A 124951-nucleotide genomic window follows, 5' to 3' on the forward strand; every position below is an offset into this window, starting at 1 on the left:
TCCCCACTATGTTCCACGTGGGCAAGAAACTCATCTTTTTCATTCATCACTCTATCATCAGAGCCTTGAACAATATCTGACACACCCTTGTGCACGTATAACCAGAAGTATGTGTGATTTTGTTCTTCTTAACGTGGTTGAAGTTTTAAACTTACAAGTCCTGTTTTATTTTTCATCCTTTCATTCATTCATGAAATATTTAAGAACCTACTTTGTGACAGGCTCTGTTAGGTGATGAGTTTAGAGCAGTGAACAAAACGGACAAGGTCCCTTCCATCATGGAGCTTGCATTCTAGTTGGGGGAGACAGATAAAAAATAAATATAGGTGATGATGAAATGCTAAGAAGAAAAATAAAGCAGAGTGAGGGCTACAGACAATGAGTAGGAGGTAGTGTGGCCAGACTTATCTTTTAGGGCCTCGTGGGCTATGGTGAAGCCTTTGGGTTTCATTCTCGAAGGTGTAATGCCTTCAAAGGGCTTTGAACAGAGGGGTGATGTGAACAGGAGACGGCCAGACAGCCTACTGTAGGAGGCGGAAGAGAACAATTCATGAATAAAGCAGCCCCCAGCATAGTTCAGATGGGACGTGTTTGGATTAAGAGAATGTGAAATTTAGGAATTGACCCTGGCAGCTTGGATCAATTTTTACTTGATCATTCTTTTATGACCCTACTGGTTCCATTTGCTAACACTTCATTTAAGATCTGTTTTATTTACTTTATAAGTAAGATTGGTCTGTGACCTGCTTTTATCGTGTTTACTTGTTTCATTTTGATATCAGCATTATGCTAGTTTTGTTAAATGAATTGGATAGCTTCCCATCTGTTTTGATGCTTTTAACAATTCATATCAGTTAGCTAAAGTTCAGGTATATAAGATAGGTATTATCTATTTTGGAAGTTTTGGTTGAACTGGCCCAGTAAGCTCTGGGCTTGGGACGTTTTTCCAGGTAGATCATTAAACACTGTTTCAATCTATGACTACTGGTCTCTTCAGGTTCTCTTTGTTGAGCCAAGTTTGGTTTGTATAGTTTTAAATTGATTGATATAAGCAATTCCTGGGGGTTAGTTTTTCTATCCTTTCTGTTATGTATATGTATTCCTTCTTTTTTCTTCATCATTCTTGTGTCAGGTTTGTCAGTCTTGGTGCCTTTAAAAAAAAAAAAAAACAACTTTTGGTTTTATTGACTCACTATTTTGGGGAGACGTTGCTTTAGAAAAAAGGGTAGAGGAAGTCTGATTCATTTTCTGCTTTTACCACTATCATTTTCTTCCCACTACATCCTTTAGGCTTAGTTTTGCTATTTTTATAGCTTCTTAGATTGTAAGCGTAGTTTACTTTCAGACTTTCTTGTTTTCTAATAAATGCATTTAAGTCCATACATTTTCCTGAGTAGTGAACGTTTTGATATTAAGTGCTCTCATTGCTATACAGTTTTAAAATAGTTCTCAAATTCCACTTATTTCCTACTTAATCCATGAATATTTTTAATAAGTGTGTTATTCAAATTCCAATGGTAGTGATGCTTTACCTTCTAATTTCATGAATAAACTTATATGTTAGGAAGTTAAAAAAATATTTTTGAGATTTCCTCTGAGGCCTGACATACGGTCATTATATTATGAATCTTCCCTACAGAGTTTGAAAATAATATGTATTTCCATTTGGGTACTAAGTTCTTTATGACTCTGTTAAAAATGAAAGCCTAGGAATATTCTTCTCTAGTTACCTCTAGAATTCAATCAGCGTAGGGACCTCCAAGTAGGATACTCGAGGGGACCCCTCAGCCAGTCCACCTCTGCAATCCAGTGCTACTGGCATCTGCGGAGGATATATGAGAAGTTGCTGGATTCAGATGATTTTACAAGTAAGACCAGGTGACATAAATATAAAACTTTTTTCGTAAATAAACTTTCCTTCTACCTTGACTGAATCTAGCCCCGTTGCCAATGGTAGGCAAGTGATACCAATGGTAGATAATCCAGTATCATTACTGGTCAGCCTATCTGTGAAAAACTGCGTTCTCAAATGATAGTTTGAGGACATAAGTGAATAACGTCTGCAAAGGCCAGTTGTATGAAAGTCAATGGGGAAATTTGGGGACCACCTTTATTAGAAGTCAAAGCACAAATCTGGATATTCATGTCCTCATTAAGGATCTGATGCCAGGCTAAAACTAGGGTGAGGCAACTGAGGTACTTGTCTTGGGCACCAAATTTAAAGGGGCACCAAAAAACTCAGTCATTGAGATAATATTTAAATGTAATATTTTTAAAAATCGAAATTAATGCAAAAAATTTATGATGAACAGAGTATCAACATTGAAAATAAAGAAAGGATTTGACCCTGCAATTGATTCACCTCCCTTCACCGCACCCTAATCCCAGCTGTGGCTATGGGAAGGTCAGGTGGTTAAGCGATGTCAGAAGAGACAGGCAATGTAAGGTCAAGGTTATCTTGGGGTCTTGGAGTTGAAAAATCTTGGCATCATAGTTATACAATTCCAGGCTTGAGTTCTGACTATATGACCTTAGATAAGTTACTTACTTAACCTACTAGTTTCTTCATCTGGGATAGGGAGTTAATAACAGTAATTTGTAAGGTTTTGTTTTTTTTTTTAGATGTTGGCGGTAAGAGTTTATTAATTTATTTATTTTTGCTGTGTTGGGTCTTCGTTTCTGTGCGAGGGCTTTCTCTGCTTGTGGCAAGCGGGGGCCACTCTTCATCGCAGTGCACAGGCCTCTCACTACCGCGGCCTCTCTTGTTGCGGAGCACAGGCTCCAGACGCGCAGGCTCAGTACTTGTGGCTCACGGGCCTAGTTGCTCCATGGCATGTGGGATCCTCCCAGACCAGGGCTCGAACCCGTGTCCCCTGCATTAGCAGGCAGATTCTCAACCACTGCGCCACCATGGAAGCCCCTGTAAGGTTTTTATAATAACTAAACAAAGTGCTTATGCCTGACCCCCAGAGGCAGATCCAAGTTTCGTGGAGCCTGAGGTTATATATAATTTGGGAGACCGTCTTTAAGAAAAATAATAATTAGGAATGCAATATTGGCGTGGTAATGAATATTTAAGAGTGAGAAAATAAGTCATAAATAACAAAAATTTTTAAAGCACAAAACCCCCCAAAATAAAACATTTTAAAAAATTAGTTGCCGCTCACATCACTGTCATACTTTTCCCCCCCCGACAGTTTTTTGGCTACATTCCCTTTGACTGCCTTTCCATAGGGCAGCAATTTTGCAATACTTTCTATAGAGAGAATAGAAAAGAGAATTTTCTCTCGCATGTTGTTTTGTTTCATATCATTATAGTTTAGAAAAGTGTCTCAGCTTTACAACTCACTATTGGCAATGTCTTGTCAATTCTTCAAGTGTTTTTCATATGTGAGCTGTAATATTGGGAAGAATATGCCACAGACCGGCTTCTTGGCATTCATTTCACATGTCGCTTCTTTTTACTAGACCCACACTCTAGTAATTTGGGGGGTCAGCAGAGTGAGAGAGCTCTGGACACCGCAGATGGAAAGACTACTGGGGCTGCCCTGTCCGCATGGTGGCTCAGCACACGTGGATCACTTTGGTGCACGACACACTTCACCACAATGTGTGGGAATCTTGGTGAGACAGAACAGTTACTCCGAGCTAGTTCATTAATATACTTACGTATTAGAACCTCTTCACATTTGAATCTCTGCTTTCCCTTTTCAGAAAAAAAAAAAAACAACCATAAACAACTTTATTGGTGTCATTTATATACCACAAATTTCACTCAAAGTGTACAAATGATTTTTAGCAAATTTACAGACTTATGCAATAATCACCACAAATTTCACTCAAAATGTACAAATGATTTTCAGCAAATTTACAGACATGCAATAATCTCCACAATCCAGTCAATTTAGGACATTTCCATCACCCCAAAAAAGATTCCTCATGCTTGTTTGCCTCACTCCCAACTTACAGCCCCAGGCAACTACTACTCTACTTTCCATCTCTATAGATTTGCCCTTTCTGGACATCTTATATAAATGGAATCACATTGGGTTTTTTTGTTTGTTTGTTTGTTTTGCGGGTACGCAGGCCTCTCACTGTTGTGGCCTCTCCCGTTGCGGAGCACAGGCTCCGGACGCGCAGGCTCAGCGGCCATGGCTCACGGGCCCAGCCGCTCCGCTGTATGTGGGATCTTCCCAGACCGGGGCACGAACCTGCGTCCCCGGCATCGGCAGGCGGACTCTCAACCACTGCGCCACCAGGGAAGCCCACATTGGTTGTTTTAAAGGCCCTTCCTGTACCTGTTTTCCATCTCTTGTGAAACAGGAAGCAGGATCTGTTTTCCATCTCTTGTGAAACAGAGATCTCTGATCCTTGTCCTCCAGCCCTGGCAGGGCTCTTTCTTCTCTGCATATTGTTATCCTTCCCATCTGGAGCCACAGCTCCCGGACTTTTCTTTGGTCGCATTGGTTTTGAGTTGTTCTTGCAATATCTCTTCCTGTCTATTGGCATAGTTTCATCTATTCATTGTTGACGGAGTCTCCAATTTAAAACAGGTCTTGTGCCAGGCACTCTGACAGAGCACCTGCCCCTGCATTTATAATTGAGCTGGAGAGCCAGATATGAATGTAAATAAAAAGTGTGATAAGTTCTACAAAATAGGCAGGCACTAAGTTGTTACGGAATGGTTTGGAGTAATAGTAATAGCATGTATTGATGACTTAGGTGTCAGCGAATTTGATTTAGCTTAAGCTTTCAGGGGTCTTCACTTGTACAAGCCTTTCCCAAGGCACCTGGTGAGGCATTGGTCCCTAGCAATGCATTCACTTGGTGAGATGTTTTTGTAATATTTCTAAAAGTAAAATATTTTAACTGGAATCGATTAAGACCACTCACTGTCTCTTTCCTCTCCAACCACCCCTCTGACACATGTCCCCTTGTGTCAGGTGGCTGAGTGGCCATGGCCATTTTCAAGATCCAACAAAAAGTAAGTTGAGTTGGAGATACATTTATTTCGGGTTTAGTGGGATAATTGTATGTGGCTCACAGTGATTTCCATGTATTATTAAGTATTGTTAACTATGCCCATGTAGGAATGACTTCCAAGAATACTCCTCTCACTTACTGCTGTGACAAAAGTGCAGGACCAGAGATTGCAATGCAGTATGAATGTGCCCTGCAGTGCCAAGTGACCAGAGTGTGTGGCTAGTAAAAAGAAATGATGCCCAAAAAGCAAACAAAAATAACACACAAAAACAAAAACAACCCCCCCAAAAAACAACAAAAAAGAAATGATGCTTGGAATGAATGACTCAGAAGCTACTTGTGGACTGTTCTTCCAAATGTTACAGCTCAGGTATGAAAAACACTTGATAGAACTTTTGCCAATTTAAGAACAACCATAAGAATTAACATGACATTACCAATAGTGAGTTTTAACGCTTAAAAACACTTTTCTAAACTCTCAGTGATATGTAAAAACAAATCAGCATGCTAGAGAGAAGACATTAATCTTTTCTATTCTCTCCATAGAAAGTATTACAAAATTGTTGTCCTATGAAAAGGCAATTGAAGGGAATGTAGCCCCCAAAAACCCTGTTGGAAAAAGAGTATTAGAGTGATATAGCAGCAGATTCTGTGCTCAAAATGGACATTTTCTCCTCCTCTTCTCCATTTCTCTCCAAATAAAACTTCTTTCTTCGACCCCCTCCCAGCTCTATTGAGGTATAATTAACTGACAAATAAAAAGTGTATATATTGAAATGTACAATGCGATGGTTTGACATATGTATACATCGTGAATGAACACAATCAAGTTGATAAACACATCTATCACCTCACAGAGTTACCTTTTTTTTTTTCGGTGTGGTTAGTCCAGTTAAGATCTACTCTCTTGGCAAATTTCAAGTGTATAATACAGTACTATTAACTATAGCCACCATGCTGTACATTAGGCTGTTAGAACTGATTCATCTTATAACTGAAAGTTTGTACTTTTTGACCAGCATCTCCCCATTTTCCCCACCTTCCTGCCCCTGGAAACCACTGTTCTACTCTCTGGTTCTATGGATTTGACTTTTTTAGCACCCACATATAAGAGAGATCATATAGTATTTCTCTTTCTGACTTATTTCACTTAGCATAATGTCCTTCAGGTTTATCTATATCGTCAAAATGGCAGGATTTCCTTCTATTTTATCGGTGAATAATATCCCATTATATATATAAACAACATCTATATATCATTTTCTTTGTCCATTCATCCTTTGATGGACACTTGGGTTGTTTCCATATTATGGCTACAGGAGAAAAGGGAACTCTTGTACACTGTTGGTGGGAATGTAAATTGGTGCAGCCATTATGGAAAGCAGTATAATGGTTCCTCAAAAAATTAAAAGAGAACTACCATATAGATCCGGCAATCCTACTACTAGATATGTATCCAAAAGAAATGAAATAAGTATCTCAAAAAGATACCTGCATCCCCATGTTTATTGCAGCTTTATTCACGGTAGACAAATCTCTTTCATTTGGAGCACTAGCAGATAGAAGGAAAGGACTCGGGTAAGGTAAATTACTTCCCATGTGGACTTAATGTTTAATGCGTCACTATCTGTGCAGGGCAACGGTATTTTGAAACACAGATGCTCATTAACACATATGAATCAGCCTTAAGTGGTGACAGAGGTTTTGCTATCATAGAAACTTACATCTTTTTTTCAATAAAGAAAGGAGGGGCTTCCCTGGTGGTGCAGTGGTTGAGAATCCGCCTGCCGATGCAGGGGACACGGGTTCGTGCCCTGGACCGGGAAGATCCCACGTGCCCCGGAGCAGCTGGGCCCGTGAGCCATGCCCGCTGGGCCTGAGCGTCCTAAGCCTGTGCTCCTTAACGGAAGAGGCCACAGCAGTGAGAGGCCCGTGTACCACAAAAAAAAAAAAAAAAAAAAAAAAAAACACAATAAAGAAAGGAGATCGTCATCAGGTGAGATTTGCCACTTGTTGCACTGTTTGCTAGCTTTGACTCATTAACTCAAGCCTCTTGCAGATTTAGCAAATAACAATATGGGATGCCCAGCTAAATTTAATTACAGATAATAAATAATTTAGTATAAGTATATCCCAAATATTTCATAGAAAAGTATAAGTGTGACCCCTGCAATATTTGGGACATACTTATGCTAAAAAATATTATTTTTTGTTTATATGAAAATCAAATTTAACTGGGCATTCTGTATTTTATCTAGCAACTCTGTTGTAAGTAAGCTATTTGAAAGTTGGACTAGGTTGCTCTTAAATGGTTTGTGTTTGTTTTCACAAACAAAAAGTCTCCAAGACAAAACATTAGATTTCCCAGCTGTCGAGAAGACAGTTCCTGTTCCTTAGCTCCTTTAGTTAAAAACGTGCTGCAAAGGAGAAGCCAATTCGACTGTGGGAGAGATCGTCCCAAAGAGCTCTGGGTGGGTCACCGCAAACGTCTGGCAGAAGTAGGTCTGGGGTGACCGTCACAGCGCTCAACAATGAGCAGCGCAGCCCGCAGCCCGCACTGAGCCAACTGAGAGGTGGCGCCTTGGTGGACCTGCTTCTCTCCCTCCTTTCCTCTCAGTCCAGGAGGGAAACTTTCAGAGAGACCCTGCCTCTCTCCAGATGGCCACTCAGGCCCGCGCCTCCCTGCTGGCGGGGTGGAAGGCAGCAGACGGCCCCAAGGGCACTGAGTACCCAGAATTACGAGTTTTGAAATCAACAGCCCGCAAGGTGCGAGGGGCCCGCTCGCTCTCGTTCATTTCAGAAGGGGCTTCCGCTGGAAGAAGCGAGGCCGTCCCAGCGTCCGCGCTGCCCCTGGAAACCCGAGATGCGAAGGGCGGTTCCCCCGCGCTCTCTTTCTCTCCCCCTTCCGTTTTAAAATTTTGGTCGGAGGAAAGAAAACAGTCTGGCGCCCAGTTGCGTGCGAAGACGAGGAGAGAAGAGTGACACACCCTCCCTTTAGCCCGCCCCGCGCTGCGCTGCGCTGGGAGGCGGGGGCCAGGCGAGGCTGCGCTCACCGGGAACGCCCTCTCCCAGTCGTCCCGCTCGGAGGATGGCCCGCTGACTGGGGTGGGAGCGCCGCGCCGGGCGGAATGATGCTTCGGAGGGGCCCCTGGCCCTGGCCCTGGCGCGCGCGTCTGCTGCAGACCCCAGGAACCCATGGCCGAACGCATCCGCGACCACCGATGCCCCAGGTTAAGCCCGAGCCCGGCGGTGGGGGGAAGCTGGGGGGAGGCGGCTGGAAAAGTTTGCGTGGGGCAACTTCCGCGGGAGCGAAAGCCCGGCGGCCGGGACGTTCACTGCGTTTTGCTGGCTCCCCGGTTTCGCGCGCGGGAGGACCCCGACAGGTGGTCGCCCGGGCCGCGGAAGTGGGCCCCGGGGTCCAAAGTCGGGGTCACCCCCAGGGGCCGAGGGAAGGAAAGGCCAGGAAGGAAAGGACGTGCGTCGGCGCATCACCTCGGTTAAGTTGGGGTGCGGGGACCATGGGGCTGCGGCCCGGGGAGCAGCACAGTTACCCCGGCAGGCAGTTTCTCCGCGTCCAAACTACGGTCTTCTGTAAGTTTTCAGAGCCGTTTTGCTGTCGGCTCGATCGTCGGTGCCGAAATGGCCGAAAAGGGCTAAGAAAACGGTAGCGCGAGCAGAGTGAGTGCCCCGAGTGTGCACTGTCGTAGGAGGGTGGAATTTCCATCCTGAAAACCGCGAGCACCTCCCTTTCAAAGAGGGAAGAAAAATTCGCGTTTTGTTCCGAGACTTGAGAGTCGGGGGAATCATAAGTGTGTGTTGGTGAGTAACGGTTGGCCTGACACAGTTGTATTGTGGTCTGTGTAGAGCCGTCGCTTGGGAGGAGGGAGGAGGGAGGAGAGTGGATGTGCACTAAAAAAGACACAGGAAGACGGGGGAAAGTACTGATTGTAACTGGAATTGTGATGGAGCCTGACAGGCGCCCAGGAGCCCTAACTCTGAGCCTGATGAGGAAAGACAGCCTTTAAATGAGAGCCTTCCAGGTGTGCGCGGTTGCGGAGAGCGTGGTTTGCGTTTTAGTTCCCAGCACCGCCTCCCCACCCTCATAAATCATTTTCAGATTGTTAACCGGGAAAAGATTTATTTTTTCTTCCAGTTGTGCACTTTGCAAGAAAAGCAGAAAGTAAGCGATGTCATTCAGTATCTTGTCACTTTCACGTCCTGTTAATTTTTCTCTTTTTTTCCCACTCCAGCTCTCTCAGGGCTTCAGAGTTTGGAATGGTGGAAGAAATGTTTAAGTGCATTTTTAAAATGCCTTCCCTGAATGTTAGAAACGGAATGAGGAAGGGCATTTTGTTCCTTATAACTAGGACAGGGGCAAACTTCTTAAAATGTAAAAGGGTAGACTTAATAGACTAATGGAAGAGAGAGGCTTTTTTCATTTTGTGAAATTTGTGTTTTTATTATAAATGTTGCACTTTACAGTCAAAGATATACTAAACAGTAAGACAACCCAATACAAGGAACCCCCTTCACTGTACACCATATAAACTTAAATGATTGATTCACTTTTCTGTTAAACCTATTTACATTTTGAGTAGAATGTTTATGGATCCTAAGACTGGCTGCTCTTTCGCAGATTATCAACTCTAAACTCTTCATGTTTCCCACCTGATGCTATCCAGGGTAGTGCCATTGCATGCCCCAGCAGGAATTGGATACTCTTTTAAAAGAGGTCGAAAGTGATACAGTGGAGCTTATTAGGCTTAATCATAGGGGAATCATCTTAAGAAGCCTTATGTTTGACTGTTTCTAATCTGAAGATTTTTGTTTTAGGTCTTGACTGTCCATGCTATTAAGTCAATTTGCTGAACCTTAGAAATAGAAATGTTTCCATCATTTCACTTGTCTGATTAAAGACCCCCAAAGAATAAAGAGAAGCTTTGAGTGTGCTTCTTTATATGCTGTTTGAAATTGTACCATAAAGAAACTGACAGAAATATCCTGGCTGCCTAGGAGTTTTAGCTAGGGCTACTAAACCATTTTCTGCAAGTCAAATTAACTGGTTGTAGGGACATCTTTCATTCTAAGGTCTCACTGTTTTGTGATTGCTCCATTTGATATGAAAAGTCCTGTGGCTAAAGACAGGTGTTATTTCCATACATTTTTGCTGTAAACATTCAGATCCCTAGAGCCTCTGAAAGCAGCAGGAAAAAAAGAAGTGATACATGTGACCTGACAGCTCATAAAATCCTAGCTTGAAAGGACTTGTCATTAATAGTATCTCAAGTAAGCATTCCCAGTTATATTTGGCCTCTTCTGAAAGGAGTGTGCCTTAGAGGAGCATTTAGTGATTTTGAAAAATAGACAGTTTTTATGCTTCACATGGTAGGTGAGTAATCACCAGTGATTTTTTGGGTAGAAAAAAAGTTTGTCAACATGAGTATGTTTAGTATAGCAGAATTGCTTTTTAAAAAATTTTTTTATTTATTATTTTTGGCTGTGTTGGGTCTTCGTTTCTGTGCGAGGGCTTTCTCTAGTTGCGGCGAGCGGGGGCCACTCTTCATCGCGGTGCACGGGCCTCTCACTGTCGCGGCCTCTCTTGTTTCGGAGCACAGACTCCAGATGCGCAGGCTCAGTAGTTGTGGCTCATGGGTCCAGTTGCTCCGCGGCATGTGGGATCTTCCCAGACCAGGGCTCGAACCCGTGTCCCCTGCATCGGCAGGTGGAGTCCCAACCACTGCGCCACCAGGGAAGCCCAGAATTGCTTTTTAAAGGACATAAGTCTGAAGCATAAGTCTTGGTCTGAAGCATAAGAGAGCCAGAGCACGCCATATTACCTTCGGCCAAGGCATGGCCTGTTGTCCACGGTTACGTTCCAGTCGTAGCATCTCTGCTTCTTTGCAGCGCTGTGGCTGAGTGGTTGTCCCAGCAATCCACAGCTCCTGCTGGCCTGTCTTGTTCTCCAGGACACAGCTTTGAGTGATCATGGTGCCTGATAAATTATCACTAAACAGAAAGCTCTTGCCTGATTGTGCCTTCCTTAATTTGGTTCTTCTGCTATTTAGTTGGAGAGACTCCCTGATGTGATTTCAAGCCGCCAGTGCAGTATTTGGGTCCCTACATTGGCTAGGTTTAAAATTTTTATAAAATCAGGTGTACTTTGCAGAGAAGTTTAAGTATTGAGTGTGCTTTTTTTTTTTAACTCATAGAAACAAAGCATATACATGTTATAATGCCACCACCAAATGTTAATTTAGAAGTTGTTTTCGTTGTTTTCATCTTTTGAATTTAATAAACATGTCATCCTCGTTTGACACGTTCCTATGATTCTACCTCATGTGTTTGTAACTGGCGCGTTGTGTACTATAATCCTCGTTTCAGAGCTCTCTCCTGAGGACAGTGGTTGATTTGTATGTTGGTGATTGTACTTACATTGTAGAAAAGACATGGATGCTTTGGTCTCAAAGTAGTTTAAGACCGGTTTGTCTATTAAATGTTAAACATTACTACCTTCCCGGCACTTAGGTATTAGGGCTGGGTTTTTCATTTGCTTATTTTTGGTTTACTTTACTGTTTATCGCAATTTACCAGTATTCTGTTTTACAGCAAGCTCTAAGCTGGGAAATCATTTTGTGGCTTGGCAGATAAATATTTGTTGAATGAGGTCCCTATGAAACTACGGTAGAAAACCAGAGGCTCAATTTGGTTAATCTAATAGCTTTATAAAACCAGATGTATTTACTTCATAGAATAGAAATGAGCAGCTAATTCAGTTGGTATTAGGCAACTGGGACATCTGAGGGCTAACCCGGCCCTGCCACCACTTAGCTCCTGAATTTAGCCAAGTCATTCAGTCTACTTTGAGCCTGTTTTACTCCCTTTTCAAAACAAGGTTTGTCTAAGTGGTCTCAAAAGCCCTTTCCATCTCTAAAATTGCCATTTTGTTATTTTACCGTGTCAGAATGTTTGTCTTAATGGTTGAAAATCCTCTTTTATGATCTTAGGCAGCCAGTAAAGTGGCAGTTTTAACTAATGATTGTAATAACTTTCCCCTTTAAAAAGAAATTGGAATTTGACATGGGGTGAGCATGGCATGATAGTATTCTCTTAGGAATTAAGAATTGTCTTGCTCTAATACTTAATTCTGTCATTCCATTGATTTCAACTGTGACTTGTTGCTTATTCAAGAGAATCTAGCATTAGAACCCTAAAGCCATTATAGAGTAGACATCTTGGCCTAACGTACAGGCTATAAACCAATAGATAATAAAATAGCATTATCTTAGCTATATTCTAGAAGTATCTAATTTTTGATCCCATTTAACTTACCACAGTATTAATTTTCCTGGTTTTTAAAACAAATACCAGCTCTGTTCTCTGAGCTAGGTATTTAGACTGCGTGGTATGGGATCCCTCACCCAAATGTTTTACTAAACTTTCCTCATTGGCATACCTTTTAAGAAACAGGCCTACGAAACCTGGTAGTCAGTTAAGTGGTACTCTTTACGAGGACCCATGAAAGAAACTGCTGTCTAGTCTTAGTCTTAGAATTGGGTTTCTCCTGAACTGATTTGGGGTTTATTATGGAGTGAGGTATACAGCCATGGGTGTTCTCTCTACGCACTGGCTGCCAGAAAGCTTACGGTCAGATTTTCAACCCACCTTCTAACAAATGTTTGAGACCTTGTGACATGCCTTTTATGTATTTACCATACTTATGGTTTCATCCTCTCTGCCTTCATTTTTCCCTCCATTCATATCCTCACTCATTTTTCTGTGATCTCTTTTAATGGGAAAAAAGTGGTGCATAAATAAGATTTTATTAGATTTCAAAAGTCAGCTCTTTGGTGTTTGAACAAATATGTTCTACGTAGTTAATGGCAGAAGCCTGCTTGGTGCTTCACTCACAGAAAGTGTTCCACACCTACTGACTGCACTGAACTGAGTTGCTCCAAGAATCTACTTTTGATGCTATGGTTCTCCTTTTGTTTCAATTGAGATTTAATTGACAAATACTGTTGTCTCTTAAAGGTGGTGGTTACTCTCCCCTCACCTTTTTTCTTCTTACCACCCTCACCTGTTCTAAATCTTCCTATTTCCTTGCCACCTCCACTTTCCTCACCTGGGTAAAAATCGAGTTTGGGTCAACTACTAAGTCCTGTTAAATCTCTTAATTCTGAGTTTCCTATGTAAATTAACTCATAAATGATGTCATTTGATTTTACATCATTTTAACCTTAGTTTGCGGGAACGGAGAGCATGCAGTCCAGGCTTTTGTTTGGCAGCTCTTTTGAGGATAATTGGAGCTCAGTGTAGGATTCACAATACTGGTGAGAAATGATACGTGAAATCTGCGCTATCAACAAAGTCCATTGAAGAGAAGATCTCTGATTTGAGGGCCAGAAATAGGGAGCAGTGAAAAGAGAGGCGAGAGATGGAGCTAGAGTTGAAATTTTTATAGCCTGTGAGCAGAAACAAGAAGTAACATAAAACATTGAACCTCATATTAAGAAACTGACAGGTACACAGGTTTTATTGTGGCAGACCTAAGGGAGGAAAAAGTCTTCAAGATTGACAAGGGTCACACCATGAATTTGGGTTCTGTCTGCGGGTCTTACGGTATTTACCAGGTTGAGTAGGCGGTTTGGTTTATAAAAGTGCTGTTGACACAGGTGGTAATCCTAAAATATTTAACTCCACTGGGAACTCTCAATTATTTTGTCGTAGGAGTGTTTTTATAATGAATGCATTGCTCAAATCTCATTTCTGGGACCAAAAGATGGATTTGCTTATTTTCAACCTCTTAGGCATAACAATAAATAATAAATGCCCTGAACCTGTTTGGAGGAAAGAAGTTATCATTCTTCTTGATGAATTCTTGTTGTTTTTCTGACCATGTGTGTTGGTGTGTGTGTGTGTGTGTTCACGTGTGGCTGTCTCTTTTGTTAAATATTCTGTTTTGGTAGATGAGTTTCCCTAGTAGGGGAGTGGGCTGTTTGAAGAGGGGATTTTAAAAGCTGTTGATGAATAACTGCTTTTTCCGCCAGTCATGCAACTGGAATACAGGTGTGCATTTTTATTAGAGAGACTGACAGTAATGTGGCCATAAACCTGAAAAAACATTTTTTTTAGAAAATGTGTGCAAACAGATCAGCATAGCATTGGCTGTCGAAGCCCTTGCTAGAGGATATATGTTGTGACATTTTATAGTCCGATAACTCATTTCTGCAACTCTGCTTTGGGAATGTTTCAGATAACGCATCGTGAAGCAATTTTTGTTTTTCAGGAGAAAGTATGGTTTCTTTTGACCTTGTAAATACGCTTTTGTGGGTTATTAGCCAAACCAAGGTAAGCCAACTGTAAAACATAAGCAACAGTTGATCCAGAAATCGTGTGGCTTCATCCCTCCAGTCCCACCTGCTACCCCATGCCCTGTGAGGCCTACATCTGGCCACGATGGACTAATACCTCTCCTTGTGGCTTGTCCCTGGTGGCCTTTATGATGTTCCCTGGGCAGCGTTGCCCCCGCCCCCATCACCCTCCCTCTTCACCTTCCTGAATTCTCATCCCCCAAGGCTGAGTTCCAATACCTACCCACCCCCACCTCACCCCAGTTTTTATGTGGTTTCTGCAGGTGTCTGCCGGCAGAATTAATTTTCACTCCCACGGTAACTGCAGTACTTCATCTTACCCCGTATTGTAGTTAGTTGGGTTCATATGATTTTCCCACCTGGATTCTCTCAGCCCTTTGGTTTTTTGTTTTTTAATTTTTATTTTATATTGGCGTATAGTTGATTAACAATGTTGTGTTAGTCTCAGGTGTACAGCAAAGTGATTCAGTTATGCATATACATGTATCTATTCTTTTTCAAATTCTTTTCCCATTTAGGTTATTACAGAATATTGAGCAGAGTTCCCTGTGCTCTACAGTAGGTCCTTGTTGGTTATCTATTTTAACTATAGCAGTGTACACATGTCAATCCCAGATTTCTCCTTATCTCTGATGGCTTCTGCCCCGTCACAGTAGGTGCATAATGAATGCTTGTTGGGTAGAGGAATGAAGGGATAGATGATAAAGAACTCAATATCATATAGACTCCTTAAGGGTGTATTCTCTTCAGGTCTGAACTTCTCAATTTCCTCTTCCCCACTGACTCTAGCCGGGGGGGGGGGGGCACCTAAATCATTATTATCCACCTTTTGTGATATGAGGCTTGAATATTGAAGATTTTTTAAAGTTAATCAAAGTAATCTTTGTATGTGTTGTATTTTCTAGTGAAAGAAAGCAGCCTTCAATTATATTTGGTTAATTGTTTTGTTGTAGATATGCTTTCACATCAGGGTTTTTAAAGGACATAATCAACATAGTTTAGTGAAACATAAATTCTGTAAGGACAACCTGGCGTGTAAGTGTTTTCTTGGCTGTTCTGAAAGTGTGGTGGTGATTTAGGATGATTGTTTATATGTGGGGAAGGCAGCGCTTTTCTCCACTGAGGACTTTCCTAAATGGGATTCTCAGAGTGTTAGATCATTGGTACTAAAAGCTCAGTCATGAAAACTTAAATAATTTAGAATGGTAATTTAATTTAATTTATTTATTTATGGCTGCATTGGGTCTTTGTCGCTGCGAGCAGGCCTTCTCCAGTTGCAGCGAGCGGGGGCTACTCTTCGTTGCAGTGCACGGGCTTCTCACTGCGGTGGCTTCTCTTGTTGTGGAGCACGGGCTCTAGGCGCGCGGGCTTCAGTAGTTGTGGCCCGTGAGCTCAGTAGTTGTGGCTCGCGGGCACCAGAGCACAGGCTCAGCAGTTGTAGTGCACGAGCTAGAATGGTAATTTTAAAATCAATTATAAAAATTTTTATTTGTAAGATACAATTTTATATTTTCCTGGGCAAAATATAAAATTAACCTTTTGGAAACCGCCCCCCCCCCAAAAAAAAAGGAATATAATTTTTGACATTAAGAAACATGCAGACCTTTACCTATTACAAGGCCCCCGTTACCACTGCAGAAGCGGGGCATATTCCTCTAGAGCATGGAATTGCCATGAGTAAGATTATCATCCATTGGCCTTGCAGAACTTGGTGGCTGGTTAAGGGAGTGCCTTCAGGGTACATAGCAGAATATGTTGAATACTGTTGAATGTTCAAATATTGGATCGGTAAACCTGTATAGTGGTTGCCATTCATCTCTTTTGCTGTACAGCCTAGAATCTGAGGTCTTTGAATAGGGACTTTTGATAAATCCCGAATATTCATGCTACTGTCCCAGCATTTCTAGACTTTGGGGACAGAGGGGGTAAACAGGATGGCAGTGGAGCTTCCAGCTGCTACCTGAGCTTGTGCTGCCGCCACCCTCACGAGCTCTAAGAGCTGGTTCTGGCTTGAGTCCTCAGAATGTTTTAGCTGAAAGTTTGGCTTCTATTTCCCCCATCCTGGTGTTAGGTTCGTCTACTCTGAGATGTAGGTGCCACTTCTTATGCTCTTGGTCTTTCAGAGCCAAGCCCTGGTCTGTCGCATTTTAATTGCTCATGTTTCCCGTGTGTCTAAAGTGGGTTTCGACTCTTATCTCAGCCCTGAGATCTCAGTGGAGGAGTTGTGGTGCTTCATGCTAGATCTGAAAGCTTGCAGAGAAGATCCTTAAAAGTTATGGGGAAGACGAGACACGTGAAAGAGATACATACGTGTTCATTCACCGGCTGGCTCATGAGAGTCAAACATCAGAGACAAATACTAAAAGAATTCAGAGAAGAAACATCATTAGAAATTGAAGAGATGAAAAGAGGTAGGATTTCGACTAAGCTCTGAGAGCAGGGTAAGGAAGGGTTTAGCAGACATATTTGGAGTAGGAAGAATGGGCATAAGCACAGAGGGTGGAATCGGAAAGGAGTTGGGGGTCTAGTAAGCACCCTGATGGGGCAGCAGGAAGTATTCTCTGGGAAGTATGGTCCTTGATTTGACTTGTATTAGAGCTTTAGACACCATATTCAAACCTTATAGGAATTATGTTTATTAAATTAAACTCTGTATCACAAACTGATATCCTGTAGGACATTGATTCCTAGGATGTTAATAGATGTTTCAGAAAAGCAAATTCCCTCTTCTTATAAGTTTGAAGAATTCTGGGTTAAGCCATACCAAGTTAGATGTGTTCCTTCACTACGTACCTTTGCTAATGGGCATTGGGACGATCTGGGAGCAGGAAGGAGGTTGATCACAGATCTCTGTTACTCCACAGCATTCCTAGTAACTTCTCCCAGGAGAGTGGTCTACAGGATACAGTTTGGAGAGCACTGCATTAAAAAATTAGATTGGGGATGGATTATGTTGAAAAACACAAGCGATCCTCTTACTTCCGAGCCTATTTCCTCAGGTGTAACTAATCTTGCCGCTCCAGCTCTAGTGTATTGGACCATTCCTAGATACTACGTTCTTCTGCCTTCTTTGCAGCTAGCGTGTGACCAAGTTCTGGATATCTCATGTGACATAGAAGTGTAATTTCTGTTCACATCCTTAATTAGGAAACTGATTTCTCTCTTCTACCTTTTACTGTCTCCTGTGGGCTGCAATGTAGATGTGGAAGGGGTGAGCCAGCCTGGACCCTGATGCCAGGGCCATAACCCTCTAGCTGATGGTGGGACAACTAGATAGAAGGCACCTGCATCCCTGGATGGCATTAATGTCCTCTTACCCTCAACTGCCTGCCTACCAGAAAAACAAACATCTCTCTTGAGTCCCACGTGCTTCTAGGTCTCTTTGTTACAGCAGCTTAGCTTGTGCCTTATCTTGTCCAGTGGAAGAGCAGCCCAACCAGAAGTCTCTGAATGGAAGGATTAAAGCAGAAGAGCAGGAAAAGAAAAAAAAGGAGAAAAGCCAGAGGCATTATGAGACCGATGCTATTGGAGGCTCACAGAAAGCAGTACTACAAAAGCCCAAAGCATGGTTGCTGATGGTTGAAACCTGAAGTTGAAAAACAACCAATTCGTGGATGGAATATGTTTTATAGAGCATAAATAACAGTTTGCCTTCTGCTGTCTCCACCTGCCATGCCCATGTTCTATTCCTGGTTAAAAGTCTGACCTTGGCTTCACCATTTTCATAAATAAAACCTGTCTTGATTACTAGATGGAAATCATCTTTCCTCCTTTTTTTTTTGAAATTGAGATAGAATTGACATATAACATTACATTAGTTTTAGGTGTATAGTATAATAATTTGATACTTGTATGTGTTATGAAAAGGTCATCACAATAAGTCCAGTTAACATCCATCACCATACATAGTTACAATTTCTTTTCATGTGATAAGAATTTTTAGGATTTACTCTTAGCAACTTTCAAATATACAGTGCAGTATTATTAACTATAGTCCCCATGCTGTGTATTACATCCCCAGGACTTATTTATTTTATAACTACAAGTTTGTACCTTTTGACCTCCTTCATCCATTTCACCCACCCCTCAAGTAGCAGGATTTCCTTCTTTTTATGGCTGAGTAATATTCCATTGTGTATATGTACACCATATTTTCTCTCTCCATTCATCCACTGATGGACACTAAGGTTGTCTTCATGTTTTAGCTATTATAAATGATGCTGCAGTGAACATGGGCGTGCAGATATCTTTTCCAGTTAGTGTTTTCATTTCCACTTCCCAGAAATGGAATTGCTGGATCATATGATAGTTCTATTTTTAATTGTTTGAGGAACCTCCATACTGTTCTCCATAGTGGCTGCACCAATTTACAGTCCCACCAACAGTGCAGGAGGGTTCCCTTTTCCCTACCTCCTCACCATCACTTGTCATTTCTTGTCTTTTTGAATGGAGCCACTCTAACAGGTATGAGGAGATACTTCATTGTGGTTTTGATTTTCATTTCTCTGATGATTAGTGATGTTGAGCACCTTTTCCTGTACATATTGACATTTGTGTATCTTCTTTGGAAAAATGTATACTCAGGCCCTCTGCCCATTTTTTTTTTCCCATCTTTCCTTCCTGTGTCTGCCTAGTTGACTCATTTTACTTCTCGTTTGGTACTTGTACACTCCCTTATATCAGGGCTTCTTGTGTCTGTATCTTACCAGCATGCCTGCTCCCCCATGAATATTCTTTTTCTCTGTACACTAGTAATTGCTGAAGAGTAAGTACCATATCTTTAAAATTTTTGGAGCCATATATATATATTTATATATCTTGGTTTTTCTTATTCTGCTAGTACAGGTGCTTAGTAGTGGTGCTAAACGAATGAGGTATAAGAAGATAGCTGCCATTGTCTTTCTGAGAAATGATGTTGGTCTATACCAGGTGTTGGTAAGCGTTTCCTATAAAGGTCCAGATGGTAAACATTTTAGGCTTTGCAGCCTATGAGCTGTCACAACTCCGCAGTATTGCCATTGCAGTGCAAAAGCTGCCATGCAGGGCATGGCTGTGTTCCAATAGACTTTATTTACAAAAATGGCAACGGACCAGATCCAGCCCATTTGCCAGCTGTAGTTTGCCAGCCCCTGATCTGTAGACTCTATACCAAGATTTTGGCAGTAGTCATAGAAATGTTATTTTAGAAGATGAATCTGGATTTAGTACTTCAGTGTATGTATAGTGGGATGAGGCAAGTGAGTACATTGATAAGGACCAGTCATGAAGTCATGGTCGCTGTACATGGAGCTGAAATAACAGGAACTGGTACACTGGACAAACAAGAGGAAGAACGTGAAGACGTGTAGGAATTCCAGCAGTTCTCCACTATTAGGCTTACGTCTAACCATGAGGCCACAGCGCCTGGCACGTGAGAGAAGGAAGAGGATGGACGGCTGGGACTGAGATAATGAGCTGCTGTCTGAAATCGGGAAGGGGCAGAGTCCTGTGGTGAGTTCTCATTCCTGTGGGAGAGGTGATGTGATGGGTGAAGAGGTGAAGACTTGGCCGAGTAATCATCAAGAGGCCGTGCGTTGGCCCAGCCATTTATTCCAGTAGGTTATTTCTCTTTGGAATTATTTAACCACGGGCACCATTTGTCTTTCATGTGAACCCAACATTAGAGGTTACAGTCATTATGTATGGTTTTCCTCCATTTCCTTTCCCCAAACCTTTTTTTTTTAAATGAATTTTCTATTATCTCTGTTGATTAGCATAAGCTGTGCTGCTGAAACAAAAGACTCAACAGTACTTGAACTTCTGTATTCTTTAAGTCAATTTTCGCTCTCTCAGGAAGTGGTTCTGAGGTAGTTGTTTAGGTCAGCAGTAGGTCTGCACCACAGTCATTCAGGGACCCTAAGCTGACCAGTTCCTCTGTCGTCTTCAGTACGTGGCTTCCAAACTCAAAAGAGCCTGGAAGGGTTTTTTAGACTTGGCCTGGAGATGTCGCATAACGCTTATGTTCATGTTGCATTGAATGTTTCATTGAACGGGTCAGATGGCCATATTGAGCTGCAAGGGGGCTGAGAGATACAGTGCTGGCTGGGAGCCACATTCCAGTGAACACTTGGTAACCATGGAAGAAGGGAGATAGGATTTTAGTGGACATTTAGATGTTCTGCATTCCCCTTGACTAGAAACAGGACAGTTTTGCTTTCTGTGAGCACTGAATTTTCAAGGCTCTACTGTGCTTCGTTTGTATGTGTTCTTCAGCAGTAGATATTTACGGGGAAACTATTTCTCCCTGGAAAACTGAAAAAGGAAATGGTGGAAATTCAGCATTTTTAATTTAGGTTAGAACAGGAACATTTGACACTTCGTTGGCTTCATTATAAGCTGCCCTTGGGGCTGTAACTTAATAGGAAAGGGTGTAGTCTCACTTGTACACTCTAAGCTAAGGAAGAGAGAGAAATAAATTCTAATGGTTCAATTAGGATTTGAAGCCAGAATTCAAGTTTGTGCAATGACACCTGATAAGGAGGAAAAGAAGTATACTTGAGAGAAGATGCTGACAGTATAGTCTTAGGGAAGGACTTCCTTTAGAGGAATTGTGGTGATTAGTAGATAAAGGAGCAATAGTGAAAGTTATAAAAGATTGTGCATATCCAGTATATGAATTTAGTGGCATTTCGTAGGCTAGCCTGTTATAAATATGGTCTAAAAAAAGGGAAATCTTAAGTAGATGCTTAGGGTGGTTGAAAGATGCTGATCTTCGAATAAAATGTATCTTAGTATATAACATAATAGTGAGACTAATCTATAGTTCAGGGCATATTCAGAAAGAGATTTATTAGTAGGACCTTGTATATTGTCTCCTCACCACATTATTTACTTAATCACATCTTTTTAATCACAGGCTTTTTAATTTTAATTTGTCAGGCTTGGATATCACTATTGATCAGTCTTAAACGTGTAACTTTGGAATATTAGAAATGTTTTCTTTTCTCATTGCTTTTCATGTACTTCATAGTTATTGTTTTATATAATGAAATGGCTAGATTGTTACAGGTTCCTGTGTATTTCTTTAACTTGGACACTATATTGTCTATGAAACATTAAATGAGGCTTCAATGAAAGAGTTGTCCAAAGGGCTGTGTGTGTGTGTATATATAATATTATGTAATATATATAATATATATATAAATACATATAATTGGAAATATTATCACCAAAATGAACATACTACAATATTTTGAACTGGGCCTGGGCCTGGCCTGGCAGTATCCAAACATAAAAGATCATTCTAGGTCGTATGGAATTATCTTTTACTGGAGGCTTCTTATTCTCATTCCATACTGCAGCAGATTAATCTGGGCTATTGCTTTAAGAATAGTAGGGGGAAAAAACAATTTAGCAGTGCTAGAAGAAGGCAGAGTCTCTCTTGATGGAGGAAAAAAGTATAGGATGAGTAAATCCTGCTTGGTAGTTAGTTGTGTGCAGGGGATCTGGGAGTTTCAGTTTACCCACAAGCCACCTCTGAATGTTGAATTTCCAGAACTCTAGTTTGGCTCCTAACTGATTGAAGGGAGGTGCAGAGTCTTAATCACCGGGAGCGATAGTCTCGTTACATTGCACCAGGCTTGTCAGGCTGCATCGGGGCCTTATGTTTTGTTACTGGGGCAGTGCTTTAGAAGGGACACTGACAAGCTGGTGGGAGGGAAGTGCATCCAGAAGGCGGTTAAGATGTTGAGGATTTATATCAGAGACGATTTCAGGGAGTGGATATTTTTAATCTGGTGAAAAAGAAGGCAAAGAAGAAGCAAAATCTGTTTTCAAACATCTGAGAAGGTATTATGTGAACGCTTTGTCATTCTGGGTTGCTTCAGAGCAAGGAAATTACCCCTAAGGTTGGGCAGAATAGGAGGGCAGAGTTCAGCTTAGTTTAAGAAACTAGGTATATTCTGCCTGTCCACCAATGCATAGACTGCTTTTTTTCTAAAATTGAGGTATAGTTGATTTACAGTCTTATATTAGTTTCAGGCTTACAACATAGTGATTTGATATTTTTATAGATTATACTCCATTTAAAGTAATTATAAAATATTGGGAATAATAAAATGTATTCCCTGTTCTGTAGTTTACATCTTTGTATCTTGTTTTATTTTTTAAATAATTTATTTATATTTTACTTTTGGCTGTGTTGGGTCTTCGTTGCTGCTTGCGGACTTTCTCTAGTTGTGGAGAGCGGGGACTACTCTTCGTTGCAGTGCATGGGCTTCTCATTGCGGTGGCTTCTCTTGTTGCGGAGCACGGGCTCTAGGCGAGTGGGCTTCAGTAGTTGCAGCATGTGGGCTCTAGGGTGTGCGGGCTTCAGTAGTTGTAGCACATGGGCTCAGTAGCTGTGGCTCACGGGCTCTAGAGGGCAGGCTCAGTAGTTGTGGCGCACGGGCTTAGTTGCTCCACGGCATGTGGGATCTTCCTGGACCAGGGCTCGAACCTGTGTCCCGTGCATTGACAGGTGGATTCTTAGCCACTGCACCACCAGGAGAGTTCGTGTATCTTATTTTAGACCTACTAGTTTATACCTCTTAATCCCCTTTCCTTATCTTGCCCCTCTCCCAACCCCTCTCCCCACTGATAACCACTAGTTTGTTCTCTGTATCTGCAAGTCTGTTTCAGTTTTGTTATATTCATTTGTTTGTTTTATTTTTTAGATTTCACATATAAGTGAAAAAGTACAGTATTTGTTATTCTCTGTCTGACATAACTTCACTAAGCATAATACCCTCCAGGTCCATCCATCTGTTGCAAGTGAAATTTTTCATTCTTTTTTTATGGCTGAGTAATATTCCATTGTGTATATATATATGCCAAATCTTCTTTATCCATTCATCTGTTGATGGACTCTTAGTTTGCTTCCATATCTTGGCAATTGTAAATAATGCTGCATGAACATTGGAGTGCGTATGTTTTCGAATTAGTGTTTTCATTTTCTTCTGATTTATACCCAGGATTGGAATTGCTGGGTCATGTGATAGTTCTATTTCTAATTTTATGAAGACCCTCCACACTGTTTTCCATAATGGCCGTACCAATTTACATTCCCACCAGCAGTGTACTAGGGTTTCCCTTTTTCCATATCCTTGCCAACATTTATTATTTGTTATCTTTTTGATGATAGCCATTCTGACAGGCGTGAGATGATAGCTCCTTGTGGTTTTGATTTTCATTTCTCTGATGATTAGTGATGTTGAACATCTTTTCATGTGCCTGTTGGCCATTTGTTTGTCTTCTTTGGAAAAGAAGTCCATTCAGGTCTTCTGCCCATTTTTTAATCAGATTGTTTGTTTTTTTGATATTGAGTTGTATGAGCTCTTCGTATAGTTTGGATATTAACCCCTTATCAGAAATATCATTTTCACATATCTTCTCCCATTCAGTAGGTTGTCTTTTCATTTTGCTGATGGTTTCCTTTGCTCTGCAAAAGCTTTTATGTTTGATTAGGTCCCATTTGTTTATTTTTGCTTTTGTTTCCCTTGCTTGAAGAGACAGATCCAAAAAATATTGGTAAGACTCGTGTCAAAGAATGTGCTGGGTATGTTTTCTTCTGAGAGTTTTATGGTTTCCCATCTTACACTTAGGTCTTTAATCTATTTTGAGTTTATTTTTGTATATGGAATGAGAAAATGTTCTAATTTCGTTCTTTTACATGTTCCACTTTTCTCAGCATCTCTTATTGAAGAGACTGGATAGACTGTCCATAAATACAGGACTCTTAAGTTACTAGAGGAACTCAGGCAGAAGCTAGAGAAGCCCTGGAGAATCCTCTGGTGCTGCGGGAGCCTGCTCAGTGAGGACACCAGGAACAGGAAGCAAACCCCCTTTTCCTCCTTCAGTGTCTCTTCAGCACCCCTACTAACAAGACTTCAGTGCCAACCAGCAAAGGAAAAATATCTGAAGAACCCAGATTCATTTTCACAGAGCAGTGAAAAAGGGTGAATTTGGAGCTTACAGGCAGTAAGTTGATAAGCCTCACAGGAGGGGTGAGGGAACAACTTGGAAGTGGCAGCTGCACTCACAGGTCAGGCCAAGGTGGGATGGGAGACGGAGGCCAGGCTGTGGTTGAGGCACTGGTAAAGGAGTGGTCATTTTGAATACAGCGCTGTAGTCTAGACCAGGGATCGGGGAACTTGCCTGTTCTAGGAACAGAGAATGCAACCCAAATGAGAACAGATAAAGCAGAGAGAGAGATTTTAAAAAAAAAGTGTGAGACCTATAAGTGCATGAGGAAGTTAGACTGAGTAGATAGGATGGTGAGGCGTGATTATCGAGAAGCCAAGAAGTAGGCTTAAGTAGGGGTGGTTGGAACCTGGGCGGGGTCCAGGTCAAAATGGGAGGTCAGCAGAGGTGAACTCTGAGGTTCCTTTCATCTCTATGAGGTCCCACGGGTGTACAGCCTTTGATATCCATCACAGAGTCAGAAACTGCTGCAGTCTGAGGATTGACAGACCCAAACAGCTAGCTCAGAATTGATCCACCGCTGTACCTCCCTTGCTGACCACCTGTTACCGTCTGCCTTCCCCACCAAGAAACGGCTTTGGATTGTTCACAGTGTATTAACTATTTAGTTGGGGTGGTTTGCGGTTTGGCCTTTTATTTGTATGATATTATCAATCGTTCTGTGAAGGTTTACAGGTGTAGAATGTTTGCTGTGAGGTTTTGCCTGGAAGTGACCCAGGCGTGCTGCTCATAACTGGTGTCCATTTGAGCTTTAAGCACCAGTGCTCTTTTAACAGGCTGTAGCCCTTCTTCACATATGAAAGTCACTTTGTAATGAAGCCAGGCAGTTTCATTTAATTAGTTTATTTAGTGGGATTGTGCCTCCATTTAATTAGTGAAGTTTGAATTTGTGCCAGTGACTAAGTTTTGTAATCGACAGTTGTGATGCCTGCAATTATATGGAAACATCCAAGTCTAACCTCTCTTACAGAGTAATTATATTACCTGAATGTACCTTTGGAACTGAATTAGGGTGAAATACCTTAATATTAATAATTATCCTGCTTACTTAAAGCTATAGGATCTTAGAAGAGGTCTTTGTAGGCACAGCAGTGACCATTAAAACTATTACTATTATAGTTTAGCATGGTAGTGCTCTTGGTTTTGAAACGTTAGAAAACATTAACCCCTTATCAGAAATATCATTTTCACATATCTTCTCCCGTTCAGTAGGTTGTCTTTTCATTTTGCTGATGGTTTCCTTTGCTGTGCAAAAGCTTTTATGTTTGATTAGGTCCCATTTGTTTATTTTTGCTTTTGTTTCCCTTGCTTGAAGAGACAGATCCAAAAAATATTGGTAAGTTTCTTTGGAAACTTCTTTGCACTTAAATATACGGTTATACCAGAATTGGCCATCTTAGTAGGACATGACTTTCATTCAACTGGTCACCTGACCGAGGAGCTTGGAATTGGGTATAGGATTGCCATCTCTGCTGGCTGCCCTGTTGAATAGTGGAGTTATATACACTTGGAGCTCTTGGGTAATGATCATTTTCTACCCCGTGGACCAGGAAGCAGTGCAAATCATTTTGTAGTGATAAAGCAGAATGACGCTGACATGCAGAGAAAAGGAGAAATGAACTATGGATCAAGAGGATTCCCAGTCTGAATATGACGCTCCAGTCCCTAGTTCTAGTCCATTCCCAGCACTAATCCTTCATTTAGGCTCCATGAGAGATACCCCTCTGTCCTTAAACTCCCATTCTTGCTTAAGCTAAGTCAAGTACATGTTTATTCCTTTCATCCAAATGACAAGATATATTTGAAGATCATTCAAACTTATTTTTAAAAAATCTAAAATTTTATAGAGAAATGGGCAAAGGGCATAAGTGATTTTCAGAAAAAGGAAATTTAAAATGCCTAATAAGCATATGAAAAATAGTAAACATCACTGATAGTCAAAAAAACAACAAATAGCAAAGAAAACCAAAGATAATACTCAAAGCATAAAGCATGTCATGATGTGGGAACTGCTCTGGACTGTTAGAGTGTGAAGCCATTGTGTGATGCAGAGTCCCAACAGATGGCTCAGTCAGATAAGGGTGATTAGAGGAGAGTTTATACACAAAGGACTATTCACAGAGTTGTGGGTACAGGGGAGCTGCCAGGGATGGTGCAGTAACCCTGGGCTGGTGGTGGCGAGTTGGGGTGAGATGCACCCAAGGCCACCTCGAGGGGAGTACTGGCCCTGAGTTGAAGGACCCGGCCAGATAGTCACTCAGAAATTATTTTCTTATTGTTCCTTTAAATATTAACATTCATTAAAACTGAAATTACAAAATTTGCAGTCTTACTGGTCCAGTTTAAGATTTCAGGTGCTTTATTAACTCATTTTTAATGAAGAAGCTAATTTTTTCAAAGTCAGGCCTCTAGGTATTGTTTTCCCTCTGACACCAGCGGCAATTGAAGTCAGCACTGCTTTTGTTTGAGTCACACTATATGTGATGCTAGCTCAGACAGAGCAGGGGCTGGACACTGATGTCAGCTCTCTCCCTGTGTTATCTCACAGCCCCCTCACCGAAGTCCTGGGAGACGGGTTCCCAGATTGCCCCCCATCCACTCATCACCTAAGGAAGCAACTAAGGCACAAACTCGGCTGGCCTCTCTCAGGCCTCCATTCCCAACAGCTAGTCTGCTTTATAGTTGCCAGTCTGCTTTACAGTGGCCTTACCTTCTCTCCTACTTTGAAAAAAAATTATAAAATGATATCTTTTCAGGCTTTGAGTATGCAGATTCATTTGAAGAAGAGCTTTTAACCCCACTAGAACTTGATTGTTTCATAGTCTGAAATGGATACTTGAGTTCTGTAAGAGCCATGGGATTAAATTTTAAAGTGTACCACAAAGATGACCTCGCGGTACCAGTTTCATGTGGAAATTTGTTATGATGTAAAAGTATAAGTCTAAAGTTTCCTAAAACCTTTTTAAAATGTTTCTAAATAAGTAAATAAATTGTTGAATAAAGTTCCAAATAACTTTTTCTCCCAAAAAAGCAGTTGGCTTTCAAGAGGGAAAATTAATTAACATGAATTAATTAAAATAGAATTCTTTGCAGAGTCAGTCAGTATCATGTGTGAATTCAGATAGTCCAAGAATATTGGGCAAGGGACTGCAAAAGACAGTTTGGGTCAGCATCATATTTTGTAGCAAGATTATAGCAAAATTATAGTTAAACTAGTACATAGCCATCTCATGTCACCTAAAATCAGTCATTCAATTAATCTCTTTCTCCCCCCCCTTCTTGCTCGCTCTCGCTCTCGCTCGCTTTCTCCCTCTCCCGCTCTCTCTCTCCCTCTCCCCCGCCACAAAGAAAGTAGTCCAGTGTCTTAAATTTTTGACTTAGTCTCTTAAGTGCTCATGAAACAATACATAGTAATGTAGTTCTTGAAATATGAATTTCAAGACAGTTGATGGATGAAAATTTGATAACTCAGTAAGAATAACTTACTACCTAAAAGTTTAAAAGATATTTTCTGTACACATGATCTCAGATCTCATAACTTCTGTACAGCCTTGTCATACAGGTATTACTCTTTTATAAATGGGAACATTGAAACCCAGAAAGGTTAATTAAATTATTCACACAGTCATTGGTGGAGCCGAACTTAAATCCAGGTCCTCTGATGATGAATCCCACATAGACTTTCAGTAAACTACACTGCCCCAGTTTTCTCCTCTCCCTTTTGGGGCACAAAAATAATACCTAGACTTGGGCAAACCCCAGATTACCCCTAAAGAGGAAATTCTCTTAATTCCTGGATGATCAAAATGGGTAAGACAAGTAGCAAGAAAAAGCAAACAAAAACCCCCAAACAAACAAAAAAACTTTATCCAGAGATTGAGTCAAAACAAAAATATTTGAAGTCTGACTGAAAATGACAGTTAGATGGGCGGAGAAATAACCAAATTCCTGTAACAGAACAAAAAACTTTTGAAAATTACTTTCACAACAACCTTGAAACAAAAGTTTATGGAACTCAGCTTATTCCTTTAAAAGACAGAGTTCTAGATTTTAGTAAGAAACAGTGACTAAATGACTAAATTATAAAGCTGTGTTTTAAGTATTGCATCATTATTGAGATCATAATCTTTTTCTAAGACTTAGGCACGTATAAAAACACATATAAGCCTATGCTGGAAGCTTTATAAATGAATTAAATTCAAAAGTATTTATTTCTTTTCTCAGACATTATACGTAGTAATTTTGCTGCCTTGGTTGTACTGGAAAATGGACACAGTAGAAATGAAAACTTCTAAGCTGTTTCAGTTGATATGTTTGAAATAGTTAGAAGCAAAATCCTAAGTGGTTAATGGCTATAATATGATCTAAAATACAGAAACTTTAAAGAGCTACATCCAGTATCTAAGGGACAGATCTGAAAAGGTTAATTTGTTTGTAATGTAAGAAGTTGGTTTTTCAAAACTAAGTTGAGCTGTTACCTTCACCTTAAGGTCCTAGAAGCCAAATCACAACTTTCACCTTAATGCCGCAACTGAAGGGCCAGGTAGGATTGTGATGGAACTGGTAAGACTACATCTTGAAAAATGTATCACCTGTTTCTCATCTTTAAAAATATTCATGCTAACAGGTGACATATCAAAGGGAGGGTGAAATTTTGCAGCCGATAGATGTGTGTTTGTTGTCTCGCTGTTGTGACGCAAACCGTCAGGTAACTTGTTCTGTTTCCTTGGGCAGCAGCCTAGAAATTGCGTGTGACCGCAGTGAGAATGAGCTCAGCATTTGAGTCAGTAAACTCAGTTGTGTCTTACTCCGTGGCAGTTGAACTGACATTTCTGTTTTCTGCTGAGGTTTTGGTAGTTGCCTCTGATGCTGAAATCATAACTTTTAGATAGCCAAGTGAAAGAAAATCTTGTTTTACCCTCACCCCCAAATTGAGGATTCCATCTGCTATTTTTATCCCTTAGGAAGGGTTACATTTCCTAGTTCAGGACTAGCAAAAATTCCTTTCCTGACAAACTGCTTCCTTTTCTGTTGGGTGATAAGAGTGAAGTAAGTCAGTCTGACCTTTTTTCCTGCCATGCCTATCGTAGACAAGGGCCAAGTTTTATGCCTCACTGGGATAGCTTTCATTGGCCAAACATCACCAATTCTTGGTTTTATTTTTTAACACCTGTTTTAAATTATGTCTGTCATTTTTGGTAATTCCATATTTTGTGGGAACTGAATGGGGTCATAAATAATGATTGATAAATCAACCTGTAATGTCAGTGCAGTAAGATTTTCATGGAACCTGATAAACTAATTTTGAAATTCGTTTGGAAAAAAATAGAATAGTCAAAATTTTGCAAAAGAAAAATGAGAGGGACTTGTCCTAACAGATGTCATCTAAGACTATCATAATTAAGTGTAGTATCGGTTCAGGAATATCTAAACAGATGAGGGAATAGAAGAATGAGTAAAGAAACAGACTATATACTAATGGGAATTTAGTGTATTATAAAAGTAGCATTTCAGACCAGTAAGAGAAGGGTAGATTATTAAGTCAGTGATTTGGGGATAATTGATTATCCATTTGGAGAAATAAAGAAGTGTAAGTTTGTACTTAATACATTCACAAGATAGACTTCATATGATTTGAAAAACTCAATATGAGAAACTTTGGAAGTACTAGAAGAAAATCTAGGAGAATATTTAAAATCTTAAAAATGAGATATAAGTGAAAATATTGATAAATGTCATTTTAAACTAATTACACCAAAGTAATAAAATTTGTAATAAGATTTGTGCAGTTATTAGTATATTAGTAAAACTCTTAAACATAATTTTTAAAGGCTGCATAATATTCCATAATGCAGCTGTACCATAACAGTTCTCAGTTGCATTTCAAGTTCTCATATAAAATTCCTGACATCCTTGAGTGAATTTATGTTTTCTAAAAGACGATACTCTGAACTGGTTCAGATAATCCAGGAAAAACATTAAACTAGAAGCACCTCTTGGTCCAGATACTTTCTTTCTTAACATTTCACATTTGACTTTCTGATTAACTTAAAAAGTGCCCTTTTACATTTGTTCTTTTTATTTTTTTAATTTATTTTTTATTTTTTAAAATTATTATTATTATTTTTGGCCACGCTGTGTGGCTTGCAGAATCTTAGTTCCCCAACCAGGGATTGAACCCAGGCCCTGGCAGTAAAAGTGTCAAATCCTAACCACTGGATCCCCAGGGAAGTCCCTGTTCTTTTTAAAAAGTGAATTTTTAAGTTGCATTTTAACATTTTTCTTTTAAAGTTAATTTTTTGTTTTTTTTTTTTGTGGTACGCAGGCCTCTCACTGTTGTGGCCTCTCCTGTTGCAGAGCACAGGCTCCGGACGCGCAGGCTCAGCGGCCACGGCTCACGGGCCCAGCCGCTCCACGGCATGTGGGATCTTCCCGGACTGAGGCACGAACCCGTGTCCCCTGAATCGGCAGGCAGACTCTCAACCACTGCGCCACCAGGGAAACCCTAAAGTTAGTTAGTTTTTAGACGTATTTTATTCTTAACAATTTATTTGTTCCCGTATTTTATTTATGACTACCTGGTAAACCATTAGGAATCTAACAAGGTATAAACAATCTAGAATTAAAATATTTTCAAATTTAAGTACTGGAATCTTGTTTTCAAGGGCTGTGTTTGGATGAAACCCCAAATACATATTTTTTCAATTTATTTTATTGACGGATAGTTCATTTACAATGTTGTGTTAATTTCTACTGTACAGCAAAGTGATTCAGTTATATATACGTTCTTTTTTTTTTCTTGGCTGTGTTGGGTCTTCGTTGCTCTGCACGGGCTCTCTAGCTGCGGTGAGCAGGGGCTGCTCTTTGTTGCAGTGGGCAGGCTTCTCACTGTGGTGGCTTCTCTTGTTGCAGAGCACAGGCTCTAGGTACGTGGGCTTCAGTAGCTGTGGCTTGTGGTCTCTAGAGCTCAGGCTCAGTAGTTGTGGTGCACGGGCTTATTTGCTCCATGGCATGTGGGATTTTCCCGGACCAGGACTCGAACCCATGTCCCCTGCATTGGCAGGCGGATTCTTAACCACTGCACCACCAGGGAAGTCACTATATATACATTCTTTTTCGTATTCTTTTCCATTGTGGTTTAACACATAATGAATATAGTTTCCTGTGCTATACAGTAGGACTTTGTTGTTTATCCATTCTCTGTATAATAGTTTGCATCTGCTAATCCCAAACTCCCAATGCATCCCTGCCCCTCTCTCTCCCCCTTGGTAACCTCAAGTCTGTTCTCAATGTCTGTGAGTCTGTTTCTGAAACCCCAAATATAAAACATGAAATGGACACCTGTGGTGAATGACGCTGGGGTTCCAGACTCTGCTGTGTCTAGTCTTTCCGTCTGGTCATCCCTCCATGTTTGTGGGGCACCTCTGCAGATTTCTTGAAACATGCTTTGAAAACCATTGATTAACAGTAAGAGTGCCTGGGTAAAAAAAGCAGAAAGGTGTAGTGAACAGGCTAACGGACTAGTGAGGTTCCCAGGATTTAAGTGCCAGTCTTCTTTAAAGCGAATATATTGTGCTTTTGGAAGTTATTTTTGTGTAGCCATGTTGGCATTCTTCTAGCAGTCCTCCAAATGACAGCCACTGTTGCTCTCATAAATTTCTTTGGAAGGTGGAGCCTAAAGTATATGGTCTTTAGCCACTCCTTTTGCTTCAGGGTGAATTCCATGCCTGGCCCAACAAGTCCTGCCTTGTGTGGATGAGTAGGGCTGATGTACCAGAGCAGCGGTCCCCAACCTCTTTGGCACCAGGGACTGGTTTCACGGAAGACAGTTTTTCGACGGGCGGGGCGTGGGGGGGCGGTGTTCAGGCGGTAAGGCGAGCGTCGGGCAGCGATGGAGAGCGGCAGATGAAGCTTCGCTCGCCCGCCGCTCACCTGCTCTGCGACCTGGCTCCTAACAGGCTGCAGACTGGTATCGGTCCATGGCCCGGGGGTTGGGGACCCCTGTTCCAGAGAACCCTGTTTGTCAGAAGGCAGGGCGGAGGGCTTTGACTCCTTGGTCTGACTCAGTATCTACATGCTGGCATTTATCTCCCCCGTAGGAGTAACTTTCAAGGCGGTCTGTCTGCAGTCTGTCTTCTTGGTTCTTAGTAATTCTGTAAGAATAACTTTCAAGTACTTGGAGCTTCAGTGTTTTCCCTCTCTCTGCAGACATGGATGCTGTGCTCCACACCTTAGCTTTCACCCCGCTTGCTTTAGTTCAAAGCAATAGAGAGCCTTTCGGTTTAGGCATCTTGGCCAAAGTTCTACAAATAACCTTCATTTCAGTCACTACCTCCTCTTCTGGGATATGGAGACTAAGATGTAGACAGGTTTTCTTTTATGGAATTGTCTTTTCACTGGTGTTGCTTAAGATTAACCTGGTTGAACTTTAATCACATTTCTCATGGTGTCTTTCTTTCTTTCAATTCTGCTGATCAGTAGGTTTTATGAGGGCAGGGATCATGTCCCTTTCATATCCCCAGGGCCTGGAATAGTACCGGGCACCTTGTAGGTGCTCAATACATGTTACTTCCCTGTCTGACTTTTGTCCATCTGCCTGAGCAGGTAGGAATGCTACTATTTCTTTCTTAGACACGGCCTGTATTCAGAGCTGCTTTATCATAAGAATGTTAGGAACATTTTGTGTTTCTTCCCTCTAGTTGATACAGATCCACCAAAATTACCATTGACAATTCATCTGGTGGTAGGCTCCCTACGGTGTTTCTTTTTTATAACTAGGGAGAAGTTCCCTTCAACAAATTCTTATCACTTTTGTTTTTGTCATTTTATGAGAAGGGAATATTCTTTAAAATTTTTCTACTGGAAGGCTGTTAGAATTATGCTAAGAGTAATATCATACGTCTGTTTTCTCTTAATTCTTACAGTAAGTTAGTAACCTTCTGATTCCCAGTTTCTCCACCTTTGGGAATTTTTATGAATTAGGGGTACATTTGGAAGTATTTTGTGAACAGTAAGGTGCTTACGATGTTGTCGTTGCTCTGTACCTGGCTTCCTTTTGCTTTTGTTTGCTTATAGTTTACGTCCTTTCTAATCCAGTTTTAAAATATCGTTTCATTAAAATAGTGAAAACTACATCTAATGCAGTTTCCATCTAATCTAGCTGTTTTATGGAATTTTAAAATTGAACTTTTTTATTGGAAGGGCTGTGAAAGAGAGTAAAGGGCAAAAAACCCACTGAGTTTTTAAAATTTAGTTTTTATTTTTATTGGATTTATACGTGCAATCATTAGGAGTCACATAGTTATACAAGTTGCTGTGAAAACATCATTTCCTAAAAGCAGGCACTTCCTCTTTTTAGCTGACAGGCTTGATTTACCGTCATAGCTCTAAATGATATGCTTATATTGCTGTCCTTTGACATTTCAGTTTTAGGCACTTTCTGTTGACTTCTGCGGAAGATGAGGACTCAGCTGTCTTCACTCTTGCCCCATACTTCTGTCTCCAATTCCCTCTGTAAAGTTTTAATCTTAGCTCAGTGTTCAGGGCTTACTTTTCCTTTTCTGTCCAAGATTTGTCTTGCCCAAAGTTAAAAACTGTTGTTCTGTATCCAGGTGTGCACACACACTTGCACTGAATTTTCTTCCTACTACTCAGTAATTCAGTCTTAGACCTCCCTTTGGTTGGGTAAATCTCCTCTCAGTGTGTTGAAAGTCATTAGAAATGCTTTCAATTGTATCTTCCCGAGGAGCTCTTTCAGGAGGCTTCTCCCTGCAGCTGCCCCTTCTGACCCCTCCCTTTGCCATCGTCTTCTGACGTGTTGGTTCCTGATCCCTGGAGAGCTTTCTTGGTTTATTAAGTCAATTTGCTAGAGCAGCTCTTCCAGTGGATTTGGCGGGGGCGGGGGTGCAGGTCGTGGGGGTTTACATACACAAATGATAAATATATATATATGTTTTTTTGTGGTACGCGGGCCTCTCACTGCTCTGGCCTCTCCCGTTGCGGAGCGCAGGCTCCGGACGCGCAGGCTCAGCGGCCATGGCTCACGAGCCCAGCGGCTCCGCGGCATGTGGGATCTTCCCGGACCGGGGCATGAACGCGTGTCCCCTGCGTCGGCAGGCAGACTCTCAACCACTGCGCCACCAGGGAAGCCCCACGAATGATAACTATTTTAAAGACTTTACATTGAGTAGTTTGCTTGCATTAGCTGTGTATTGATCTCTGGAAAGAAAAGCATTTTCCTCGGAGTTTTGGAGGCATCTCTCCATTATATTTTAGCTTCCAGTGTTAAATCCAGTGCCACTCTGCTTCTTGGTTCTTCGTATGCAATTTTTTCTTTTTAATTTCTGGAAGCTTACGGGGCCTTTGCCCTACAGAGAAATTTGATGTTCAGAAGTTTCGTAAAGATGGGCCCAAGGCAAATATCTTTATTGTGCTGGCTATCGGTAGGCTGTTTGAATCTGGAGACCACGTCCTTTAGCTTGGGGAATTTTTCTGTTTAATTGGTGAGTTCTCACATTCTCTGATTGCTCCCTTACTTTGTGGTGCAACAAGATGTTCTAGGCTCATTTTGTGTTTGTGCTGCCATAACCTTGGACGTAGCTTTTCCTCCAAAGAATCCAGGTTTCTTTTAGTGCCTAATGGTGATTTAAAAACTAAGATCTGGTGGCTTTGTGTGTTCCTGGCTACCAGTTGTAGCTGTTGCTACCAGCTGAAGACCAAGCTAGTTAGAAAAATAAATAAATATATGTATACTATTCCTGTATAACACAGTATGTATATTTTATGTAACACACACACATATATACCATGAGTTCATATTTGATACCAACAATTCCAATCTAACACCAAAGGTGCATGTCTAACAGTGAGGAACCTTTCTATATTATTTCAATTTTTTCTTTTTTTTTTTTTTTTTTGCGGTACGCGGGCCTCTCACTGTTGTGGCCTCTCCCGTTGCGGAGCACAGGCTCCGGACGCGCAGGCTCAGCGGCCATGGCTCACAGGCCCAGCCGCTCCGCGGCATGTGGGATCTTCCCGGACCGGGGCACGAACCCGTGTCCCCTGCATCGGCAGGCGGACTCTCAACCACTGCGCCACCAGGGAAGCCCTGTATTATTTCAGTTTATTTAATTTGGTCAAGCCTTGAATATGCATAAAAGAGAAGTTTTCAAATAAGCATTCCGTGCCACTGCTTAGAAAAGCTACTCCCTAGAGTTCAATATCCACTTATAGTTCTTTTTTAGGTAAAGTTTACATACAATGAAACACACATTCTGTGTGCACAGCTTATGAGTTTTGACAGGACATAGATCTGTGTAACTGTCCCTCTATAAAGCTGTAGAATATTTCCATCACACCAGAAAGTTCCCTTATGCTTTTTTTCCATCAGTCACGGGAAGAATTTAAAAGTAGTAACGTACGTGTGGAGATATTGAAAGTAAGAGAGCCAGGAAAAAACATTAAGATATGTTCTGTGTTATAAATTCAGCCCTTTTTAGGCACTTACTTGGGAGACTCCACTCATGGTTTAGTGTTTTCTTCATTTTTCCAGGCAGCAGAGTAATGTTTCTTTCAGTGCCAAAAGTGCCAGTACTCACTTCAAGGCTAGAGCATGTATGTGTGTGCAAGTATAGACACACACATCTTATTTCATGTCAAATCAACATTTTTCTACATAACTGAGGAAAAACAGGAGCTTTCCCTCAAGACTGGGGACAATGCATAGGGAATCACTAGAGTGTTAAGAACTGCTGTAGTCCTAGGAATTCCCTGGAGGTCCAGTGGTTAGGACTCCATGCTTTCATTGCTGAGGGCCTGGGTTCTATCCCTGGTTGGGGAACTAAGATCCCACAAGCTGTATCAAAAAAAAAAGAAGAAGGAAGGAAGGAGGAAAGCAAGAAGGAAAGAGAGGAAGGAAGGGGGAGGGAAGAGAGGGAGAGAGAGAGAGAGAGAAAGAAGGAAAAGAAAGAAAGAAAGAAAGAAACAGTGTAGTCCAGTCTTCTGTTGAAGAGCAAACTTGGGGAAAGATACCAAACACTCTTTATTTCCAGTTTTGTCACAATGTTGGGTAAAGCAACTATTGGAACTTGAAGACCCACCTGGTGCAGCCCTGTTGCCTTTCAAGTATATGTAAGATGGAGACTGAATGATTATTTGAGGTCACTTCTGGGCCGTCTGAGAAGTACATGTATCCCATTCCTTTCTGTGTCTGCATGTAATACTGGTCAGATAAAGCATCCAAAGCATGAAATGATGATTGTTAGTAGAATTTATTTAGAACACCAAAGTGAATGTTCTTATTCAGAATGATGGAGAAGATTTATTTGTAAACAGCCCCTATAATTGAGAGAACTTGATTATAAGATTGTCAGTGCAATATACATTATATCTCCTACCTTGGATCTAGTTATAAAGTGAGCTAATGATGCCACATTAGAAGTTTTCGCCATTTTGAATTTTTCTGTAGTCATCACCTTCAGTAATACATGACAGTAAGTATACTTTCTAGATCATTTAGCTCAATTACTCCCTAGCATTTTCTCAGAGAGGTACAGTCAGGGAGGCAGAATTTAAGTTTGTGCAAATTTCCCTGGTGCTGCCAGTCTGCCTTTTGAACGTGTAGCCAGTCCAGGGGTAGTGTCAGCCCTCCAGAAGTACTTGTCAACTTATTGGCAGACACAGTAATTGGCCAGGTGTTGCTCCTCTCACTGGAGCAGAAAAGCCTGGGGGAAGAGGTGTAGCCTTACTTCTTGCATTTACATTTAATGACACCTGCTGCCTTGCAGGCTGCCACTTCTAAATTTGGCAGATCTCTGAGAATTTCTACAACAGGGCGTTTACCATGGTGTACAATCTGTATGGATTTCGGGCGCTCAGTAGATATCTGCCTTAAAAATCACTTCTTAGATTCCCTGCAGGGTGCTGAAAAGTGTGGTTCTGTTGTGAGGGTTACAGTGGGGTCCAGTTTGCATGTATCCTTCAGGAATGTCGCAGCAGACCTATTTGCATGAGATTCCTCAGCTTTCCAGGAGCAGCGTGAGGGGTAGCATGGGGGCATATTTTCAGGGCTAGACACTGGCATTAAAAAGAGGGAGAGAGGAACTTACCTGGCAGTGGTTAAGACTCTGTGCTTCCAGTGCAGAAGGTGCGGGTTTGATCCCTGGTCAGGGAACTAAGATCCCACATGCCGTGCAACGTGGCCAAAAAACTAAAACAAGAAAGAAAAAAAAAAAGCCCCCTGACTAGCCCCCTGGAGAGAACTCCTCACAAAGACATGGCAGCTCAGCCTGCAGTTCGGATGGAAGGGGGCGACCACCGGAAGTATCCCAAATTGGGACAGAGGGACAGTGGGGAGGACCTGCTACTGCAGTAACTATGAACGAGGGTCTTCTGGAGTGAGTTTAGATCTCAGGAACATTGGATCACCTTCTCTTTTACTATTGATCTGGGCCCTTGATTTTTCATATTGCCAGTGAGGCCTGATTAAAAAGGATTTGTTCAGGGACTTCCCTGGCGGTCCAGTGGTTAAGACTTCGCCTTCCAATGCAGGAGGTGTGGGTTCGATCCCTGGTCGGGGAGCTAGGATCCCATCATGCCTCGTGACCAAAAAACCAAAACATAAATCAGAAGCAATATTGTAACAAATTCAATAAAGACTTTAAAAATGGTCCACATCAAAAAAATCTCAAAAAAATAAAAGGATTTGTTTAAGAACTTAAAACTAAGACTTCTCTCACTGAATTCCTTTTACTTTTAAAATACATACATGCAGTTTTCTTTCTGCAGTCAAATGGTTTATTTTGTTTTGTTCCCTGAATTGGCATCAAAAGAAATAAATTGTGAACGTATTTCAATAGACCAATCTGTATTCAGCTGTTCAAAATTTAGTCAGTCAGCCATTCTACATCAGCCAAGTGTTGTGTCAGAATAAATAGGGTGGACATTTATCATCTCTGAAGAATGCTTATATTTTAACTTTGGGATGAAAAGGCATTGACTGTCCTTGACATTTAATATGTTAAAAAAAAAAAAAACAAGAAACAACAACCAGCCAGCTATCACTTCATTTGGAGAAAAAAGGTGAAAGTGGAGAAGGTAGAAGGCACTTTTAATGCTGGATATTCAATTAAGCCCTGTGGTCCAAGAATAGAATTGGATATCATGGCTTGCTGTGGAATTTGAAGCCTTAACTAAGTGCTGAGCTTTGCTGAGGATTGAATGTCAAATCAGGTGAAACTCATAATACCTCATTTCCATTCAAGACCCCTTTCCATCCCTCCCAGGGTTGTCTGATCCTCTTGGACCTTTTTTGGCTCCATGTCTTACATGACAGAGTAAGTCTTGGGAGCTATGGAAAACATCAGAGCTACTGGAAACAACTGTGCAGTCTTTTTTTTCTGGAGTTAAGTATTTTTAGCCCCAAAGCACGCGTTTAGAGTATCTAGGGTCTTTATACTGCATTAGTGTTGAGGGAAGGCTGTCTAGAAGGTGCTTGGAGGCAGCTCTACCTTAGAATGTTCTCTGCTGGATCCTCTGAGTGGTCTCTTGGATTCAAAAATCTTGGTTTTATGGGTTCACTGGACTGGTCCAGCCCCAGTGAGAGCTGAGCTGTGCTGGCCAAATTTAGACCTCTTATTAAAACCACGTGAACATGAATTGGTAGTGAGAACTATTGTATGTCAGATGCGGGACAGTGTTTTCCTTGTATTGGGGTACCTTGGAGATGCCAGTCAGTCAGAAGGTTGCTCACTGGACAGAGGCTTAAGGGATGTATTGTCCAGGCTGTGATGAACAACCCATTTCCGCTATAGGAAATGCGGAGTTTTAGTGATTAAATAGCAAAAGTACTTTATCGTGATTCAAGAGTCCTGGGTTCTAGTTCTAGTTCTGCCACTACTTGTATTACCTTAGCAGTCCTTTTACCTCTTGGGGCCCTGGTGCCCTTGTCTGAAAAAGAAGGGATGGAATTAGGTGGCCTAGAGTCCGAGCCTTAGCAACTCAGATGCAGCATTTGCCTTGCCTTACTAGTGTTCAATGCCTGTAATAAATTCCACCTCTCATCCAGACACCAGGAGTAGCCTACATTTTCCTCCTTCTCCTTTTTTGGTGCTATTGTAGTAAAATGGTCGACTCATAGATTCAAAGCTATTTTAAAGATGAGTCCAACACAATCATCCATCTGATGCTTGGGGGAGCCCACACTGATTTAAAGGCTATCAGCTCTTTGGGACTAAAACATTGCATTAGGTATTTAGACATCCCTGGAGCCCTACTAGCTAGTGGTCGGAGCAGGTCTGAGAGGGGGCTGGGAAAACCCCTGATTCCTGAACTTGACTTGGAGAACAGGGTCTACTTAGGATGGGCTAGAATTGAGAGGCCCACGGCCCCTCCATGGGGGATCTTGAGGGGTTTTGAGACATGTTTTTATTATATGTTTTAATCCCATGATACTGTATGAATCTCTCACCTCTGCAAAGGGTTTTCCTGTTAGACTTAAGCTAAAATATATTGAGGGAGTCTCGTTTGCTTCCTAGTGGATGTTCCTTTTCTAACTTGCCTGTTTGCTCTTAGGTCTGCTAATCTGGACTGTTTTGTTAGGAACTTTGAAGGGTTTGAGATGCTAGCCTGCTGGTGTAGTTATGTGATTGATGTGTGTGTGTGTGTGTGTGTGTGTGTGTGTACTGTAGAAAGATGCGGCATCTGGGTCAGGGAATAGAGTTCTTTATTCATACAACCAGATCCACAACCGGGGTACCATCGCAGTATGGGGCCCCTATACCGGGGCCCACAGGCAACACATGAAAGCTCATGGAATTTCTCTATGGATGTGGAAAGTTTCACCCCACTGTGAGAGACAGAGAACAGTGTATTTTCTTCTTTTAGAGACAGTCCCTCCCCTCCCCTCACAAAAGGAGGGAGGAAAACCTTTGCTCCTTTGAGATAAGATGGAAAGTGACCTGGGTTCTGACCCTAACCTTTTAGAATGTACATGCATCTTTGTGAGGGCAGGTTAAGCATTCCTGAAGGTTCTTATGACCAGGAGATGTCTCCAAGGCCTGGGCTTCTGTAAATACCTAGAGAGGTAGACGTAGCTCTCTGGAGATAGTTCTCCAGTCTTCCTGGCACTTTGGGAACTCAGCCAATGGGCCTAGTCTGGACTGTCACTATTTGGCTTCTTATGGAGATAAGAAAGTTTTATCATACGTTTCAGATCAGAGCAATTAACTAGACAGATGGCTATAGATCTAATCCTTAGGGTATGTGAAAAGTAAAATGCATATAAGCAATGTGAAAGCAAACATTCGTTATCTTTATATTATATATATTTCCGTGTCTCAAAGGGCTAGGGCTTTTTACAGGAGCACTGAGAAATCCAGGGAAGTTTTATTTCCCCATCTACCAAGGATGCTTACACAATTCTGACATCCCCCCCCTTTTTTTTTTAAATAGAAACTTAATAGAGAAGTAAAAGGAGTAATTCAGTTGCTTCTGTATCATATGAGTCAAGATTTCTGGAAATTAGGGCCAAATCTCACTGTGATTCAAATAGAACCCATAGTCAAGGCATGTATTTCTTTTCCTCTGTTAAAAAAAAAAAAAGGCTGACGTTTGAAGGCTATTTCTTTTTATTGGTATTGCTTATGCTGGTGAAAATGAAGCAGATGGCAAACTGGGGCATTTTAAATTCCATTGCTAGCGAAGGCTATAAGAAAATAAAGCTCTCTGATTACGCTACATTGATCAAGTGATTAAAATGAAAAGGGTCATTTTGTAGCGGAATTCTCCTCATCTTCTGGACTGGACTCATGATGTGAAAATTTTAGAATAAAATGACTGTCATTTAAAAGAGACTGCTTGTTAATTTGTTTTTCTTATTAATTTTCTTGGTCTCATGGTATATTAGTCATTTCAGGCTGTTATAACACAGTACCGCTGGCTGGGCGGTCTAAGCAACAGACATTATTTCTCACAGTCCTGAAGGCTGGGAAGTCCAAGATCAAGGTGCTGGCAGATTTGGTTCTGGTGAGAACCCTTTTCCTGGGTAGCTGACAGCTGTCTTCACGTGGCAGAGAGAGAGAGCTCTGGTGTCTCTTCCTCTTCTAAGGGCACTGGTGCCGTCATGGAGACTCCACCCTTAAGATCTCATCTAAACCTAATTACCTCCCAAAGGCCCCACCTCCTAATATTGCATTTGGGGTTAGGACTTCCACATATGAATTTGGGCAGGAGGGGGGGACACAAACAATTTGTCCCTAACAGAAGATTTGAGAGTGACTTCCAGTAAAAAATGGCAGGTTCAACAAATACATAATGGTTTCCTTCTGAAACCCTAAGAAAGGAAGACTACAGGAATAAAAAAGAGATATAAGCCCACAAGGATGAAGGTGGTTTCTCGTTGCGGAGCACAGGCTCTAGGCACACGGGCTTCAGTAGTCGTGGCGTGCAGGCTCAGTCATTGTGGCTTGCGGGCTCTAAAGTGCAGGCTCAGTGGTTGTGGGTGCATGGGCTTAGCTGCTCTGCGGCATGTGGGATCTTCCCGTACCAGGATTCGAACCCGTGTCCCCTGCATTGGCAGGTGGATTCCCAACCACTGCCACCAGGGAAGTCCCTGTGAAAGACTCTCTTTTTCTTCCAAGGGCACATCTGAGAAGGGTCACTACATGTAGTGCTGAGGGAGAGGACACTCTTGACTAGTGACACCTGTCATTCATATCAGTTCCCAAGCTCAGTGAGCAACAGGTGTCATCACTTATGCACCATCATGTCCACTTAGGCAAGAAAAGGAAGTACCTCCAACATGGTGAGTAGAAACTTATGAAACAGAGGGCATAGACCAAAAGTTTAAGTTCAAAGAGGATACAAGTAAAATGAGGAGTGATAGATGCATGGTGCTTTGGGGTTCTCACTTAGCAAACACTTGATAAAGGAATAAATGACTGAATATTTTGCTACTTTTTCCCCTTTAGTGCATATTTCTAAATTATCTTTCTAATTATTTCCTTTCCCAGTAATCAGCTTAAATTTTAACTACCTCCTGCTAGAGAATTTTATGTGCTATTTTTACTGCTTTTTACTGCTTTATCTTAGTAGAAGAACAAACTTTAGGTCTTCATTATGTGTACTATCCTGACTACTGTACCTTTTGCTTGTATGAATCTTAAAAGTCTTGCCAGTGAGGTTTTTTTTTTAATTAATTAATTTTTATTTTTGGCTATGTTGGGTCTTCGTTGCCGCACGCGGGCTTTCTCTAGTTGCAGCGAGCCGGGGCTACACTTCATTGCGGTGTGCAGGCTTCTCATTGCGGTGGCTTCTCTTGTTGCGGAGCACAGGCTCTAGGCACGCGGGCTTCAGTAGTTGTGGCACGTGGGCTCAGTAGTTGTGGCTCATGGGCTCTAGAGCACAGGCTCAGTAGTTGTGGCACACAGGCTTAGTTGCTCCGTGGCATGTGGGATCTTCCTGGACCAGGGCTCAAACCTGTGTCCCCTGCATTGGCAGGTGGATTCTTAACCACTGCGCCACCAGGGAAGTCCCTTGCCAGTGAGTTTTGATAGTACCTTACCTCTAGTAGAGGATACACAGTGGGGCTGTATTGTCCATGGTCTGAGCCACTTACTGCCCAGCAGATAACCAACTATGAGGACGTAGCTCAGCTCTGAATCTTGTCATCCTTCCTTTCACGGAGCTTACTTTGCTTTCATTTGGACTTGACACTAACCTTAAACACGTGTAACTTAGCCTGTTTTGCTGACTTTGGGATTTTCTTGAGGGCGTTGCAGACTTATGTTTTTCATTTAAACTTTCAGTAAAGAAGAAAATGAAAACCTCTGATAATTCCGCCACTAAGGAATAACCATACTAATATTTTGCTATTTTCCTTACAGCCTTTCTCTGTACACAGTCATGTTTGTACATAACATGTTCTTAAAAACATGTACTGAAGTCAGAAGTACAAATGGTGTATAATATACTTTATGTGGATTTGTTCTCTTCCAAGAAAGTAAGAACATGTTATAAAATTGCAAACAATACCTCTGTTGGACACAATTTGTGATTATGAATTTCTGTGTTTGGAACATGGGGTTTAATTTTGTTCTTTTGATTTGCAACTGAATATATGCGCATTCAGTTGGCAGAAGCCTAAATATGCACTTTCATGTTAAAAAGTCACCACCCTTTGCACCTGTCTTGATTTCCTTCTTTGTCCCAACCATGGTGTTGTAGTCTCTCTGCTTTGTGATACTAGTGTTAGCATTTTGAGGTACCCATCTCCACTCAGTTTTATAAAATAGTAGTGATATATGCAAATCGTAGTCCAAATTTGCTTCAGCCTTCTGGCACCGATGCTTGCAGAACTGAGCTGCTGTCTGGCATAGGATCATTCTAAGTGCTTATTCCTTAGCTCACGGTTTTTACTGTTGGTGGTTCGGCAAAGGCGGGTTTTTGTTCTCTTTAGTTTATTGCAGAATGTCCAGCGTCTCTGTTTAGCTATCATGTTTGTAACACCCGCCAGTCGATACGGCAACTGAGAAAGGCTCCCCACACATTTCCACGTGTGCCTGGGCTGCCGGGGGGTGGGGGCAACAAACCACAGTTGGTTAGCTGTTGCATTAGAGTCCAAATTTGGTGTAAAGGAAGTGAAAATGTATAGTTATGAAAGTGCTGGTTTTGAAATACAATTTTATTTATAAATAAATTTATTCATACTTTTATACAAATGCATTAACATTATATGTAGTTTTGGATCTAACTTCTTTCAGATATCATTATCATGAGTCTTTCCTCGTGTGGTAAATACTTTCTTGAAAACAGTTTTCTTTTTTTAATACATTTATTTATTTTTATTTTTGGCTGCGTTGGGTCTTCGTTGCTGGGCACGGGCTTTCTCTAGCTGCAGCGAGCAGGGGCTACTCTTCTTTGCGGTGCACGGGCTTCTCATTGTGGTGGCTTCTCTTGTTGCGGAGCTCAGGCTCTAGGAGCACGGGCTCAGTAGTTGTGGCGCACGGACTTAGTTGCTCCACGGCATGTGGGATCTTCCCGGACCAGGGCACGAACCCGTGTCCCCTGCATTGGCAGGCAGATTCTTAACCACTGCGCCACCAGGGAAGCCCTTGAAAACAGTTTTAATGGATGCATAATAATTGTATTTTATAGATTAATAATTTATTTAACGCTTCCATTATTATTGGATAGTTGGGTTGCTTCACGGTTTTTTTGTTTTGGTTTGCTGTTGTAAATAATATTGCAGTTAACCTCTTTGTGGAGATAAAATCTAATTAGATACTTAAGCCCACAATAAGGAATATGCAAAGATTTTATTTTCCTACTTAATCTCTTTTAAAACCTACTTTAGGTAATGATGCTCTCAAAACTATTTGGGGAAGGTGAAAATAAGAGTACCTTCCCTTTATTCCTTGAAAGAGCCTGGGAAGTCTTGTTTTCACATGTAGCTTCTTGGTATTTTATGTCTAGCGGATGCCCCTGGTCCTGGTCCTCGCGCACATCCACTTTGTCGGCCTCTGATTTCGGTTGTGGCTGTGATGGATCGTGTCTTGCAAATTCAGACTCACCTTCCACTGCGGGTGTTCCACCTCAAACTCATGTACACCCTGTCTTTCTGCAAGCGCAGCCTGGAAGGGCAGTGGAGTTAGTGCCCCTCCCCCTCCCCCAGGGGGCAGTCCTCAACCAGGCTGAGTCAACGCTCTGGCTTCCTGTCTTCCAGATCTACAATCCTGGGAGATAGTTAAAATGCTTCTCGTGGGTACTGGCAGAGTTCATCCCCTATTGTCTCTAGCAGTGACCTCGGTAATGCTCGTAGATTTAGCTTTTCTTCCTTCCCTGTCTCATGCCTCCCACCTCTCACTCTTGTTTCATAGGATCACCTCCAAAATAGATTACTGCACCCACATCCTTGTCTTAGGCTCTACTTTCGGAGAAACCCAAACTAAGACTCATATAATAATTAACATTTTTGGTTACTATATTTCTTATTAAATTAATGTATTGCATTTTTACCTAACCAAATGGCAAGTGAGGAAACAGCCCAATAACAAATTATGGTTAGCAAAGATACAGAACACCTACGCCAGAGTCAAGTAGGAACTGTACTAGAAATAAAATATCATATGACCTTACTGAGGGTATGATTTTTCTAGTAAACATCATTAGTCTTTAAATAGTCACATTGTCTAAAGTGTACTTTAAGTAATGGTCTTTTTCCATAGGCTCTTTCTTGTTTATGACTTACATACAGCAAAGAAAATTGTCAACTTAACTATAAGCTTCTTAGAGGATGCGCTTACTACCCTCCCCAAACTGGTGTCTTATATATTATACCAGCCATCCCAGTTGGTTCATTCCATTATTGAATATTGAATCTCTTTCTATGTTGTACTGTTCTTCAAAAAATTAACAGAGCTTTTCGGTTATCCGTGGAGTTAGTCTGTAATTGTGTTTTGGAGTCATGTTGCTTCTGCCTAGAAATTACAATAATCATAATAGTAGAGTAATAGTAATGTTGGACTCACTGTTAAGGTACTTTACACACCTCAATTTGAACACTTATGCGAACTCGGAGAGGTAGCACTGTGGTCCCCGTTGTGTAGATGGGCACACTTTAGATTTAGAGAAGTTAACGTACCCAGATCACATAGCTGCTGAGCGACCGTTTAGATGCTCATTCCTGTCTGCCTAACTTAACTCTGCCTTTAAATACTTTATCCATTCTCATCAGATAGTTTCTGAGGCCTTTGGGGACTGACATAATGTCCCTGAGACAGGGGTAGAGGCATTACCTGCCAAGCCTTCTGTTCTTCCACTTTTTGTCCTCAGGCCCAGCAGATGCCAGGCAGATGCCTTGATAACCTCTAACACGAGGGTCAATTTAAATTCTGGAACCCCACAGCAGAGGTTTACAGCGACTCCTTCTGGCTCACCAACCCCAATGACGGGACGGGAGTGAGGCCTGCCCTTCTCTCTTACTGATTTCTTTCCTTATTGCATGTTGTGTGCAGGAAACAGTTCATCACTGGACAGTACTAATTCCAAGTCCTTGCATCACAGTTTTACTATTCAGACTCATACCATAGAGGGATTTTAGTTGGTCCCATTCACTGCTATAATTTATTGTACATGTGCCCTAAATAGCTCTTTATGAGGAGACTTCAAGTAACTTATTAGATGTAACAAGAATATGAGGTTAAGGAAAGGACTGTTTGTTGAGAGCCTCCCAAACGCCCGATGTTGTAATCTCACACATGCATACATTAATGTTCAGTTTGTATCATAACTGATTCTATGCACCAATGATTTGATGGCAATAATTTGTATGTTTTTTCTCTTTGTTATTGATATAAAGAGATAGGCAGTTGATTCAGAATAAAGAGCAATTAACCAAAAATCAGGCCCTCGAATGGGTGCATGGCATAGTGAGTTTAGTTTATTTCTTGTATTTGGTTGTAATAACAATGTTCGTTAGAATATTTATGGCCATGTTTGTACTAGATATGTTTTTCGAGTTGGTTTTAACGTTTTTACCTTACTATGGGAGACTTTTCATATATACAGAATACCATACTTCAAATTGTATGTTGATATAATAAATATTTTTAAACAAGCAAAAAATGGTAAAGAGCATTTATTGTATTAACAACACATTGTCTTTAGGATGCTTGATAAATTTACAGACCCCCTTCCTCTGCTGTTAAGCACCTCCAGGTGGTAAAGAGGCAACTTGACCCCCATTTACAGGTGATGAGACAGGCTCAGAGGGACTAGATAATTTGCTCAAGAAGCCACAGCGTCGACATCTTCTAGCTGTAAGTTATAGTAAACCTCGCCAGTTTGGTCGGATTTATTTCTTTGATTTTCCATAACTGGTAATAGAGTGGATTGGTTAGAAAGCAAAAATGGGTTGAAGAGAAAAGATGAAGAGACTAGAACTAAGAGTGGTTTTGGTTCTAAATTTTACAACTGAAGGCTCAGAGTCTGGGTCGTAGGAAGAGTTTGTATACTCCTTCTCCAACTTTTTCCTACACACTTGAGAGAAGTTAGTGATTACCCTAGTTATTTCTAATATACCATGCAGAAATGTTGCACCATAGATGGAGTGAAGGCTGTCTAACACTTTGAAATGCTTAGAAGAAAAACCATGTGAATCTGAGTTGGCAGTATTGAATTATAATACCCTGAGATAAAGGAACCCAGTGTTCTATAGTAGCTGTACACAGAGGCAAATTTTATCCCTCAAGATTTTATAGAATATACTATAATAAAGTAGGGGACAGAGCACATGAAATAGAGCAGTTTTTTGGGGTTTTTTTGCACGGGCCTCTCACTCTTGCGGCCTCTCCCGTTGCGGAGCACAGGCTCCGGACGCGCAGGCCCAGCGGCCATGGCTCACGGGCCCGGCCGCTCCGCGGCATGTGGGATCTTCCCGGACCGGGGCACGAACCCGTGTCCCCTGCATCGGCAGGCGGACTCTCAATGACTGCGCCGCCAGGGAAGCCCAATAAAGCAGTTTTATACTTGTTTCTGCTTAATGCCAAGCCACAAAATTATAATGTCACTACCAGAGTTAATACCCAAGAATAATTAAATCGCAATGAAATGACTTTAGTGTACTTGCACCTCTGTAGTTGATCCGTAGAAAACATGCACATCAAACAGTGTGTGGATTTTGTGGCATTATTAATAAGTACATGTTTGTCAGTTACAAAAGGAGTATGTGCTTATTGTAAGCAACTTAAAGAATCCATTCTCCGCATTCCCTCTCCCTTCCCACACCCAGTGGTAACATGTAATAATACGTGTTTGTTTATTTTAAACAAAAAGATGGAATAAGGAATATAAAAGCTAATGTTTCTGAAATTTTGGATGAAATATGTAAAATAGCCAAATTATTTATTGGCAAAGAGTTTTGAATGGATGGAAACTAAAAAGTTAAAACCTATAGGAAAGATCTTAAAGGATCTTCAGGGTTTTGGAAAGTAATTGTGTGACTTCAAGGCTGTTTTATTTTTAATAGAAACGTCAGTATGATTTAAAATCGAGGACCATCTGAGGCATTTAAAAAAACAATTATTTAATTTTGTTAAAATATGCTCTAATTACTTCAAGATTGAATCCTATAGGTGTCTCTGTGGATGGGCTCAGAGCACCCTAACCCATCATAGATCTATCACACAGTATTAAAACTGTTTATTTACTCATTTGTCTCACAGTGTAGGGATTATATCTTGTTTACTAGTATATTTCCAGGGTACATTATATAGCAGATACAGTTAAGTGCTCACTAAATGGTTTTGGCTGAAAGGGAAAGAGGATGCAGGATGAGATAAAGCACCTCGTCATTCTGAATGGAATACAATTTTTCCAGTGGGTATAGTCAGAAATATCTTCATTTAGGTTATCTGCCCTTGTCATTTCCTTCATGATCTTTCCATAATGCATTGGTCCTCAGTGTTACAGCTCAGAAGGGATTGAGTTTTAATCTTTTCTGTTGTTATTTCAATTACAAATGAGTGTCCTAGATTAGGGTTCTTGTTAGCCAGTGTCCTACATTCTGAGGCAGCACCCCAGCTGTAGCGTAGATGTCTGAGACTCTGCCAATACTGACTTGTCAGCATTGTTTACTCTTAGCACTAGACTCTCTCTTCCTCACTTCCTTCCTAATTTTACAGTTCTCGCCCATTCCAATTTCCTTCTAGAAGTTTCTTACAGAAAATAGATAAAGTTTGAAGATTTTTCTAGCAGAGAAAATTTACAAGAAAAAAGTTTTTATCACATTTTTCTTTTTCTTTTAAAAAGAAACTAGTCTGAAGAAGAATACAAAGGCTTTATAGAAGAGATTTAGTAAATTTAACATTCAGAAATTTAATATTCAGAATCATGGCTCTAGTACATAAATGATTTCATATCAACTGCCACATGGATGAGTAATTATAATTCTGAATACTCAGATTTATGAAAACTCCTTTGAAAGCCAGGGGGGTTTGAAAATAAAAATAATAATAGTAAAGGCAATGTGGCCTGGTGACTTTGAAGTCAGACCAGCCTGCATGTGAACTTGGACCCTGTGATTTGGGCCCTGCAAGCGACTTAACCCTTAGAGTCCCCTTAGGGAAACAGGAAGAAGAACACCTACCTCATGGGGTTTACTTGAGGATTAAATCATGTAACACAGATAAAGTGCTGCTATATAGATTTTCAGTAGATGGTAGCTCCTGTCTCAACAGTAGGGTTACAGTTAAAGCAATACAGCACATTTGTATTGTCCTGTACCTTCCCTATGTTAATTACAATTAATCTTGGTGAAAACAACAGAATCCTACTCTTTCTTAAATGACAAGAAATCTATTGGAAGAACATTTTAGTAGTTTCTCGAAGGAATAGCTGTATACCTGTTTTCTGCAGGGATGGGAACCAGAGCAAGTTCGTGAACTTTGCATCGGGGAAGCATCTGTCTCTCCAGGGCACTTCTATATGATGCTCCAACAACCTCTGTCACTTCCTACTTGTTCAGGTTTTCACATTTCCAGGAGAAGGTGGTGGCCTGGCTCAGGTCTGTAACCCTGGTCAGCTAAAAAGGCTAAACAGAGTCTGGCCATTGGAAAATCATTCTAGACAGGCCAGCTGCCCAACTGCCTCTCCTCTGTGTAACATTTGAAGTATTTTTGAATTTTTTTCATTTTAATTTGTAAAACTTAGGCTCTTGAGGTAAGAAGTAAAACCGCGTATGTATTTGTCCAAATTTAAACGAATAAATTTATTCATTTAACAAATTTTTTTGAGTACTTACTATGTGCCAGTCCCTGTGCCTGATTTCACAAATGACTAAGGATTTATTTCTGACTAGCCTAAGACATGCAGTTAGCGGCAGTCTGATTTTTCTGCAGTTTACTTCAGAGACAAAATGAGAGTAACTTTGATCGCCAGTAGGCGCCGGACATAATCTGTTCTTCACTCCCCCCCACCATCCTCTGTCCCCGTTTCCTTGAGAGAACACGACATCTCTTTTTTTAGGAAGTAATGGTTTTATTGATTGACATTTGTGTTTTCTGCATCTATTTTTAGTATATTAATTATTGTAATTATTTATGAGTTTTCACAAGGACAGAATTTCAAAGATGATGGTAATGTAGAAATCACCTCATCCCATTCCATCTTTTTCAGATGAATAAACTGAAGTTAGGTGGCTTGTCAGTCATGCATCTTGTCACAGAATCAGGATTGGTGCTCCGGCTGTTACTCATTTCAGTCCAGGCTGTTTCAGAAATCCAGTCTTTCCTCCATGTATGAAAATTTTCGAGTAGTTTGAGATAAAGATATATGGAGCAGAGATGAGAGACCTCTGAAATAGGAAGGTATAGCAGATACTAAGTTTCTCTGGGAAAATGCTTGTACCATACTTACCTATTACCATTAAATACCTCTTTTTTTTTAAAACTAATACAAACTTTGATCTTAATACCTGATATTTTCTTTAAGAAATCATGACTGTAATACATAAGTGACGTTATGTTACTTACCAAACAAATGCCTAGCTACCAGTTCAGCTGTTTAGACTTAATTATGCTCTCAAGGTGGTGTCTGAGTGTTCTGACTAATTTGTTTTCATTTTGTTAAGCTAGATTTGTAATCTAGCTCAAAGAAAGAGCTAGAATTTTAAAAGGCTGGATGCTGTTGTCCACAGCTTTTGGAAGTTAAAGCTGGGTTTTAAGATAAATGGGAGCTGGCAGAAGTGTTAGGAATTTGCTGTTAATTGTTTATGTTTCTAAGAATTCTATTTTAAGGAAGCCTGGATAACATTCTTACTTGCAGGATTGAACTGAATAAGTTGAGGTGTATTTGCTGTGTTTTATTATATTATGATTAAAGCAGGCTCCTTTTTTTTTTCTTTCTTCATCACACAACAGTTTTTTATTTGTGGGTATTTGTTAAACATTGAAGGGGAGAGATGAGAAAAGGAAGAATCGTGGAGGGGCTTCCCTGGTGGCACAGTGGTTGAGAATCCGCCTGCCGATGCAGGGGACACGGGTTCATGCCCCGGTCCGGGAAGATCCCACATGCCACGGAGCGGCTGGGCCCGTGAGCCATGGCCGCTGAGCCTGCGCGTCCGGAGCCTGTGCTCCGCAACGGGAGAGGCCACAACAGTGAGAGGCCCGCGTACCACAAAAAAAAAAAAAAAAAAAGAATCGTGGAGATTAATATGTGAAAAATAATGCTACTATTACATGTTAGAGTAACGGATAAATGATTCCATTATGCGCTTTTGCTAGAGAGATTAGTTTTTGTTTTTTTTTTAAATTTCTAATAAAATTAACATAGCTCAAGATGCACCACAGCTTTCAATTCTAATCTTCTGACCATTATCGTTATTTCTAAATTTAGTTTCTTGAGATTTAAAAAAATTTCCTCAAAAGATACTAAGCTTATCCCCAAGTAGATCTTAATCCTTCAAGTTTTTCTGTGACCAGTAGAAGATGACTGATGTTTACTGGCGTGTAGCTGGAAGCATTTTGGAAGGAATGACAAAAGAAGTTGAATTTTTTATTGAAATATTTAGAGTAACCGACAAAGCCTAAGGGTACGCAGGAAGAATTAAATTCATCTCAGTAATTATTTGAGTATAAGGTAGGTGCTGCATGATTTAGGGGAGTTAAAGGGCCCGGGCTTTGCCTCCTCAAATGGAATCCATGAAGTAATTTAGGAAGCGAATAACCTTTGATGAGGTTCGGGATACATGACCCCAGAATATGGCTCCTTGACAAGAGAACACGCGTCAAGATCCCTGTTCTCTTGAAGCTTTAGTGGGGAGAGGCGAGTGAAAAGTGAACACGTAACTGATTCGATTGCAGGTCAAGATAAGAATTAGGAAGAAGATAAAACAGGGCGAGGTGAGGGACAGGGAGTCCCGCAGCGGGAACAGCATTGGACGGGGCGATGGGAGCTCCACTTGAGGCAGCATTTGAGTGAGAGCTGAATGATAGGGGTCAGTGGTACACAGACTGAATGGAAGGGTGTTCCAGGCAGAGGAAGTGGCAAGCGCAAAGTCCCAGAGCAAGAATGAAATGGATGAATTTCAGGAACAGAGAGGAGGCCAGTAGCCTAGAGAGGACGTAGCGAAGGGAGGAGAAATAGAGGGGGACAGAGAGGTAGACAGAGGCCAGACAGTGGAGGAGTTCAAATTTTATTCTAAGTGCAGTTGGTGGGCTACTGAGTTTTTAGCAAGGGAGTAACAAGATTTAATTGATGCTTTTAGAAGATCATTTTGGCTCTCGTATGGAGGGTAGATTGAAGAGGGCAAGAATAGAAGCTGGGAAACCAGTGAAGAGGTACTTAGAGGAGCTCTGGAGAGGTGCTGGTGGCTTGGAGAAGGTTGGCAACAGTGGAAATAGGAAGAGTTTGATCAATTTGGAGTTCGTTTTGGAAGTAGAGCGGATAGCACTTGCTGAGGGATTGTATGTGTGAAAAGAAAGGGCAGTGAAGAAGGACTCCTTGGTTCTGAGCAGCTGAGTAGATGGTGGTAGCCTTTACTGAGATGGGGAGAGTCAGCAGTGGCTGATGTAGGAGAGAAAACTTAGCCTTTCTGCTTAGTTGGGGTTTTCTTGAGGGAGAGGACCAGAAAGGTTAGGACCCTGGGCATAGGTCCTGCAGCTAGAACCAGGACTCAAATTCAAACAGTCTGGCTTTGACCCTTGCACCCTTGTTTGGCTTCACGTTTGGCTAGAGTTTTAAGGATAGAGGCGAGGAGGGGAGGGCACTTAAGGCAGAGGAGACTGTGGGCAACAAAGTGTGAAGCCTTGGAGCAGCAATTTGGGACTTGTTGATGGAGAAGAGTTCTTTGTGGGTCCTGGCTGGTAGGGTCTCAGAGAAACCTACATCTAGCTTCCTTCTTGATCTCCCTAAGTTAAAATTCAGTCCATCCTCGGAACTTCCCTGGCGGTCCAGTGGTAAAGACTTCGCCTTCCAATGCAGGGGGTGTGGGTTCTATCCCTGGTCAGGGAGCTAAGATCCCATATGCCTCATGGCCGAAAAACCAAAACATAAAACAGAAGCAATATTGTAGCAAGTTCAATAAAGACATTAAAAATGGGGCTTCCCTGGTGGCGCAGTGGTTGAGAGTCCGCCTGCCAATGCAGGGGACACGGGTTCGTGCCCCGGTCTGGGAAGATCCCACATGCCGCGGAGCGGCTGGGCCCGTGAGCCATGGCCGCTGAGCCTGCACGTCCGGAGCCTGTGCTCCGCAACGGGAGAGGCCACAACAGTGAGAGGCCCGCATACCGCAAAAAAAAAAAAAAAGACGTTAAAAATGGTCCACATCAAAAGAAAAAAATTCTTAAAATTCAGTCCATCTTCTTGAGAACTTTTAAGAGCTGAAGCTAGAGCATTTCTCCAGGCTAGATGGTTTACTAGAAATCTGATTTGGGAAACGTGGCTTCTTTTTTCTTTTTCTTTTATCGGATTAAAAAAGAATCCTCTAAAATTCTTCTGAAGGGTTATTTTCGCTGCAAAAGTTCTCTTTTTCCCTTGAATTACATGAACTGCCTTCCCTGGACTCTCACGTTACATGAGCTGACTTGTCATTTGAAGAGTTCCTGAGCTTTGCCATTTCACAGATTTCAGAGCGTTTAGAATTCCCTTTCATTTCTTTATGTAATAGTTTGCTCTCATCTTCATCTTTTCTGCCTAAACAGCAATCTCCGGGTGAGGTCAGTGACCTCACAGATGTGACCAAGCTCGGGTAATTTGCCATGGAGGATATTCTTTCAGAGGAAGCAAGTTGCATAAATAATTTCTGCTCAGGAAACAACTGGGTACCCATCCAGTCTCTATAGTTCTGTTTAGTGTAGTATTTAACGCCCGCCACACACAGTTGAGCAGCTGACTTGTAGCTTTCGATGATGAAGAACACATTTCTAGTTTATGAGTATTACCCAATCTCTTACGCTTTGGGACTTAGGAATTTGTTTTTCAGCTATCACACTTGCTTTTTTGTTTTTGTTTTTTCCCCCCAACATTGGATAACTAGATAGGAATGTGAAACTCCTCCAATTCACTAGAGGTCTTTTTAACTCTGAAAATAAGTTACATAATAGAATGAAGCTGAGTGCCTGTGGCTTGTTTTACTAAATAACAGTGAGAAATATTGAACCTCACAATATATGCTAACATGCTTTTCCTTAAAAAAAAAAAAAAAGCAGGATGAAGTAGATGAGAAAAAAGAGGAAGTATGGTGTCAGTTATCAATTTATTATCCCTCAGCTTCAAATCTCCCCTTCTTTGCTCTGTGATATTGGAATTGGACCCTGTAAACCTTTCCCTTTTGCCAGCCGGTGCAGTGTTAGGCTTTGCCAGTAGAGGGACTGGAGAGACACTGCAAGGTGCATGGTCAGGCCACTCAAGATGGCTGTTCTCTTGCTCTCTGTACTGGCCCTGCTCAACCAGTGCCTGTTTCACCTACACCCTACTCACATGACTGACCTTCCTACATACTGGCTTCAGCCCCAGCTAGCGATTGTTCTTATCAAAGGGGTGGTGAGGAACGTGCCCCTTTGCTAGTTTCCCTGCTAACCGATGAGCCAACCTGACACCAGTTCCCCCTATCACTGGCAATCTCCCCTTCCCTGGGAGTGAAGACTGCCACCGTGTCCTGCCCACTGTAGGCCACACACAGTGGGGTGTTGCTCCAGGACCTTGCTTCAGACGTGTAAGCTCTCCCATCCATTAAACCATTGATGTCTCTGTCGCTGACTCTGGGCTCTTTCTTCGGTCTTAAAGCTGAGCCTTGTAGATCTGCAGGGTACAGCCCAATACAAGGTGAGAGTAGCAGGAAGTACAGCTGACCCTTGAACAACTGGGGTTTGAACTGTGTGGGTCCAATTATATGGGGATGCTTTTCAATAGTAAGTACTACAGTGCTATATGATCTGCAATTGTTAGAACGCATGGATGCGGAGGACCTGAGGATGGTGTGGAAGGCTGACTGTAAGTTATGTGTGGATTTTCCTCTGTGCAGAGGGGTCCCCTAACCCACATGCGTTGTTCAGAGGTCAACTGTGCTTCTCTTCCCGGGTCTGAATTTCCGTTCTTTAGTGCAAGAGCTCAGGGGTCCTCACAGACCAATCTAAGCAACACCATGGAGCCTTTGTCTCCTCACCTGCCAGCTGTTTCTTCAGCAGCTTCAGCTGTATCCGAGGCTGCATTCTTCCCACTGAGAGAGCTGGTCTTGACAAACGGCAGGCCCCTTGCACAGCCCAGCTCTGGCTGGTGCTCTCCTGGAAGTTTCTGTGCCACCAGCAGCTGCATGTTTCTCACGTAGCCAATAGCCACAGCCTCTTCGAAGGTGTCTGAATCTCAGCCTTGGGGAAAGAAACCTCTCCTGAGTCCTCCACTCTTCATCAGCCTAGATGAGTGTTATTAGAGCCCACTAGGGTGCAGACGATGAACTCAAAGCAGTACTTCCCTCCATTATTGGAGTTTATAGCAGAGGTCAGCACTCTTTTTTGGTAAAAGGCCAAATAGTAAATATTTCAGACTTTGTGGGCCACATATGGCGTCTGTTGCACATTCTTATTCAGTTTTTTAAAACAACCTTTAAAATTAAAAAAAAAAAAGGCTCAGGGGCCATAGTTTGCTGACCCCTAAATTTAGAGGATGAATAGATTCTCACTTTTTTTAACTAGATAAGTTTAACCTAAAAAGACCTAAAACAGTGAGAATTTTAGATTTATCATAGACTTGCATAACAATTCACCCCAAAACTAAGTAGCTTAAAATGAAAATAATTTGTTAACTTCCCTGGTTTCTGTGTGGCAGGAATTGAGGAGCAGTTTGGACGGGCAGTTCTAGCTCAGTGTCTCCCGTGAGGTTGCAGGTCTGCTGGAGCTGCCGTCACCTGAAGGCTCACGTGTCTGGCTGTTGGCTGGAGGCCTCAGTTCCTTTTCACATTGGCCTCTCCGCTGGGTTTCTTGGACATTCTCATCGTGTGCTGCTGGCTTCCCCCAGAGAGAGTGATCCAAGAGACTAGGCAGAGGCTACAGTGCCTTCTATGTGTCAGAATTCACACACCATCACTTCTGTGGTATTGTGTTGGCCACTCAGGTCAGCCCTAATTCAGTGGAGGGCATTACACAAGGGTGTGAATGCTAGGTTGTAGGGATTTGGGGGGACCGTTTTGGAAGCTGGCTACCACAAGACTTTTACATGTAATTGTTTTTAAGTGTATTCAGTAATGCTTACTAAGTTAATGGTGTTGACAAGTAGAGAATCTTGCAAACCCAACTCTATTTAGCAATTCAATTAATGAAATAATGTATAATTAACACACAATTACATATAAACAGCAGCTTCTAAAATGCTTAATTTTGATAGACTTATGCACAGTAAAAATGCTCTCTACTATCCATTTAATCAAATTCCTCTTAACCAAATCCCACTTATACTTATTCCTTCCATCTGTAAAACATACAGGCATGCTTAATTCTTAAGGCTGTTCCCGTCAATTGAATTGCTGACGTACCAAGAATTAACTGTTGGTTCCCAAGCATGTTTATTAGTTGTATTTGTTATTGTAATTATGTACTTTAAATGTATGTAAACCAAAGAAATATGACTATAAGAGTTATGTCTATGAAAATTAAGTGAAATACTTTGGACAATTTGATGAATATGAGTTACTCAAATCTGTTGTTGAGTTAGACGTTGGCAAGCCAACAGTGAAAGCCTAGGAACAAAAATCATGAAAATCTAGAAAAACTCTGAACTCAGATTGCTTCTGAGGGGTCTTAAAGGTCTTTCCCTAAAGAAACAGAAACTGGAGGTGTCAGATGGTATCTAATGGATATGGTTTTTGCAGAATACAATCAATGGATTCCCTCTCAAAGGAAAGAATTTAACCTTACAACAAAATCTTGGCAAATGACTGAACACTTATTTGGCTTGGGTTAAAATTAAAATGTTTAAGGTATGTTTGTATTATTTAACATCTTTCCTCTCTACCAACTAACTACTACTTGTGATTTCACTCGATAAGAGGAACAACACCCCAGCCCCCCCATCTTAAACTAGAAAGGACTCTGGAAATGTGTAGTCTGGAGACTTATAACTTATGTTTTAGAGAGACCTACGGGCTTGGAAAATATCTCTGGGGCTACATATTACGGGAGGCAAAAGTGGTGGGATGGGTTAGGGAGAGTCACAGGGTCGTCCGGTCACTGGGGCTGTGGTCTTCCAGAGCAGTTTCTCATGTGTCTAGTTTATATATTCCTCCCGGGTAGAAATAGATTTGGACGTTCAAGGGTTTCACATTTTAAAAAAAAATCTGAAACCACTTCTCTATTTAACTTATTAATTATACCCTTGAACAGGTCTTGGAAGAAGTTTTGGGATTTGCCCAAGAGAACACAGCTAGAGTGAATCAGTGAAAGAACCAATCAGATAAAAGCCTTCGTGAGCTGATGCCTCTATGTTACTTTCCTGCTTCACTACACTCTGTCTCCGTAATAGATTAAGCAGTTTCTGAGATAATTCTTTTTTTTTTTTTTGCCATTCTTTCCTTTACAAGCCTCTTAACCTTATATTGCATTTAAATAAACTTTAACTGCGTCTTGCTAAATTCAAAATGTAAGAAATCTAAGTCTAACGAGCTTTTATATACTGAAATAGTGAACCTCTGTTGTTAAAAATGATGCTGTTTTGACCTATGACGGATCAAGAGGAAACTCAATTCTATTTTATTAAATACTTTATTTCATCTTTTCCTGCATCAAACCCATCAGTTCTCTGTTCTCCATTCCCTCACTGTGTGAGTACCTGCTTCCCATGTTAGGTACCTTCTCCCAGGCCTTTCCTCCTTTACACTTATATCTGTCTTCTAGGCCTAGCATATTCAATGAATGGTTTTTCTCCTCTGAAAGACTGTTGCACATGTAATCTGCCCCATGCCCCTTAGCAACCAGTTACACACTGTTTTTTCCTTCTGAGGTTATGTTTTCTTCACAGCCAGAGGGCTGGCTTCTTGAGGGCACAGACAGTGTTCTGTCCCTCCTGTGGTCCTAAACTGATATTCACTCTGCCATTATGTGTTGGGCTAACTGTCATTGGATGGCATATTATGGTTTCACTGAACCACCTTAAAAAATAATCATCTTTTCTAGATTTAATTAGATTTTTGTGTCGGTTTCCTTTCTGTTTTCTTTCTTTCCTAAAATAAATTACTAGATGCCAGTAGACCTAAAAGAGCATCTTGCCATAAGATGTGTTCTGCTGTATAGTTATTTTCAGGGGTGACTCACTAAGTAGTGATGATATTTTTAGTTGCTTTTCATTTTTGATCCCCTTGGAGTCTTCTGTCATTGCCAGTTTCTGTTTCAGCACCATCTTGATAGGTGTCAGGGTGTGGTGGCCAAGTGAATGTCAGGCCCTGAGGCTGATACTCCAAACTAATGATGGAGGCAGTAAGATGTGAGGTTAGAAAGCAGAGCTATAAGAGGCAGACATAAAATAGAAATGCATACATTGTATTTTAGGAAGGAGTCCAAAATGAAATATATAATTATAAATTCATAACATTAGAAATGACAGAAGCAAAGAAATACCTGTTAAAGTTTAAATCATCCTGGCTTTCAGTTGAAGTCTTTTGTTTTGCATTTATTTAAATAGAACATAATATTTTACAAGAAATTTTTAAAAGAAACTGTAACTATGTCATTAAATACACCTGCAGTGGAATAGATTGAAAGCATCTTGTGTGTTGGTTTGCAGGACTTGAGTGGAGTTGCCAGCAGTGCTACCCCATGGGGCCCCCAGCCTTCTATCATTTCAGACACCCAGGCATCAAAGCCAGGAAGACGACTTGATTAGCTCCATCTGGCTAAACCTCTCAAGTCTTGATTCTCTTCCTTTGAGAGAATTCTTGACAATAATTAGCCTAGATAAGGAGCAAAAAATTGGTAAATGTCCTTATCTGAAAGGCACCTCCCATGTAAAGCTTTTCTTCCTAAATGATTTCTTTCTCTGGGGCTCTATTATACTTTATTTGTTCTCTCCATTACTATACTTACTCTCATTATTCCTGTACTAAATCTATTATTGTAAAGACTTATCACAAAGGAGAATTTAAATCTCAGTTCAGGAGTCCAGTTCAGATTTAGCTGAGAATCTTGAACAATAACATGCATATAGGAAGTGCATCAATTAAATGCATTTTCACAGAGTGATCATACCTATGCTATTAAAACCAGATCAAGAAACAGAATATTACCAGCACCCTAGAAGCCCCCTTATGCTCCCTGTTAGTCACTGCATAAACCCTGAATTATAACCACCATCCTGCCTTCCAACACCATAGATTACTTTTCCCTGTTTTTGAAATTTATATAAACGGAATCTTAGAGCGTATACTCTTTTGTACCGTTTTGCTTAGAATATTTGTGAGATTCATCCATGTTGTTGCATTGCTATAATATTCCATCTGATGAATATACCTCCATTTTTTCATTGTACTGATGATGGAGATTTCTGTAGTTTCCAGTGTTTGCTTATTATAGAGAGCGCTTCTATGAATGTTCTTACGTTTGTCTTTTGAGCACATGTGCGATTATTTCTCTTGGTTTGTATCTAGGAGTGGAATTGCTGGGTCATTAGGTCTGTATGTATTTGGAGATACTGCCAGTTTTCAAAGTTGTAGTTTACACACTCAGCAGCAGTGTTTGAGAATTCCAGTTTTAACACAGATTTAGCCTCAGTCAGATTCCTGGCATGGGAATCTGATCGGCCCGACTTGGAGCAGATGTCTATTCAGCTGTGATGAAGGGACTGGGGCTCACATATTACAGACCTGGTTTGGGGCATCCTATCATTGCTACACTCTAGGTAGAATGAGAGGCAGTTTTCAGAAAATGGGAGATTGTATGAGCTAGGTAGATATCCTAAAAGATTTCATCATGTATACAAATTAAATGCATGAAGAGAGGCTCTGAATTGGGGATACATATAGCTTTGAATCATCAGGAAAATATTGTAGTTGAAGCCATGTGACTAGGCGAGACTCCCCAAAGAGAATTCATAGAGTGAGGTGAGAGAGGGCAGCATATAGTGGAACTCTGGGAAGCACCAGCATTTAAAGGATGACAAGACAAAGACGCTCTAAAGGAGGCTGGCTGAGAGGATGTGACCGGAGATCCGAGGGAACATGGTATCATGGAAGCCAAAAAAGAGAATGTTTCAAGGAGTGATCAAGAGTGACGATTGCTTCTGTGAAGTCAGTGACTAAGGAGTTTTCATTTGCTTCAGAGACAAGGAGAGCAGTAGCCTTCTGTAATAATTTCAGTGAAACGATGAAACAAAAGCCAGGTTGCAGTCGGTAGAGAATGAGTGAAAGCTGAAGAAGTGTAAGACAGCAGATGTGACCAACCCTTTCGACTCACTCAGCTAAGAAGGGAAAAGGCGGATGGAGATGGAGGGAAGACAGTCAGTCAGAAGGTAGGAGAGGCTTGAGCAGGCTTACCTGCTGATGATCTAATTGGGAAAAGTGAGGTCTCTAGTGTAGCAGGAAGGGATGGAATCCCAAGCTCAGGGGAAATGTGTTAGCCTTAGGGGGACACAGAAAGACTTCATGCCTGTAACACTAAGAAGGCAGGGAAGGCTGGCTGGATTGAAGGAGTTTGGTCACTCGGCACATAGCAGATACTCAGTAAATGTTTGTTGAATTAACTGTTGACTGGAAGCCTCCATACTTTCAGACATTGTGTACTGCGGTTTCGTTTATCAGTTTCCTAAACATGCAGATCTCCGGTGCAAAGAGGTCTGCTGCACAGCTTCTGTCACTCCTGGGAGCAGGCACTTCCACGTCTCCCACAGCAGAGTGTGTGATACACTGGAATTCTGTGCTTGCTAAAGAAATCCTGATATGTTCCCTTTATATAGCGCCCGTTTGTTTCCCATTATGGAACTATCACTTTTGTCATAGAGAGACCTTCAAGTACTTTTGCAATATATGAAGTTGTGACTATAAACAAATATGTGTGTATAGGTACACGATCTACTGATATCTATGGGGTACAACTGAACAATCCCTGAAAAGAAGCAATAATAATGGAGTTTACACTTGTGGCTGTGGAAAGGGCAAATTGTAGCACTGCATTATTGTTGAAAGCCTCGTACTGAGACTAGTGTCACATGGAGTGCTTTTGTAGTAATTAAAGTCCTTCTAAAAATGCTTATATTTGGAAGTACTCTGATTTTGTTCTTCTGTATCAGTGTATCACGGTTGCCTTTCAGCTAAGAAATTTAAATATAAACTGCTACTCCCTGATTTATATTCATTATGCAAATTAGACTAGTCCCTGCTGTTGTCCATTATACATCAGTATCTCTTCTTCACCCCACGTCAAAAAGTTGTTTCCTTTTATCATAAATGGGTGTTGAATTTTGTCAAAGGCTTTTTCTGCATCTGTTGGGATGATCATATGGTTTTTATCCTTCAGTTTGTTAATATGGTATATCACATTGATTTGCGTATTGAAGAATCAACATTGTGACAATGACTATACTACCCAAAGCAATCTACAGATTCAGTGCAATCCCTATCACACAACCAATGGCGTTTTTCACAGAACTAGAAAAAAGATTTCACAATTTGTATGGAAACAAAAAAGACCCCGAATAGCCAAAGCAATCTTGAGAAAGAAAAACGGAGCGGGAGGAATCAGGCTCCCTGACTTCAGACTATACTACAAAGCTACAGTAATCAAGACAGTATGGTACTGGCACAAAAACAAAAATAATACATCAATGGAACAGGATAGAAAGCCCAGAGATAAACCCATACACATATGGTCACCTTATCTTTGATAAAGGAGGCAAGAATGTACAATGGAGAAAAGGCAGCCTCTTCAATAAGTGGTGCTGGGAAAACTGGACAGCTACATGTAAAAGTATGAAATTAGAACACTCCCTAACACCGTACACAAAAATAAACTCAAAATGGATTAAAAACCTAAATTTAAGGTCAGGCACTATAAAACTCTTAGAGGAAAACATAGGCAGAACACTCTATGACATACATCACAGCAAGATCCTTTTTGACCCATCTCCTAGAGAAATGGAAATAAAAACAAAAATAAACAAATGGGACCTAATGAAACTTCAAAGCTTTTGCACAGCAAAGGAAACCATAAACAAGACGAAAAGACAACCCTCAGAATGGGATAAAATATTTATAAATGAATCAACTGACAAAAGGATTAATCCCCCAAATATACAAGCAGCTCATGCAGCTCAACATCAAAAAACAAAAACAAGCAACCCAATCCAAAAATGGGCAGAGGACCTAAATTGACATTTCTCCAAAGAAGATATACAGATTGCCAACAAACATATGAAAGGATGCTCAACATCACTAATCATTAGAGAAATGCAAATCAAAACTACAATGAGGTATCACCTCACACCGGTCAGAATGGCCATCATTAAAAAATCTACAAACAATAAATGCTGGAGAGGGTGTGGAGAAAAGGGAACCCTCTTGCACTGTTGGTGGGAATGTAAATTGATACAGGCACTGTGGAGAACAGTATGGAGGTTCCTTAAAAAACTAAAAATAGAACTACCATATGACCCAGCAATCCCGCTACTGGGCATATAGCCTGAGAAAACCATAATTCAAAAAGAGTCATGTACCACAATGTTCATTGCAGCGCTATTTACAATAGCCAGGAGATGGAAGCAACCTAAGTGTCCATCGATAGGTGAATGGATAAAGAAGATGTGGCACATATATACAATGGAATATTACTCAGCCATAAAAAGAAACAAAATTGAGTTATTTGTGGTGAGGTGGATGGGCCTAGAGTCTGTCATACAGAGTGAAGGGAGTCAGAAAGAGAAAAACAAATACCGTATGCTAACACATATATGTGGGATCTAAAAAAAAAAAATGATCCTGAAGAACCTAGGGTGCAGGACAGGAATAAAGACGCAGATGTAGAGAATGGACTTGAGGATATGGGGAGGGGGAAGGGTAAGCTGGGAAGAAGTGAGAGAGTGGCATGGACATATATACACTACCAAATGTAAAACAGATAGCTAATGGGAAGCAGCTGCATAGCGCAGGGAGGTCAGCTCAGTGCTTTGTGTCCACTTAGAGGGGTGGGATAGGGAAGGTAGGAGAGAGACGCAAGAGGGAGGCGATATGGGGATATACGTATACATATAGCTGATTCACTTTGTTATACAGCAGCAGCTAACGCAACATTGTAAAGCAGTTATGCTCCAATACAGATGTTAAAAATAAATAAATAAAATGTGTTGGTTGCTCTTAAAAAAAAAGTTGTTTCCTCTTCTAAGTCAGGCTGCTGCATCTTTTTCCTTTTCAAATGAGCTAGACTTCTTTTTAGGCCATATTTTCTACTTCTTGATACTTGACATTTTCTTAATGCATCTAGAATATAAGGTTGGAGCACAAAAAAACTTCTATTGCTACCTTAAAGAGATGAAAACAGTAAATTTTTTTTTTTTTTTTATCTGAAAGGTTGGAGCACAAGAAGCTGCTATTGCTACTTTAAAGGGATGAAAACAGCGAATTTTTTTTTTTTTTCTTTTTGCAGTACGCGGGCCTCTCACTGTTGCGGCCTCTCCCGTTGCGGAGCACATGCTCCGGATGCGCAGGCTCAGCGGCCATGGCTCACGCGCACGGCCGCTCCGCAGCACGTGGGATCTTCCCGGACCGGGGCATGAACCCTTGTCCCCTGCATCGGCAGGCGGACTCTCAACCACTGCGCCGCCAGGGAAGCCCAGTGAATTTTTTTTAAACTGATTTTTTCCTTTAGTCACACTCTCCGATGTATTTTTAGTGAAATGGCATGTAGTAGAATTATTGTGATATACTCTCTACTAAAATAATTGATTGTTAACATCCAAGAGAAGCAGTATTACTCAAATTTGACTGTATAGGTCAGTTTACTTTACAAGTAACTGATGCTGTCCTGGAAATGTGAGCCCCTGACTGGGTTAGTACAATAGCTGATAGACTTCTCAAGATGGGTCATAAGCAGGATGTAAATTGAAAGGAGGAGCTGGGTTTGGGTTGAGTCAGCCTTGAAATTAATTCTGCTCGTGTGGTGGGTTTGTGTAAGATTTTCAGAATGGTCTTTTAATAATATCCTTCTGAGAAAGGGTTGTAGGATAAATATGATAATTTCTCCTTTAAGCTTTACTGACGTATGTCAGAAGGATGCCAATTCCTTAAGTAATCATAGTTTCCCAGTGGCATGCAAAAAATTTTTGACCCCTTGTTAATAGGTCACTTCTCTCTATAAATGGTAATCTTGGTGTTTGTCTAAACCTATTGTTTTTTGCACTGTTTTATTTTGAAACAGTTGCAAACTTGTAGAAAAGTTGTATGAATGCTTTGTTTCTGAACAATTTGACAATAAAGTTGTTGACATGATGCCGTTCCCTCTCAAGCGCAAGAACATTCTCCAACTTAACCATAAAAGGCCATCACAATCAGAAAACTAACATTACCACTATCTTAATTCTTAGACCGCGTGCAAATTTTGCCAGTTTTCCCAATAACGTTCTCTATTGCAAAAAGTTCAGAATCACAGCTGTATTTAGTTGTCTTATCTCCAATCTGGAACTGTATCACATTCTTTCCTTGACTTTCAACGATTTTGACTCTTTCGAAGATTACAGTTACTTTGTAGAATGTCTCTGTTTGGGTTTGTCAGGTGTTCCCTTGGGGTTTGATTCAGGTTATACATCTTTGTCAGGAATACCACAGAAGTGTTGCATGTATTCTTTCTCACTGCATGATGTCAGTTTTCCCCATGACTGATAGTGTGCACTTTGATCACTTGATTGAGGTGGTGTCTGCCGGACTTCCCTTTGCAGTTACCGTTTTTCCTTGGGTGTTAATGCTTTTGTGTGGAGGCATATTAGAACCTTGTAAACATCTTGTTCCTTATCAAACTTTAAATTCATTTATTTACTTAATTATATCAGAGTGGGCTCATGGTTTCCTATTTTCTTCAATGGATTATAATCTGTTACTATCAGTATTTGTTTTTAATGCCCAAATCGTTCCAGATTTGATCATTGAGACTCCCTTCAAGCTGACTGGTATGTCCTTTTGCTATGTCTCCCATCATTCATTGAGCACTTCCTTGCTTTCCAAGCTCATCTTGTCCTTTCCATGGCCCAGCCCTGGAATTAGCCATTTCTCCAAGGAGCTCTGGTTTCCTTTGGATAAGAATTGTATTTAGAACCCAAGAACTGGATGCCACATATGCTCATTATTGGGAGTTACTGTTCACAGTCCCCTTCAAACATTTCTTTATATATTTTTATTTATATAAAAATATAAATATATAAAAGTTAAATCTTTTTCATTTATATACACATGTACATTCAATCTTTTTTGAAGTACTATATTTATTTTGTTGGTTTTATTTATTTATATTTTTACATATTAAAAACTATGAATTCATACCAATACTTCCAATTTCATTCCAGTACTACAGGGTTCATTCCAGTTTTCTCACTTTCCATAGTGTAGCTCCCTTCTTTGACAGAATAAATCTGGCTTCCATTATTCTTGATATTTTTGCTTATTTGGTAAGTTTTCCAGTATGTGACAGCCTCTCATCTCTGCCACTAGTCCTTTCCTGCATAGATGCCCTCCTCACCCGATTTGGGCTCCAACACCTGCTTCTGAGCCTACCTTCCATGTGGATGCCCTCTTCACTCCCATTCAGGTTCTGCTACCCCCCCACTAATCCCCCTTACACTATGTGGACAGCCTCCTTGCCATGCTTAGGTTCTGACACACCCCTGCCAGCTGCCCCTCTACGTGGACGCCCTCTAGCCACGCTTGGATTCAGACTCCCCACTTCGGGCCACTCCTCTCCCCATGAGGACCCTTCTCAGAATGAATCTTTAAATTAAATAGAATAAATCCCAAGCAGGAAAATGAAATTAGCTCTGTACCTGACACACTTTGGGGAAACTGTAGAACCCCAGAAGTAGAAAGATGGAAGAAAATCTTTCAGAAAGTCTTAAATTTACAGAAGATGTGATAATAGAGGGCAGAAGGCAAAGGAATGTCTTCAAAGTTCTGAGGGGAAGTAACAACTTGGAACTTTATATCCAGTAAACTGTTATTTTCAACAGCATTAAGTTTAAAAGATTCTTACTGAAAGTTCTTCTCAGGAAGCATGAAATTGAACACATCAACAAACAGGATGTAAGAAGAAATGGAGAGCAAAATAGTTGGAAAACTTACAGATGAATCTAAGAAACAATCACTATATAAAACAACATGAGATGCTAATTTGGGGGTTCTAAAAAAATAAGGTCAAAATAATTCATTCTTAATTGTGATTGATACTGTCTAAGATCCTGTTGTTGTTCAGCCGTAGGGTAGAGAGATTAACTTTACACACTAAGCCAAGTAAGAATGTCTCAGAATATAAACGGCAAACACTAAAAGGATAGAAGAAAAAAACAAAACCCACATACTTCCAAACCAATAAAGAGAGATAAAGGAGTCTAAAGAAACAGTTAAATTATTAGGAGATAAGAAAGAAGAAGGAAGCAAAAGAAAATCAGGGTAAACAGAAAGCACAAAATAAGGTGACAGATATCCAAATTTATCTGAACTACAATAAATGTAAACAGATTAAACTCAATAGGAAAAGGACAGAAATTGAATTTATAACATAGACTAAGGGTTTACTACTCATACATAGGCTCTCAGTGAATGCACTAATCAAAGTTCTAGTGAGCAAAATTTAACATGGAAGGTATAAGAATGCAGAAGAAATGTTGAACAAGGAAATGGGTAAAATACAAGCATAAAAAAAGAATGAAATTCCGTCATTTTAAACCATATTTTATGTACCACCTACAGTGGAGTTCTGTGGAATGTTTGAAGCAAGCAGATAAACTCCTTGGTTACATAATTGTTTTGCTTTGAAGCTTATCCTTGGGTTCATTAGTTTTCCACCCTGTGGTGCATCATGATTTTTTGTAGAACCTCACACTGAGCTCCAAGCTTTCATGATTTCTTTTTGCTTCTCTGGACAAAAACAAAAATCAGACTCCTATATAGCAAGTCTCTTTTGATGTTCTCTTCTGACTTGTCTCTAGATTTATATTTTAAATCTGCCCAACAAAAATTGCATTTTGTAGCACACACTAGGCAGTTGTCTTAATTAATACTCTAGTCTCTTTCAGGTACTACATGAATCATCACTGTTAAAATAAATTTTTCTTTTTGATCTGAGCAGACCGAGAAGAGTAGTTAATATGCAACATGATTGAAACAAAAGAAACAGGAATAACAGCATATAGCACTTGGCTAGCAACCAATAATAACTTTCACTTACTGACTGTAGATTCTCAGCCAGGCCACATTTTTTTTTTTTTTTTTTGCGGTACGCAGGCCTCTCACTGTTGTGGCCTCTCCCGTTGCAGAGCACAGGCTCCAGATGCGCAGGCTCAGCGGCCATGGCTCACGGGCCTAGCCGCTCTGAGGCATTTGGGATCTTCCCGGACCGGGGCACGAACCCGTGTCCCCTGCATCGGCAGGCGGACTCTCAACCACTGCGCCACCAGGGAAGCCCAAGGCCACATTTATATCCCTCTAACCACTTGGCATTTAAGCCAGTGATCCTTCGTTCTCTGGACTGACCTCAGCAGGACCCCTGAAATTACATTCGTGTGTGTGTGTGTGTGTGTGTGTGTGTGTGTGTGTATGTGTATGTGTATGTGTATATATATGTATATGTATCCCTCCCTCCCTCCCTTTGCTTCTTCTTTCCTCCTTTCTTCATTCAACAAAGAAATGCTTTTGAGAGCAAAATTCTAAAGAAGGATTACAACCCAGAGAGAAGATACTAGACTAATTTGCTTGTCCTACTCTAGTCTGTTACAAAACATATTGAAATAGTAGAGTATACTGACTGAAACACAAATTATTTACAATTAATAAATTGGTTTCAACATCATTGCATGAATGCAGTTTCTTAAGATTTGTTTGTAATAGAAGTACCTAGTATTTTATCCTTCTGGTTCAGATCGCTTATACCTGGGAGCCTTCTTTACATGGGTTTCAACAGTGTGGAGCTGGTTTTAACAGGTGTTTCTATCTTCCCAGGATCCCCTCTTTACTCTTCATCTGGAAATAGAGCCCATTGCTCCCCACAGGTGTGGGCACAGTATGTGATAACCTGAGCCAGGTTCCCTTTTCCCACAGGGTGACTGTACAGCAAAGCAGTTTAAAGAGCTGGGGCTCCTAACAGCTTGACAGTGTGCTCACTTATCAGCTGTGTGACTTTAGACAGAGTACTTAATCTCCCTGTGTTCAGTATTCTGATAATTGAAAGATGGGAAATAACCTGCACACAAATGTTCATAGAAGCTTTATTCATAATTGCCAAATTCATAACTGGAAGCATTCAAGTTAAGTTAGTCAATAGATAAATTGTGGTACATCCAGACAAAGGAATATTAAAGCACTAAAAAGAAATGAGCAATATAGACAATAATGTGTTATTATCACTGAACTTGCTAGGAGACTAGATCTTAATTATTCCCACCACAAAAAAGAAATGATACTTATGTGATGTGATAGAGATGCTAACTATCGCTACAGTGGCAATCATATTACAGTGTATAAATGCATCAAATCAACATGCTGTACACTTAAATTTACAGAATGTTGTATGTCAAATATATTTAAATAAAAAATTATAAAGAACAAAGAAATGAGCCATCAAGCTATGAAAGGACGTGGAACAATCTTAAATGCGTATTACTAAGTGGAAGGAGCCAATCTGAAAAGGCTACATACTATATGATTCCAACTACGTGACATTCTCGAAAAGGCAAAACTATGGAGACAGTAAAAGGATCTGTGGTGGCCAGGGGTTAGAGAGGAGCAAGGGATGAGATGAATAGGCAGAGCAGAGGATTTTTAGGACAGCGAAGCTACTCCCTGTGATACTACGATGGTGGATGTGTCAAAACCCATAGAATGTACAACACCAAGAGTGAACCCTAATATAAACTACGAACTTTGGTTGATAAAGGTGTTCAATATAGGTTCATGGATTGTAACAGATGTACCACTCTGGTGCTGGCTGAAAGGCCAGGAGTATATGAGAACTCTGTACTCTCTGCTCAATTTTACTGTTCTAAGACTGAGCTAAAAAAAAAAAAGTGGGGGAGAGGCATGCTGGATTAGTCCCACAGGCTCTCGTTTACTAGCTCCAGTTCTCCAGTGACTTCCTATTATATCAATGTTCAGTTAAGTGGTAAGTGAGCAATAAATACATTTGAATGGAGAAAGGATGGGAAGTAATAGTATGTAGCTCATGCGGTTTCTATAAAGATTAAGTAAGATACTGCGTGTAAAACATTTATTTATGCAAAACAGGGGAGAAGAGCATCGTAAACACAGAACAGCGTGTTATGCCCCTGAGATTTGAGAAACTTGTCATGTTCTAGGAATCGAGGGATGACAGTAGGATCAGAGAAAGGAAAGCAAGGAAGAAGGGGGGAATGAGATGAGATTGGCAAGACAAGCAGTGTCTAGGTCATGTAGCATCTCATTGGCCGTGATAAGCTTTTATTCTGTTGAAGTGTGAAGGGGAATCCATTGAAGAATTTTAAGCAGAGGAATGTGGTGATACTATTTACATCTTAAGAAGATCACTTTTGATGCGTTGAGGAGGGTAGCATGGAGGAGAGCAAGGGTAGAAGCAAATGAACAAGTTTGGAAACTGCTGCAGTAGATAATGGTGGCCTGGACTGGAGCATTAACAATAAAAATGGAGAGAAATGGATGAACTATGTAGGTAGAATGGATGGGTGGCTGGAATTGATGGACTCAAGAATGACTCCTGGCTTTGACTTCAACAGCCAGGGAGGTGATGTGTCAGTTATTACAGGGAAAGATGAGCCAGAGGAAGGGGTTTCAGGGGGAAATCAAGAGTTTTGTTCCGGATAAATTCACTTTCAGATGTATGTGATTATGTGAGGGGAGGTGTTAGTCAAGTATTGGATGTCCTAGTCTGGACCTCAGGAGGGGTCTGGCTACGTGGTTGCGGGGCTGGAGATAGAAGCCTCTTGGTAGTGTGTTGGGGTTTTTTTTATTATTATTATTGAGGTATAGTTGTTGTACAATATTATATAAGTTTCAGGTGTACAACATAGTGATTCAAAATTTTTAAAGGTTATACTCTGGTTATAGTTATTATCAAATATTGGCTATATTCCCTGTGCTGTACAACACATCTTTGTAACTTATTTTATACATAACAGTTTGTACATCTTAAGATAGGTTGTTACCCCTGTCTTGCCTGCCCCACCCCCGTTGGTATTTTGACTGAATGGGAACCTTAAACTTGTACAGTGCTGTAAGTCTCAATAAAACTGGAAGAAAAACAGTTTTTTAAAGAGTGAATGGGAGTTGAAGATGAACCAGTGTAAACAAAATGAAAAGTTTGGCCAAGGAGGACATACAAATGGGCCAGAAGCTGGAGGGATATGTGGTTATTAGAAGGTTTGGAACTTTTTAAAGACGAGAGATATTATAGCATATTTGCTGATTGTATTGAACCTGTAGAGTGTGAGAGGCAGTGATTAAGAGGGAGTTAGGATTCTGAGAAAGCTTTGCCAGGTATAAGATGGAGAACACCTGAGGAGGGATTGACCTTTGAAAATGAAGGTCACTTGACTGCAGTAGGAGGGAAGGAAGCAATGGTGGGAACAGACGGAGTTCTGTAGGTTTTATGGTGGGAAGATGAGAGCACTAAGTGTAAGAGTTGGCCACACAGGGTGGGTACACTGGGCAGGGCTTTCCAGGCAGGGATGGGAATAAGTGTGAAGGCAAGGAAGCATGAACAGTGTGCCATATTCGAGAAAGGGCAATATGCTCTGCATATCTGAAATAGAGGGTTGGGAGGGGGCCGGTGCTGGTCAGGATAAGGGGAGGCGGGATAAGCGGACAAGAATCAGCTCGTGGAAAGCTTTCTTTGGAGTTGTTTCCCTTTGCAGTAGAGAACAAATAGAGGTTTTTAAATCTAGAAATAGTTTGACTTTATGTAATTTTAGAAAATTGGAGTAGATCTTAATCTGGAACAGATTGGTGGGAGAGGCCAGTTAGGAAGCTGTTACAGTGATCTGGGTGAGACGATGAAGATCTAAACTAGAGCAGTGGAGGTGGGGACAGACGCGAGAGGATGGGTTTGAGAGCGCTGTAAGAAGTAGAACTAGGGCTGCCCTGGTGGTGCAGTGGTTGAGAGTCCGCCTGCCGATGCAGGGGACACGGGTTCGTGCACCGGTCCGGGAAGATCCCACATGCCGCGGAGCGGCTGGGCCCATGAGCCATGGCCGCTGAGCCTGCACATCCGGAGCCTGTGCTCCGTAACGGGAGAGGCCACAACAGTGAGAGGCCTGCGTACCGCAAAAAAAAAAAAAAAAAAAAAGAACCAGTAGGCCCTAGTGACAGTTCAGTTGTAACTACTGGTCTACCAGCTATTTTATGGAATATTAGTTGCTTAGGATAACTCTAGTTATCTGCACCTCTAATCTAATGACTAGTAATTAGTGGTGTGAGTCCATCAAGGAGAAGATCAGGTCCATGGAGGAGCAAGATAGCTTTGTTCAGGAGGTGCTGAGCTTGAGGTGCCTGCGGGCTGTCCCGGTGAAGATGTCTGGTAAGCCTGTCTGAGGATGAGCCTCCAGGGGGAAGTTTGTTGCTCCAGGGATGCTCAACCGGGTCTGTTATTGTTTGATTCGGAATCTTATGAAGATTTGCCTCTTTGGGTTCAGATTAATAATTTGGGTGTTCCACTGAGTAAAACAGGAAAGAAAGAAAATGTTCCCCCCAAAGTTTGATAATACATTATCAGGATCCTAAAACTATTACTACTTTATGATCCAGTCATTCTGGAATCTACCCTAAAGAAAAAAAAATGCAAACAAAGAACTTCCCTGGTGGTGCAGTGGTTAAGAATCCACCTGCCAATACAGGGGACACGGGTTCGAGCCCTGGTCCGGGAAGATCCCACATGCCACAGAGCAACTAAGCCTGTGCGCCACAACAACTGAGCCTGTGCTCTAGAGTCCACAAGCCACAGCTACTGAGCACACGTGCCACAACTACTGAAGCCCATGCGCCTAGAGCCCATGCTCTGCAACAAGAGAAGCCACCGCAATGAGAAGCCTGCACGCTGCAACGAAGAGTAGCCCCCTCTCGCTGCAACTAGAGAAAGCCTGCACACAGCAACGAAGACCCGATGCATCCAAAAATAAAAATAAATAAATAAATTTATATTAAAAAATGCAAACAGATTTACGTGCAAAGATGTTTTGAATCGGTTTAGTTGTAATGGTGAAAGCGAAATACAATATACCTAGAAAATAAACTAGAAGGTATACGTCAGTGTTAACTGATAATTCTAGATGATGGCCTTATTGATGACTTTTATTTTCTTCTTTTTGTGAGTCTGTGATTTATAGATTTTTCTAAAATGAGCATGCATTCCTCTCTGACACAGAAAAAAAATTCGTAGAAATGGTATATAAAATGGAAATGTCCAACAATAGGTATATAAATAATAAATTCTGTTACATCTGTAGGATAAGTGGCTATGGAGCAGTTTAAATTATTTTGTTTATGAAAGTTTTTAATGAAGTAAGAAAATGCTTATAAAACATTAATGATCAGCCCTCAACTCTGTGATTATATGAGCAGATATATCTGTGGAAAGGCTGGCATAAGTCAGGGGTTGGTGGAATTGTGGGTGCTCATTTTCTCTATTTTCCAAGTTTCCACAATGAGCTTTTATTACATTTCTTTTCATCTTTTTGAAAAATTTTCTGGTTTCTATAGGGTTTTCTGCTTCTTTTTTCTACTTTCCTTGAAAAAGCTTGTTCTATCCTTTTTCCTTTTCTACCACTGTAGAAACTGTACTTTGAATGGTTTCCTTTAAGTGTTTAATATACACATACTCAATTATAACTTTCCTAACAAAGTCTTAGGTTTCTCACCATCTTTGCCCTCCTCTGAACGTGACGAGGGTCTTCACAGGTTCTAAGAATCCACTGACTAGAGCATATGCCAAATCTTGTTTAGCTTTCCACTCATTTTAACACAAAACATGGTTTAAAATTTCTTACAGTAAGTAGTTTATTTACCAACATATTTTACGGCTTTGGCTTCGTATTAGTTTCCTAGGGCTTCCATAACAAGAGTTCCTCAGATTCAGTAGCTTAAACAACAGATTGACTTTCTCACAATTCTGGAAGCCAGAAGTCCGAGGTAAAGGTGTTGGCAGGGTTGGTTTCTTCTGAGGCCTCTCTCCTTGGCTTGTGGACGGCTGCCTTCTCATTGTGTCCTCACAGGGTTTTCCTCTGTGTGTGCACGTGTCTGTGTCCAAATCTCCTCTTTTTATAAGGACACCAGTCACATTGGATTAGCGCCCACACTCATGACCTCATGTGAACTTAATTACCTCCTTAAAATACAGTCACATTCTGAGGTCTTGGGGATTAGGACTCCGACATATGAATTTGGTGGGGAGTTGGGGACACAACTCAGCCTGTAACTGTGTTCTCCTGCATCTGGGTTTAGTTCCCTTCTCTCTAGGAGGTTCCTTAGCAAAGATGTGTGGGAAAGAAACTATGATCTCTGTACATCTGAAAATCTCTTCATTTCCTTCAACCTTAAGTAATGTTCCTAAATATAATGTTTTAGATTGATAGTTATTTTCCCTTAGCACCTTGAAGATATTCATACATTCATTTACCATGTATTTATTGAGCCCCTATAGTATGTCAGGTACTATACTATTCCAGGTGCTGGAACTACAGTAGTCAGACAGAGAGTATGCTCTCTAGAGGGACAAAATGAAATAGCGTTTGTACAGTTGTATGAAGATAAGTTTTCATTTCTCTTGGGTAAACAGCTAGGAGTGGTATTGTCACATGGAAGTGTGTGTTTAACTTTATAAGAAACTGCTAAAGGTTTTCCAGAATGGTTGTACCATTTTACATTCTTGCCAGCAGTGTATGAGATTGATTGCTTTTTAAAGGTTTAAAGTTTCTGTATCTTTCTGTGTTGTACCTGGGTGAAATATTGTCTAATTCACTAGTTTTCTTTTCTATTGACTTTATCTAGTCTAGAATTTATTTAGTTCATTAAAGCTGGGTTTTTTACATGTATATAGATTTTCTCCATTTTTGCCTTAGAAATCCCTAATTAGTTGATCCAAGTTACTAATTTTTGTTTTATTTCTACCAGTTTAGTATCATAATTTCTTATTGATTTTCTGGAAGCTAATTCTCCTTTTTATCTCTTTGAAGACTCTAAATATAACTTGTGTTAAAGTCAGTTTTGGACGACTCTCTTATTTTTATTTTCCCTAAGTGGGATTAAGGGAAATCGTCTAAATAAATTTGTTGGTTCCTTCTTAGCATTTAATTTCTCATATAGTAAAATTCTGGATTACAGACTCTAAGTAGGAGTTTATTTTTCATTCTGTACTCACCCCTTTCTGGCTAGTCATTTTATATTGCCTCCAACCGGGCTTTTGTGGCCAGAGCTCAGAATTGGTTCCTGAAGTGCCACCTTAAGGTCCCTGTCCGGGGAGGTTGCTGTGATATTGGTGATATCACAGATCAAGTCATCAAACCACTGGAAAGCTTGGCTTGATCTTGCCATGAGCTACTTTAGTCTGTCCTACCCAAAAAGAGTCAAACTCTTAGTTACTTCTTCTGTACTGGACTATTAACAGATAATTTTTGGGAAAAGGTAAAAATACGACTCTCATACAGTTATAAGAATGAACACGCATCAAAGAATTTATTTTATGATATGAAGGAAACCAGGCAGATGTAATATCCAGTTAAAAGGAAAAATCAAAAGAGCACAAATTTATATGGAGAAAAGAATGTTAAGATGAATGCAAGTAGAGATAAAACCAGTGTTTGGGTTAGTGTGGGGTGTCAATTACATCACTGCCAGATTGGACAAAAGTGACATACCTGTCAATTACCTACAGCTCACACGTAGTTCCAAAATGGCTTCAAACCAGTGAACAGGACTAGAATGTGATAACTTGAAAAAGTGTGCTGTGCACTGTGTACAACAGTCAAGACATGGAAGCAGCCTGAGTGTCCGTCGACAGAGGAATGGATAAAGGTGTGGTACATATATACGGTGGAATATTACTCAGACATTTCTCCAAAGAAGACATACAGATGGCCAAGAGGCACATGAAAAGATGCTCAACATCACTAATTATTAGAGAAATGCAAGTCAAAACTATAGTGAGATATCACCTCACACCAGTCAGAATGGCCATCATCAAAAAAGCTGCAAACAATAAATGCTGGAGAGGGCATGGGGAAAACGGAACCCTCCTACACTGTTGGTAGGAATGTAAATTGGTACAGCCACTATGGAGAACAGTATGGAGGTTCCTTAAAAAACTAAAAATAGAGCCAGCATATGATCCAGCAATCCCGGTCTTGGGTATACGTCCAGAGGAAAACATGGTTCGGAGGGATACGTGCACCTCAATGTTCATTGCCACTGTTTACGACAGCCAAGACATGGAAGCAACCTGAATGTCCGCTGACAGATAAGTAGGTACATATATACGATGAAATATTACTCAGCCATTAAAAAGAATGAAATGATGCCATTTGCAGCAAAATGGATGGACCTGGAGATTATCATACTAAGTGAAGTAAGTCAGACAGAGAAAGACAAACACCGTATGATATCACTTATATGTGGAATGAACATTCTTTCCTTTCACTTTCCTTTCTGCCAAACTCGTCCCCTTCTTTTTCTCACAACCCGTTTCTTCCCGAACCCTCTGCCTGTCAAAGATCATGGCAGCTGGTATGTCTTGAAGCTGGAATTCCAGCTTGGTTCTGATAGCAAAGCCTGTGCCCTTCACACTCAACCATCATGACTCTGCAGGAAGGCTTAGGAACTGGCCTTTGAGCTGGGCCTGGAGGGAATGACAGGGTTTGTTAAGCAGAAGTGGATAAAGAAGGCGACACTTTAGTACATCGGTGGCACACAGCTCGTCTGCCTGGGGCCTAAGCTCCTGCCGTAAGAGAACAGTAAGTGGTGGAGCTGTGGAGGGGAGGTGGCCTATACTGCTCATGTGAGGCGCGTAGACCCTAGCTTATACTTGCTTGACGCTTTGTTTGTTTAATTTTTATATCTGCTCTGCAAGATAGATGTTGTTTTCCCCACCTAACCCTTCAGACAACAAAAGCACAGTCCTGTGACTTACCTGTGATCTCCAGCTATTAAGTGGCTAAACTGAGTTTGGAACTCCGGGGTCACTGTTCTTTCTACTTTATACAACCTGTTGAAGTCCCTGGGGTTTTAAGCAGGGTGTGAAGTGATTAGAATTGTATTTAGGAAAAAGGTGTGATAAAAGAGAAGCCTGAGTCACCTTTTGACCTGATACTGAATATCATTTGAAGGCAGTAACCCTTGTCCCAGCAGTAAAATTTAGAGTTCAAAGTGATTCCATGCAGAAGATTAGAAATAGTGCCCTGAAGGCCTCAGAGGGTCTGCTAGAACCCAGCTACTCAAAAGGGTGACCTTCACACCTGTAACTTCAGTATAACCCTGGGGCTTATTAAAAATGCAAATTCTCATACCCCTACCTCAGAATTACTAGATCAAAAATCTAGTAAAGGTGGAGTCCAGGAAGCTGTGTTTTTAACAAGCCCTGTCTATTTAGCAGTGGACAGTATTGTAGTAGCCAGGTGATTCTTAGGTATGCAAAAGCTTGAGAAAGCTTTAATATTCTTCCCTGGCCACTCTGCCTTCTTTCAACATTTCCTGATTGTCAAGTGGTTGCCTCTAAAATGATAATAGTAGTAGAGAAACTTCATCAGCACATTAAATGGTAAGTACTTTGTGAGCAGGAATTATCATCTTTGGCATCTAGGAATTTGACTTATAAACTGTCTTTAGCATTATATAAACTCTAGCATAAATTTTAACTCGTGTAAAGGTGGCAGTATATGGAAAAAAGTTTGGAAGGATACACACCAAACCACTGTTAAAGAAGAAGTTATTCATGACACTTGTTAAGGAGTGTAAGGTAGACTTTATTCCGGGGGACTGCTACAGTGGGGTTTTGTAATAGGGGAGAGAGATGGGGCTCATCCCTTTCACAACTGGGAACAGTGGGGATTTATATCCAACGAGCAGAGTTGGAGGGGCAGTGGATGGGAATACTAAGAGGATGGAGTAATCCTTTGCTCACCTGACCTAGCAGGATTCTTGTTGAAGACAGACTAGGGTGATCAGATAATACCTGGGGAATAGTGGAGGATGAGGAATTTGATCAGACACTGAGGGTTGGGGAGTTCTGGCTAAACTAACTCAACAACATTCTTGCTAAAGCTGGCCTCCTGGAGGACATGCAAAAGGATGGGGCTTAGTCAGGCTTAGAGGACACTGATTAAAGTTTGGTTGAGGAGGGAGTCTTTGTCACCACTGCCATGATTAATACAGGGCCTCTCTGATGGAGCAGTGGTTAAGAATCCGCCTGCCAGTGCAGGAGACATGGGTTTGAGCCCTGGTCCGGGAAGATCCCACATGCCATGGAGCAACTTAAGCCCGTGCGCCACAACTACTGAGCCTGCGCTCTAGAGCCTGCGAGCCACAACTTCTGAGCCTGTGCGCCTAGAGCCTGTGCTCCGCAACAAGAAGCCCGCGCACCGCAACGAAGAGTAGCCCCTGCTCGCCACAACTAGACAAAGCCCGTGCGCAGCAACAAAGACCCAACACAGCCCCCCCCAAAAATTAATTAATTTAAAAAAACCCACCAATGCAAACCCTAAAAATACATCCCATAGTAAGGTAGCCATTCAGATGTTCTAGACCCAGCAGTGCCATCCAGTAGAACTTTCTGTGATGATGGAAATGATCTATTTCTGTGCTGTCCAATACAGTAGCTACTAGACCCAGAGCTATAGAGCAGTTGAAATGTGGCAAAGGTGACTGACTGTGAGAAACTGAATTTTTAGTGTTATTTAATTTTAATTGATTTAACTTTAAATGGCTGCATGTGACTAGTGGCTCCCATATGGGACAACACAGTCAGAAAGGTCTAGTGAGCTTCTCTAAGGGCTTACCTGGGTATGTGTGGGACGCTGAAGTTTTCGTCATGCTTGCCATACAACGTTAAAACAGTCTTCAAGTACAGACACTTATTTCAGCTTTCCCACTTTTCCTAAAAGAAAAAAAAAATCATTTTTTTCTTACAGGTTTTGTGTGTGAAACTGTGTGGAAATCTGAAATTGTATCAGTCAAATCTTTATGGTACAGTGGTGCCATCTGACGGTAAGTTTTCTTATCACTTCTTTGATTCCCCATGCTAATTTATTTCCAGTCTTCCAAATAAAGTGAGAAGTGTGAGTTTTGAGCAAAACAGACTTTTCTTGTATTGCCCCTCCCACCCCACCTCAGAGTTCATTTCCTTCCTTTTCTGCTCCCATAAGATCTCTGTTGTCTTTTGGCAAATTCCCACTCCAACAATCAAAGGAGTTACAGGTGACTTAGAAGCAGTTTCTGCCCTCAATAAATTTTTACCTGGGAAGACTCTAAGCAGATAATTATAATAAAGTGTGATACATGCTTAATAAAATGTTATAGAATGGTGGGGAATATGTAAACTAGTATAATGAAGGCACCGTGGGCGTGATGTAAATGATTATAGGCATTCAGAGGGTTATGAATTCTATATTTAGGCATTCCTTGTAGAATTTTTGTAGTTAATAATCTTTTAATAATAATTTTAACAGTTATTTTTAAAGGAAATGTTATCCATCCTCTATTACCGTCTTTTTTTTTCTTAACAGAAATCACAATTAATTATAAACATGGCCTTCCCTTGATAACACTTACTTTGCCGTCCAGAAAAGAGCGCTGTCAGTTTGTAGTCAAACCAATGTTATCAACGGTTGGTTCATTCCTTCAGGACCTACAAAATGAAGATAAAGGTATCAAAACGGCTGCCATCTTCACAGCAGGTATATATATGTTTTCTTCAACTTTGTCTTTTTCTCTTCTTCTGAACCTTTGTTTTGGTTCTTTACTTTTCTAGAAACTTGATTCTTTAATTCAGTATATAATAAATGGTTGGCAGTTCCTGAGTCCTTCACTTTTGAACATCAGTAATATAAAAAAAAATTAACCCTATTGAATAAAAAAGAAATGGAATAAGTTTATGCATGTTTTGGTTACTTATTTCATAAACTTAGCCCCCAGATTTTTCTCTGAGAAAATTTTAATGACACAGTCATTAGTGTCTAATTTTCTGTAAGAAATTTGAATAATTAGAAAATGAAATGCAGGTTCAATGATTGAAATAGCCAGTGAATAACTAAAATACACAAATAGTTCATTAACCTTTGTTATAAAGCAGTTATAGTCTAGCGTGTTTTTTGACGAATTATTAGTTCTCAGGAAGGTGTGTGTGTGTGTGTGTGTGTGTGTGTGTGTGTGTGTGTGTGTGTGTGTGTATAGTTTAATACCAGCAGAGGTGGTTAATCACATAGACATTTAAAATTTAGGATATAGCTTTTATGTTTTCATGGTCTGAGGACATAAAAGGACGTCCTCCTGCCCCTAAAAGAGAATAAAGAATTCTTTACCCCAGTCCAGTATACAGAGGCTACTATAAATATAAATAAGTGAATAAATTTGCACTGTTATTTTATTGTAGTATTACATACTTAGCATAAACTTATTTAAAAGTTAATGATTAATATTGCAGTTTTGAAAAGGAAATTAACATTCTTCTTCCCTGTCCAAGTTCAGAACCAATTCAGAGGTAGACATGGAAGTTGGAAAAATAGAGATTAAACAATTTATTTACTCAACAAATATTGAGCACCTAACAAATGTTGACCTGAAACAAAGAGACTGCCAGATCTTCCTCCAGCAAAGATGGATTTATTGTAGATCAGCAGAGAATTACAATTCAGGGTCTGCAGCCATGGTGAGCCACATGTGAGGACTTGCAGGACAGGGGAAGGAGACCACTTTTATAGAGGAAAAGGAAGTGAGTAGGGCTATAGTAAACAAACAGTCCGTGGCTTTTCATTGGCTGAGTCCTTGCTGGGAAAGAGGAGGAGTCTTTCTTCTTCCGGTTGGGCTCTGCTGTCCTCACAGGGTGTGAGAGCCCCCCCTTCTGGTCTCTGGACTCTATTTAATTGAGGTTTCTGTGTATTAATTTTTTTGCACTAACGTATGCCAGGCACTGTTCTAGATGCTAGAGATAGAACAAAGAACAACAGAGATTAAAACTCCTGTTCTTAGGGAGCTTACATTTTAAGAGGAGAAAGAAACAAGGTAAAGAAATAAAATATATAATATGTTACAATAATTAGTGTTACAGTCAAAAATAAAGCAGAGTGATGGGGGGTGGGAGTTGTGTGTGTTGGTGGGAGGTGCTCACTCAGGTCACATTTGGGTGAAGACCGGGAAGAGGTGAGAGAAGATGTAGATGGAGACCCGGAAGAGATGAGAGAAGTTGTAGATGGGGAGAGAGCTCTCCAGGCAGAGGCCCTGAGGTGGGAGCTAACTCCACCCTCAACTGAAAAGGGAGGGAGCTGGGTCCAAGTAGGAGGGGAAGGGCAGGTTAGGGAAAGCCTTGTTGTAGGTTATTGTAAGGACTTTGGATTTAACCGGAAGGGGAGTTTCTTCCTGCTAAAGCCAGGATCAGAGAAAGAAGGTTTTAGTCCCGTGACCACAGTGGCCTAATACTTCATCCCTGACTGGACTGACATTCCCGCCCCCCAGTCACAGGAACACCGAAACCCCTGGGCCTTCCCTGCAGGTCAGGGCCTGCCTTCCTCAGAGCAGGGAAGTGCAAACCCAGAACTCAGAAGGGCACTGAGCACAGTGCTTGCCTGAAATTAGGTAAAAACATTGATGTGTACCCTGCTTGTTTCTAAAAAAATAATTTGAGTAGCTTTGAAACATAAAACACAGAGAAAAACCCTAGAAATCATAAGAGTAAAGGGGCTCTTTGGACTGAGTGAAAGCGCTGTGTTGGGGTTCATATCAGTACTTGCCCAAGAATAGGTGAAAAATTCATCACTGTGTCGTTAACCTCCTTAAAAGTGTTTCACATCAATCTCTTGCTGTTCCTATAATAGCATAAAGGATAATGTGGTACTTCAACTGAGAAATCATACTCAGTTGATTTCTTTTTATAATAATATTTTAAGGAGCAGGTGTGAAGTCATTTAAATGTAAAGTTTTAAATGACACTTGCAAAGTCAGATACAAGGATTTGGTGTGTTGCTGATCTTTTTAAAAAGAGGCTCTGTGGGTGGAATTTGCCTGCATTTAATTTGGGCTTGAAAAGAGTGTTCTAAGCTTGTCACAGTTTTGCCCACAGTGTGGGCTGAGTTATTTGGCAATTCCTGGGAAGATGATCTCACCCCAGCTGATGAACAGGAACCCAAACAGCCAAATTCTAGGAACAGCCCCAGGTGCAGACTTGACTTGCTGCCTTCTGAACAAAAGAACTGCTGAGAGCCAGACAGGAGGCAGGCAAGCAGGTTCTCCCTGATTTTACTAGCAGTATTACTGTTGTCATGCGTATCCGGTTGAATGCAGCCAAGCGATGCCAGGCCAGGCGAAAATATACATCCTGGACTCTGTATCACGTAATTATATGTAGACCGTTCCGAAAGAAGAATGCTAGAAACCCCTACCAGCGCCAGTTTTTTGCTTACTGTTCAGTGAGTTTGAATCTTAACACCTGGGTTACATGAAAGTTCAAAAATATAACAGCAAAAGCTAGGCTATATAAGAGGCTGTGCAAAGCACGCTGACTCTGACATTCTCCTAGAGATTTTTCTTCTGAACTGTTCCTGGGATATTTGAAATCACTGTTAGAATCTCTCCACCTCTAGGAAATACACCGCACAAGTGCAGATTTACTCCTTCGGTTCAGCTATGTTTGTCGCTCTCCCTGCCACCCCCAGCCACTTGCAGTTTTGCCTCTTGTGGTCTTAGCTCGGCTAGAAAGGGAGGGAGCCCTGTGTGGCGGTGGTTGCGGTGCTACCAAGTTTCAGTCAACGCACATCACTCCCCCTTAGCGGCTAAAAGTAAGAGAGAGGCGGGCTTCCACAAACGTTCCTGCCCGCATGCCTCCACAGAGCGCTTAGGCACGTTTGGCTGCAAGCCGCCGAAATGGGCTCTGACTAAGCAGGGGTGTGTGTCAGCAGGCTCTCTGACTGGAACTGAAAGAAAGCCAGGCCCAGAAGAGGGCAGGAGGGTTTCCCTGGCGGCGCAGCGGTTAGGAATCCGCCTGCCAGTGCAGGGGACGTGGGTTCGAGCCCCGGTCCGGGAAGATCCCACATGGAGCAACTAAGCCCGTGCGCCACAACTACTGAGCCCGCACTCTAGAGCCCGTGAGCCACAACTACTGAGCCCACGTGCCACAACTACTGAAGCCCGTGCTCCTAGAGCCCGTGCTCCACAACAAGAGAAGCCACGACAATGAGAAGCCCACGCACCGCAACGAAGAGTAGCCCCCGCTCGCTGCAACTAGAGAAAGCCCGCGCACAGCAACGAAGACACAACGCAGCCAAAAATAAATAAATTTAAAAAAATTAAAAGAAGGGGGTAGGAGCTGAAGAAGGACGTGAGTAGAGAGGTTAGGCTGGGAACGGCCTGATGGGCTTTGCTGCCGACACCCTCAGCCCCTCCGCCGCCACCTGCACTGCTCTGGCCTTGCATGACCGTCCGCAGGTACAGTCCCACGAGGGACGTCAGCCTGGGTCCCAGCGCCGCCGACAGAGTGGGAGACGGGGTGCCTGCCTGCTCTTCTTGGTCCACTGTAATGAGCAGTAGAGCAGCAAGAGAGGATTCCCTCCCGGTGGGAACAGTATCGGGTATGGGAAAGCCCCCGCCCCCACCAGAATAGACAGATGTCCACTACTGTATTGTAGAGACCTGGATTAGCAAGTGTTTTTCCATATGTTGAAACATGGTTCTTACTGTTGTAAAACAAGGACTTATTTTTGCATTTTCAGATGGCAGTGAAATTGCAGCTTCAACCTTGATGGAAATCTTGCTAATGAATGATTTTAGACTTGTCATTAATAAAAGCACATACGATGTACAGTGCCCTAAGAAAGGTAAGAAACACAGCTATGCAAGTATCTTAACACTTCCCTTTCACTGTGGACCTTTTTCAGGGAGCAGCCTTATCCTAAGAATTTGTTTTAGTTAACCAAATGACCAAGAAGGCTTTGGAGAGCCAATGTTTAAGCTTTTCTAGCAAGGGTAGAAATGATTGGTAGAAGTCGTCTGTCAGAGCTTTTAGGCTCATATACTCTTTTTAGACTTTTAAGGCTTCATTTTAGGATCTTGAATGCTTAATCTGACATTATTGGGTTAAGAAGAACTAGACCTGAAAATCAGGAACTCAAGCGTATACCGTTGTACAGGTTTTCACTTTTTTTTTTTTTTTAAGTAGGTTTTCTTTTTTCTAGGCCAGTTTCAGGTTCACAGCGTGGTGGAGCAGAGAGCAGAGAGTTCCCGTGAGCTCCACCCCTTCCCCACAGTCTCCCCCGCTATCAAGCGCTGGAGTGGAACATTTTCTGTTGTCTGGGCCAAAACGTTTGTTCAGTTTTTTCCGTTCGATGGCTCTAGTAGCACTTAGCTGTCTTTCATTCATTCAAAACAATTTTGTTAGATTGTATTGTGACAGCTGTCATATCAGCATGCATTTAAAAAAAGACTTATCAAAATTGGTGAATTTGGGCTTCCCTGGTGGTGCCGTGGTTGAGGGTCCGCCTGCCGATGCAGGGGACGCGGGTTCATGCCCCGGTCCGGGAAGATCCCACGTGCCGTGGAGCGGCTGGGCCCGTGAGCCATGGCCGCTGAGCCTGTGCGTCCGGAGCCTGTGCTCCGCAACGGGAGAGGCCACAACAGGGAGAGGCCCGCGTACCGCAAAAAAAAAAAAAAAATTGGTGAATTTTTGTGTAGCCATTTTAATATGGAAGATGGAAGGAAAACAACATTTTCAGCATATCATGCTTTATTATTTCAAGAAAGGTAAAAACACAACTGAAACGCAAAAAAAGGTTTGTGCAGTGTATGGAGAAGTGCTGTGACTGATCGAACATGTGAAAAGTGGTTTGTGAAGTTTCGTGCTGGAGATTTCTCTCTGGACAATGCTCCACGGTTGGGTAGACCAGTAGAAGGTGATAGCTATCAAATTGAAGCAATAATTGAGAACAGTCAACGTTATACCACTCGGGAGATAGCCGACATACTCAAAATATCCAAATCAAGTGTTTAAAATAATCTGCACCATCTTGGTTATGTTAATCGCTTTCACGTTTGGGTTCCACATAAGTTAAGCGAAAAAAACCTTCTTGACCGTATTTCCACATGTGATTCTCTACGGAAATGTAATGAAAACGTTCCATTTTTATCTTTTTTTTTGAATTTTTGAATTTTATTTTATTTTTTTATACAGCAGGTTCTTATTAGTTATCCATTTTATACATATTAGTGTATATATGTCAATCCCAATCTCCCAATTCATCCCACCACCACCATCCCCCGCCCGGCCGCTTCCCCCCTTGGTGTCCATACGTTTGTTCTCTACATCTGTGTCTCAATTTCTGCCCTGAAAACCGGTTCATCTGTACCATTTTTCTAGATTCCACATATATGCATTAATATACGATATTTGTTTTTCTCTTTCTGACTTACTTCACTCTGTATGATGGTCTCTAGATTCATCCACATCTCTACAAATGACCCAATATCGTTCCCTTTTATGGTAATATTCTATGGTATATATGTACCACATCTTCTTTATCCATTCGTCTGTTGATGGGCATTTAGGTTGCTTCCATGACCTGGCTATTGTAAATAGTGAACATTGGGGTGCATGTATCTTTTTGAATTATGGTTTTCTCTGGGTATATGCCCAGTAGGGGGATTGCTGGGTCATATGGTAATTCTATTTTTAGTTTTTTAAGGAACCTCCATACTGTTCTCCATAGTGGCTGTATCAATTTACATTCCCACCAACAGTGCAAGAGGGTTCTCTTTTCTCCACACCCTCTCCAGCATTTGTTGTTTGTAGATTTTCTGATGATGCCCATTCTACCTGGTGTGAGGTGATACCTCACTGTAGTTTTGATTTGCATTTCTCTAATAATTAGTGATGTTGAGCAGCTTTTCATGTGCCTCTTGGTCATCTGTATGTCTTCTTTGGAGAAATGTCTATTTAGGTCTTCTGCCCATTTTTGGATTGGGTTGTTTGTTTTTTTAATATTGAGCTGCATGAGCTGTTTATATATTTTGGAGATTAATCCTTTGCTGTTGATTCATTTGCAAATATTTTCTCCCATTCTGTGGGTTGCCTTTTCGTCTTGTTTGTAGTTTCCTTTGCTTTGCAAAAGCTTCTAAGTTTCATTAGGTCCCATTTGTTTATTTTTGTTTTTATTTCTATTACTCTAGGAGGTGGATCAAAAAAGATCTTGCTGTGATTTATGTCAGAGTGTTCTTCCTATGTTTTCCTCTGAGAGTTTTATAGTGTCCTGTCTTACATGTAGGTCTCTAATCCATTTTGAGTTTATTTTTGTGTATGGTGTTAGGGAGGGTTCTAATTTTATTCTTTTACATGTAGCTATCCAATAATCATGACTATTCGAAGAGACTGTCTTTCCTCCATTGTATATTCTTGCCTCCGTTGTCATAGATTAGTTGACCATAGGTGCGTGAGTTTATCTCTGGGCTTTCTATCTTGTTCCATTGATCTGTATTTCTGTTTTTCTGCCAGTACCACATTGTCTTGATTACTGTAGCTTTGTAGTATAGACTGAAGTCAGGAACTCTGATTCCTCCAGCTCCGTTTTTTCCCTCAAGACTGCTTTGGCTATTCGGGGTCTTTTGTGTCTCCATAGAAATTTTAAGATTTTTTGTTCTAGTGCTATAAAAAATTGCCATTGGTAATTTGATAGCGATTGTATCGAATCTGTAGATTGCTTTGGGTAGTATAGTCATTTTCACAATGTTGATTCTTCCAATACAAGAACATGGTATATCTCTCCATCTGTTGGTATCATCTTTAATTTCTTTCATCAGTGTCTTATAGTTTTCTGCCTAGAGGTCTTTTGTCTCCCTAGGTAGGTTTATTCCTAGGTATTTTATTCTTTTTGTTGCAGTGGTAAATGGGAGTGTTTCCATAATTTCTCTTTCAGATTTTTCATCATTAGTGTATAGGAATGCAAGAGATTTCTGTGCATTAATTTTATATCCTGCAACTTTACCAGATTCATTGATTAGCTCTAGTAGTTTTCTGGTGGCATCTTTAGGATTCTCTATTTATAGTACAGTGTCATCTGCAGACAGTGACAGTTTTACTTCTTCTTTTCCAATTTGTATTCCTTTTATTTCTTTTTCTTCTCTGATTGCCATGGCTAGGACTTCCAAAACTATGTTGAATACTAGTGGTGAGAGTGGACATCCTTGTCTTGTTCCTGATCTTAGAGGAAATGCTTTCAGTTTTTCACCATTGAGAATGATGTTTGCTGTGGGTTTGTCATATATGGCCTTTATTATGTTGAGGTAGGTTCCCTCTCTGCCCACTTTCTGAAGAGTTTTTATCATAAATGGGTGTTGAATTGTGTCGAAAGCTTTTTCTGCATCTGTTGAGATGATCGTATGGTTTTTATTCTTCAATTTGTTAATATGGTGTATCACATTGATTGATTTGCATATAATGAAGAATCCTTGCATCCCTGGGATAAATCCCACTTGATCATGGTGTGTGATCCTTTTAATGTGTTGTTGGATTCTGTTTGCTACTATTTTGTTGAGGATTCTTGCATCTATATTCATCAGTGATATTGGTCTGTAATTATGTTTTTTTGTAGTATCTTTGTTTGGTTTTGGTATCAGGGTGATGGTGGTCTCATAGAATGTGTTTGAGAGTGTTCCTTCCTCTGGAATTTTTTGGAAGAGTTTGAGAAGGATGGGTGTTAGCTCTTCTCTAAATGTTTGATAGAATTCACCTGTGAAGCCATCTGGTCCTGGACTTTTGTTTGCTGGAAGACTTTTAATCACAGTTTCAATTTCATTACTTGTGATTGGTCTGTTCTTATTTTCTATTTCTTCCTGGTTCATTCTTGGAAGGTTATACCTTTCTAAGAATTTGTCCATTTCTTCCAGATTGTCCATTTTATTGGCATAGAGTTGCTTGTAGTAGTCTCTTAGGATTCTTTGTATTTCTGTGGTGTCTGTTGTAACTTCTTTTTCATTTCTAATTTTATTGATTTGAGTCCTCTCCCTCTTTTTCTTGATGAGTCTGGCTAAAGGTTTATCAATTTTGTTTATCTTCTCAAAGAACCAGCTTTCAGTTTTATTGATCTTTGCTATTGTCTTCTTTGTTTCTATTTCATTTATTTCTGCTCTGATCTTTATGATTTCTTTCCTTCTGCTAACTTTGGGTTTTGTTTGTTCTTCTTTCTCTAGTTCCTTTAGGTCTAAAGTTAGGTTGTTTATTTGAGATGTTTGTTGTTTCTTGAGGTAGGATTGTACTGCTATAAACTTCCCTCTTAATACTGCTTTTGCTGCATCCCACAGGTTTTGGATCATCATGTTTTCATTGTCATTTGTCTCTAGGTATTTTTTGATTTCCTTTTTGATTTATTCAGTGATTTCTTGGTTATTTAGTAACGTATTGTTTAGCCTCCATGTGTTTGTGCTTTTACGTTTTTTTCCCTGTAATTGATTTCTAATCTCATAGTGTTGTGGTCAGAAAAGATGCCTGATACGATTTCAGTTTTCTTAAATTTACTGAGGCTTGATTTGTGACCCAAGGTGTGATCTGTCCTGGAGAATGTTCCATGTGCACTTGAGAAGAAAGTGTAATCTGCTGTTTCTGGATGGAATGTCCTATAAATCTCAAATCTGTCTGGTCTGTTGTGTCATTTAAAGCTTGTGTTTCCTTATTAATTTTCTGTTTGGATGATCTGTCCATTGGTGTAAGTGAGGTGTTAAAGTCCCCCACTATTTTTGTGTTACTTTCTATATCCTCTTTTATAGCTGTTAGCAGTTACCTTATGTATTGAGCTGCTCCTATGTTGGGTGCGTATATATTTACAGTTGGTATATCTTCTTCTTGGATTGATCCCTTGATCATTATGTAGTGGCCTTCCTTGTCTCTTGTAACATTCCTTATTTTAAAGTCCATTTTATCTGATATGAGTATTGCTACTCCAGCTTTCTTAAGATTTCCATTTGCATGGAATATCTTTTTCCATCCCCTCACTTTCAGTCTGTATGTGTCCCTCGGTCTGAAGTGGGTCTGTTGTAGACAGCCTATGTATGGGTCTTGATTTTGTATCCATTCAGTGAGCCTGTGTCTTTTGGTTGGAGCATTTAAACCCCTTCATGTTTTAGGTGATTATTGATATGTATGTTCCTATGACCATTTTCTTAATTGTTTTGGGTTTGTCTTGTAGGTCCTTCTCTTGTGTTTCCCACTTAGAGAAATTCCTTTAGCATTTGTTGTAGTGCTGGTTTGGTGGTGCTGAATTCTCTTAGCTTTTGCTTGTCTGTAAAGCTTTTGATTTCTCCCTTGAATCTGAATGAGATCCTTGCTGGGTAGAGTAATCTTGGTTGTAGGTTCTCCCCTTTCATCACTTTAAATATGTCATGCCACTCCCTTCTGGCTTGTAGAGTTTCTGCTGAGAAATCAGCTGTTAACCTTTTAGGAGTTCTGTTGTATGCTGTCTTTTTTCCCTTGCTGCTTTCAAGATTTTTTTTTTTTTGTCTTTAATTTTGGCAGTTTGATTACTGTGTGTCTCGGCATGTTTCTCCTTGGGTTTATCCTGTATGGGACTCACTGCACTTCCTGGACTTGGGTGGCTATTTCCTTTCCCATGTTAGGGCAGTTTTCAACTATAATCTCTTCAAGTATTTTCTCGGGTCATTTCTCTCTCTCTCCTCCTTCTGGGACCTCTATAATTTGAATGTTGTTGCATTCAGTGCTGTCCCAGAGTTCTCTTAGGCTGTCTTCATTTCTTTTCATTCTTTTTTCTTTATTCTGTTCTGCAGCCATGGACTCCAAGAGTGGAGTCTTTGTTTTCCACAGTCCTGTCAAAGTCCTGCAATCAAATCCTGCTAGCCTTCAAAGTCTGATTCTCTAGGAATCCTCCTACCACTGCCTGACCCCCAGGTTGGGAAGCCTGACGTGGGGCTCAGAACCTTCACTCCAGTGGGTGGACTTCTGTGGTATAAGTGTTCTCCAGTCTGTGAGTCACCCACCCAGCAGTTATGGGATTTGATTTGATTGTGATTGCACCTCTCCTCCTGTCTCATTGTGGCTTCTACTTCGTCTTTGGATGTGAGTATCACCATGATCAGCCTCACTGATTCTTTCCCCCTCTGTGTCTAGTTTACTGGTGAGCCTGTCAAAGGCATTCTTCCTTTCTATTAAAGTGTTTTTGATTTCTGGAAATACTTTTTGATTCTTTGTTACAATGTTCATCTCTCTGTTTACATTACTCATCTGTTCTTGCATGTTGTCAACTCTTTCCATCACAGCCCTTACCATTTTAATCATATTTGTCTTAATTTCCTGGTCTGAAAATTCCAAAATCTCTGCCATATCAGATTCTGATTCTGATGCTTGCTTTGTTTCTTTAGATTGTTTTTTTCTTGCTTGTAACTTTTTGTTGAAAGCTAGACATGATAGAAACTGAAGCAAGTAGGTCTTTAGTGTGAGGTTTTATGTGTATCTGACCAGGAGCTCAGCTGTTTACTGTTTGCTATAGCTGTAGATATCAGAGGCTTCAGTTTTTTTCTAGTGTCCCTGTTTCTCTACCCTGTTGTATTTGAGTTTCCCTAGAAATTCTTTCTTGAATAGAGTCTGTGTCTTGCACAGAACTGGAGCCCTGTTGATGTGGTGTTAAGGTGTTGGGGGGGAGAAGCATTCTATAATTTTATGATTAAATCTCAAGGTTTTTATTGGGCCAGGATTACTGTGCTGTAACCTTCAGAAGAGTTTCTTAGCCATTTTTTCCCTCCCCTATATGAGACACGAAGGCTAGAGGGGCCTGGAGTTGGCTAATTGCCCTTTCTCCAGGCCAGACTAGGTTCTGGTAAAGTACAGTTGACCCTTGAACAACATAGGTTTGAACTGCATGGGTCCACTTTACATGCACATTTGTTTCAATAAACACTGTAGTACTAAGTGGTCCACAGTTGTTTTAGTCCATGGAATCATGGATACACAGGGCCAACTATAAAGTTACACGTGGATTTTTGACGGCATGTGGGGTTGGTGCCCCTATCCCCCATATTGTTTGAGGGTCAACTGTAATTTCCTTGGCATGGAGAAAGTAATGCTCAGGACTGTTTCAAAATGGTTACTTTTCTCCTTTCTCTGCTGGAAGCAGGGAGGTATTTTTCTCTGATCTCTGACCTTCACTGTGAGAACCTGGTGGGTCTCCTGGAGGTAAAACTCATGTATGTGTGACTGTTTTTATTTCTCAAACTAGTCAGCACTGAGCCTTCAGCAATTCAACCATTATAGTTTAGTGTTCCTATCAGTATTGGCTCCAGAGATTTCTGCCCTCAGTAAGCTGTGGTTGTGGACTATTGGGATTAGGATAAGGTAATACTGAGTCTATGCCTTCATAAATAGATGGTGAGATAAATAAATCAGTAAATAAGGGAAGGTTCATGTTTTTAGTTGTAATGCCAAGTTCTGACTGGTAAATATTTTGAGGGCTGTTGTAGTTGAAAAATCATTATATTGCAGCCAAATTCAGACAAGAATCATCAGTAGATGCCAAGGGGATGGGGAGAGGTGGGGGGAGGTGATTTAGATACAGAAGATAAAACAGAGAAGAACTACGAAAACGACTAAAAAAAGTTAATAAAATGGCAATAAGTACATACCTATCAGTAATTACTTTAAATGTCAATGGACTAAATGCTCCACTCAAAAGACATAGGGGCAGCTGATTGGATAAAAAAACAAGAACCTTCTGTATGCTGCCTACAAGAGACTCACTTCAGAGCTAAAGACATACACAAACTGAAAACGAGCGGATGGAAAAAGATACTTCATGCAAATGGAAACTGGGCGGAAGACCTGAATTTTTTTTTTTTTTTCCAAAAAAGACAAAAAAGACATACAGATAGCTAACAGACCCGTGAAAAGATGTTCAGCATCGCTAATTATTAGAGAAATGCAAATCAAAACAATGAGATATCACCTCACAACTGTTAGAGTGGCTATCATCGAAATGTCTACAAATAACAAATGCTGGAGAGGATGTGGAGAAAAGGAAACCCTTGTACACTGTTGGTGGGAATGTAAATCAGTGCAGCCAGTATGGAAAACAGTGTGGAGGTTCCTCAGAAAAACTAGAAATAGGACTACCATATGATCCAGCAATTCCACTCCTGGTATGCATATAGAAAAAAATGAAAACACTAATTTGAAAAGATACATGCACCCCAGTGTTCATAGCAACACTCTTTACGGTAGTTAACCCAAGTGTCCATCAACAGACGATTGGCTTAAGAAGATGTGGTATGTACACACACACACACACACACACACACACGAATATTACTCAGCCATAAAAAAGAATGAAATTCTGCCATTTGCAGCAAGCTGGATGGACCTAGAAAATATTATGCTTAGTCAGACAAAAACAAATACTGTATGATATCACTTATATGTAGAATCTAAAAAATAAAATGAATGTATATAGCAAAACAGAAACAGACTCAGAGGTATAGAAAACAAGCTAGTGGTTAGCAGCTGGGGAGAGGCAAGATAGGGGTAGGGGATTAAGAGATACAAACTATAAAATAACAACAAGGAGATATTATACAGCACAGGAAATTATAGCCATTATTTTGTAATAACTTAATGGAGTGTAATATGTAAAAATACTCAATTACTATGCTGTACACCTGAAACTAATATAATATTGTAAGTCAACTATACTTCAACAAAAGAAAAAATAAGGAAATACTAACAAAAAATGGGAGTAAGTCACAAGGACACAGGAGCCAGCTTAAGGGCCTCCTGCTAACCATATCTGGTACAATTTGAAGATCATTGGCTCCCATGTCCTTATGACTTGCCCCCATTTTTATTTTAAGCATTTTCTTACTTTCTGGTATAACTAGACGATCCAGGCTGATCTCGTGCTCCAGCACTGATATCAGCAGTTACTCTGAAGATCCCTTGAGGAAAAAAATTTTTTTTTAATTTTCAAACACAAATTAAGTATAGAGAAATTAAAACAAATCCATCATTTCAACAATTATGAACATTCTTCTAGATTCTTTTTAAAAATCAGGACAGTATTTAACTCCAAAGACAGAAGGATGGAAGAAATTGAGAAAAATGAAAATCCATGTTGAGATAGAAATTTCATGTCCAGTGAGTTCCCAACACTCTGCAAGGTCTTCTACTTCCCATTTAGCATTTGAGGGAATAAACGGAGATAAACATTTTCAGGGCACCTCATTGTTCTACTTCATCTTCCTCTTCTGGACAAGCGCCAGTTAACAGACCCAAATGGCCTGGTCACATTAAGCAACTTCCATTCCCACCTTTTGTAAATTTCCACTTCCCTAACTCTGCTTAAGCCCCTTGATGTTCTCCTCGCTCCCTGAAAACGCCCCTCCACTTCTGCACAAATAGAAACTGAGTTCAGTTCATGCCAGATCCCCTTCCCTAGTACAACAGTTACTGAGTAAAATCTATCCTTACCACTTGAACTAGTGTCTGGCTTTGTTTATCTTTGTTACGTTCCACAGCTTTGGACAAAATCATGCCCCATCTCTGCCGTTTTTCTGTATGTAGACCATTTATGTACCCATCCATTTTTTCCATCACAGCAAAAGGGCTCTGACTGTTCTGCAAATCTCAAAAGGCTAAAAGGGAACTTCTCGTTTCTACCTCTTTGTGGAGTTTTAGCCTAGAATGTGGAAGGGATTAAAGACCACAGTAAAGTCTTGAAGAAGTGGGTGGAGATAGAGGAAAATTGACTTCAGTCCGTAACAGACTGGTTAAGTGCTGTCACAGACTGGAAAACCGCTGGGATGATACTGACGCTAGGATCATAAATCTCCCGTAGCTACAGTTGCTTCTGCTGTCCGGCAGGAAGGTCTGTCTTCTCTCCCCTCACTTTGTCCCCCTATCTCAAATCCTCTTACAGTGGTGGGGAACAGTTATAACCCTCAGAAAGGCATCACTATAGCACAGTTTTATGTAGATCTATAGATCCACTGAAGTGGTAGTATGAGAGAAATTCAGAATCAAAAGAACTCTGTTAAAAGCTCAGAAACTGATTCCCTTTCCTCAGTATGAACCTCCCTTCAGATCTATACCTTGTTGAAAAGAACTTACACTTGGATGACTTTTCAAATGTATATTAGACTTTTGTTTACATGTTTGTACACCAGTTTCCCTCCCCAGGGCATCCTTAAATGATTTTGGATAGATAGTTGAGGGTGAAGAAGGATCTTAGGTTAACTCAGGTATAAAAGTGAACCTGTAACTAATGTGTTACAAACTCAGGTGAGGTATTCACCTGGGTTCTGGTAGATGGATACTTCCTTTTCCTGTATTATTCTTCCTTTTTTTAAAAAAGAAAGAGCACTAGTCATATTACAAAAGAAAAAAGACAAAAACATAATGAATTTTAAACCTACTGTCTGGTTATTTATTATTCCAGAGAGAGATGAATGGAATCACCTGAGACGAATAAAGGCCGGTACCAAATGCCCCCCCCCGCCGAGGAGTGGGGAGCGTCCAAGTGGCCAGCCGGGGGAACTCAGATTTGGTTCCCTAGACTTACAAACCCTGGAGGAAAAGATGTGTTAACTGCCTTATGTTTCCCTTGTGTCTTCTTTTCTCAGAAAAACTGAGTAGTGAGCACACTACTGAGATGGAAAACATGAAATCCTTGGTTCACAGACTGTTCACAGCCTTGCATTTAGAAGAGTTTCAGAAAAAGAGAGAGCACCATCTGCTGGAGAAAATTGACCACCTGAAGGGACAGCTGCAGCCCCTCGAACAGGTTCGGAAGCATCACCTGTTGAGTCTGTTTGTAAATAATACCCAATATTTATTGGTATTATTGCTCCATTGGAGTGTTTTTCTGAATGCTTTATATAGGCTTATTTTCTCCTTTAATCCTCACAATGAGCCTCTGAGTTTGGTATTGTTACCGTCCTCATTCTTCAGATGAGGAAACTGAGGCAGCAAAGGTATATAAGCTAATACGTATTAGAGCCAGAACTTGAACTCTGGTGGTGTGACTCCAGGCTGCTGTCTTAAACTCTGTGCCGTGCGTCCTTTCCATGGATTGGCCATAGTATCTTGGTAACTGAGTATAAGATGAGCTGGGATGCACTAGCTGGAGCACTACCACTGTTTGTCTTTCAGAGAATAGGCCCACGGCTCCCACTCTGCTTAACAGAATTGCAGCTGGAAAGTTAGCAGTGGCTTCCTAACATCTGAAGTTAATCAGTGGTGGAGAAAAAAAAAAAAAACTTTTCTGGGGAGGAGGGGCAGGAGTCTGTTTTAATTTAAGTGAAAAATGCATTTTTTAAAACTCTGATCCCACTTGTGATTTTTAAAAATGGGTAGGTGTATGTGTATCTTTGTGTATGAATAAAAAGTTTCTAGAGGTAGAAGAAACTTTTTTTGTTGTTGTTTTATGAAAGTATAGTTGTGTTAAATTCTGTACAGCAGTGATTTAGTTATACATACATATACACACATTCTTTTTAATATTCTTTTCCATTATGGTTTATCACAGGGTATTGAATATAGATCCCTGTGCTATATACAGTAGGACCTTGTTGTTAAGAGAAACTTTTTTTGTGGAGGGCTGTGTCGGGTCTTCCTTGAGGCACGCGGGCTTCAGAGCACTTGGGCTCTGTAGTTGTGGCGTGCATGCTCTCTAGTTGAGGTGGGTTCAGTAGCTGGTGGTGCACGGGCTTAGCTGCCCCGCAGCATGTGGGATCTAAATTCCCCGACGCGGGATCAAACCTGCATCCCCTGCATTGGAAGGCTAATTCTTTACCCCTGGACCTCCAGGGAAGTCCCTAAAAGAAACTTTTGATAGTGATTACCTCTAAGAATACTTAGGGGATGCCAGAGAGAGGGACTTTTTTATTTGTTGGATGGTACGTTTTAATTTTTTCTTTACTTTTTAAAAAGTTGGTGATATTTACTTGTGTTAAGATTTAAAAACCTAAAAAGGTGGCCAATGGAAAGTTTTCCTCCTACTGTCCTCCCAGTACCATATCCCTGAACCTGTGAATCATTTCAGATTTTCTTTATCTATGTGCAAACATACGCAAATATATTATTGTTTCCTTTTCCAGGAAACAGTATATGCTGTTATACACTTTTCTCACCTTTTTTCACTAACAGCAGATCCTGGAAAGATCTCCGTATTGGTACATAGAGAGCCTCCTCACCATAGCTGCATGATACCTTGATGAAAAATTGGATAATTTATGGTCTTTTAAGAATGAACCTATGATGAATCACATGTGCAAGTGTACCTGTAGGATGAGTTCCCAGAAGTGAAATTGCAGAGTCAAAGAAAATAGACATGTAATTTTTAGTTAGGTTTCAGAGGATGACTTCTGAATTTTTCATTGTATACCCTTCTATACTATTTAAAATTTTTTCCATGGGCAGGTATTGCCTTTATAATTTTAAGAATGGTTTATTAATGGACTGATTTGGAAATAAGTGATCACTCATGAATGTATATGTTTTATACATTCTATTTTTTCATAAATCAGACCTCTTTAAAATAATACAGATGTGCATTACTTTACTTTTCTTCCTTTTCTGCTTTTCGTTTTTTTTTTTTTTAAGTTGGTGTAGTGTAAACTGAACTAACAGTCACTTTTTTTCCCCTCAGATGAAAGCGAGAATTGAAGCTCACTCAGAAGTCAAAACCAACGGACTTCTGTGGGCTGGATTAGCACTGCTGTCCATTCAGGGCGGGGCAATGGCCTGGCTCACTTGGTGGGTGTACTCCTGGGATATCATGGAGCCAGTTACATACTTCATCACATTTTCAAATTCCATGGTCTTTTTTGCATACTTTTTAGTCACTCGACAGGTGAGTAGTTAAGAAAATGGTAAGTTATAACATCTTTTATAAATAATTTCTTATCCCAGTAATGAGCAATAAAACCTTTTTAGTTATTGAATTACTGCTATCTGGGTTTTTATCAGCTGTTAAATTTTGTTGTTTTCCAGAGGATGGAGATTTGTATATACCATAGAGAAACTGTGTATAACCTCTATAGAGAAATAAATAGTACAACTTAACGAATTCCTCCGTTGAGATAAACACATCAAATTTGTGTACTCTGTATCCTGTTTATAAATAAAATTGAATTTGTATTGCAAACCACCCAGTAACTTTAGCTTATCTCGTGATTATTTTGCCAAAAATCTGCATTTTCCTTTTTCTCTTTTCTTTCCCTGTATGTGTGATTTCTCTGCCCAGCTTGCTTGCTTTTGAAAGGAGCAGCTGATCTCAAATGAGACTAAATGTGTTACTTGTGTTGCCTTATGCTTGCTCTGATGGCCACGGCACATATTTTACTCATCTGCCTTCCTTTGCTTTGTTGTTGCTGAGGCACGTTTCCTGCAGAGGTATTACGTTCATTTAAAGCATGTTCGGTTCTGGTTTTTTGTCTTTTTTTTTTTTTTTTTCAGGATTATACTTACTCAGCTGTTAAGAGTAGGCAGTTTCTTCACTTCTTCCACAAGAAATCAAAGCAACAGCATTTTGATGTGGTGCAGTACAACAAGTTAAAAGAAGATCTTGCTAAGGTACCTTATTGCAAATACCACATCTTATAGCTGGTCTTGTCTGGGAGCCAGAATCCAGTGTCAGGGAAATACAGTCGGTGGCTCATCCTCGTGGGTTAAATCGTGGTCCTGCACAGGCTTCTCTGCATCGTGGTTTTGTTCAGTGAAATAGCTGACATGTCCTGATACTAATTCCCTACAGTTTTATTCTTGTCATCTGTATTCTACGTTGGCATAGCTTTACATGTATATGGAAAATGTCTTAAGTGACTTTGAGACAGTAAAATAACAGTATTCAATAGCAGTCTATCTCCAAGTGAATATGTGTTTTTAAAGAACAAAGTCTAATATCAAGCTCAATTGCAGATTCTGTAACTATGGAGAACTAAAAGAAAGGAGAATTCTAGGAAGATGAGCACTCTGATAAACGATTTTATTAAGCTCTCGAAAGGTTTTTACAAGTTTCTTCTCCTTAAAAACAGAATCAATATGCTATTCCTCCTTTCATCATTTCCTTCTTTCAGATGCGAAAACAGAGGTTATACACGGTTAGAAAGTGGGGAAAGCAAGGTATGAAGCTCAGTTTGGATCCTGTGCTCTGGGGCACTTCCATATAATCTGTTTCCTAGGCAGCTTTTACCTCTGGCCTCCCGGTGGGCTCATTAGCTTTTTAAATTTTTCTTAGTAATTTTATAAGAAAAAATAGTTTTGGTAGAAATACCTTCTACTGCTCAATGCATGGTCATTTAATAGCCAGTAATCATCCTATCTTTTGTTACCCGTAACTTCTAAACTACCCATCCCTGAAATTTAAAAAAAGGAAGGATGTAACAAGAATTTGTAGTCCAAAACTTGGAGATAAAGAGCCTTTAAAAAATATGTTTAAATTCCATATAATCATTACTTAGGGAAAATATGATCTTTTTTTTTTTTTAATTTAGTGGATATTTTGCATTTAAATGATCCAATCCGTGAAGGCTAAGGAATGTTCTTTCAACTAGTTTATAGCACTGGGCATTGAAGATTTAGAGTAGCAAACTGTAAAGTTTTTTTTTTTTTTTTTTTAAGGTAATAAAGTTGAGGGAAAAAAGGGAAACTGATAGGTCAGAGTAGTGGGTTTTTTTGTTTGGTTTTTTATAAACGGCAAAAACCACTGTAAAGGGGGAAACTAACATTACAAGAGCTGTAAGGATGAACTAGAAACTCTAAACTCATCTTTTACAAAAGGATCCACATAAATTGAAATATTGTAGGCAGTTTCCACTCATAGTTTAGATCTATATATTGACCTAAGGAGACGTTAAAGGTATAGAATTCCTTGTGAACAGTAATCTGATACGTTTGTGGTCTTCTCTGATCAGTGCCTCTTCTTCTTCCCATGGACAGGCTACTGAAGCCCTGAGACAGGTGCGCCACTCTATCTGCGATGCAAGTAGAGGAATTCGATGAAAAGAAGTAATCTTACATTTTTAAATGTCAGTGAATTTTTCCATTATGTGTTCATTTTGCAACTTAGCAACTGGAACTTTTGTCCCATAGTTCATTTGAATTTGACTGTTTCAATCTCTTGTTAATAAAAAAAAATGCTTGCAAAACACAGGTATTCTTTGATGTTCTCATTTGAGATTTTCAGTTTGTGGATTCTCATGGTTTGTTGAGGTTTACTGCTGGAAGGAGCTTGGATGCGTCCGTCAGAATCAAAGCTGCTGCTATTACAGTTCAGCATTTAAGAAGCTTTGTCAGCCTGTCCTGTGTCATTCCCGTGCGGGAGGTGAAACGGTCAGTGTTCTTGGCTTCACTTTGATTCTTAGGCTTCATTTAGAATCATCTGGTCATTAATTGCTTTTTAAATTCACAGTAGTTGCAAGATTTTTATCATTAAATGTACTTAAAATTATTATAAAATGTCATTTGAAATGTTTCATCGTAACTAATATTTACTTACTGTTTATCATTTGTCGTCACGTACTGTTCTAGGCACTTCACATATATATTATTTGTAATCCTATAATCCTAGGAGGTAGCTGTTTTTAATCCCAATTTAATAATAAGGAAACAGGTTCAGAGAGGTTAATTTGCCCAAGTGCACACAGCTAGAAAAGATTTTTTTTAATTAATTATTTTTGGCTGCGTTGGGTCTTCGTTGCTGTGCGCGGGCTTCCTCTAGTTGGGGTGAGCGGGGGCTACTCTTCATTGCGGTGCGCGGGCTTCTCGTTGTGGTGGCTTCCCTTGTTGCGGAGCATGGGCTGTAAGTGCACAGGCTTCAGTAGTTGTGGCTCACGGGCTCTAGAGCGCAGCAGGCTCAGTAGTTGTGGTGCACGGGCTTAGTTGCTCCGTGGCATGTGGGATCTTCCCCGGACCAGGGATCGAACCCGTGTCCCCTGCATTGGCAGGCGGACTCCCAACCACTGCGCCACCAGGGAAGTCCCTAGAAAAGATTTAAGCATCTACTCATAGTAGATCATAAATCTTTATAAATGTACAACTAATGGTATTTAATCCAACATCCAGGATGTCACCTTTTACATGTTTGACTATGGAACAGAAAGGGTAATGATGACACCCTGATATTAAGAGATTTGCTTAAAAAAATACCAGTGTTTTCAGGTTATATCTTTCAACCTAATCAGATTCAAACTTCCTACACCTTAAGTAGAGCAACACACTGTGATCACCTGCTGGTTTGTATCAGTATCTCCGAAACCTGGAGATGCTGAATTAGCAGTATATTAGTGTGTTTTATTAACAAGCTAAGAATATGCACTAGTGTCTTTATAATGAATATCACCAGGTTAAGTATTATGACAAATTCTTAGGACATGTTCTGCGTTTGAGAAACTCTATTCCCAGCAAGACAAGACTGTCAATATAATGAAAGAACAGGGAGTGGTGTTTGCTTTATTCACTGATGCATCCATCCCAAGAATACCTGGCTCCTATGAAGTACCCAAGAGAGACAGGTTTAAGGTCTGGAAATTTCATGTATAGTGCTGGGGAAAAGCTGAGACTAGCAAAGTAGAAAGGATGGCTTCTGAATTCTCAAACTGTCTATAGGAAAACCTGGGGAAAAGGGGTGGACAAGAGCCTGTTTTTATATATAAAGTTTTATTGGAACACAGCTATGCCCACTGATGCACTGACTGTGGCTGTTCTCACACTATAGCAGCAGGGTTGACTGCAGCAGAGACAGCAGGCCTGCAAAGCCCAGCATAGTTACTCTCTGGCTCTTTACAGAAAAATTTTACTGACCCCTGAACTAGAATGTGAAAGACAATTCTCAAAGAACACTTCTGTGTTTTTAGGGCTTCAGAAAATTTGTCATGCGAAAAATGAATTAATTCTTAGTAAAGACAGCTCCCTTTGACTTAGATCTTCCCACTTGACAAAGTAAAATAAAGTTTAATTCTTCAGAGAAGGAGCTACATGTAGGTCACATTGTACTTACTTTATGACACGTGAAACTGATTTCTGAGTACCCAGGGGATGACAGCTCAGTGATCAGAGGCAAGACTCTCTGACCTTTTTAGTATTTAAACTGTAGTTTCTCAAATGAGACATGTCATTTATGTTAAACCTTTATAGATCAGTTATTAACATAGAGTACGAAATTTCTACTCAAGTTCCAAGTTGTAAGTTAAACAAATTGGAACTAAAACTAAAGGAATCCAAGTTACACATTAGTTTTATTACAAAAGGATTGTTTTATCCTGAGACAACTGTTATAAACGAAATTCAACTGTGTCCCTATGGCTTCCACAGCTCAAATTTGATGGCATTTTGATGGCCAGATAGGTAGGTACCAATGTCATCTGTACAAGAGGATTTTATTCAGATAAACCTTTGATCACATTCAAGGGAAAAAAAGATGTGTGTGTGTGTGCGGGGGGTTTGTTGAGCTTTTTAATAACATGAGCTAATTTCTCTTAGGTAACCAAAGCTGTATATTCTTTGCCTAGAGGGCCAGGCCCGTGGTCGTTGGATGAACTGAGGAGAGCTTCTGTAGTCATTTGCTCTTGCAAGAAGAGCCGGCAGCACCTGTGGGTCGGGGGTTAAAGGAAAGGTACAATGTTCAACTGACAGTGAAGTCCCTGTCATGACCACAAAAAAAGGTATAAATGTCCCACTGACCTTAGCATATAGTTGGCACGTGTTTTGAACTACAACTGAAACGGCACAGGCAAACTACTGCTTCTGAACTAGCAACTCACAAGTTTGTTATCAAAGCCCAAACTTTTAATCATATTCAGCCTCCAGCAGGTTATTAACAAAACATATTACTCAAAATTTACATATCATATTAGTAAGAACTGAATCTTAAAAGTAACATCTGGGAATTCCCTGGCGGTCCAGTGGTTAAGACTCCGAGCTTCCACTGCAGGGGGCACGGGTTCGTTCGCTGGTCGGGGAACTAAGATCCTGCATGCCGCATGCCACGTGGCACAGCCAAAAAAAAAAGGTAACATCTATTATTCCACGAACGTGATGATGGTCTGTGAGTGGGACTGCCAGACAGTGTATAGTAACTAACATGCAAGATACTGACAGAATCAAACTTTGCAAGTGTGTAGCCTCTACTGCCATGTAATAGTTCTTGAAGGCTTATTTTTTTTAAAGTGAGTTAAAGTCCTATATAAAAAGTGATAATTCATATGTAGATTAATTTATATGACCAAGTAAAACAAGTCATCTATAAATTACACAAATGAGCAAGAATGTGAATTTGAAAAATTTAATAAAGAATGAATTTCAGATATTAAAGGAAAACAACGAATTATTAGGTTCAAAAACTTTTTTAAAAAGTCACAAAATACAAGTTAAATCAGTCAGGTATTTTGAGTAACCTTGCAGTTTACTACAAAAGTCAAGTATTACAAATGCTTGTGGATTTTTATTTATAGGAATTCCCTGAGGATTTCATTTCTACACATATCAAACCCATTCACCATGTCCAATGTGAGCTGTTTTTTTGTAAAGTTCTCTCATTAGAGCTTAAGACATTTAAAATTGCTGTACCATTTAGATTGCTTCAACCTAGTGATACTTCTTTATATAAAAATACAGATACATAAAACAAAATAGCACCTATCAATCATTTAGATTTTGGAAAGAAATGCAGCTTTTTAGTTAGCATTGAGGCAAAGCAGGGCACCTGCTTCTTTCCAATTGCACTTGGGTCTCTGCAGATCTCCACTCGGCGCTGAGAAACTTTCCTGTTCACCAGCGTGAGGAGTTCTGTGAACTCTAAGGAGGACCCGAATTTTCCCAGCATCTCGCACAAATCTTGAATGTACCATGAGCCATTCACAGTTTCCCGATGAGAATAATAACCTAAAAAAGATAGACAGGAGAGCCCCTGAAGTCTTCTGGTCACTTACTGTGACAGAAAAACACCTTTAGAAAGTCTGAGTTCTTAAAAATCCTTGGAGAAGACTAAGATGTGCCGTGATACAGTTTTAAAAGTTTTCTCTGTTGACTATTCTCGCGTGGGAAAAACGATTAATTCCATACAGTTCTATAAAAATACGGTTAACGCTATGTAATTTTCTCCATTTCCTGAAAATTCCCAAGATAGTAGTAACCAGGCAATGATTTCTGAGACACGCGATTGGAAGAAAGAAAAACATGAAATTACTTACTGCAAGAGCAGAGAACAACTGTCACCAGAATAGTTTTGAACGTTTCCCGTGAGCGTTACCACAGCAGCAGTGTCACCATCAGCAACTGACGTATTCTGCTGCTGCTATTCAATATAATTAGCCTTGTAGCTTTATTTAACATCGTTCTCGGGAAGGACTTTTCTATAAGGTATTTTATCCTTTTAGATATCACTCTGATCACAAGGCATAAAGAAGTCCATTAAGCCTCTGAGCTTCACGACCAAATCACATGCCCCATTAGAAAGACCTCAGCCAAATCAAGCCAAGGTGAAACTTACAGGAACGTAGCCAAGAAAGCCAACTATACGTTTGTATTAAACACCCACACACCTTCTGCCACAGAGTAACACATGAGGAAGTCTGCTCCAGCAGGAAGTGCATAAACTGAGGCTGCATCCACCTGGGTTAGGTTGACATCCAGCTTGTTGGTCTGATGATCCACTGCATCCAAAGGGATGACGGGCACATCGTGCTGGTTTCCCCGACATGCCTACGAGACAAGGAGGAAAATCCCCTCCTTTACCTACCTATTCTTCCCAATGCTTCACGTTCACAGCGAATGTGTGCTTCAGCATGCCTCCACTGCAACATCAACAGAAGCCACTTTACAGGCGCTTCAGAAACAATGCATTCAGGTTTAGAGCAGGCCAAAGCCGACAGGTTTTTTTCCTACTTACGTTTTCCTATAGTTAATGTTGATTGAATGGTACACTGTAAAAGGGAGAGCATCTGTGGTTTTACAGTTTCTTCGGGATTACCCACACCATGGCACCAAGAGTCACCCTGTCTTTTAATAGTATGTGCCTAAGTGTTTCTATATAATCAGGTAATGTATTCCCAGATTGGGTTTTCCTTGCCAAGCGGCCACCATAAATTGTTAAGGGTCAAAATGACACCACATGACCTGAGAGGACATCTATTAATGTGCCTCCTGCCTTTTGCTCCTACTTAAAAGTGAGGGCTCAAATTCTCACTAATTCTGACTCACACAAGGGCTAACATTAATTTCTACTCAAATAACTATTATGGGCTGCATTTTGTCCCTCCCCGATTTATACACTAAGGAGTTCAATATATAACATATAACCCCCAGTATTTCAAATGTGACTGTATTTGCTGATATGGCCTTTAAAGAGATAATTAAGGTAAAATGAGGTTCTATTGGTGGGCCCTAACCCACTATGACTGGCATCCTTATAAAAAGAGACCAGGACACAGACATGCACAGAGGAAAGACCATGTGAACAGAAGCCACCTCCCAGGCAAGGAGAGAGGCCTCAGAAGAAATCAACGCTGCTGACACCTTGATCGCAGACTTCTAACCTCCAGAACCGCAAGAAAATACATTTCTCTTGTCTAAGCTACCCAGTTTGTGTACAGGCAGACCTCAGAGATACTGTAGATTCGGTTCCAGACTACAGCAACACAGTGAGTATCGCAATAAAGTGAGTCACGTGGACTTTCTGGTTTCCCAGTGCATGTAAAAGTTATGTTTACACCATACTGTAGTCTATTAAGTGTGCAATAGCATTATGTCTAAAAGTACAGACCTTAATTAAAAAATACTTTATTGCTAAAAAATGCTAACCATCACCTGAGTCTTCAGCTAGTCATAATCTGTTTGCAACAGTAATGTCAAAATCACAATCATAACAAATATAATGAAAAAGTCTGAACTATGAAAATAACCAAAATATGACACAGAAATGAAGTGAGCACATGCTGTTGGGAAAATGGCATCAACACAGGGTTGCCACAAACCTTCAATTTGTTTAAAAAAAAAAACAAAACAAAACCACTATCTTCAAAGTGCAATAAAGCGAGGTATGCCTGTACTTCGTTCTGGGAGCCCCAGGAAACTCACCACAGTGAGCTCCAACAAGAGGCTGCTGTAGTATTATAAATGCATTCATCAGTTCTGAAATGGCTGAAGAATTAGAAGCTTTAAAAGAAACAGTTCGGATGGATTTCAGAGTTATCATATAAATAGAAGATCCCTAATATCCTATTTTTTACAGGGAGATTTTGATCTTACATAGTATTAGCAGGCTTATTTTCAGACCTTATTTTCAACTGTCTTCCTAAATGGAATGTAGAACACATGGAACTCAGTGTTCTACTGCAGCAAGAACAAGAGCCAGCCTTTACCGGGGGCCTGCCGTGTGCCAGGCACCGATCGAAGTGTTTTTCATGTTAGGCCAGATCGTTTTATCCTCTCAGCCACCCCAGGAGCCGGTGCTATTTTATCCCTGTGTCACAGATGAAGAAGCTGAGGCATAGAGAAATGAAATAACTTGGCAAAACATTTTCCTCCTTTGTGGCCCATGAGTTATTTCCAATTCTCCTGTCTGACAGTGCTGGCCGCTCCCTTTTTCATGAGCAGTCTCACCGGTCATTTCTTTTTTTTTTTGGCTGCGTTGGGTCTTCGTTGCTGTGCACAGGCGGGCTTTTCTCTCTAGTTTTGGCGAGCAGGGGCTACTCTTTGTTGCGGTGCGCGGGCTTCTCATTGCGGTGGCTTCTCTTGCCGCGGAGCACAGGCTCTAGGCGCGCGGGCTTCAGTAGCTGTGGTGCGTGGGCTCAGTAGTTGTGGCTCGCGGGCTCTAGAGTGCAGGCTCAGTAGTTGTGGTACACGGGCTTAGTTGCTCCGCGACTTGCAGGATCTTACTTCCCCGACCAGGGATTGAACTCGGGGCCCTGGCAGTGACAGCACTACGTCCTAACCTCTGGACTGCCATGGAATTCCCTCTACACTCGTTTTCCAGGCTATACTTGACATGCGGAAACTCATCTACTCCCATGCCTTCCAGTACCACCCACCCATCCCCTCATTACTCCCAAACTTATTTCTCTAATCCAGGCTGCCTGTCTCAAGTTCTAGACCCAAATCTCCAATGACATGTCTCACAGACACCCCAGTGCAGCTGTCCAAACATGAAACCAGGGAGTCATCCTTGACTTTTTTTTTTTTTATAGCCCCCCTACTCCCTTTCTCAAGGTACGGCAGGGTGTGGAACGTGGCTGTGTCCTCCATGCCGTTCATGGAAATAGAGGATTGCAGCCCTGGAACGTGAGGAATTCTCTTTTTTGTTCAGAATCCTTACTGAGGTACCAAATGATGTTATTCAAGCCCCCAAATATTTTTATCCCTAATACCAGTTTGGCAGTGGGTAACCGCATCTTGGCCTAAGGGAAAATGTGAAAGGACGAAGATGTGAAAGGACGAAGCAAGCTAGGACTAGAAGTCTTTATGCCCACATTCTTCCCACCGGCTAGCACGCTCTCCAGCCCCCAAACCAAACCTGGTCTGAACAGGTGGCCCTGCACTGCACTTGCCCACCAGCAGATGCTCGTCCAGCGGCTCTGCCTTGACACTGGGCTGGGCCAGGGAGCAGCACATTCGTTATTTTGAGTCATTTCCAATGTCAATCCAAGTAATAAAGATACCGAGAATCTTTATGTTAAGAAAGAATTACTAACAGCTCAAACTGCGACTCTGGCTAGGATTCAAAAAGGGCCTTTCCGATTTACTGGAGAAAGTTACTTCCGAAATCAGCTTTAGTTCTTTCTACTCACATGTACAGAACCATGGCCTTGATAATTAAGACTATAACATAATCAGTCTTACCTGAATGATAAATATCTTGGGTTTTCCAACCAGGCTCTGACACTTGTCTCCTTTGAACAAGCCAGTCAGTGTCTGAATTTCAATCTTGGCATCATATGCATAGATGTGGTTGCCTTCACCGTGACTCAGGAAAACACACAAAAAGCAATCAGCGTCTGCATGGCTAGCGGTTGATGCTAAAAAGGCACCCAAAAGTTATTCAGAAATGAAAATAAGGTGCTTCTTATCTACATCTAAAAATTTTATTTCCTAATATTAGAATAAAGTTACATACATACAGTTGAGGGAGGGGGAAAATGTGTTATTATAATATAAAATGTCTGTAATGAAACACAACTTATTTTAGTATTTAATCAAGCAATGATTTATACCATACTATATCTGATTTTTTAAAAATCCAAATTATTACAGTTCAAAGTAATAGAGGTGAACAGATTTTGTTAGCTCTCCTAAAACACAGAATAATGACATGGAAAACCTAAAGGGATTATTGTGGGGAATGCCCTTAAAAGATCCAAGTCATTTTGGCAATTTAAGTTTCTTTGAATCAGCAGAGACCTTCTGGAAAGACCCAAAAACTACTACATAACACCTCCCTATGTGTCGCTGCACCTCCAAGGAGCGCAGCACCTTCACTGTATGTCCGCGGCGCTCAGAGCTTCCGAAAGAGTATTAAGACAGGAGAGTAATGTCCTCCAAAGCTGAGGAGCAAGCAAAGTAGAAAACCTGGTAAGCAGCCAGTTGAAATTATTTACAGGTTAAAGAAGAACTCTGGTATGAGGTTCCTTAAAAAAATTAAAAATAGAACTACTGTACCCTGCACTTCCACTTCTGGGTATTTATCCGAAGACAACAAAAACGCTCATTTGAAAAGATATATGAACCCTCATATTCGTTGCAGCAATTATTACAACAGCCAAGATACGGAAGCAACCTAAATGTCCAACAGTGGATGAATGGATAAAAAAGAGATGTGTATATACAGGGGCTTACCATTCAGCCATTAAGAAAAGAAATCTCGCCATTTGCAACAACATGACTGAATCCTGAGAGCATTTTGCTAAGTGAGGGAAGGCAGAGAAAGACATGGTCTCACTATATGTGGAATCCAAAACGCCAGCCAGCAAGCAGGCGACCCACCTCAAAGATGCAGAGAAAAGACTGGTGGCTGCTGGGGCAGAGGCAGGGGTGGGGTGGGTGTGGCCAAATGGGGGAGGGGGCAGAGGTACTAACTTCCAGTTACACAAATACGTAAGTCCCGGGGACGTAATGGACAGCATGGTGACTGTAGTTAACAATACGGTATCGCATGCTGGAAAGCTGCCGAGAGGGGAGATCTTCAGAAGTCCTCATCACAAGAGAGGACAGTCTTTGTAAGTATGTATGGTGACAGACGGTCACTACACTTCCTGTGGTGATCGTTTCCCAGTGTATGCAAATATCAAATCATTATGCTGTATACCTGAAAGTAATGTTATATGTCAATTATACCTCAATTTAAAAAAAAAGAGCTCGGAAGAAAGTTTAATTATGTAAATGTTATAATAGTCCATTGACAAATTACTTAAAAATCCATGACATGTAGTGATTATTACAAACCTAAGTTGTTAATTTACCTACTACTGCATAGTGATGTAGAAATTAAGAGATAATGTAGCAGGAATGTACAGTGGAGAAAGGACAGCCTCTTCAATAAGTGGTGCTGGGAAAACTGGACAGGTACATGTAAAAGTATGAGATTAGATCACTCCCTAACACCATACACAAAAATAGGCCCAAAATGGATTAAAGACCTAAATGTAAGGCCAGAAACTATCAAACTCTTAGAGGAAAACATAGGCAGGACACTCTATGACATAAATCACAGCAGGATCCTTTTTGACCCACCTCCTAGAGAAATGGAAATAAAAACAAAAATAAACAAATGTGACCTAATGACACTCCAAAGCTCTTGCACAGCAAAGGAAACCATAAACAAGACCAAAAGACAGCCCTCAGGATGGGAGAAAATATTTGCAAATGAAGCAACTGACAAAGGTTTAATCTCCAAAATTTATAAGCAGCTCATGCAGCTTAATAACAAAAAAACAAACAACCGAATCCAAAAATGGGCAGAAGACCTAAACAGACATTTCTCCAAAGAAGATATACAGACTGCCAACAAACACATGAAAGAATGCTCAACATCATTAATCATTAGAGAAATGCAAATCAAAACTACAATGAGATACCATCTCACACCAGTCAGAATGGCCATCATCAAAAAATCTAGAAACAATAAATGCTGGAGAGGGTGTGGAGAAAAGGGAACCCTCTTGCACTGTTGGTGGGAATGTGAATTGATACAGCCACTGTGGAGAACAGTATGGAGGTTCCTTTAAAAACTACAAACAGAACTACCGTATGACCCAGCAATCCCACTACTGGGCATATACCCTGAGAAAACCATAATTCAAAAAGAGTCATGTACCAAAATGTTCATTGCAGCTCTATTTACAGTAGCCCAGAGATGGAAACAACCTAAGTGTCCATCATCGGATGAATGGATAAAGAAGATGTGGCACATATATACAATGGGATATTACTCAGCCATAAAAAGAAATGAAATTGAGCTATTTATAATGAGGTGGATAGACCTAGAGTCTGTCATATAGAGTGAAGTAAGTCAGAAAAAGACAAATACTGTATGCTAACACATATATATGGAATTTAAGGGGAAAAAAATGTCATGAAGAACCTAGGGGTAAGACAGGAATAAAGACACAGACCTACTAGAGAATGGACTTGAAGATATGGGGAGGGGGAAGGGTGAGCTGTGACAAAGCGAGAGAGAGGCATGGACATATATACACTACCAAACGTAAGGTAGATAGCTAGTGGGAAGCAGCCGCATAGCACAGGGAGATCAGCTCGGTGCTTTGTGACCACCTAGAGGGGTGGGATAGGGAGGGTGGGCGGGAGGGAGGGAGACGCAAGAGGGAAGAGATATGGGAACATGTGTATGTGTATAACTGATTCATTTTGTTGTAAAGCAGAAACTAACACACCATTGTAAAGCAATTATACTCCAATAAAGATGTTAAAAAAAAAAGAGAGATAATGTATATAAATCAACAGTATTATGAAGCCAGTAAAAAACTTGGGTATAGAAGGAGTCAATTAAAAAATGACTACCCAGCATCTGTAGTATTTGCATTTTCGGCTTTTAATTGCCAAATGAAAAGATCATTTTATTCATTTCTAGAGTAAGAGACTGTAACTAGTGGTATATAGACCGTATCTTTGGAGGCACAATACTTTGCAAAGGTCTCTAAATCTGGTAGGTAACACAATCAGAGAGGTGCAACCAAAACCTATAACCCATGCTAAATTAATTGACAAGTCTTTTTCACAGTACGGTTAATTATTTGGACCTGTCTTTACACAGGATAATTGAAAACTACTCAATCCCATCAGAGGAATATGAATAAGAAAACTATTGACACCTACCCTCGTGAATTCTGAGCAGTAGTTCTTCTGCTTTAAGATCATCAAAGCATCTCACTTCAAATCCTAGATCTGAAAACCTGGAGATGATAAATTAAATTGGATGTTAGCTTATGAGCTTTTCAAAGCTGCCACATACCCCTAATTATTTAAGGAATCTATACACATTTTTATGACATATAAATTGACTTTTCTTTAGAGAGAAAGAAAAATCAAATATGACAATGATCATTTTCCTTGATAACCCTCGGTAGGAAGGGATTTATTCATGATAACTGATTTAAGTTACAATACTGCCATCTACTATTCAGATAGACAAAACGATGCAAAGAATGTTAACATTTAATAGAACAGGATTAGGGGGGAAATTCAGGCAAGTTTAAGGGAGGCTGTGCCCAAATGAGGTTCATCCTCAAATACTCTTGCTCTGTCTGTTATTTCATCAGTGTGGACAAGTTTTGATAAGTAGTTATCACTTAAGTATCTCACCATCTCGACATATAGATCAAACCATACTACCTGCGCTTAAGACTGTCTCTGTCGGCGCTGGTGCCCTGCCTGTCTGGTAGGGTTAAGTGCCAGAAGAACCTCTCATGATTGAAGATTAAAGCAATTCCTCTCCTCTTGTGGTCCATTTTGTACGTTTCTGCCGGATCAAACACTTCTCTGTTTATGAAAAGTTTTAAAAACAATCACTTAAGTCATATTAAATAACGAGCTCCTCCAAGCCCAAGGTCAACATATAGAGTAGATAGAGGTCTGCTGCGTCCACCTCCTCTGCCAGGCGGACAGACCACTGGTGTGCCCCAGGGAAGCCTCCCAGCCACACTGGCAAGGAAAGTCCTGAAATACTGGGTGGGCCAAAAAGTTCCTTCGGAATTTAAGTAAAAGACAGACACATTTTCCATCTTCACCAAGAACTTTACTGAACAACATATTCACCGTTTTGTTGCACTACCTTCTGCCATTTTTCAGGCAACTTCAATTCCATCTTCTCAAAACTTTTTATCTTTTTGAGCAAAGAACTGTTCCAGGTGCATTTTACAGTCTACCAGGGAATTGAAATTTTTTCTATTAAGAGAATTTTGTAAAGACTGAAATAAATGGAGATCTGAAGGCGCAATGTCTGGTGAATACGGCAGATGAATCAGAACTTCCCAGCCAAGCTGTAACAGTATTTGCCTGGTCATCAGAGGAACATGCAGTCTTGCGTTATCCTGATGGAAGATTAGGCATTTTCTGTTGACTAATTCTGGACGCTTTCATCGAGTGCTGCTTTCGGTTGGTCTAACTGGGAGCAGTACTTGTTGGAATGAATCGTTTGGTTTTCCGGAAGGAGCTCATAATACAGAACTCCCTTCCAATCCCACCACAGACACAACATCACCTTCTTTGGAATGAAGACCGGCCTTTAGTGTGCTTGATGGTGGCTCATTTCGCTTGCCCCACGATCTCTTCCATTCCACATTATTGCACAGTATCCACTTTTCATCGCCCATCACAATTTGTTTTAAAAATGGAACGTTTTCATTACGTAAAGAATCGCATGCGGAAATACGGTCAGGAAGGTTTTTTTCACTTGCCTTACGTGGAACCCAAACATCAAAGTGACTGACATAACCAAGCTGGTGCAGATGATTTTCAGTGCTTGATTTGGGTATTTTGAGTATGTTGGCTATCTCCCGAGTGGTATAACGTTGACTGTGCTCAATTACTGTCTCGATTTGATCGCTGTCAACTTCAACTGGTCTACCCGACCGTGGAGCATCGTCCAGCGAACAACCTGCAGCACGAAACTTCGCAAACCACTTCCGACACGTTCGATCAGCCACAGCACCTTCTCCATACGCTGCACAAATCTTTTTTTGCCTTTCGGTTGCATTTTTACCTTTCTTGAAATAATAAAGCATAATATGTTGGAAATGTTGCTTTTTCCCTTCCATCTTCCATATTAAAATGGCTACACAAAAATTCACCAATTTTGATGTCTTTTTTCAAATGCATGCTGATATGACGGCTGTCACAATACAATCTAACAAAATTGTTCTGAATGAAGTTAAAGACAACTAAGTGCTACTAGAGCCATCGAACGGAAAAAAGCTAACAAGCTTTTTGGCCCACCCAATATTCCTGTACCAACGGGTAACAGCAGCCATGCTGAGCACCCCTACGCCCACCCCAGTCCCTCTGCATGGCTATCTTTCCTCCAGGTCTCCAGGAGTCAGCGACCAAGGACAACGGCCTGGCCTAGGCCTAGCCCCAGGGCCCATGCCATCCCAATTGTTCAGTATTTTGACCCTCAGTCTAGGTCCCTTCACAGCCAGGGGCAGCACACCTATACTAACGTGCACATCTACAAACCAACCCTCCAAATGCTAAAACCTGACATTCTCAGTTCTGCTTTCTAGCTCCCAGGTCCCTTTCTTGCTTTGATTTCTATAGGCTGATCATGATCAAAGGAAAAGACCTTCACTGGTAAAGAGCACATTTTTACCTCGTAGGGAAGGCATCTGTTTCTGTCATGTTTTGTTCACCTATTAAAAAAAAGTTGGGTTTTGTTAATATACTTTTTGACTTATGGTCATAAAACACATCAGGAACTCCCAGCTGCCTTGACTCCTATACTCGTAAGCCCCTTCTGTCTTGGTTAGTTTAAAGGTCAAAGTATGTGAGAAGGAGTAAGGGAGAAGGAAGGGAAAGTACTATGAAGAATAAACAAATTAGAGTGGCATGGACTTAGATACACTACCAAATGTAAAACAGATAGCAAGTGAGAAGCAGCTGCATAGCACAGGGAGATCAGCTCGGTGCTTTGTGACCACCTAGAGGGGTGGGATAGGGAGGGTGGGAGGGAGGGAGATGCAAGAGGGAGGGGATATGGGGATATATGTATACGTATAGCTGATTTACTTTGTTATCAGAAACTAACACACCATTGTAAAGCAATTATACTCCAATAAAGATGTTAAAAAAAATAAATAACTATAAATTAACAGCTCAATTTTTTCTCACCCCCAACTCTTACATGCAAAATAAAACAGATTAGAAATGGAGAAAATTTTTTTTAATTTTTAATGGAGAAAATATTACTCAAACACATTCGTTGCAAAATATGTCTAAAGTAACAAATGTAGCTCTGTGATTATGCAGCTCAAATGAAATATGAAATTGCTTGATATTGCAGAAAATGTTTTTGCCAATATTCTCTGAAACAGAGAAGGGTTTAAGTCAAGCAAGAGAACTGAACAGAGCGTGGTTAATACTGGATTACCCTGCCACCTGGAAGAGGTAGACGTTTGGTGGAGGAAGGGAAAGGGCAAAGGCTCAGACTTTGATCTCCTGAATGACACATGTGCACTTACGACCCTGTAATCGGGACCCTCTGCTCCTGACCCACGAACAGACTTCCCCACCCTCGAGACAGCCTCTCACTGAATCCCTCTCTACTCCCGGGAACAGTGCTGTGCAACACAGCTCTCTGCAATGACAGAATTCCCTACACCAGAGCTGTCCCATAGGGCAGCCACTGGCCACATGGGGTCTTGAGCACTTGAAATGTGGCTAGTGTAACTGAGGAACTCAGTTATTAAATTAATTTAAACGTGTGGCCCGTGGCTTCTGTACTGGACAGCACAGTCTAAGCATCTTCTACAAGGGCCCATACGCTCATAAATCTGTTTTTACCTGATAAACTTAAGAGCTTAAGAGGGGAGGGGAGAGAAGGTAATACAGTATCAACAGTATAGCAAGTGCACCTCTCAGTTGAGGTCTTTGAAGGAAGCGCAACAGACCCTAAGGGTAGACTCCTACCCATCATCTCCTAGTCAAGAGGGTGGGGTCCCCCTCTCTCCTTGGAGTCTCTCCCTGACGCCTGACTGTTCTAACCTCGCCTTTCCTCACTGACAAAAATCCGCCCAGGGAGGGAGGATGAGGTGAGATGGGGAATTCAACTCCAGGGCCCTTTACCAGTCATTCTCAGCCTGTTCCTCAGGTAATGCAGCCAGCATTCCAGCCAAGACCCCACAGCGGCCTTCCGCTTCCCCCTCCCCTGTGCCACAGGCCCCAATCAGTTTTTCTTAACCTTTTGCATGAGTTCCTGGCCTGGGTGATAAAATGCAGATTCCTCGATCCTAACCCTGACTTACAGAATCAGAATCCTGGGAAAGGTGACAATCTGCATTTTTAACAAGGTGATTTTTACTCACACCAAAGATGAGTCAAAAGCAGCCTCTAGTGCATCCTCCCCACGCTCCCGAAGTTTCCGTGCTACCCCACATCCTGCTCTAAGGTGGATACTTCATATTCCACACCCTGCTTTACTGGGAATACTTCCTACCAAGCAATCCTCTATCCAGGGGGACTTCCCTACTGTACAGCTGCTCTACTGGGGGATTTCCCACTCCACGCAGTGTTCTAAAAGGGATCCCACCGACTCCACTCACTGCTCTACTAAGGTTACATGGTAGCTCATACACTGTTTCACCAGAACACTTCCTCCTCCACACACATGCTGGGGCACACTCGACACTGGGGATACTTCCTGCTGTACACGCTATCCTCCCAGGGACAGTACTTACTCCACACACTTCTCTACTAGAACACTTGCTGCTCTGCACACTCGACACTGGGGATACTTCCTACCACGCACAGTGCTCTCCAGGGATCCACAAACTCCTCTACCCAGAATACTTCCTGTACCACACACCAGTCTACTATGAAATCTCCAGCCCTACTCCACTACCAGGGCACTTCCTTCTCCACACACTGCTCCACTGGGGACACGTCCTACCCCACACACTGCTGTACAGCTGATGCTTCCTAATAAGACACCCCTCTACTTGGGATGCTGACCCAGTGAGCACACGGCTCTCTGGGGGATACTTCCGACTCCACAGTTATGCCCAGGATACCTCCTCCTACACATCCCGTTCTACCAGGGTGACTTCCTGTGCCACACTGTGTTCTACCCGGGATACAGAAACTGCTCTACTCGGAATACTTCCGACTGCACACGGTGATAAACCGGGATGCTTCGTGGTCCACACACTGCTCTGCTACGGATACTTCGACTCCACGTACTGCCGTACCTAGGACACAACCTATTCCACACCATGCTCTATCCTGGAGACTTCCTACTTCACACACTGATCTACCAAGGTTACCTGGAAGCACCCACACACCGCTCTCCCCGGGACACGTCCTACTCTTCTTACTCTACAGATCACTCTACCCAGAATTCTCCCCACTCCACACACTGCTCTACGGAGGATACTTCCTTCTCCGCACACTTTCCACCGGCGATACTTCTGGCTCCACTCAGTGCTCGCCCGAGGATACATCCTACCTTTCCTACTCCACACACTGCTCTCTGTGACATACTGCTTACTAGGACGGGGCTCCACCGGAGCAGAGTTCCTTAATAGAGAGACCTCTTTACCGGGATACCTCCTCCTCAACAGCGCTGTGCCCAGGGACACTTCCCTCCTGCACTCAGTGCTCACCTAGGGCACTTCCTGCCCCACGCACGGCTCCACTGAATGTACATCCTACGCTTCCCACTCCACAAACAGCCATACCCAGAATGCTTCCTACTCCACACGCTGTTCTCCTGGGATACTTCCCACTCCACACGGCTCTATGGGGCATGCTTCCTACTAAGACTCCCCGCCACTCAGGGATGCTGCCCTTCTGAACACACTGCTCTTCGAGCGCATAAACAACTCCACCCAGAAGATTTCCTACAACGCACTGATACATCATGATACTTTCTAGTCCACACACTGCTCCCCCTGGGACACTTCCCACTTCTGACAATGCTCCATTGGGGATACTTCTACACCCTGCTCTTCCTAGGCTACGTCCTACTCACACACTGTTCTAACTGGGATTCCTCCTGCCCCACAATTGCTCTCCCCCGAAGAGCTCCACACCCTGTCTACCGGGGTAACTTCCTGCTCCCCACACTGCCCTACCAGAGCAGTGCAGGGTTTTCTCTCCTTCCATTTTCAAAAGCTTTTGTTCCAGGATCCTTTTAATAACCTCACGTGCTTATCATTAAACCACGTATACAATAAAGAAATAGAACCACTCAAACTAAACACATGAAATCCATATCTGAAAGCCAATCACCTCCTTCACCCGCCAAGAACCTGCACAGGCTGGAGAGCACCTGAGTCTCTTCTGTGATGCCCAGAGTAGTGGCAGACCCAGCAGTTCACCTCTCCCAGCTTTTGCCCCTTGTTGGCTAGAGAGCCTAAGGCAGCTTGAAGTGTCCCTGGCGGAAGCTGTGCCAACTGGCCGGTCACCAAACTAACTCAAGACCTTGAGGGTGAAAGCACTGGAGAGGTACACCCGACTGGGTCTTTAAAGTTCCTTTTTCACAGTCTGAGGAAGGAGCTTCACAGTTCTCCTGGGCTGGATGTAATTTATGCTGTGCGTCTGGGTCATCTCAAATACTGCCCTCAGTTTACAGACTTAGGAAAGATGGCCAGTTTTAAGTAGCTCGCTTTTAATTTGTTTAAAATGACATTCAATTTCAAAGTAAACAGATAGGACAATCTCAGTGAGGCATTTTTTAAAGTTTTTTGTTGTTGTTGTCACTGTTAACATGATAGATGTAGAAAGACACGGGGCTGTGAAAACTTCAGTTCTGATCCTCACAGGCTCTAACCTTCACTCTGCTATAAACAGGCACCCTGTATCCTGCAATACCAATTACTGACCAAGTCCTGCTGCCACTCTGTTCTAGCAGTTTGTTGAATCAGAACAGAAAGCTATGAAGACAGACATTACAACTGAGGTTCCAATACTTTTCCTGGAGTTGATCAATTTTACCCTGCTTCCAGAGAACATACAATGCGACTCTGTCGCAGTCACTTTAAACTGCATGTACCCAGCAGACCAGCTTTCAGGAAGGGTGTGCTTTAACAAGTACCATCGTACTGCATGAGTACAAACAAACTGGCTTTGTTGACATGGAGAAAATAAATCTTAATGAGGGAGACACCCTATATAACATTTACAAATTCCTGTTCATCGGCAATCTTTTCATCAAAAATGGTTCCAAAAAAAAAAAAAAGAGGTTCCGCCACTAAACCTGACTCTTGACCTCTTCTCCCCTCTCCTTGCCTGATTTAAGCAATTTTCCTCTCCACCATAATGCAACCACGACCTCTTTGCTCCTTAAACAAGTTTAATTTTTACAAAACCAATCAATCATTCCTTTTTCCTGCACACCTTAATCTGTTAATGCCCCCAGCTACCATTTGTTGATGGCGTGGCACTTTAGATAACTTTCTCTCACTCTGCTCCACAGGCCCTGTGAGACAGAGGAAGTGCAAGAGATTTGTCCAAGGTCAGTGCCCTGGAGTTGGTACTGAAGACCCCGTTCTGACTGTAGATTCCAAAGTCCCTACACTCTCTGTCACCATGTTAAAACTGCTCCCACCAGAGAGAGACCAAAAACCTTTCTAAACTGTTCATTTCTCCCAACTTCTTCAGCATCTACTGTTGTCATCTTCATTCACTGCAGTATCTATGAAAATCTACCCATATTCCCTATCAACAATTGATTAATCCTACTTTGAGTGACTCATGTCAGGCCTGGAACACACTGGAAAAGGGGTGGGGTGGGGATTGAAAAGGGAGCAAGTAGGAAAAGGAAGGAAGCCATAAAAAGAATGGTGGGCGACATGCGGTGACTAGCGGTCCCTCAAGCATCCTGGACCCCTGCCCCAGCTTCCCACCCCTCACCACTGGTTCCAAAAGGGAAATGGCCACTGGACCTCGCACTGTCCATCAGGGTAATGCCACTTCCTCCTGAACAACCATGGTGACTTTTACAACTTGCCTCTGGGGCAAAAGGCTTGTTTTGTGCGGCGAAGAATAAAAAGCTCTGAAATAAAGGCGCTCTGCATCGACTGACTGCCAGCGCTTCAAACCACCCCCCACTTTTTTTTTTTTTACTATGGCCAGAATTTCTAAACCTTATCAGTAAAATAATAAGTGACAGGGAAGATCGTTCTAAAGCATGCGTTTAGCAGTTGATCATTTTGTAGAGAATAGTTACTGTGGCTTTAACTTAAATTCACGAACAACTGCAGGTTTCCTGGAGGCAGGAGAGCCATGGCGGCTGTGCAGCCGCCGACGCCTGGACTTCGTCTCCAGGTTCAGAGCGGGCAAGCCCGGGGGCCTCTCTGCCCGAGCACTGCCTCGGGCCGGTCACGCTCCATTGTTACTGCAGGCAACCACTTCTTTTAACTGAGAAGTGAGAAAACAAAACAAGATCCAACCTCCAAAAGTTAACTTTCTTATGACCAGGCGCAGTTAAAGTTTAAATAGCCCCGACGGCTAGAGAGAGATCAGCGCCCCGGAGGACAAAAGCGGCCAGGGCACGCCCCAGCGCTCAGCGCCGCCACCAGGGACCGCAACGAGGCGGCGGCGGCTAGGTTCCCGAGTTGTTTTTCTGAGCCCAGAAGCTAAGCTGCGCCCACCGGACCTGAGCGCTTCCCTCCAAGACCCTCAGCTTCTTCTGGCCGCCGAGGAAAACCGGAGGAGCCCGCGTCCCCGCCCCCGCCTGCGCGCCCCCCCACCCCGGTACCCGCCGCCTACCTGCACCGCGAGCCCCGCGGAGCCCTGGCACCGAACCCATCGCGGCAGAGCGCGTAGCACCGACGCCCGGGCGGCCTCCGCTTCCTGAAGCCGGGCTGCAGCCCCCGCCCCTTCCTCCACCCCGCCCCCGCCTCCGCTACCCCCGCGCCCTCGCTCCCTGCCCGCCGCCTGCCGGAGGGTGGGATGGGGTCGGTGGTGGCAATGCACCGCGCAGAGTTAAGGCCCCTTTCCCTCACGCGGAGTTCGCCGAGACAAGAGCGCCCGGGCAAGGCAGGGGACCCGGTCTCCTCCGCCTGGCGCCTTGGAGAGCCGAACCCTGCCGTAGGGAGACGTCAGATTCCGTCCCGAGCACGAGCGGCGGCCCCGGGGTGGGAGGCTCCAGGCAACTGCAGATGACCTGCGGCGAGCTCCACGCTCAAGCCCCGCCCCAAGCGTTTGCTCCTCCTCACTCCCTCAAAGGTGCAGGCTGTTGTGTTCCTGCTTCCCTAGTACTCCTTTCTCCAGTACGAGTTATTTACAGGATTTGTTAAGAATTTACAATACTTTAAAACGCTCTTTGTTTGTATAGCGGATTCGGGCCAAAGTAAACTAGATGCCACTCCAGGATTCTCAAATGTGGCTTTTGTAAGTAGAGGTAATTCGGGGAAGGAATCATGCAGAAATTAGGAGACCGGACTTCGGGGTCTGTAGACTATGACTTTTAACGACCCAGAGCATGTCTGTTACATTTAATTGAGCTCCTCTTCGGGTGGTTGGCTAGTGTGTAAATTTGCTTCAACGAACAACTCTGAATCGGAAGAAAAGGTGGCTTCCTCTTTCCCAACTTCTCTGGGTCTTGCCATTTAACAAGTAACCGACATCAGACTGGGGGAAAAATGTGTTAAGGCACCGTTTCTAATACATTAAAATAAGTATAAGGGATCCGTCTTCTATAAGCATCACCCCTTTATTGGGGAGGGAAAAATAAAATCTAACTCGGTAACTTTTCCTACATGTACTTGTGGTTCAAAAGTCTTGCTTGGTCATTGAATAGAATATGAAATCAAAGGATTTTACTCACTCCACGCCACTTACTGTTCACTTCCTTGTAGGCATAAAATATTTCAGGAATCACTAGCTTTGTTCCTTATTCTGCGGTGAAGACATGGAGTATCGGTATCTCCCTCGTATGGTGGTTGTAACAACTGAGTTAAATCATTGTATTCAGAACAGTGCCTGGCTTGTGAAGAGCTCAGTACATTTCTACTGCCACCACCTGAAGCTTATGGAAAGTAAAACTGGCCTTCTTACGGTTTCCCCATTACGAAGCAGTTGCTTAGTATGTAGGAGGTGCTCAATAAATATTTATCCATTGAATGAGATTCAGGGTTTCAGCATATGCACTCTGGACTTTACCCAGTTTGAATGAGTTATCTGACCACCAGAGCTTCCGGTCCTTCTGCCTGGTTTTCAGGGTCTCCTCTACTTGAGCCCTGAAAACACTCCTTATATAGAAGCGGAACTCCAACTGGCTGACCTTCCATTTATCTGAAAGGAGCAGATGAAAGGAATTTATTTTTTCCCCCTAAGTGTCTTGTTATCTCAGAATATTGTATTGCTTTTATAGCATGTGGTTATATATAGTCTACCTTAAGAGATATAAATACAAAGCATTAGGATACTTATTTCACAATTATAAGTGCTAAATTCCAGCTTTTTAAAGCAATAGCTATCCCCCCAGTAAAAAGGGTAAGTGCTTGGGATTGGAAAATGGGCTGCCTAGGTTCTAATCCTGACTCCACCATTTTATTGGCTGTGAGACCATGGACAAGTACTTAAGGCAGTTTAACCTCCCCCAGCTTCAAATTCTTCTCTGTAAAATGGGGATCAAATTTACTCAATAGCTGAGATAGTAACTGCCAAAGTCCCAGAACAGTACCCAGCCCACAATAAGCTTTCAGTACATGTTATTTTTAGCTACTGAAGATTACCTACACCAGTTCTCAAACCGTAGTCTCTGAACCAGCAGGATCAACATCATCTGGGAACATACTAGAAATGCAAACTCTTGGGACCTACACAATCAGACCTACTGGGTGAGAAGCTGGGGGTGGGGTCCAGCAGCTCATTTTAACAAGCCCTCCAGTGATTCTGCTGCAGGCTCCCGTTTGAGACATAGACTAATTAGAATCCTACCAAGGAATCTCTTCCTTCTCAAAGAAGAAAAGAACCCAAAGCATTTCCATATTATTAAAATAATTAAGATATACTAAAGACCAAAAGTTAACAGACAGGATGGCTTGATTCTTGCCATTATAGTGACTTTTAGAAGTCACTTTTATGGATTTTCTGAAACTGAAGCTCTTAGCCACTGTTACCTATCCAAGGAGTGAAATATATGGAACAAAGTTAAATTCAGAAATAATTCTAAAACTTAAATTTTGGCCTTTTTTCAGTGTTTACCTCACTAAACCTTGTTTTTTTCCTATATGAATCATAGGAATACCAAATTTCTACAATTCTGATTACTACACTTAAGAAAACTTGACAGCCAACAGACATATTTGTAAAGTAGGCAACAAGGAGACTCTGAAGGATGTTTTGGAAACCTAATAAGCCTGAGACCAAAAAAAGCATAACATCACGGTGACCTGTATGCAAATATGACACTGCTGATCTGGTTTTATTTTTATTGATTTTTTTTTTTTTTTTTTTTGCGGTACGCGGGCCTCTGTTGTGGCCTCTCCCGTTGCAGAGCACAGGCTCCGGATGCGCAGGCTCAGCGGCCATGGCTCACGGGCCCAGCCACTCCGCGGCATGTGGGATCTTCCCGGACCGGGGCATGAACCCATGTCCCCTGCATTGGCAGGCGGACTCTCAACCACTGCGCCACCAGGGAAGCCCTATTGATAACTATTAATTTAGTTATTTTTCATACACTGGTTGTACACAATTCTGTGAGAAAAACAGTAAACTAAAGGGGCTATTTCAATCATTAGAGCCAGGTGTTATACAAGACTTGAATATACTGCAGGGAGTATCTGTGAATTTTGACCAATGCAATGTAACCTACGTGGAAGGATCCTTACCTAATAGGTTTCAGTCTACTCCCCAAAGTTACTAAAGTCAGTGTACTAAAAAGAGTTGTTTTTACAGAAGGACTCCATTGTCTTCATTTTGTTAGATGTTATTCCTGTTTTGTACCAGGATAAAATAATGACCATTTTGACCTCCTGCCAACCTTGTACTTCTATAAGTACTGACAGAAATATCACTTTTTCATTCTAGGGGGAAGTAGTTATAAGCTAACAAAACAACTTTTTAATTAGTACTACTAGTCTAGACTAGTCTAGGGGGTCACTGAAGGAAATCCTGCTCAAAAAATGTGTTTGCCCTCATATTTCAATTCTGTCTTCCTTACTTCTTTGTGCCTCAGTTTCTCCACCTATGAAATGCATACAGCTATATCTGTCCCTGGAAGAGGTGTGTCAAAAGACTTTAAAAAGACAGGCATTATTTGAAGGCAATATAGTTTTATTATTTTAAAATATCAATATATGTCTTGCAAACAGCTGCTAAAAGCTAGTTTTTGGGGGGTGATTTTGTTTTTTAATTTATTCTGTGGATAAGGAAAATACCATCCTTAAAGCTTAAATATATGCCCTGTCGTACAGAATTCGAGTGAAGACAGTACAAACTTATCTTCAGCTTAATATATATACACATAATTACAGATATGTACATGTACATGGGTTAATATACACATATTTTCTAGCTCTGTTTGCTGGGAGGGTCCAGAAGCAGTGATATCCCAGTAGAAACAAGCTATCCAGTGTCCAGATCTTGGTTTCTAAGTTCCACTGTATACCATTCTTCAATAAAAGGAACCTTTGAAAAGAGGCTGATTCTAGGGCTGGGGCTGGGAATATATAACATGAGCCTGAAGCAACTTTCCTACTTTCTTACCAGAAAGGATGGAGATGCTCAGAAGTCAAAAGGATGGTGCAGGTCAAAGACACACAGAGTCAACCTGATGTAACTCGCAAAGGCCAGGCTGGAACAATTTGTAAATATGACCCACAGTACAAAAGAAATAGGCACGAATCCATACTGACACAAATCACTGAATAATAAACGGGTGTGGGGAGGGGCGGATGGTGACAAGAATTTCAAGGACTACAACAGATACGCCCCCCTCCCAGGAGGCGGAATATAATCTTGCCCACCCCTCGCCTCCCACAGACTGGACTTGGTGACTGGTTTGCAAAGAACAAAAGCATGGAATGGGAAAAACAGTAGCTTTACAGTGGAGGAAACTAACAGACACTACCTTAACCAAATGTCTAGAGTTTACACAACATCAAGTTGATAGCAGTCAACTACCGATATGATTTGATAAGAAGAACCACTCACCTCTATGGTTTTCTTCCTAAAAATCCATAACCCTAGTCCAAACATGAGGAAAATGTTAAGACTAACCCAAATTGAGGGACACTCTACAAGACACCTGACCAGTACTCCTCAAAACTGTCAAGGTTATGAAAAACAAGGAAAGATGAGGAACCGTCACAGACTAGAGGCTAATTAGACATGGTGTATCCTAAAGTGGATCCCGGAAAAGAAAAGAAAAACGACATTAGTGGAAAAACTAGTGTAATCCTAATAAAGTCTAGAGTTTCGTTAATAGTAATTACCAATGTTGGTTTCTTAACAAATGTTTCGTGTTTATGTAAAATGTTAACATTAAGGGTAAGGAGTATAACAAGAAGCCTCTATACTATCCCTGCAACTCTTCTGTAAATCTAAAATTATTCCTAGATAAGTTTTTAAAATTTGAACATAAAAACTGCTTCTACTGATTTTTGTACATAACTTATGACCATGAATTAAATATTTTACAAAGACATTCTGACTTTGTCCTCTTGAGAAAGCCAACGCTGCCAAGAAAATGCATCAATTTATTACAAGTTTAAAGTTACCTGGAGCCCAATTTGCTTACTTAGCCCTGAGGGATACACTTGCCTTGTCTATTAGCAGAATAGCTGCCACCATCTCAGTTTGGAAAGCCATCAGGTTCTCAGCCAATAACATATATTCAAAGTTAGGAATGTGGCCCTTTTTCCAGAACATACTTTTCATTCATCCCGATTCTGCCTGTATTGATTTAGAAAGAGCCACTTCTGCTGGTGCTGTCTTTCTCTGACTTTCCAAGCAGTTCATCTTAATAACTTTGGCCAGAGATTACCCCAAAAGTATACATGGCTTGGGATCTTGGGCTAGGGAAAGTCGACAGCCAGTGGTAAGCAAAGAATGGTAGAGGAACACAGCTGAGCTTTCCAAGGGGTTGAAAAGCTTTCAATCCTCACAGACATTTTCAGAGGCAGTTGAAGTTCTGGGCTTTGCTCTTAAAACATCTGTTAATAATTTTCTATAAAAGATAGTTCTTTGGATCCTGCTTTTCCATCCCTTTTGACTCCACAGTTAAAGACTTAAAAAACACAACAATATCAAAAACAATTTTTATGAAGGCCAATATTAGTAAAACGTTTACAGTCTTTTAAAAATATCCCAGAATCTACCAAGAGTAAGTCCTAGGGAGTAAACACCAAAGCATGTAACACAGATAAAGCTCTGATGTGCATATTAAACAACTTTTCATTTGTCTCATTAAATCCATCTTTTCTCCAATTTAGGCAAAGTTTATAGCAAAGTGAAATGAAATTTGTCATCAGTGGTTCATAAAATGGGATGGCTATGCTTCTGAATTTTGTTCAAGTCACCTTCTAGGCACTTATTAATACCTAGATATCCTAGTTTTGTTTCCTCAGAGGTCCCAGGAGATGGTTCCAATTTTACAAGAGAAACAGACATGTCCTTGTAACTAGTCCTGTCATTCATATAAGTGTGGCTTATTCATATGCTCAATGGGCAATGGAAAAAACTGTATGTGTTAATTAAAAGAGCAAAAATAAAGTCAGATCTTTCTCGGCATAAATGTATATTTTAAATTTTACAGCAAACAAACATACTTTTTTTTTTTTTTTTTTTCCTCACTGTTGTGGCCTCTCCCGTTGCGGAGCACAGGCTCCAGACGCACAGGCTCAACGGCCATGGCTCATGGGCCTAGCCGCTCCGCGCCATGTGGGATCTTCCCGGACCGGGGCACAAACCTGTGTCTCCTGAATCGGCAGGCGGACCCTCAACCACTGCACCACCAGGGAAGCCCAAACAAACATACTTTTAAGTGAAGATTTCCCCATATTTCCAAATAAGATACTGTTGAACATACCTTATAATGAATTTTACATTTGACCT

At 41.2% G+C, this 124951-nt stretch overlaps 2 protein-coding genes across 2 annotated transcripts; one reads left to right on the top strand and one right to left on the bottom strand.

Annotated features, from left to right (window-relative positions):
- Positions 1-7982: 7982 nt before the first annotated feature.
- Positions 7983-98876, top strand: MCUB (mitochondrial calcium uniporter dominant negative subunit beta). The gene is made up of 8 exons (XM_065878146.1): positions 7983-8213; positions 78672-78747; positions 79266-79436; positions 83460-83564; positions 94348-94508; positions 96375-96578; positions 97184-97300; positions 98666-98876. Exons 1-8 carry the CDS (start codon positions 8112-8114, stop codon positions 98726-98728), a joined length of 999 nt encoding a protein of 332 aa, XP_065734218.1. The 5' UTR covers positions 7983-8111; the 3' UTR covers positions 98729-98876.
- A 3118-nt stretch (positions 98877-101994) lies between these two features.
- CASP6 (caspase 6) lies at positions 101995-118698 on the bottom strand. The gene is made up of 7 exons (XM_065878001.1): positions 118658-118698; positions 112542-112581; positions 110567-110713; positions 110051-110127; positions 106562-106737; positions 103267-103426; positions 101995-102607 (listed from the first exon to the last, which is right to left on the bottom strand). The coding sequence occupies exons 1-7, from the start codon at positions 118695-118697 to the stop codon at positions 102369-102371; spliced, it is 879 nt and encodes a 292-aa protein (XP_065734073.1). The 5' UTR covers position 118698; the 3' UTR covers positions 101995-102368.
- Between the last annotated feature and the right edge of the window lie 6253 nt (positions 118699-124951).

The sequence above is a fragment of the Phocoena phocoena genome, chromosome 5 (genome assembly GCF_963924675.1).
Source record: "Phocoena phocoena chromosome 5, mPhoPho1.1, whole genome shotgun sequence".
NCBI classification, from domain to species: domain Eukaryota; kingdom Metazoa; phylum Chordata; class Mammalia; order Artiodactyla; family Phocoenidae; genus Phocoena; species Phocoena phocoena.

What these genes read in the sequence shown, in the direction of transcription:
- MCUB (XM_065878146.1), top strand. Translation starts at nt 8,112, where the DNA reads ATGATGCTTCGGAGGGGCCCCTGGCCCTGGCCCTGGCGCGCGCGTCTG. An exon ending in TACAGTGGTGCCATCTGACG is followed by an intron (nt 78,748 to 79,265) that starts GTAAGTTTTCTT and finishes TTTTCTTAACAG; the next exon opens with AAATCACAATTAATTATAAA. An exon ending in AGCTGCAGCCCCTCGAACAG is followed by an intron (nt 94,509 to 96,374) that starts GTTCGGAAGCAT and finishes TTTTCCCCTCAG; the next exon opens with ATGAAAGCGAGAATTGAAGC.
- CASP6 (XM_065878001.1), bottom strand. Translation starts at nt 118,697, where the DNA reads ATGGGTTCGGTGCCAGGGCTCCGCGGGGCTCGCGGTGCAG. An exon ending in AGAGACAGTCTTAAGCGCAG is followed by an intron (nt 110,128 to 110,566) that starts GTAGTATGGTTT and finishes TATCATCTCCAG; the next exon opens with GTTTTCAGATCTAGGATTTG. An exon ending in GTGTTACTCTGTGGCAGAAG is followed by an intron (nt 102,608 to 103,266) that starts GTGTGTGGGTGT and finishes TATCTTTTTTAG; the next exon opens with GTTATTATTCTCATCGGGAA.